Raw genomic sequence first — 113,505 nt, forward strand, 5'->3', positions numbered from 1 at the left:
TTCTGTGTTGGCAGGCTGAGGGGAGACCACTTTAAATATGTTAAAACAAGAAAACACGTGTTTTTCATAATAGGTCCCCCTTTAAAGATTTTCTAACAGTTTAGTTTGTTATGAACGTCAGAGATGTAGTTATAACACTGCATACTTGTGAATAATTATAAACATTGAAAAACGTACTTTTATATGAAAATAACCAGAAACAGATAGCTATAACATGGTATTTATATACTGCTTTAATGAACATTATTTTTATAGCCTATAAGCTATAAATATTATTTTTCTATTTTAATAAAATTAAATGTTTTTCTCTCATTTCAATTAAAACAAATAGGAATATTATCGGTTTTAATGACAATTATTGTACATCACAGCTAATTGTAAAATACATTGATTCAATTCGATTATATACAGGAATTACAGGCTATGATAATAATAGAAAAGAAAGAAAAATGACTCAAACAAAAAAAAAACAGTGAGTGAGACAGGCAAGACAGCGACAACCAATGCAAGTGGGATGTCAACAGTGTATAGGCTACATATTTCAAAATACAGACAACAACTTCTGAGCAAGTGGTTTGTTGAGCAGATATTGGAATTAATCTCAGATATTTGCATGAGGTCACTCTCACTCTCAACTAAATAAATAAATAAATACATATATATATATAAATACAACAACACACCCCTCTCCTCTTAAAATAAATTCAAATAAACAATCAAACTTATTTCCTTATACAATTTATACAAAAACCATATGTCTTTGTAAAAGAGCATAATACAAAGTCTTTCAGAATAAATGTACGTATTTTTAACGTGTGACAGGATCCTGTATCATAACTACATCTCTGCCGTTTGTACAAACCAAACTGTGTGGAAATCGGGTAAAGAGTCTGGGAGTTATGAATGATTGTAGTCCGGGAGAAACCTTGCTCAGTAGAAATGATGCACTAAGACGCAAATAATGCCCTGTCCAAGATGGCGGCCGCATCGATCGGCGCCCGGTCCAAGATGGCGGCCGCGCCCCACCCCCCCTCCCCCGAAGAGCTGCGCGCGCATTCCAAACTGCACTCATCCCCCCACCTTCCCCCCGCGGGAGCTCAACCCCTCCCCTCCCCTCCCAGTGCTGCTGCAGCTGTCTTCTCAGCGGCAGCAGTCCTGCTGGATCTTACTGAGACACAGCCTGATCACACATAAATATTCATTTAAAATCACGTCTAATGATTAGGTTTATCAAAATCACAGGACATTTTCAAAATACAGTAAACAATATACTTATGAAGTCCCATATGTCTATGACATTTATTGACAAAGACATAGCTTTTTACGTTATTAGTTCATTTTTTTTAATTTTTAGAGTGACCAAGTTTTTCAAACACAATATGTTACAGTGTATGATTTTTTACTCCTGTTGTAAGCTATCTGAAACTGTCATTTGATTTTCCTTACACAAAATCTTTGATTTTTAATTAATATTTTTCTAGAAATACAGAGTGACATAAAAATGCCAATTCCTTTCAAGAAATAACCACGATACGCGACACAGTCAACAAGGAACCTACTGCCAATCAAATGTGTCAATCACATTAAGATTGGATAAACCAAACAGCAACTAAAGCACATAATTTGATGAAAAATGTATACCTGACCAAAAGGTGGCGCTATGGAGTTCATCCAAGATTGTCATATCCACTTGTTCAGAATGCAAGCCCGATTAAATGTATTGAATTTGGGTTCATTCTGACCAATTATGTTTAAGTTACAACAACTTTTATGTTCATGGCGAGACCCCGAAATTTGACAACCTCTGACAGCGACGCCCTTTGACACAAACTTACAGTTTTCTCTGTCACTCATCGTCAATGCCTTACCTATTATCTCACCAACTTTGAGATCAAGAAACTGATCTCGTTTGGAGCACAGATGCAAACTAGAAGACATGACAATTCCTGGTGCCAACAGGTGGCGCTACAACCGATCCTGAATATTCCACCATAGATGGGTTCAGGCCCAACCTACAATCATGCACATACGTTTTCGACCACATCAAATCATGTATTGCTGAATTACAGCCAATTGATGTTTGATGGCGAAGCTTAAAAATGACCTCAAACTTCGCCGGATGACTACGGTCAAGCCCTCTGGCAGAAACTTAAAAGCTTCGCAATTTAGCGTCGGCCATGTGTCTAGATTGTACAAACCAAGTTGTGAGCCAATTCGATAAAATCTCTAGGAGGAGTTCGTTAAAGTACGAGGCCTAGAAATTATCAGAATTCATGAAAAATGACATTTTCTGTTCAAAATGCCGGACTTCCTGTGTAACTTAGACCATGGGTCCAAGAGACTTTTATGTAGCTCTTTGTCTAATATAATACACACATAAAGGTCATTGCTGTAAGTCAAACCATATTGTGGGGCTCGTCAAAAAACATAAAATAGGTGGCGCTATAGAGCCCATTCTTGTGGACCCATGCCTGTCGCCCATAAAATACGTAATTTTACGCGACTCTGGAAGCGTGTGCAAAATTTGGTGAGTTTTGGAGCATTTTAAGGCCTCCAAAAAGGCAATTTATTTACGGCGAGAATAATAATAATAATAATTAAAGCTGCAAGCAGCGATGAACGGGCCCTCGCACTCACGTCAACCGCCCCCCATAAGCATATCAGAAATGACACTTGCGACTTCCTATGTCAAACCAATTGACCCTCGGGCCAATTTTTTTCGGAGCAACTGAATGGTAGAACATCACATCAATCAGGTGAAACATGTTTTTTTTCTACTAAACAAAACTTTTTTTCCCTTTATCTATAGGCTACTAGTATTATTATACTATTATATCTTGTACAAAAAAGTAGTTTAAGAAAGTCATTAGTTTAAATAAAGTAACTTGAATTTGCTACAGACTGTTATTAGTGTGTTATTACAGCTTTAGCGCTACTCTGTGGCTCCGTTATGAAACCGCTTAAGTAACTTGGTGATAATAATATTATTTTCTGCCAAGCTACTAACAAATGCAGTCCTTCTTTAAAATACACAGAACGACATTAAACACATGAAAAACCCATGATATGAACAGTAGCACAGTAGTCAGTGCACATGGAGCAGCAGCTCTGTCTGCTGAAGCGAGTGAGAGGATATGCAAATGAGGCGGATTTTCCTAGTATTTTTACACATATAATGGACGTTTTACCATTTAAAAGACCAACAGCAAAACTCAAGGTAAGTTATCAGTTGTATTTTTCAGTTTAAACCACAACAAATCACTTTAAAGCAAGCAAGTACGTCTTACCATTTGAACAGCTCCAGGAGTTTTGTCGGGAGTCTGTGCCTACGTTACTCCTGAATATTTGTGTGCACCTCTAATTAAGGCCCCCCTATGCTACAGGTGACAGGGAACTATACACAATTGTGTGCGTCCGGAATCATGAAGATTCTACTTTTATTTTATTTTATCTTTTCTAAATAAAGGCTTCGAATTCTCTATGAAATTGTCGTGTTTGTGATAGTAAATAATTAAAAAAAATATATATATATATTTATCAGATTTTCAATTGTCATCTGACGGGCCAGATATTATTGGAGACGGGCCAATTTTGGCCTGCAGGCCGCCAGTTGCCGACCACTGGTTTACAGCTTAAGAAAACTCAAATATCCTATCTCAAAAAATTTGAATATTCTGTGAATCTTAAACTGTAAACCATAATCAGCAATATTAAAATAATAAAAGGCTTGCTTATGTGTGTATACCTGAAGTGTGACTACCTGCAGAACGTATTTTAGCATGAAAGCTTTCATATTTAACGTACATCAAGCATCCTGTATCATAGCTACATGTCTGCCGTTTGTAACAAAGCAAACCGCGTGAAAATCGGTTGAAAATTAAGCAAGTTATAGTTATTTTACTTATGCAGACACCTCCTAGCGATACCGATCCAAGATGGCTGCCACGCCCGACGTTCTCAGGCAGTCAATGCGGCGCCTCGACCAAGATGGCGGCCGCGCTGAACATCAGCCCCTCCCCCCGCGGGAGCTGCGCGCGCAACGCACCACCCCCCGCCCCCCCCCCAAGCCCCTCCACCCCCCCACCACCCCTCCCCCCGTCCTCCTGCGGGAGCTGCAGCCCCTCCCCTCCCCTCTCCTCTACTCTGCTGACAGAGAAGGATCAGACCAGCCTGTCAGACAGACTGATCGAACATAAATATTATTTAAAAATAATAATGTTCGACACAATTTCATAGAATTAACTGTAGCTTTAAACAACACATTAAACAATATATTAAGGGAGTTACGGAGGTGAAAGGACATAAGAAATAAAAATGTGATTTATTTTAAAATAAGTTCATATTTTGAAAAAAATAGAGTTACAAACTTTAAAAAAACCTATAGGTACCAGTGTATGATTTTTTAGTCATGTTGAAAGGTATATAAATCTGACATTTAATTGACATTTAACAAAACCTCTGATTTTAAATTATTATTTTACCAAAAAATTCAGAGTGACGAAAAATGCCAATTCCTTTCAAGTTCTGACCACGATACGCGACACGGTCAATAAGGAACATACTGACAATCATATGTGTCGATTGCTTTAACATTGGATGAACGAAACAGCAATGACAGCACATAATTTGATGAAAAATGTATACCTGACCAAAAGGTGGCGCTATGGATTTCAATCCAAGATTGTCATATCCACTTGTTCAGAATGGAAGCCTGATTACATGTATTGATTTTGGGTTAATTCTGACCAATTATGTTTAAGTTACAACAACTTTTATATTCATGGCGAGACACCAAAATTTGACACCCTCTAACGGCCACGCCCTTCGATAAGAACGTACAGTTTTCTCTGTCAGTCATCGTCAATGTCTTACCTATTAAAGTGACCAGCTTTGAGATCAATACACTCATCTCGCTTGGAGCACAGATGCATACTACAAGACATGACAATTCCTGGTGCCAACAGGTGGCGCTACAACCGATCCTGAATATTCCACCATAGATGTCTTCAGGCTCAACCTACAATCATGCACATACGTTTTCGACCACATCAAATCATGTATTGCTGAATTACAGCCAATTGATGTTTGATGGCGAAGCTTAAAAATGACCTCAAACTTCGCCGAATCACTACGGTCAAGCCCTCTGCTGAAAACTTAAAAGCTTCGCAATTTAGCGTCGGCCATGTGTCTAGATTGTACAAACCAAGTTGTGAGCCAATTCGATAAAATCTCTAGGAGGAGTTCGTTAAAGTACGAGGCCTAGAAATGATCAGAATTCATGAAAAATGACATTTTCTGTTCAAAATGCCGGACTTCCTGTGTAACTTAGACCATGGGTCCAAAAGACTTTTTTGTAGCTCTTTGTCTAATATAATACACACATAAAGGTCATTGCTGTAAGTCAAACCATATTGTGGGGCTCGTCAAAAAACATAAAATAGGTGGCGCTATAGAGCCCATTCTTGTGGACCCATGCCTGTCGCCCATAAAATACGTAATTTTACGCGACTCTGGAAGCGTGTGCAAAATTTGGTGAGTTTTCGAGCATTTTAAGGCCTCCAAAAAGGCAATTTATTTACGGCGAGAATAATAATAATAATAATAATAATAATAATAAACATCACAGATACAATAGGGTCCTCGCACTTTCAGTGCTCGGGCCCTAATTAAAGCTGCAAGCAGCGATGAACGGGCCCTCGCACTCACGGCCACCGCCCCCATAAGCATATCAGAAATGACACCACCCACGACTTCCTATGTCAAACCATTCAAAAGTTATAGCAGAAAAAAGGGACAACCAATCAGAAGAAGGGGCGGGGCTAATTCAGGCCAATGAAGGTCAAGGACTCCATACAGAATCTGATGACACCACCCACGACTCTCTATGTCAAACCATTCAAAAGTTATAGCAGAAAATCGGGACAACCAATCAGAAGAAGGGGCGGGGCTAATTTTCGCCAATTATGGTCAAGGACTCAATACCGAGTCCGATGACACCACCCACGACTCTTTATGTCAAACCTTTCAAAAGTTATGGCAGAGAAAAGTATTCTAGTGGGCGCTGTTGAGCCGTTAGGCCACGCCCATTAATGCAAACCATGAAATATCAAATGTATCGACAGGCCTGGCTTTTCTTTAAGTTGCGACATGATACAGGTGTGTACCGATTTTTGTTCATGTACGTCAAACCGTATTATGGGGCTTGAGGCGCAAAGTTTTTTCTGTCTGAACCAATCAGATGAAGGGTGGGCGCGCTTTTTGCCGTCTAGCATCGCCACGGTAACGCTTTTGAAAGAGAAAAGTAATGCGTGGTGTCGGAGGATGGAGACGCACGTTTTGATGTATAACACACCTGGGTGCACGTTACGTTCGGGCCGTATTAATGACCGAAGAAATGGCATAAATTGCGCCAAAATTACACGATTAATTCAAAATGTTCAAAATGGCCGACTTCCTGTTCGGTTTCGGCCATGGCGCCAAGAGACTTTTCTTTAAGTTGTGACATGATACAGGTGTGTACCGATTTTGGTGCATGTACGTTGTGGGGCTTGAGGCACAAAGTTTTCTAGGGGGCGCTGTTGAGCCATTAGGTCCCGCCCATTAATGCAAACCATTAAATATCAAATTTTTCACCAGGCCTGGCTCAGTGTTTCGAGAGGAGGTAGTAAAACGTTAATACCTGAAGCAACAGCAGGACTGGTGTCATCACCATCACCACCTTTGAACAGCCAATATGCTTACAGTGTTTTTTCATACACGTATAGTTCATACAGGAAGATAGTGTAGCCTTTGTCTCACTTGATTTGGCCTTGTATTCATATACATACTAATTGAATGATTATAGGCTATCCCATTTGTTGCCCAAATAAATCATTTCAAAATCAGTAAATAATTAAAATCAGTACTCGAGTTGTAAAAAAAAAAAATGAAGGGGGGTGGTGGATTTTATCATATGGGGACAGATAATTGTGCTGATTACAAATAATATAATATATTACAAATAATAACACTGACCAAAACACCTGCAGAAATACAGCAGGAATGACATAGCAGCAGTTAAATGCAGCCTTCTGTAAGCTTTAAATATCCACTGGGCTTACATCAAATACATCAAAACACAACAATAAAAAACACTTTTCTGAACTTATCAATATGACTCTGTCCTTCACAGGATAAGTAACATGGATCACTGCAAAAACTCACAATCTTAACAAGAATATTTGTCTTATTTCTAGTTAAAATGTCTCATTTTGGTAAAAAAAAATCTCATTACACTTAAAACAAGACTCATCACTGGAAAAAACAACAAGCCAGATAAATCTTGTCCCATTGGCAGATTTTTCTACTTATTTCAAGTGAACATTTACTTGAAACAGGTGAAAATTGTCAAATAAGTTATTTTTCTGGTGTTATTTTTCTGGTGATGACTCTAAATGTTGAAATAGCAGTAAAACCACATTCATTGATGAAATGACATAAGGGATGGAAAGGGGGGATGGCAGTTTTACAGGGGGGGTGATTTGGACCGTTTTTATTTCAGGGGGGAAATCCCCCTCATCCCCCCTCAACTCGAGTACTGATTATAATAAAGTGTCTTATAAATCAATAATTTTAAAATCTCAATCCTTATTTTTATTTAACGGCCAGGGTTTATAGGCTGCATATTTACACTGTGTAGCCTGAAAGTGAACTGCAACTTACGTGCGGACGCATCTTTGCTGTGGAGGGGGCTGAATAAATCAACCAATTTTTGACATTTGGCCGTGTCTTCCTCCAGCGCCTTTTTTTTCTCTCTCCCTCTCGGCACCGCCTTGTCGAGGCAAAACCTCATTTTAACTCTCCCTCGCTGTGGAAACAGCCCCTGCTTGTAATAATGGCTGCAGCTCGAGCGGCAGAGCTGGTGGTGGGCGTGGTTTCAGCAGTGGAGGAGACCGAGGGGTGGTGTGCATTTTGGTGACGTAAAGAAAATGCACCAATCTTAACGGCTCACAGAAACCACGTGACACTGGGGGACTCTGTAAGGGTGGGGGCGAGCAGATCTTGCAGATTTTAATGGGATTTCATCTTTTCTGTGTTGGCAGGCTGAGGGGAGACCACTTTAAATATGTTAAAACAAGAAAACACGTGTTTTTCATAATAGGTCCCCCTTTAAAGATTTTCTAACAGTTTAGTTTGTTATGAACGTCAGAGATGTAGTTATAACACTGCATACTTGTGAATAATTATAAACATTGAAAAACGTACTTTTATATGAAAATAACCAGAAACAGATAGCTATAACATGGTATTTATATACTGCTTTAATGAACATTATTTTTATAGCCTATAAGCTATAAATATTATTTTTCTATTTTAATAAAATTAAATGTTTTTCTCCCATTTCAATTAAAACAAATAGGAATATTATCGGTTTTAATGACAATTATTGTACATCACAGCTAATTGTAAAATACATTGATTCAATTCGATTATATACAGGAATTACAGGCTATGATAATAATAGAAAAGAAAGAAAAATGACTCAAACAAAAAAAAAACAGTGAGTGAGACAGGCAAGACAGCGACAACCAATGCAAGTGGGATGTCAACAGTGTATACATATTTCAAAACACAGACAACAACTTCTGAGCAAGTGGTTTGTTGAGCAGATATTGGAATTAATCTCAGATATTTGCATGAGGTCACTCTCACTCTCAACTAAATAAATAAATAAATATATATATATATATAAATACAACAACACACCCCTCTCCTCTTAAAATAAATTCAAATAAACAATCAAACTTATTTCCTTATACAATTTATACAAAAACTATGTCTTTGTAAAAGAGCATAATACAAAGTCTTTCAGAATAAATGTACGTATTTTTAACGTGTGACAGCATCCTGTATCATAACTACATCTATGCCGTTTGTACAAACCAAACTGTGTGGAAATCGGGTAAAGAGTCTGGGAGTTATGAATGATTGTAGTCCGGGAGAAACCTTGCTCAGTAGAAATGATGCACTAAGACGCAAATAATGCCCTGTCCAAGATGGCGGCCGCATCGATCGGCGCCCGGTCCAAGATGGCGGCCGCGCCCCACCACCCCTCCCCCAAAGAGCTGCGCGCGCATTCCAAACTGCACTCATCCCCCCACCTTCCCCCCGCGGGAGCTCAACCCCTCCCCTCCCCTCCCAGTGCTGCTGCAGCAGTCTTCTCAGCGGCAGCAGTCCTGCTGGATCTGACTGAGACACAGTCTGATCACACATAAATATTCATTTAAAATCACGTCTAATGATTAGGTTTATCAAAATCACAGGACATTTTCAAAATACAGTAAACAATATACTGATGAAGTCCCATATGTCTATGACATTTATTAACAAAGACATAGCTTTTTACGTTATTAGTTCATTTTTTTAATTTTTAGAGTGACCAAGTTTTTCAAACACAATATGTTACATTGTATGATTTTTTACTCCTGTTGTAAGCTATCTGAAACTGTCATTTGATTTTCCTTACACAAAATCTTTGATTTTTAATTAATATTTTTCCAGAAATACAGAGTGACATAAAAATGCCAATTCCTTTCAAGAAATAACCACGATACGCGACACAGTCAACAAGGAACCTACTGCCAATCAAATGTGTCAATCGCATTAAGATTGGATAAACCAAACAGCAACTAAAGCACATAATTTGATGAAAAATGTATACCTGACCAAAAGGTGGCGCTATGGAGTTCATCCAAGATTGTCATATCCACTTGTTCAGAATGCAAGCCCGATTAAATGTATTGAATTTGGGTTCATTCTGACCAATTATGTTTAAGTTACAACAACTTTTATGTTCATGGCGAGACCCCGAAATTTGACAACCTCTGACAGCGACGCCCTTTGATACAAACTTACAGTTTTCTCTGTCACTCATCGTCAATGCCTTACCTATTATCTCACCAACTTTGAGATCAATAAACTGATCTCGTTTGGAGCACAGATGCATACTACAAGACATGACAATTCCTGGTGCCAACAGGTGGCGCTACAACCGATCCTGAATATTCCACCATAGATGGGTTCAGGCTCAGCCTACAATCATGCACATACGTTTTCGACCACATCAAATCATGTATTGCTGAATTACAGCCAATTGATGTTTGATGGCGAAGCTTAAAAATGACCTCAAACTTCGCCGGATCACTACGGTCACGCCCTCTGGCAGAAACTTAAAAGCTTCGCAATTTAGCGTCGGCCATGTGTCTAGATTGTACAAACCAAGTTGTGAGCCAATTCGATAAAATCTCTAGGAGGAGTTCGTTAAAGTACGAGGCCTAGAAATGATCAGAATTCATGAAAAATGACATTTTCTGTTCAAAATGCCGGACTTCCTGTGTAACTTAGACCATGGGTCCAAAAGACTTTTTTGTAGCTCTTTGTGTAATATAATACACACATAAAGGTCATTGCTGTAAGTCAAACCATATTGTGGGGCTCGTCAAAAAACATAAAATAGGTGGCGCTATAGAGCCCATTCTTGTGGACCCATGCCTGTCGCCCATAAAATACGTAATTTTACGCGACTCTGGAAGCGTGTGCAAAATTTGGTGAGTTTTGGAGCATTTTAAGGCCTCCAAAAAGGCAATTTATTTACGGCGAGAATAATAATAATAATAATAATAATAATAAACATCACAGATACAATAGGGTCCTCGCACTTTCAGTGCTCGGGCCCTAATAATAAACATCACAGATACAATAGGGTCCTCGCACTTTCAGTGCTCGGGCCCTAATAATAATAATAATAATAATAATAATTAAAGCTGCAAGCAGCGATGAACGGGCCCTCGCACTCACGTCAACCGCCCCCCATAAGCATATCAGAAATGACACTTGCGACTTCCTATGTCAAACCAATTGACCCTCGGGCCAATTTTTTTCGGAGCAACTGAATGGTAGAACATCACATCAATCAGGTGAAACATGTTTTTTTTCTACTAAACAAAACTTTTTTTCCCTTTATCTATAGGCTACTAGTATTATTATACTATTATATCTTGTACAAAAAAGTAGTTTAAGAAAGTCATTAGTTTAAATAAAGTAACTTGAATTTGCTACAGACTGTTATTAGTGTGTTATTACAGCTTTAGCGCTACTCTGTGGCTCCGTTATGAAACCGCTTAAGTAACTTGGTGATAATAATATTATTTTCTGCCAAGCTACTAACAAATGCAGTCCTTCTTTAAAATACACAGAACGACATTAAACACATGAAAAACCCATGATATGAACAGTAGCACAGTAGTCAGTGCACATGGAGCAGCAGCTCTGTCTGCTGAAGCGAGTGAGAGGATATGCAAATGAGGCGGATTTTCCTAGTATTTTTACACATATAATGGACGTTTTACCATTTAAAAGACCAACAGCAAAACTCAAGGTAAGTTATCAGTTGTATTTTTCAGTTTAAACCACAACAAATCACTTTAAAGCAAGCAAGTACGTCTTACCATTTGAACAGCTCCAGGAGTTTTGTCGGGAGTCTGTGCCTACGTTACTCCTGAATATTTGTGTGCACCTCTAATTAAGGCCCCCCTATGCTACAGGTGACAGGGAACTATACACAATTGTGTGCGTCCGGAATCATGAAGATTCTACTTTTATTTTATTTTATCTTTTCTAAATAAAGGCTTCGAATTCTCTATGAAATTGTCGTGTTTGTGATAGTAAATAATTAAAAAAAATATATATATATATTTATCAGATTTTCAATTGTCATCTGACGGGCCAGATATTATTGGAGACGGGCCAATTTTGGCCTGCAGGCCGCCAGTTGCCGACCACTGGTTTACAGCTTAAGAAAACTCAAATATCCTATCTCAAAAAATTTGAATATTCTGTGAATCTTAAACTGTAAACCATAATCAGCAATATTAAAATAATAAAAGGCTTGCTTATGTGTGTATACCTGAAGTGTGACTACCTGCAGAACGTATTTTAGCATGAAAGCTTTCATATTTAACGTACATCAAGCATCCTGTATCATAGCTACATGTCTGCCGTTTGTAACAAAGCAAACCGCGTGAAAATCGGTTGAAAATTAAGCAAGTTATAGTTATTTTACTTATGCAGACACCTCCTAGCGATACCGATCCAAGATGGCTGCCACGCCCGACGTTCTCAGGCAGTCAATGCGGCGCCTCGACCAAGATGGCGGCCGCGCTGAACATCAGCCCCTCCCCCCGCGGGAGCTGCGCGCGCAACGCACCACCCCCCGCCCCCCCCCCAAGCCCCTCCACCCCCCCACCACCCCTCCCCCCGTCCTCCTGCGGGAGCTGCAGCCCCTCCCCTCCCCTCTCCTCTACTCTGCTGACAGAGAAGGATCAGACCAGCCTGTCAGACAGACTGATCGAACATAAATATTATTTAAAAATAATAATGTTCGACACAATTTCATAGAATTAACTGTAGCTTTAAACAACACATTAAACAATATATTAAGGGAGTTACGGAGGTGAAAGGACATAAGAAATAAAAATGTGATTTATTTTAAAATAAGTTCATATTTTGAAAAAAATAGAGTTACAAACTTTAAAAAAACCTATAGGTACCAGTGTATGATTTTTTAGTCATGTTGAAAGGTATATAAATCTGACATTTAATTGACATTTAACAAAACCTCTGATTTTAAATTATTATTTTACCAAAAAATTCAGAGTGACGAAAAATGCCAATTCCTTTCAAGTTCTGACCACGATACGCGACACGGTCAATAAGGAACATACTGACAATCATATGTGTCGATTGCTTTAACATTGGATGAACGAAACAGCAATGACAGCACATAATTTGATGAAAAATGTATACCTGACCAAAAGGTGGCGCTATGGATTTCAATCCAAGATTGTCATATCCACTTGTTCAGAATGGAAGCCTGATTACATGTATTGATTTTGGGTTAATTCTGACCAATTATGTTTAAGTTACAACAACTTTTATATTCATGGCGAGACACCAAAATTTGACACCCTCTAACGGCCACGCCCTTCGATAAGAACGTACAGTTTTCTCTGTCAGTCATCGTCAATGTCTTACCTATTAAAGTGACCAGCTTTGAGATCAATACACTCATCTCGCTTGGAGCACAGATGCATACTACAAGACATGACAATTCCTGGTGCCAACAGGTGGCGCTACAACCGATCCTGAATATTCCACCATAGATGTCTTCAGGCTCAACCTACAATCATGCACATACGTTTTCGACCACATCAAATCATGTATTGCTGAATTACAGCCAATTGATGTTTGATGGCGAAGCTTAAAAATGACCTCAAACTTCGCCGAATCACTACGGTCAAGCCCTCTGCTGAAAACTTAAAAGCTTCGCAATTTAGCGTCGGCCATGTGTCTAGATTGTACAAACCAAGTTGTGAGCCAATTCGATAAAATCTCTAGGAGGAGTTCGTTAAAGTACGAGGCCTAGAAATGATCAGAATTCATGAAAAATGACATTTTCTGTTCAAAATGCCGGACTTCCTGTGTAACTTAGACCATGGGTCCAAAAGACTTTTTTGTAGCTCTTTGTCTAATATAATACACACATAAAGGTCATTGCTGTAAGTCAAACCATATTGTGGGGCTCGTCAAAAAACATAAAATAGGTGGCGCTATAGAGCCCATTCTTGTGGACCCATGCCTGTCGCCCATAAAATACGTAATTTTACGCGACTCTGGAAGCGTGTGCAAAATTTGGTGAGTTTTCGAGCATTTTAAGGCCTCCAAAAAGGCAATTTATTTACGGCGAGAATAATAATAATAATAATAATAATAATAATAAACATCACAGATACAATAGGGTCCTCGCACTTTCAGTGCTCGGGCCCTAATAAACATCACAGATACAATAGGGTCCTCGCACTTTCAGTGCTCGGGCCCTAATAATGATGTTACTTACACTCTGACACAAGAGGACCGCTCTATTGAGAAAAAAATAAAAAATAAATAGCCTATCAACTGTAAGACAATGCTAAAAAAGTTAATTTGACTTCTGATAAAGCTTGTACGCTCTCGGGAGGAACGACATCTGGTGCCTTTTTGTGTGACTCATAGGTTGTGTGAGTGTCCTTCCATTGCGTAGTGTGTAGCGACTTGTATTTGCAGACAGGCTCTGGATCATTGGGCTGGTCGCTTCTTTCAGTAGCCGATGGAATTCCCTTAAGGTGGCCTCCTCTCTCCTCACCTCCAGAGTGAGGAAGGAGTTAGTCGGTATCCCTATGATGCGGCAGCACCTTCTCTGCAGACATTCCAGTTCCTGGATCAAGTGCTTTGGGAGGCCGGCCCAGACAGGTGAGGCATATTCCAGCACTGGTCTGATGAAGGTCGTATATACCTGGGTCAACACATCTTGTTTCTAATACTGAAAAGTCAGTAAGCAACTTAATTTTGCATAGTACCTCACTGCTTCTGCTTCTGTCTTGTAAATGTAAACACTGAACAGCTGGACAAATTAAAGTGCATGAACAATAGTGCGGTGACAACTGCCTAAATCCATTATGTGTGTTGTAATAAAATATCGATATTTGCCGTCAGTTTATCGATTATTTATTGCGACAGAGAGCGCAACAATATATTGCAATATCAATTTTTTTCCCTTCCCTGCCACTAATATATATATATATATATATATATATATATATATATATATATATATATATATATTTACGCACAGTACTGGAGTTGAGGGGGATGAGGGGGGATGGCATCCCCCCCTGAAATAAAAACGGTCAAAATTATCCCCCCTGTAAAACTGCCATCCCCCCTTTCCATCCCTTATGTCATTTCATCAATGAATGTGGTTTTACTGCTATTTCAATATTTAGAGTCATCACCAGAAAAATAACTTATTTAACCATTTTCACCTGTTCCAAGTAAATTTTCACTTGAAATAAGTAGAAAAATCTGCCAGTGGGACAAGATTTATCTTCTTATTACAAGCAAAAAAATCTTGTTCCACTGGCAGATTTTTCTACTTATTTCAAGTGAAAATCTACTTGAAACAGGTGAAAATTGTTGTTTTTTTCCAGTGATAAGTCTTGTTTTAAGTGTAATGAGATTTTTTTTTACTAAAATGAGACATTTTAACATTAAGAAATAAGACAAATATTCTTGATAAGATTTTGAGTTTTTGCAGTGATCCATTTTACTTATCCTGTGAAGGACAGAGTCATATTGATAAGTTCAGAAAACTGTTTTTAATTGTTGTGTTTTGATGTATTTGATGTAAGCCCAGTGGATATTTAAAGCTTACAGAAGGCTGCATTTAACTGCTGCTATGTCATTCCTGCAGTATTTCTGCAGGTGTTTTGGTCAGTGCTATTATTTGTAATATATTATATTATTTGTAATCAGCACAAATTATCTGTCCTCATATGATAAAATCCACCATCCCCCCTGATTTTTTTTTTGCAACTCGAGTACTGTTTACGCACACCGGTTGATTTAGTGAACTGGCTTAAATTACATGTTGAACCTACCTGTAAAATTCAACATTTTCACTTTTCTTGAACTTTTCTTTCCCCTCATCATCAGGGATAACACTGAAAACAGAGTGAGAGGTGTCAGATCATGAGGGGAGGGTAAAATCAAACAACCAGACAACCAGTCTCCCCCCAAACTGCTCTGCTTTAGCAGACAGGTATCAGCCCCTCAGCTTCACTTTATCATGGACAACAGGTGACTTAACCTTTACAAATAGAAACAAGCTCAGACACACTGAGCACACTTCCCTACATCATCAGATATTGATCCACAGGACTAAATGTCAAAACAAGGTTATTCAAATAAAGGGGGGGACTTGTATCTAAGCTGTTTATTATCGTGTCTGATCTTATATGTCAGAGGTCGCAGCAGCAATGACTCCATAAACATGCCATTTGTACCTAACAACGGGCTGACTTTGTCCCGCCATTTCCAGCAGACATTCACCCAAACAACTGCCTGCCACGGCCGGTAAATCTCCCTCGGTTGACACCGACTTTAGTCTCAAACTTTAGTTTTATTTTAGAGTCTTCTTTTTTTTTTTTTTTTTTTTTTTTTTACCTTGTCTGCACACATATTATTGATTGATACCATGACGGTAGAAACCAAAAGTGTATATATGTGCATTATTACTATATGTAATATATACATATATATACGCACACATATGCGTACACATACATAAATATACACATACAAACCCAGTGTTTTTTTTTTTTTTTTTTTTTTTTTTTTTTTGGGGGGGGGGGGTGGGGGGGGGGGTGACGACATCCACTGCCAATCCAGGAAGCAGGAACACACGGAGACACACGTCAAGCACTGGAAATCTGCAACAAAAAAAACCACAAACAAAGCACGAAACCGGCACGGAGCCAACCAAAACACGAACAGCAATCGACCTAAATCTTGAGATCTAATCGCAGTCTGAGCTAAGCTATCGCTACCGCTACCTAAACCCAAAAACTAGAGAGCCAGCATGCAGGTGAACAAGCCAGTGTGTACGTCTATGTGTGTGTGTGTGTATGTATATGATCATGCGTGTGTGTGTGTGTGTGTGTGTGTGTGTGTGTGTGTGTGTGTGTGTCAGTACGTGCACATGCAGCGATTCAACCTGGTTGGAGATCATTTGCACACATCGTACTGACTTTTAAACTGCATGTGAACACCTTAAGTCAGTCCAGTCAATCTGATCAGACCGGATTCGTCAACCTACTTGCAGCACCTAGATAAGCCAGTCCCAAGCCAGTCGCAACCGCCTTGTTAATGCCATGTGAACGGGGACATAGATATTACAGTCTGCGCATGCTCGAGATTTTCCCCCGGGTGGGGGTTTCCCCCGGGGGAGGGGATTCACCTGGAAGTGAAAGGAGACGACGACGCTGCTCAGTAGCACCCTGGGGTGTCGTTTGACTGCTTCAGGGGTGTCGTCAAAATATTTCCTATTCTGACATTTCATATATAAATACTGTATTTTCGCGACCATACGGGCGCCGTGTGGAAAGGCCTCAGTCTTGTGTCATTTCTGTATTTGAAACACACACGGCGCACCGACCGAAAAGGCACACACACAAGAACACACACACACACGCACACAAGGTGCTATTTAAAAATACAGCGGGAGCAAAACTTTGTTTGATTGTAGGCTACTTTATTTCAGTTTTTACATTAATCAAACCCATTAAGTCTCATCCTCTGTTTCTGCATTAAAGAGCTCCGCTAAATCAGCTGTGCCAGTCCGAACTCCTCGCTGTCAGAGTCTTGTTCCGTGCCGTGCGGCGCCTCGGAAATGCACGCTTTTGCAAAAGCTCGCAAAATAGTCCCAGCAAACACGTTAGCCCACGGATCAACAATCCATCTGCAAACTGTGGCATAACTGGCCCGGCGTTGCTTCCACTCCTGGAGAAACTATTCTCCCTCTTAGTCATCCGTTGCTCACACGCCGCCTGCAGCCTTAAGGCTGATTTATGGTTCTGCGTTAACCAACGCAGACCTTATGGCGTAGGGTACGCGGCGCACTCACCGAACGTTGCGCGTCGCCGCGTACCATACGCCGTAGGCTACGCCGTCGATTTTACGCGGAACCATAAATCTGCCTTTATTCACCCGCCCGAGACTCTCCTTTTATTCTCCCCACCAACCGCCCGTGCGCTCCCTTTGCCAGCTCTCTGGTGATCTCCCTCCAGCAGCTGCCACTTTATTGAGATTTTTGTAGTGAAATGAGGAGGAATCATAGAGATAACTTCTCATTTCAACTAACTGGATCAGCCGTTCCTCATCCATGATTGTTTCCTACAGCGCTTTTAACGCAGGCGGCAGGAAGAAAATATAAGCAGGTCTACCGTCCGACCAAAGTGGGGAAAAAAACAACAAAATAACGGCGTGAGGTGACGCAATGAAACAGCGAACAGCTGGAGTGAGCGGCGTGTTCGTGGTGTTAAATGCAGCAAACATGTCACATCATTACTGGGATGTGGGGAAAAGCAGAGGACACGAGAAATGATCAAATAGGTACCAGATCTTGTTGGATCCGGCACAAATTAAGCTCAAATAAGATTAAGATAAGATTCTTGTTAGGCTATATCTTATTATTTTATCAGAACCTTCCAGCCTGGCGATCTCCCTCCAGCAGCTGCCACTTTATTGAGGTTCTTGTATTGAAATGACTGTTTCCTACAGCGCTTTCACCTTTTTTTTCCAACTTTCAACCGGCTTTCAACGCGACCGACAGGAAGAAAATAGAAGCAGGGCGTGCGACAAAAGTCCAGCTCAAAACGGCGCGCCGCGTCGCTCGCAACCAGTATAGACAGTGCAAATAAAACATAAAGCAATGGAACTGTTTTTGACGCTGACGCTCGCTCCCGTCGCATGCAGTGTGGACACGGTGTAAGATTCGCATTTACAGTCAGAGCGATGCAGCGCGGTTTTTAATTATATTTTACTCTGGGGTGTCGTGAGATTTTATTCACTTTTGAAAGGTGTCATGATTGAAAAAAGGTTGAGAAAGGCTGTTTTAGACAGATTATTAATAGGAAAGCAGTGAGAATGCACTTTTTCCTTCCTTGTTGTTGTTAAGCAGAGGTCAACCGGAAGTGGCTCTTTGTTGAAATGGTTACCATGGTTACCTCGGGTACAGCGCCACCTAGCGTCACGGAGTCAGCCATGCTCTGGTTACAGTGGCTTATTCAATCTGATTCAGTCTGTTCTCAGAACAGCATGTGTACTCAGACAAGTTGATCCAATCTTCTGCATGTCATTATCTGATCAGATCTGCAACCAGTTTGAATCGCTGCATGTGTACGTACTGTGTGTGTGAGTGTGCATGTGACTAAATGACTATATGTGTGTATGTGTGTGTGTGTGTGTGTGTGTGTGTGTGTGTGTGTGTGTGTGTGTGTGTGTGTGTGTGTGTGTGTGTGTGTAATAAACCAAACAAAGCTCCACCTGAAGTGTATCTATAGTGGGGGAGGGGGGGGAGCGACCCCGCCACCCGCGAGACCAGAGGCCGACAAGGAAGAGCCCGGAACCCAGGCCACCGGCAAACCCCACAGAGGGGAGAAGTAGGAGGGAGGCAACCCACCGCCTGCGAGGCCCCCCCCCCCACCCGGCGGCGGCCGAGGGGGCCCGCGGGCGGGGCCCCCACGGCGCGGAAAGAAGCAGCCAGGGATCCCGCGGCGGCGGACTGCGACCCAGGCAATCCCCGGCCACCCGGTCCGGGCCGGACACGCGGCCAGGAGGCCCTCACCCTTCAGGCCAACGACCCCCACCCGGCAGGGGGCCAGCCTGCCCGGAGAGACAGAGCCGCCCCGGCCGCCGACGCGGGCAGGCGCACCCGTCCCCCACGAAAGTGGCCCTCCAAGACCAGAGGGGCGCCCCGCCGTAGAGGCAGCGGGGGGGACCGGAGAAGGGCCCGGAGAGAGGGAACCCCCCAACAAGGCGACACCCGCGCAGGCCCGACAACGGAGGGCCCCAGACCCAGGCATCCCATTCATTCATCCATTCACCTATCCGATACCTATACTAATAATAATATAATATACTATACATAATAATAATAATAATACTAATAATAATAATAATAATAATAACCATCTTTGTATAATATAATATTGATAAATTATTAAGTTTTTGATGTCCTGCCAATGGAGGCTCAAATCCTCCATGGCAGGACCCTTCCATACCGCATTCTCACCGACACAGACATACAATCACGCACCGTTTCCCCCTCCCCGGGGGGGTCCAGCACCGCCAGAAGGCACCCCAGGCTGCACGGCGGGCCCCGCCAGGCCCGGGTAACCCGACCCACCCGTCCGAGGCCCAGGCCGGTGAGGGAACGCGGGTGATGTGGGACCCCCTCCCGCCCCTTGTGTTGAGTGCATGTGATTAATGCCATAAAAACAGGGAGGAGGGAGGGCCAAGCATCGATTGACACCGACCCCCCCCCCCCCCTCCCGAACTACGTGTCCTTGTCAAATGTATTTATAAAGTGTTGAATGTGCAGTGTCTAGTTTGCTGTTAAAACCGTGAGGCGGGGAGTGCCGGGCCACGCGGGACAGTGCCCCCCACGACCCGGACCCCCCGCCTTTCGCCTATGTGCGTATGAATCGTGTAGGGGGGGCAAGAGGGGGAGCGGAGGCCGAAGCCAGGAGGCAGGACCAGCAAAGCCGGCCCTGATAAGACACCCGCGTCCCCCCACCGGCCATCCAGTAGACGGGGGCCGGCCCCCCGAGCCGGGCCAGGGCCCCACCGTACCTCCACGGGCGCCCCCGGAGCCGCCGGAGCCCCCAGACGGAGGGGGAAACGGTCCAACATCCTCCCATTCATACTGACAACATAAGACATAGATACCTGGGAATGGCGCCACCCCGCCGCCGCGCCCGCCCGTGCACCCCCCGGTCAGGGGAGGCCCGATCTCCGGACCCGTCCCCACCCCCCCCCGAGGCCACCCCGGCGGACACCCCAAGGGTCACGGAGTCCCCACATCCGCAGGGGCACTTGGCCCCCGCCCAGCGACGGAGGACCAAGGCAGCAATGCCCCCCCAGCGCAGACAGCCACCCCCCACCCAGGCAGGACCGGGCCCTCCGGGTGGGACCCCCACGTCCACGGCCCAGCCCCCCCCAGGAGGCCCGGAGACGCCCAAGCCACCGCCCCCCGCCCGAGCCCTCCCCAGCCACCCCCCCCACCGCCGTGAGGTACCCCCCCCCACAGGCCCCCAAGGCCCCCACCGGCCAGGGACAGGACCCCGCGGCCCCACCCACCGCCCCCCAGGGGCCACCAGAGGCCCGCGCCCCAGACCCCCCAAGCCGACCCCCAACCCCAAGGGCTACGAGATCACCCCCCCCCGCCCCCACTAGGTAACGAGGCCAATAATCGGGGACCACAGAGAGTGCAATTCAGCCGAGTGTTGTTCAGTGGAGGCAGACATTATCTCACTACTAATATGATCTGATAAAAGATTCCTAAAATGGTTAATACATAAACTGGATTTTTGTTTCCAATTTACTAGAATGGTTTTCTTTGCGATACATAAGGCAGTGAGAACCCGGTGTGTCCAATTAGGATCTATTTGAGTGTCTCCCAGGTGACCTAATATACACACCGTGGGGCACACTGGGATTCTGTGGTCGATCCATGTGGATAAATCCTCACAAATCTCCTTCCAGAACCTCTGTACCGGTGTACAGAACCATAAAGCATGCATATAATTATCTGGGGTGTTCTCTGTGCACTGTGAACAGATATTAGAGGTGACATTTTTATTTTAGAGTCTTCTTGACAGATGGAAACATTATTGTCTTCTTCTTCGGTTTTCTCTGGAGCCCGTTCCTTCGTCTTCTTCTTCGACTCCTTCTGTGTGTAACCCAGGTGCTAAATGAGCAGTTATTTCATATTTATATTTTTTATATATTTATGTTTATATTTATAAACTAATTTCAAGCTCATTCAGACCCCGTCAGTGTGACGTCATGTGACTAGCGTTCAGCCAATCAGCTGAGCCGCTCCGCTATTTACAGGAAGCAGATGCTCTCATTGTGGATGAATGGGGGCTGATGCACGGAGCGGAGCGGCTGCAGGTTAGTAAACGGTTGCTGGCGTTTTCACAATAAAGTGTTATATGACGGTTAACAGCCACTTTGTTGCCAACTGCAGATTGTCCACTGGCTGTCGGGAGGTTGTCGAAGTCTGAAACCTGTGAATACTTGATTGTCTGTCAGAAACCTGTTGAATACTTGACTGCCTGAATTGGTGAGTTGTGTTTTAAGTTTAGTCATTTAGTTTTTTTCCGAATGACTGAGTTACCTGAACTTTAACACTTCCAGTAAGGCATGTTTTGTTTTGGTTTGTTTTGTTTGTTTAATTACCGGGTCTTTTGTTAAAATGTTTGTTTTATGTTGACGCAGCGTGTCAATCAGCTGATTGGTAACAGCTGATGCTGCGGTGAGGAACACACATTCAGTGCGCAAGTACTGTTTTAGTTTAAATGCTTGAACTACTTAATCAGTACATTTATGGATGATAAGATGACCAGCAAATAATTATTTTCTGTGTTAATGATAACCTGTAATAAGAGCTCTGGCCTTATGTTTGACCAGGCCAGGTTTTGTGATCCCGGATGGTGAGCTATCCCAGAATCCAGTGATCAGGAGTCCACGTGGAGGAACCAGGAATCATACTCAACAGTAATTGTGTCTGCCACAGCGGTAGGCCACTGCAGCAAAACTCCCCCCCCCATTCATCTCTTCTGCCCCATTCACTCAACCAAACGCTTGGACCCAGCACCCAGATTGACTAATTGACTGACTGACTGACTGCTTTGACCGGTGCTGAGGACCAGAACTGTGAAGAACAGTGAACTTTATTTTTTGAGTGGGCAACCCACATTAATTTGAACAGTGAACTTTATTTTTTGAGTGGGGAACCCACATTAATTTGAACAGTGAACTTTATTTTTTGAGTGGGGAACCCACATTAATTTGTTTACGTTTTGGTGGGTTGTTTTGTTGTTTTTGGGATGGTTTTGAGTTGATGTATTTTCTTTTATTCCACACTTGAGTAAACAGTGTGGAACAGAACAGAATTGAAACTAATGGTGCACCTGACATAAGCTAACTAAGCTGAAGTCATTGTTTATATTTTTTTCTTAATTTGAATTTCAATTACTTGAAGAAAGTTTATTTTTTACGTGGCCATATTTATTTTTCAACGTTTGAGTAATTGAATTTGTGTTTTTTCTAATACACGGTACCTAAACTGAAGCCATCTGCCTCTGTGTCATTCATTGTGCATCATACGTGTTCTCCTCGGCTGAATCTAGTCTTCTGAGGTTACTAGCCTACCTCTAGCTATTTGCTACATTTTTATTTCAGTAGTTACAGCCAAATATATGCTACACAATTCTGGTGAGCTAGCCAGGAGAACCTTGGTATTAAAATTCCTAATGCTGTGTTGGTCAGTGGAAACACTAAGGATCTATCTGACGTAGAAGAGGTCATAGATTTTCTCAAACAATATGGGATTATTGGTAGAGCAACAGTAGTGGATGCAATAGAGTCCGACTTTCACGAAAACTGGGTTGTAGAATACAGTTCAGGAACTGCTGTTGTAACCTTAGAGTCCCTACTACCATACACATTTGTCACTAAAGATGGGAAAAATACTTATCAGATCAGAGACCTGTCGAGTATGTATGCTGAGAGGGAAGGAGACAAAAAGACTCAAGCATATCTTGAAGACCTGAAGCAACTAGCTAAAGTCAGTGGCATGAACTATGCTGAAGTTCTTAAAGGCATGATGTCTCACATCAGTAAATCCATCACTGCTCTTGAACCTGCCATTACAGCTGAAGAAGAGGAGGAGGAGGAGGGCGGCGCCCCAGAGATAAAATCTCCACCCCAGTCACCCTGGAAAATCTCTCCTGGAAGTGCAGCCCATCCAGTCTTCAAGCCCTTGCCCAGAGCTCAAAGTGCTGGGATAAAATCTAACACTATCGCTGCTGATGACGTCAATCCACCCGAAGTCCAACGGTATGTCGTTGAGCACATAGTAAAGAGCGAAGATACCTCTATGCACATGCTTTCATCCCAGAGACTTCGAGTTTTTTCAGGCAAAATACAGAGGCCTCCACAGGAAGCAGACTATGATACATGGCGTTCTAGTGTTGACTTACTTATGAAAGATCCTGCTGTATCAGATCTTCAGCGGTCTAGAAAATTGCTTGAAAGTCTTCTTCCACCAGCCGCTGATGTTGTCAAGCACTTAAGTCCTGACACTTTGCCTGCTGTATATTTACAGCAACTTGGCTTTTGGCACAGTTCAAGATGGTGACGAGTTGTATGCTAAATTCATGGATACATTCCAAGATGCAGGTGAAAAGCCATCAGTCTATTTGCAGCGTCTGCAGGTAGCTTTGAACCTTACTGTGAAAAGAGGTGGTGTACCTGTGAGGGAAGTTAATAAACATCTGCTAAATCAGTTTTGTAGAGGCTGTTGGGATAACTCACTCATCTCAGAGCTTCAGCTGAAGCAAAAGAAAGCAAACCCCCCTTCTTTTGCTGAACTTTTACTGCTTCTCCGAACAGAAGAAGATCGTGAAGCAGCTAAAAATCTGCGCATGAAGCAACATCTTGGTGTTACCAAGCAGAAAGTAGCATCTCATCGTCATGTTGTTCACGATGATGAAGAGGAGAAAGGAGCCTATGCTGCACTAACGACACTTATCCAGCAATTGGCAAAGCAAATGGCAGATATTCAATGCCAGTTAGCAGCTCTTACAGCTAACCAGCACAATGCCAAACCTGCTTTTACTTCAAAATCACAGCCTAAGCAGGTTGAGAGACCAAAAACTGAAAAATCTGCAAAACATGTGCCATTATCCCAGAAAACCCCAACTTTCAGACCAAAACCAGGTTACTGTTTCAGGTGTGGGGAGGATGGCCACATCAAACCTCAGTGCGATGGTGAGCCAAATCCTGCATTAGTTGCAGAAAAAAGAAGAGAATTCAATGAAAAGTGTCGCAAATGGGATACTCAACATCCCTCAGCTTCCAACAGTGCTTTAAACTAACCACAGTTCCTATTACAGGACGAATGGGGACTGGAACTGATGAAAAATGTCCTGCTAACCGTCAGCACAAGCGCTGTGTTAATAAGCAGTCAATGGTAAAACACCCACTTGTTAAACTGCCTAAAGGTTTAGTTGGTTCAAGATGCACAGCTGTCGTTAAAATAGCTGGTGCTGACCGCAACTGCCTTTTGGATACAGGTTCTCAAGTCACCACAGTCCCAGTGTCTTTTTACAACCACTACCTGTCGGATCAGCCAGTAAAACCTCTTAACAACCTGTTAGAGGTTGAGGGTGCTGCTGGGCAGTCTGTGCCATATTTGGGCTACGTGGAGCTAACAGTTGGCTTTCCCAAAGACTTTCTGGGAGCAGATATTGACGTACCAACCCTTGCTCTTGTGGTCCCAGATTTGCGCCCTGAAACCCCATCTCAAGTCTTGATAGGGACAAACACTTTGGATGTGCTCTATGAGCAATATCTTGATGGCGACGCTACACATCAGCAGCCCAGTCTTTATGGCTACCAAGCCTTACTAAAAACGCTTGAATTACGGCACCAGCAAAACAAAGAGGGCAATGTGGGAGTTGTGAGGATGCTGAGCAAGACACCAATACTCATCCCTGCCGGCCATAGTGTCATCCTTGAGGGATTAGCCAGAGTTCATACTCTTGTGACAGACCGGTGGACAGTGGTGGAACATCCCACTCAGTCATCCTTGCCTGGTGGCCTTTGTGTCAAAAGTTGTCTTGTTACTTTTCCTTCTACTGCACCATACAAAATACCCGTTATGGTCACTAATGAGACAGAGCAAGCAATTACTCTTCCATCCCTCAGTGTCATTGCAGAACTTGGAGCTTTTCACAGCATAATATTGCAGCACAGTGTCACAAACTTGCCTGCTCCTGAGAAACCCTTAAAGCCAGACTTGAACTTCCACTTTGGTGACTCTCCACTGCCATCAGAATGGAGGGAGCGTATCACCAACAAGCTCCTTGAAATGCCTGAGGTATTTTCTCACCATGACTTGGACGTTGGGTGTACAGATAAAGTAAAGCATCACATCAAACTAAAGGATGAAACTCCTTTCAAGCATCGGGCCCGGCCTATTCATCCTCATGATATTGAGGCAGTGCGTCAGCACCTTCATGAGTTGTTGGAGGCTGGTGTCATAAGAGAGTCAGAGTCACCCTTTTCCTCACCCATCGTGGTCGTGAGAAAACGAAATGGAGCTGTACGTCTATGTATAGACTACCGAAAGTTGAATCTGCAAACAGTAAAAGATGTCTATGCCCTACCCAACCTTGAAGAAACTTTCTCAGCATTGACAGGGTCCAAATGGTTTACCGTGCTTGATTTAAAGTCTGGATATTACCAGATTGAAGTGGAAGAGGCAGACAAGGCTAAGACAGCCTTTGTTACTCCACTTGGCTTTTGGGAGTTCAATCGCATGCCACAGGGCATAACAAATGCACCTAGTACGTTCCAGCGATTGATGGAAAAATGCATGGGAAAATTACACCTGAAGGAAGTGCTGGTCTTTCTGGATGACTTGATCATCTTCTCTGACACTCTAGAGGAGCATGAAATCCGGCTGATGAAAGTACTCACTCGGTTAAAGGAGTATGGATTGAAACTGTCGCATGAGAAATGCAAGTTCTTTCAGACGTCTGTTCGATATCTAGGGCATGTGGTATCTGAGAATGGAGTTGAAACAGATCCTGAAAAAGTCAATGCTTTAAAAACTTGGCCAATTCCCCGAAACTTGAAAGAGCTGAAGTCCTTCTTAGGCTTCTCGGGCTACTATCGACGGTTCATTAAAGACTACGCCGTCATAGTTAAACCCCTTAACGAACTCACTCGTGGTTATCCACCACTGCGAAAAACTGCAAAGGTTAAAGGGACAAGCAATCAGTATCATGATCCGAAGCAGCCATTTGAAGGTCGGTGGACCTCTCGGTGTCAAGATGCTTTCTTAACTCTCATTGACAAACTCACCACTGCTCCAGTCCTTGGGTTTGCAGACCCAAAGCAACAGTACATCTTGCATACTGATGCCAGTACTACTGGGCTGGGAGCCGCCTTATATCAAGAGCAGGATGGAAAGTTGAGAGTTATTGCTTTTGCCAGCCGTGGTCTGTCTTACAGTGAATCACGATATCCCGCACATAAACTTGAGTTTCTGGCACTCAAGTGGAGTGTGACTGAAAAGTTTCATGACTACTTGTATGGAGGTCAGTTTACTGTAGTCACAGACAGTAATCCCCTCACATATATACTCACCTCTGCAAAGCTAGATGCAACCAGCTATAGATGGCTGGCTGCTCTGTCAACTTTCAACTTCAAACTTCAGTACCGCGCTGGAAAACAAAATCTTGATGCTGATGGACTCTCTCGGAAACCTCATGGGACTTACCTGGAAGATAGCCAGTCTCAGAAAGAGCAGCATCGCATAAATCGCTTCACTCAGGAACACCTGGCTGATGCCAATTCCACCGAGGTGCTCTCCTCAGATGTTGTCGATGCCATCTGCCAGGGTTGCCTGGTCAGAACTAATCTTGATTCTGTCTCCAGTCAGTGCAGTCTTACACTGGTGGAGTCTCTTGCTCTTTCTGCAGCAGCAATTCCGGACAGTTATGTCTCGGAGGATCTGACTGGTTTACCTGTCATTCCATCGTTATCCCATCTCGACCTCAAAGAAAAACAGCGAGCTGATCCATGCATTTGTGAAATCCTCTTCCAAATGGAATCTGGAGAAAAGATCCCTCCAACTGTAAGGACAGAACTCCCCGAACTTCCACTTCTGTTGAGGGAATTGAACAAGCTTGAGTTACAGAATGAAATTCTGTATCGGCGAAGGCAAGAAGGGGAACAAATATCTTATGAACTTGTTCTACCGGAAGATCTGAGAGCACTTGTCTTACAGAGCTTACACAATGACATGGGTCACATGGGCATAGAGCGAACTCTAGATCTTGTCCGAACACGTTTCTTTTGGCCCAAAATGGCAGCAGCTGTGCAACACAAAATCAAGACCTGTGATCGCTGTATACGCAGGAAAGCTTTGCCTGAGAAAGCAGCTCCACTGGTGAACATTAAAGCAACCCGTCCTTTGGAGTTGGTGTGTATGGATTTTCTCAGTCTTGAACCCGATACCAGCAACACTAAAGATATTCTTGTGTTAACTGATCATTTCACCAAGTTTGCAGTAGCTATTCCCACTCCCAACCAAAAAGCAAAGACTGTAGCAAAATGCTTGTGGGATAACTTTATTGTTTACTATGGTATCCCGGAGAGGTTGCACACTGACCAAGGGCCCGATTTTGAATCTCGCTTGATTAAAGAACTATGTGAAGTTTCTGGAATTCAGAAAGTTCGAACCACCCCATATCACCCTCGGGGAAATCCCGTTGAAAGATTCAACCGAACATTGCTCAATATGTTGGGGACTTTGGAAAATAAGCAGAAATCAAAGTGGCGAGAGTTTGTGAAGCCCTTGGTCCATGCCTATAACTGCACTCGTAATGAGGTAACTGGGTTCACTCCTTATGAGCTCATGTTTGGACGATCACCTCGACTTCCTGTTGATTTAGCTTTTGGTTTACCTTTGAGAGATCAGCCCAAATCTCACTCTCAATATGTGCAAGATCTCAAAAGCCGGTTGCAAGAAAGCTACCAACTAGCTTCTCGGAATGCTCTGAAATCAGCAGAAAGAAATAAAGTCCGATTCGACAAAAAGGTGACTACTTCAGAACTGGATGTGGGTGACAGGGTCTTGGTCAGGAATGTGCGTATCCGTGGCAAACACAAACTTATGGACAAGTGGGAGGCTGACATCTATGTTGTGATCAAGCGGGCTGGAAAGCTTCCAGTCTACACTGTATGTCCGGAAACCAAAGACGGCCCTAAACGCACCCTGCATAGGGACCTTCTTCTTCCTTGCGGGTTCCTCCCTGTGACAACAGCAGAAGAACTCTCTCCGCCTACGCCTGTCCGCCGGCCACGCACACGTCGTCATTCAGCCAACTATGAACCTGACACTGTTGATCTAGACTTTTGTGATGACGAGACTTTCAACACTTGGGTCTCTAGAAGTCATTTTCAGCCGACAGCTAAGTTTACTGTGGGAGGGCATTTCGATGCTGAAGAGGAGATTAAGACCCCCAAAGCTGTCGACCCTGCCTCTCTATCATCCAAACTTTCATCACCGTCACCCTTGGGCCCTCCGCCCACAGCGGAGCATCTGCCTGAACCCATTACTGTGGAGGAAACCATCTTACCTGGATCTGTGGAGGAAAACAACTTACCTGGATCTGTGGAGGAAAACAACTTACCTGGATCTGTGGAGGAAACCATCTTACCTGGATCTGTGGAGGAAAACAACTTACCTGGATCTGTGGAGGAAAACAACTTACCTGGATCTGTGGAGGAAAACAACTTACCTGGATCTGTGGAGGAAACCATCTTACCTGGATCTGTGGAGGAAAACAACTTATTTGACTCTGTGGAGAACTTTCCCACTGATACCCTACTCGACGAAAACCTACCTGAACATGAAGTGCCTGGAGAACTAGTATTGGACCCCGCTGACATGTCTACTGAACCTGTTACCAATCCAAGTGACACCCCTGAGACTGAAATCTCCCTCAGACGTTCACAAAGAGACAGAAAACAACCAGAGAGGTTTCAGTACCATCAGTTAGGCCATCCTTTAATTAATATTGTACAGTCGCTTTTCCAAAGTTTGTCTTCAGCCTACGCTGAAGCCTTGAGTGACAGTAATGGTTCCAAGTCCTTTCCTACTTCAAAGATCCATGTAGTATAGCCTCTTAGCATGCAACGGGACGTGCATGGATTTAGAGGGGGAGGATGTAACCCAGGTGCTAAATGAGCAGTTATTTCATATTTATATTTTTTATATATTTATGTTTATATTTATAAACTAATTTCAAGCTCATTCAGACCCCGTCAGTGTGACGTCATGTGACTAGCGTTCAGCTGAGCCGCTCCGCTATTTACAGGAAGCAGATGCTCTCATTGTGGATGAATGGGGGCTGATGCACGGAGCGGAGCGGCTGCAGGTTAGTAAACGGTTGCTGGCGTTTTCACAATAAAGTGTTATATGACGGTTAACAGCCACTTTGTTGCCAACTGCAGATTGTCCACTGGCTGTCGGGAGGTTGTCGAAGTCTGAAACCTGTGAATACTTGATTGTCTGTCAGAAACCTGTTGAATACTTGACTGCCTGAATTGGTGAGTTGTGTTTTAAGTTTAGTCATTTAGTTTTTTTCCGAATGACTGAGTTACCTGAACTTTAACACTTCCAGTAAGGCATGTTTTGTTTTGGTTTGTTTTGTTTGTTTAATTACCGGGTCTTTTGTTAAAATGTTTGTTTTATGTTGACGCAGCGTGTCAATCAGCTGATTGGTAACAGCTGATGCTGCGGTGAGGAACGCACATTCAGTGCGCAAGTACTGTTTAGTTTAAATGCTTGAACTACTTAATCAGTACATTTATGGATGATAAGATGACCAGCAAATAATTATTTTCTGTGTTAATGATAACCTGTAATAAGAGCTCTGGCCTTATGTTTGACCAGGCCAGGTTTTGTGATCCCGGATGGTGAGCTATCCCAGAATCCAGTGATCAGGAGTCCACGTGGAGGAACCAGGAATCATACTCAACAGTAATTGTGTCTGCCACAGCGGTAGGCCACTGCAGCAAAACTCCCCCCCCCATTCATCTCTTCTGCCCCATTCACTCAACCAAACGCTTGGACCCAGCACCCAGATTGACTAATTGACTGACTGACTGACTGCTTTGACCGGTGCTGAGGACCAGAACTGTGAAGAACAGTGAACTTTATTTTTTGAGTGGGCAACCCACATTAATTTGAACAGTGAACTTTATTTTTTGAGTGGGGAACCCACATTAATTTGAACAGTGAACTTTATTTTTTGAGTGGGGAACCCACATTAATTTGTTTACGTTTTGGTGGGTTGTTTTGTTGTTTTTGGGATGGTTTTGAGTTGATGTATTTTCTTTTATTCCACACTTGAGTAAACAGTGTGGAACAGAACAGAATTGAAACTAATGGTGCACCTGACATAAGCTAACTAAGCTGAAGTCATTGGTTATATTTTTTTGTTAATTTGAATTTCAATTACTTGAAGAAAGTTTATTTTTTACGTGGCCATATTTATTTTTCAACGTTTGAGTAATTTAATTTGTGTTTTTTCTAATACAAGGTACCTAAACTGAAGCCATCTGCCTCTGTGTCATTCATTGTGCATCATACGTGTTCTCCTCGGCTGAATCTAGTCTTCTGAGGTTACTAGCCTACCTCTAGCTATTTGCTACATTTTTATTTCAGTAGTTACAGCCGAATATATGCTACATGTGGTTTGTATCCAGCCTGGCAGGTGAACCAGCGCCCCCTGCTGCTTTTGGGGGGTAGCACGGCGTTTACCGCTTGGGTTTTACTCGCGTCCTTAATAAGCTAGAAATCTTGGCAAATCGGTCTGACAGCAAAGTTTCAATACAGCACAACTAATGTTCAAAGCAAAGAATAATTAACGTATACAGGGGATATTTTTTGAATGAGAGGGAGGCTACAACCAGTACTCGAGTTGTAAAAAAAATAAATCAGGGGGGATGGTGGATTTTATCATATGGGGACAGATAATTTGTGCTGATTACAAATAATATAATATATTACAAATAATAGCAGTGACCACAACACCTGCAGAAATACTGCAGGAATGACATAGCAGCAGTTAAATGCAGCCTTCTGTAAGCTTTAAATATCCACTGGGCTTACATCAAATACATCAAAACACTACAATAAAAAACAGTTTTCTGAACTTATCAATATGACTCTGTCCTTCACAGGATAAGTAAAATGGATCACTGCAAAAACTCAAAATCTTATCAAGAATATTTGTCTCATTTTCTAGTTAAAATGTCTCATTTTAGTAAAAAAATCTCATTACACTTAAAACAAGACTCATCACTGGAAAAAACAACAATTTTCACCTGTTTCAAGTAGATTTTCACTTAAAATAAGTAGAAAAATCTGCCAGTGGAACAAGATTTTTTTGCTTGTAATGAGAAGATAAATCTTGTCCCAATGGCAGATTTTCCTACTTATTTCAAGTGAAAATGTACTTGAAACAGGTGAAAATTGTCAAATAAATTATTTTTCTGGTGTTATTTTTCTGGTGATGACTCTAAATGTTGAAATAGCAGTAAAACCACATTCATTGATGAAATGACATAAGGGATGGAAAGGGGGGATGGCAGTTTTACAGGGGGGATGATTTTGACCGTTTTTATTTCAGGGGGGATGCCATCCCCCCTCATCCCCCTCAACTCCAGTACTGAGTATAGGCGATGCGAAGTTTGCAACCTGGAAAAGATGCAAACGTAGGACCTCTGGATGACGCATTTATCCAATAAACACGCAAAAAATAAAAAATATTTAATTCCTTTCAAATATTTGTTATGTATTCTTCATTTCAATAATGATAATTCAATAATGTTGAACATGATTTCTCCATGTACATGACCAGATTTTAGAAAAATAATTAAAAAAAAAAAAGCCACAATAGGGCAGATAATTTGTACATATCACTTTCCCACCAATCGAGAATCACAGTATGATGAAAAGATTGATGTAAAAAAAACTCGATTTTAACTCCTTTTATTTATTCTTTACTAGGAATGGACTGATTTCTTGAAGTAAAAGTTAATAATGGGAGGAAACCCAAAACTTTTACTGAAAGTGAACATAAACCTCTGCGATGCTCTTCATCTATAATAATAATACATTGTAATATACGTGTATATTTGTAAAGCACTTTTCATAAAATAATCTCAAAGTGCTACAGATACCAGCAAACAAAATAAACAAAAAGGAATAAAATCAAGACACAAAAAACCAAAAGTAAAAGCATAAAAGCACAGAGACAATAGAAACATCTATAAAAGACCAGGGAAAGATTTAAATTCAATTGAATTCAATTTTATTTATATAAATCATATAAATTATATATATCTAATACGACAAAAGTTGTCTCTAGGATCTTTCCAGAGACCCAGAACATGAACATAAACCCCCGAGCAATTATTACATAAAAAATGGCAGGTAAAAACTCCCCTAGTGGGAGAAAAACCTTAAGCCAAACAGTGGCAAGGAAAAACTCCCCTTTACCCTGCATTCACACTGAAAGCGTCAAAAATCTCCTGACACCAGCATCGCGCTGCTTGGTGGATTCACACTGAAAGCTGCATGTACTGTCGACACCTGCAGTGAGCGGGACTAAAGCTCCACTGCAGAACTGGAGGGAACAAAGTGTATATAGTCTACACATATTAATATATAGCTGCACATCTTTAGTTTCCTATTTCAACATAGATCACACTTTGGGAAGCCTTCTTTATATTTTGTCGTTATTTCCGCATAAATAAGAGTGAGTTTGATGCTCCTTAACCAGGTTGGTCCTGGATCAACATCAACCATCGTTGGTCCCGGTGAAGCTGCAGTCTGTCTGCGGTGAACACTGACACACCGGGTCGGAGCGGATTTGGTCATGATGTTTAAACTGTGTTTTGTGATTAATAAGCACGGTTTTTAATTATTCTGCGTTGGGTGGATGTAGCAAATAAAATCGTTCGGACCATACAGCTCCTCAACCATTAGTTACGTGTTTCACATGAGCAGTTCAGGTAAAAGCGTCGAGAGACAACATCTGTTGTATTAGACGCTATACAAATAAAATTGAATTGAGGGGGCCCGTGGAAAGTGGCCCGCCAAGACCAGAGGGGCGCCCCGCCGCGGAGGCAGCGGGGGGGACCGGAGACGGGCCCGGAGAGAGGGAACCCCCCAACAGGGCGATACCCGCGCGGGCCCGACAACGGAGGGCCCCAGACCCAGGCATCCCATTCATTCATCCATTCACCTATCCGATACCTATACTAATATTAAGATATACTATACATAATAATAATAGTAATAATAATAATAATAATAATAATAATGATAATAATAATAATAATAATAATAATAATAATAATAATAATAATAATAATAATAACCATCTTTGTATAATATAATATTGATAAATTATTAAGTTTTGTTGTCCTGCCAATGGAGGCCCAAATCCTCCATGGCAGGACCCTTCCACACCGCATTCTCACCGACACAGACACACAGTCACGCACCGTTTCCCCCTCCCCGGGGGCGCCCAGCACCGCCAGAAGGCACCCCAGGCTGCACGGCGAGCCCCGCCAGGCCCGGGCATCACGACCCACCTATCCCAGGCCGGCGAGGGAACGCGGGTGATGTGGGCCCCCCTCCAGCCCCTGGTGTTGAGTGCATGTGATTAATGCCATAAAAACAGGGAGGGGGAGGGCCAAGTATCGATTTGACACAGACCCCCCCCTCCCGAACTACGTGTCCTTGTCAAATGTATTTATTAAGTGTTGAATGTGCAGTGTCTACATTGCTGTTAAAACCGTGAGGCGGGGAGTGCCAGGCCACGCGGGACAATGCCCCCCACGACCCGAACCCCCCGCCCCTTCGCCTATGTGCGTATGAATCGTGTAGGGGGGGAAGGAGGGGGAGAAGAGGCCGAAGCCAGGAAGCAGGACCAGCATAGCCGGCCCCGGTAAGACACCCACGTTCCCCCACCGGCCATCCAGTAGACGGGGGCTGGCCCTCCAAGCTGGGCCAAGGCCTCACCGTACCTCCACGGGCGCCCCCGGCGCCGCCGGAGCCCCCAGACAGAGGGGGAAATGGTCCAACATCCTCCCATTCATACTGACAACATAAGACATAGACACCTGGGAATGGTGCCACCCCGCGCCCACCCGTGCACCCCCCGGCCAGGGGAGGCCCGATCCCCGGACCCGGCCCCACCCCCCCCCCCCCCCCCCCGGCGGACACCCCAAGGGTCACGGAGTCCCCACAAACGCAGGGGCACGCGGCCCCCGCCCAGTGATGGAGGACCAAGGCAGCAATGCTTATGACGCCCGTGACGCTTTCAGTGTGAATGCAGGGTTATGAGGGAAGAAACCTTGAGCAGGACCAGGCTCATAAGGGGGGGCCCTCCTGCCGAAGGCCAGACTGGGGTGGTCGGGGACGTCAGCAGCACACAGCAGACATCCACACAGGCAGGTGGAAGCAGCAGCAGGATGACCAGAGGGGGGACTGCAGGCAGGTGGAAGCAGCAGCGGGATGACCAGAGGGGGGACCGCAGGCCAGCACGCAGCTCCTGAAGCTCCTGCCTGCAAATATGCACAAAAGAGAAAAAAGGGGGCCAGCACAAGAAACTAAAGGAACGATGGACAAAAATGATGGCTGTGAGATACTTATAATAAATAAAAATGGAAATGGAGAAGAGAGGAAGGGAAGAGGAGAAGAGAGGGGAAAAGAAGAAGGGTGAGAGGCACCGCCCACTGGATCACTTCCTGAACAGAAAAGTCTTCGGCCCCTTTTTAAAAGTGTCCACAGACTGGGGTGGACGTAGGTGTTCAGGGAGGGAGTTCCAGATGTGGGTGTTCAGGGAGGGAGTTCCAGATGTGGGTGTTCAGGGAGGGAGTTCCAGATGTGGGTGTTCAGGGAGGGAGTTCCAGATGTGGGTGTTCAGGGAGGGAGTTCCAGATGTGGGGGCAGCGGAGCAGAAGCCTCGGCCTCCCATGGAGCGGAGTCGTGGGGGAGGTGGTTGGTGTTTTGTGAGCAGAGGTTACTGGTGGATGAGTGAGGGGCAGTGTTGTGCTAGTTACTGAAAAATAGTAACTAGTTACTGTTACCAGTTACTTAATTAAAAAGTAACTCAGTTAGTAACTCTGTTACTTAGACCAACAAAAACAAGCTGAGAATGGCCAATGAGCTTCAGCGAGCAGCTCAAGAACGGGACCCTTTGATGAATCGTTCATTACAGTCTCAGATATAATCCATGGTGGCATGTCGGTTTATCAGAATCTTTTTGCCCAGAAGAAAAAAGAACGACCCATAACTATTTTCTTCTCTCGAAAAAACACACCTGCACCGCAGGCTTTAGGAGAAAAAGACGCTACAGAGTCAGGATGCAGCGGCTCAGAAGAGCAGTGAAATACGTGCGAGGCGGTGCTGATCTCCGCAATTTGAAGCCTTTTATAATAATTGTAAATAAAAAATCACTTATCACGGATTCTTTTTGGAACGTGACCCTCGCGAAAAACGAGGGATTACTGTAATGACAATATATCCACGTTACAAAACTCTCCTTGCTCTCTTGGCTCCCCATGACCACTCATGTTTTTGAATGCACACACACTACGTTTCCTCCGGTCTCCGCGTGCAGGGAAAAAAAGCTTCACTGTAGCCAGAAATAAGGGAGTAACGCACCGTTTGGTAACGGTAATTGCGTTACTGAATTAAAAAAGTAATGTGTTAGAGTATTAGTTACCGCCAAAACTAACAGCATTACTGTAATGCGTTACTAAATAACGCGTAGGTCCCGACACTGGTGAGCGGTAAGGAGGTCTTTGAGGTATTGAGGGACATTGCTGTAGATGCAGAGGCGGGTGATGAGGGAAATCTTGTATTGGATTCTTGAGGTTATGAGAAGCCAGTGTAGGTTCTGAAGAATAGGGGTGATATGGTCGTATATACGAGTTTTCATCAGAGTTCGGGCAGCACAGTTCTGAATGAATTGAAGTTTCCAGAGGTGTTTGTTGGGGATACGGATGAGCAGGCTGTTACAGTATTCGAGCCTGGAGGAGATTAGGGCGTGGACGAGTGTTTCTGCATCGGAGAAAGTGAGGAAGGGGTTTAGATATGCTCCTTATGTGGAAAAAGCAAGTTTTGTACAGATGTTGGATGTGGTTTACAAAGGTGAGTTGTGGGTCCAGCTTCACACCGAGGTTGGTAACAGAGGTAGAGAGGGGGATGTCTTGACCGGAGAAGGAGATGGTGGTTATGGGTGATGACTGGACCTGGTGAGGGGTGCCAGTCTGTATGGCTTCGGTTTTGGAACTGTTCAATTTTGTTTCGTCAATCTTGTTTTTGCTGTTTACTTGGTGACAACCCGGTTGCTTTTTCCACTCAATCTTGGACTGTGTTCTTGTGCTTGTACTGACGCAGACATGCCGGGGTGAGGAACTTCTTAAATTGTCTCCACAGTGAAGGATTATATACCATTTTGGTGTCCTCTTTTATAACAGCATCCTTCGGTTCAGGGAGTCCTTCAATTACTTCAAATTGTTTCAAATTCTCAGTAATTACTGACCCGTTATTCCTTCTTGGTCTCTGCTTCTTTGCGTCTTGCTCAGAAACCCCATCGTGTTCGGAGACCAATGCTGTTTCAGTGACCTTTTCATTGCCCTCCACCAGCTCAGAGACGCCCTCTGGTTCTGAAACTCCTACTTTTATTGCCAACTCTTGCAAAATCATCAAGTGTGGTGTTGGTATACCATCTTCTGATTGAGGTAGGTATTCAATGACCTGATTAACGTTCTCAGATTTTCCTGACTTCTTCTTTCTGCGCTTACGCTTCTTTGCTTTTTGTCCAGCAACCCCATCCTGTTCTGAGACCGATGTTGTTTCAGGGGTTGGTACCGGTTTGGACAACTCTTCTGGTTCAGAGTCTCCCACTTTTGCAGCCAAGTTATCACCGACCTCAGGCTGGTTACTTTCTTCGGTGAGTTCTACATCAATCACCAAGTCTGCTGTCGGTAAACCATCTTCATGTTGATTTGCATCGTCAGATTGCTCTGGCTTTTTCTTTTTTCTGTGTCTACGCTTCTTGGCTTTTTGTTCAGAAGCTTCAGAAACCAATTGCGATTCAGTGGTCATTTTCAGCTCAGAGACCTCTTCTGGGCCTGACACCCCCACGTTTGCAGCAAAGTCTTGGTTAAGCTCATTGTTGCTATTCTCTACAACAACTTCTAACATCTTGTCTTTGCTGTGTTCAGGCTCCGCTGGTGACGCTTTCTCTGTTTCTATTTGAGAAATATATTCTGGTTTGGAGACCAATTCCTTTGCATCGGCCCCCACCAGCTCAGAGACGCCCTCTGGTTCTGAAACTCCTACTTTTATTGCCAAATCTTGCAAAATCATCAAGTCTGGTGTTGGTATACCATCTTCTGATTGAGGTAGGTATTCAATGACCTGATTAACATTCTCAGATTTTCCTGACTTCTTCTTTCTGCGCTTACGCTTCTTGGCTTTTTGTCCAGCAACCCCATCCTGTTCTGAGACCGATGCTGTTTCAGGGGTTGGTACCGGTTTGGACAACTCTTCTGGTTCAGGGTCTCCCACTTTTGCAGCCAAGTTATCACCGACCTCAGGCTGGTTACTTTCTTCGGTGAGTTCTACATCAATCACCAAGTCTGCTGTTGGTAAACCATCTTCAGGTTGATTTGCATCTTCAGATTGCTCTGGCTTTTTCTTTTTTCTGCGTCTACGCTTCTTGGCTTTTTGTTCAGAAACTTCAGAAACCAATTGCGATTCAGTGGTCATTTTCAGCTCAGAGACCTCTTCTGGGCCTGACACCCCCACGTTTGCAGCAAAGTCTTGGTTAAGCTCATTGTTGCTATTCTCTACAACAACTTCTAACATCTTGTCTTTGCTGTGTTCAGGCTCCGTTGGTGATGATTTCTCAGCTTCTTGTTCAGACACCCTCTCTGGTTCTGAAGGTTCTGATACATTTTCCAAAGAAGCATTGTCAGTTTGTGATGAGACACTTATCATTTCTGAGATGTTTTCTGTTGCAGAAGACTCAGACGTTTCCAGGGCAAATTTCAGCTCTGCAAACTTGAACTGTACACTCGATTTCAATGTTTCCTGTGCCTCCAGTTTAGATATCAGATCAAGATGTGAGTTTGTTTCTTCTTCCAGTTGCTTTTTTAATTTTTCTATTTCATCAAGGACCAACTTATGGGCCTCTTCCTGCTTGGACTTAACCTCACCGTCTTTTTCAAGCGTTTTGGACGACTGAACTAGATCCTCAATAATGCCTTTGCACTGATTGAGTTCTCCTTTACAGTCCAGTGTGAGCTGGCGTTCAGCCTCCAAACGAGTTTCAGCGTCTTTGATTTTTTTCACATATACAAGGGAATCTTTCTCTGCTGATTCCTTAAAGTATTTTTCTTGAGCAAGAAAGAAATCCTTTTTCTCCAGCTTTTCCTTAAACATCTCTGTCATCTCAGTCTGTCTTTTTAGTTCTTCCAGGGTCATTTTCTCATTTGCAACCTCGATCTCTCTTTCCCTGTCCAAGTTCTTGTTGATCAACATCATTCTTTCCTCATCATCCTCTTCACGTTCCACTATTTCCCTCTCCAGTTCATTGCTGCAGTCGGTCAGGACAGCATTTTCTTTTTTGCAGTCTTCAATCTCCATTTGGAGTTGGCGGAAATCATCTGAAACCCGGGACTGAGCTCCATCCCTGGGAGAGCTCACAAATCCCTGTCTGGGTCTTGGACCTCCGTTAAAAGGTCCATCCCAGGGAGAGCTCACAAATCCCTGTCTGGGCCTTGGACCTCCGTTAGGAGCTCCATACCAGGGAGAGCTCACAAATCCCTGTCTGGGTCTTGGACCTCCGTTAGGAGCTCCATCCCAGGGAGAGCTCACAAATCCCTGTCTGGGTCTTGGACCTCCGTTAAAAGCTCCATCCCAGGGAGAGCTCACAAATCCCTGTCTGGGTCTTGGACGTCCGTTAAAAGGCATTTCTGCGATCAACACGGTCGGTAATGTGTCAGTAAATGTAGGTTTGAAGTTCTGAAGCGTTTTCTGAGGTGATTTCCGAGTCGTTAGACGTGGTTTCCACCAGAGAGTCTTGCAACAGTTCGTGTCTTGAAGGATTCAAGATATAAACGGTTCGAAATGTGTCAGTAAATGTAGGTTTGAAGTTCTGAAGCGTTTTCTCAGTGTTTTCCGAGTCGTTAGACGTGGTTTTCACCAGAGAAACTTGCAACAGGTAGCGTGTTGAAGGTTCAATACACTATGATTCCGTACAGAGTTTTCAGAGTTTTTGCACAGTGCAATAGAATGTTCTGTTGTGATGTCATCATGGTAACCTTGTTGAGCGCTGAGGCTATATATATATATATATATATATATATATATATATATATATATATATATATATATATATATATATATATATATATATACAGTTTCAGAACATGTTCAGTTTGCATTCCTTCATCTCCAATTTCTTGTAACTGTGATATAACACTGCTTTATATACTAAAAACCTTTCAAATCTATTTCTGTTTTTTAGTTTTTATTCCATGTAAAGTGTTATTAAGCACTCATTACATTTTGTGAAATGTAAATGACTCCAGATAATGAAAGTTGAAGTGGTTCTGAAAAAGGGTGTAAAGCAATTGGTCCTAACACATTTTAAGACACTTTACAGCCATAATAACACAATAAATTCCAGGCGGATTTTTATTACTTAGGTAATAAAGGGTTAAAGTTGAAGTCCTGCCGCCTTCTGGATTCATAACCAATCCAATGGAAACAATCAAAGAAAATCCCTGTACATTTTAAGTGAAGTTATTAGTGTTGTTTTTGTTATTACATTAGTGGTATTAGTACTGGTTTGAAAAAAGTGCATGAAGGGTGAAGATTGTCAAAGCACATTATTTTTTCTTTCATGCATCCTTCATTTTTGTGCAGGGAAAGACACATGGATGGTTTCTCTGTTTATCCCTCATTTATACGTCTGGGTCCAGGTATTTTATGGCACACGTATGTTCATTAATATGGACAGGTTTGTTCTTCCTCTGTGTGTACAGCTAACGTTTAATCTGTCAGAACACAACTGCATCCTTTTACATCAAAGCATAAATTATATCCCAATTTAAAGAGTCTCATTATCTATTAATTTGCATTATTTCATGTGCATTTCTCAGAATATTTATAAGTGGCTTGTTGGGAAATTTTCAAAATGTACTCAAAAACATCATAAAATATCAGCTCGTAGCAAAGAAGAGACCAGATAAAATGTAGTAAGAAAAGGAAGGAAAACATTCAACGCAGATAAAAACTCTTAATACTTAACATGCTCAGACTCACAGGCAACATCAAACAACCAAAGTACCACAGCTCCATTGCTGTTACCACTAAAAACACAGCAGAAACACCAGAAACACTGGATAAAAGCAGGTCCACAAGAGCAAACAATAAACACACAATAAAGCACATAATAAAATTCACTCACCCAGTCATATACCAGTGTGTAACCTATTAGAAAATAGAAATAACACAAAAAAACAACAGTCTCACTCAGGAAAGGTCACAAGGATTCTTCTAACGGACATCGGTTGTCTCTCAGGTTGTTCACTCTATGACGGGGGGAAAAAGCACGGATGATGTCACTTTATTGTTGGTAAAACTGTTGGCTTCTCGCCGCTGTGAGCTTGTCATAAGTACACTAGGTTCACAACAATTGTGTCTGTGCATTTGGGTTTAGCTGTCCTACACAGCTGCAAAGATGTGAAAACTGCATGTTATTTTGTTTAAACCAACCGGCTCTGTTTTGGTAAAACCCCTGTACTGGTGACTCCCTGTGTCGCTCCTGCACCGAGTCCTCACACGTACATTCAGGCTTTTTGCATGCAAAAGAAGATTAAATATTCAGAATCTGGAGCTTTCTTTATTATAGTGTTACTATATTATTTAAGGCTTATTCAGATATTGCAGTAGTGATTAAAATGTACTATACACATGTATCCACAGCAGGTTTGACTGAAGGGTCTGAAAATAAAAAGTTAGAGGCAGATGAATTACTAAATAATATTTTTGCTTACTGAGAGTTGCCTGCATCTGATTTTTCACCATAAATGAGAAGAGAAATACAGGTCTGCTATTTTCAATCTCTGATTAATCTACTTAGGTACATTTCTCCTAAATACAGAAGCAGACCCATTTGTCTTTTCTAACGTGGTATCTTCATTTTCCAGTTTAAAACAAGAGTTCTATATTTTAAACTGTGGCTCCTGCAGATCTGCATACACGGAGACTTGTGCATGAGGAGGAAGGAGGAGGAAGACTTCCCTCCATGAATGAATGAACAGAAATGATGAAGGTGGCATCGACTTTTATTGACTTCGACTGATCGATGGTTCGATCTTCCTGTAACTGCCCTCTTGTACGTGCCCAACGTGCTGCGGGTCCGGAATAAAAAGGACACCCAGAACAATCCTTTGAGTCCTTTCAGAGATTTTTTTAATTATTTTTTTTTATTTTACATTTGCAAAAAGTACAATGATTACAAATCTTAACATTATGCAATTTCAAGTTGAATTATAACATATAAAGAGTATAACTCAAACAAAACAAAAAGCACAACACATTATAACCAGCCAGGGGGGATGAAATTATAACAGAAAGCCAAAACATTTACATACATTTATGGGTTTGATTGTTTTTGAATTAGTAGAAAACTTAATAGAGTCCAGATACTGATTAAATTCACAATGAAAAGTAAAAAAAGAGGGTTTTTTGTGTAAGAATTTGGATTTGTGGATGTGGAATTTTGCAAGGATAATCAACAAATTAATAATAAATGTTTCTTTTGGCTTTGTTCTAATCGTTACATCGTCAAAAACACCAAACAACACATCCTTCCAAAATAATTTGAAATCCGTTTTAATGCTTTCAGACACAAAACTACACATATCACTCCAAAAAGTTTGAACAATAGGGCACAGCCAGAATACAGGACTGTCTCAGAAAATTAGAATATTTTGATAAAGTTCTTTATTTTCTGTAATGCAATTAAAAAAACAAAAATGTCATACATTCTGGATTCATTACAAATCAACTCAAATATTGCAAGCCTTTTATTATTTTAATATTGCTGATTATGGCTTACAGTTTAAGATTAAGATTCCCAGAATATTCAAATTTTTTTGAGATAGGATATTTGAGTTTTCTTAAGCTGTAAACCATGCTCAACAATATTAAAATAATAAAAGGCTTGCAATATTTCAGTTGATTTGTAATGAATACAGAATGTATGACATTTTTGCATTACAGAAAATAGAGGACTTTATCACAATATTCTAATTTTCTGAGACAGTCCTGTAAGTGTGTCATCTTTCATAGATCCTTGACGGTCCCTCTGATCCGTGTAATGACGTGGCACCAGACCGGGAGCCGCTCGCTGGGTACCTGCCGTCTGCGCGCAGACCCCGCCCTCCCGGAGCCGGGTACCTGCTGTCTGCGTGCAGACCCCGCCCCCCGGAGCTGGCGGCGCACGCCGGCGGGTAGCTGGAGCGGCCCCCGCTGCAGACGGTGAAGATGCCAGGTGCTCGGCCTGCTCTGCTGCTGCTGCTGCTGCTCTGCAGGCTCGGGGGAGCGGCCGAGGTCTCCGTATGGAGCGTGAGCATCAACTGGGTCAGTGTTATGCACTTCATACGGAATAAAGCTTTGTTCTTAGGTTATTACGTAGTGAGCTAAGTGTCCAGCAGCTGTTAGCTCAGATAGCTGTCAGGATGCTAATGACAGCTCACGTTTCCCTGAAATCCTCTTTATTCCTTTAATGCCATGATTTGCAATCATAATCATTGTGAATTATTATAAATGCATTGCTATTAAGGTATACTCAGTACTCGAGTTGTAAAAAAAAAAATCAGGGGGATGGTGGATTTTAACATATGGGGACAGATCATTTGTGCTGATTACAAATAATATAATATTACAAATAATAGCAGTGACCAAAACACCTGCAGAAATACTGCAGGAATGACATAGCAGCAGTTAAATGCAGCCTTCTGTAAGCTTTAAATATCCACTGGGCTTACATCTAATACATCAAAACACAACAATAAAAAACAGTTTTCTGAACTTATCAATATGACTCTGTCCTTCACAGGATAAGTAAAATGGATCACTGCAAAAACTCAAAATCCTAACAAGAATATTTGTCTTATTTCTAGTTAAAATGTCTCATTTTAGTAAAACAATCTCATTACACTTAAAACAAGACTTATCACGGGAAAAAAAAAAAACAATTCTCACCTGTTTCAAGTAGATTTTCATTTGAAATAAGAAGAAAAATCTGCCAGTGAAACAAGATTTTTTTGCTTGTAATAAGAAGATAAATCTTGTCCCACTGGCAGATTTTCTTACTTATTTCAAGTAAAAATTTACTTGAAACAGGTTAAAATAAGTTATTTTTCTGGTGATGACTCTAAATGTTGAAATAGCAGTAAAACCACATTCATTGATGAAATGACATAAGGGATGGAAAGTGGGGATGATTTTGACCGTTTTTATTTCAGGGGGGATGCCATCCCCCCCCATCCCCCCTCATCCCCCCTCAAATCCAGTACTGGGTATACTCCCACTCTGATAAATATTGCTGTTAGATTAAGGTAACAGCAGATGCTCTTACTTTGTTAAAAACCTATTTAAAAATGTGCATAACGGGAAAAAAAATTGAAAGGACTTGGGCATCCTGCCAGCAAGTTCATCTATCACGGAGATTAACGCTGGGGTTAAGATAAATCTGGGGATTATCTTGACAGATAAGCACCTGATCAACAGCCATCTAAAGTTAATCACTAAATCTGCCTATTACCACCTGAAAAACGTTGCTAGAATTAAGGGGTTTCTGTCTAAACAAGACATGGAAAAACTTATTCATGCATTCATTTTCAGTAGGTTGATTTATTGCAATGGCATCTTTACAGGCCTGAACAAGAAATCTATCAGGCAGCTGCAGCTGATCCAGAACGCTGATCCAGAGTCCTTACAAACACCAGGAAACTGGACCACATTACACCGGTCATGACATCGCTACACTGGCTTCCAGTGAGTCAAAGGATAGAGTTTAAAATCTTACTGCTGGTCTACAAAGACCTGAATGGTCTTGGACCAAAATACATGCTTGATCTGTTAGTTCCTATGAAGCTCCCAGACCCCTGAGCTTCATCTGGATCTGGTTTGTTGTGGTTCCAGAACCAGAACCAAGCAAGGTGAGGCAGCGTTCAGTTATTCTGCTCCTCACCGGTGGAACAAACTTCCTGTAGACCTGAGGTCTGCTCCAACTGTAGATCCTTTAAATCAGGCCTAAAAACATTACTGTTTACTGAAGCTAATCTTAAATTAAACTTACCTGCTGTACTCTACTGCCCTTACTTTTTAACAGCTTGTGCTTTTTATTATTTTACCTCTTTTCTTATGATTTTATTTGTTATTTACTGTTTAATTGTGTCTTGCAGCTTTTAATGTTGATGTAAAGCACTTTGAATTACCTTGTGTTGAATTGTGATATATAAATAAACTTGCCTTGCCTAAAGTGTAATCCATGTTGACATGAAGGAAAATAACTGTTTGATGTATTTGAAAAAGGTTTTCGTGTTTCCCACTGGTATAATAATTGGTGGCTACAGGGAGAGATGAGCTTTAAGTTATCAACGTTTAAAGTAGAAACCTCCTCACAAGTCCAGGATCGGGGCTTAGGCTGCACAAGAAGCACAGGAGTGAGATTCTAAGCATCATCCCGGATGAAACAGCATCCATCCATCATCTGTACCTACATCAGTCCTTGTTCAGGGTCATGAAGGTTTGCTGGAGTGTATCCCAGAAACTGTCAGCTGGTCTGAAGGACAGCAGAATGAGCATGGAGGCCAGGATCCACCAGACAAGAGCTCAGGTGAAGGCTGTGCAGAGATGCCCCTGAGACCGTGAGATATAGACACACACATCAGGAAAGCTACAACTAGGGCTGTTCGATTAATCGATTTTAAATCGTAATCGCGATTATGTAATTAGAACGATGTCAAAACATGAAAATCGTAAAATCGATTTTTCACTTTTTTTTTTTTTTTTTTTAAATTTTTTTGTTTTTGTTTTTTACCTTGTCTGCACACATATTAATGATTGATACCATATTAATGATTGATGGAAATACCTCTCAATACCTGCGACAAGTGCCCCATTACACACCTCTACCTCCTTCATGGGTTGCATTATTATTTAGCATGCAAAGACCCAGTTTAGTTTAATTAGAAAATGTCTTGTTTTATTTAATTGGAAATATAACTTACTGTATGTTTGCAAGTGCTGATTTGCTGATTTTCTTTCAGAGATAAAACTTTATATTTTATTATATTTTTTAAAACTTTTTTTCAACTTATTTTACAGAGTTTTGCACTTTATTCATTCATTTTTGGTTTAATATGAGCAAAGTTTGCACTTAAAGCCCAATGGGGCAAATGTTCAATAAAAAAACAGCATATTTGAAATAATTTCTTTGCCTTTTGTCAATTCACAAAATAATCGTAATCGAAAATCGGATTTTGAGAGAAAAAAATCGAGATTTTATTTTTGGGCAAAATCGAACAGCCCTAGCTACAACCAGACCTGGGTAGTGTGCAAGAAGAAATCAAGAGCAGGCCCAACGTCCCAAAGTGAAAACGGGAAAGAGAAGAGAAGAGGATTAATATTGACATCATGTCATCTTCATGAATCATAAATCTGCAGCTGACCGATTTATTCTTTTGTTATCAGACGCAGGATGCTGTGTTCCGGAAGACGCTGTATGCCAACACTACTATTTTCATGAGCTGTAAGTGGGCTGACCTCTCCATCGCTCTCAGTCTTCAAAACTGTCATAATTTTGTCTGTCAAACTAGAAAGTTGACTCCCTCTCCCTCTCTGCAGTCCAGAATGATACGGGGTCATGTGACAGAAACCTGGCCTTCAACATCAGCTGGTATCTGCGCTCATCTGTTTGCTATAATGAGGTCTTTAACACACCAGTGAGTATCGCCTCTGTTTGTTTTTTTTTTTTTTTTTAAATGTCTGACTCTCAGAATAATTACTTTTGTTACTGTAAATATGTATAACACACTGGTTATTTACTCCCACTTTTACCACAAGTTAAGGGGGTTTGTATTTTGCATTCATCAGTCAAAACAGCTGGTGAAGCAATTTCATCCTTGTAGACAAAACGGTTGCTCTTTTAACCTGAAATGTCTTTAACTCATATTTGAGGCCCTGGTTTGAGAAAAAAAAAAGCATTCAGTCAACAAAAGGTGATTGCTATAAAGCATACACTCACTGGCCACTTTAGTAGGTGCTAGTCACAGGCTAGAGGAGCATCAGTTTCCTGTTTTTACCTGACAGGAGAAACACCCCATGTGTTCTTCTGCTGCTTATCTGACACAAGATAAAACATGTTTATGCAGTTGTGGTCTTCTGCATGAACGGGTTATGTCAGGGGACTATTTGTGTGTGTGTGTGTGTTACACTGTTTACACTATGCTGTTATTTGGGCCTCTTGCCCAAGTCCTCATTTAAATTAGAAACTGTTCTCAACTGACTTCCCTGGTTAAATAAATACAATAACAAATAAAATGAATAAATATTAATCCAAAATGAAAAAGATAAAATAAAACAGGTGGGTAATACTAAGTAACCCCATTCAGAAGCTTAAAGATCCACCTTTAGCAGCAGTAACTTTAAGTAGCTGTTTCCTGTACGAGTTTATCAGTCTCTCTGAAAGTCTTTTTGGGTTTTTATTCTTAACGTGGCTTGAGTTCATGGAGGTTTTCATGTATCCGCTCATGTACAGCGCCTTTAACGTCCCCTCACAGTAAGTCAAAGAAGTCTGGACTCTGATTTGGCCGCTCCAACACATCAACTATTTTATTTTGCAGTTCAGTTATAGATTTGCTGGTGTGAATGATTTGTCTTCACATAAAACGTTGAACTCCGAGGTGTTTGGAAAATGTTTCACAACCTTTTCCAGGTTATTGTGCAGCAACAGCTGCTTATGTCTACTCCCAATGTTGTGTTTATCCCCACAATCATATTATTTTTATCATGTTTGGTAAATAGCTAGCACTAACTTTCGCACATATACACATACGTACACTTTTTTGCGAGATAAAATCAGATCTTACAACTGTGATGAACAGTGAAACGCTACGTCTCTTTGGTCTAATTACACTTTTCTTATCAGCTTAAGTAGCCTTACATAAGCAGCTTGTTAAGACAATCAGAAATGGAGACAATAACGGTGGCTTTTGCTTTTTCTCAGGACAACAAAGCGATGAACATGTTCGGTATGGACCACATGTTGAAAGACGGCTGGAGCGGCTTCTACAGTCAGGGCTACATGTACTTTGAGAACTGCTCCTCCCTGTTCCTGCCAAAGGTCTGTGGCTGAGCCCAAGACTGACACGCGGTTGAAATAAATCAGCCACACTTCTGTGTTTGTTATCGTACCGTTTAAGTCATGTTTAAATGTTTCCGATCGCTTGTTACACATGTGGGCCTAATATTCTTCTTTTTTTTATAGGTTTATTTCCCAGAGTTCAATCCTTATCAGCCACTCTCCAGCCCGAAGGTGGGTGCTACATCATATTTACCATACTACACTAAATATTTGTCTGACATTCTAACTCTGGTTTTTCAGCAAATCACCAAATATTATGTGCCAGATTTTTGGGGGTTTTATGATTGATAAAACTCTATCTTTGTTTTCAGATCGACCCGTCAAACCAGACCTTCACTTGGCCCGACAAGCCGGTGAGACACACTTGCGATACACTTAACTGAAATGACTGATAAGGGCAGCAGGGCGACCCGGTAGTCAGGTTTGGATCGTGTGTGGTTGTTTGTCTCTTCGTGGCCCGGGGATGTACCCCTGCCTTTCGCCTGAAAACAGCTGGGGCCTCATTTATAAAGCTTGCGTGCACACAAAACAGGTCTTGAAAGACTACGCAAAGGTTGGGATTAACCTCGCGCACAAACATTTTGAAGATATGGGGAACTGGCGACGCAGGCGGTGAGGTGGTGAAATGAAGCCAGATTCATGTCATACTTTTAATGTCATCACATATCAGACTTATAATATAATAGCGCTGATCGTGTCCCTCTGTGTGTGAAGCACAGCGTCAATCAGGACGCGGCCACTTAAAGCTGCGCCATGCGCTTGGTTCGCTCTGGTGGTGCTGCTGCTGCAGCCGCGGTGTCGTGCCAAAAAGTGATTGCCTGCCAGAATCTGATTTCTCCCCTAAAAATGGGTCTTTTTACCTGCCAAAAATTGATTGAAGGCCAAATACAGTTAATGAAAAGTTGTTTCTGCCTAAATATGACTCGATCTCATTCTTGAACTTCATAATCTGAAAATCTGACGTTTCAGCGCTATCGCTCAACGGGCTGCTGTGCGCGCTCCCGCGGCCAGTAATCAGATTCTGGCAGGCAACTCACTCGCTTTATTTTTGTTAGTGATTCCATTACTGTGACCACCAAATAATGTGGTTTTACTGGCCTCCACCTCATCCACAACATCTCGATCTCAGTCTCCATGAAATTTAGTGGCACGGTGGCTCGACACATGTCTCATTCATCCTGACGCAGCAGAAACAGGCTGCAGGCGCTGCGCATGCTCAGCAGGCTCATTCATATGCAAATACAGTCATCATGTAGTTTGCATTGCCCATACATGGTAAAAAGTGGGCGTGTAGAGGGCGGGGTATGAGGCGAATTCACGTTCGCAACCTTCCAGCTGGACTGTGATTTATAAAGAGAACATTGCGTGCAAGTGTGCGTGCACGCGGTTTTATAAATCAGGATTTTTTTGTGCGGACGCCATTTTCGGCTTTTGAGGGCACGTACACTTTTAGTATGAATCCTACGCACTCTTTTATAGGCTTTTAGAGGCTCCTGATCATATTCTTTTCTTTTCTACATTTTCAGATAGTGACTTAATTGGGAATATTCCTAATCTTCCTATCTGTGTATTTGGATTCATGTATTTGTTTTTAATGAAACTGCTGACTTGGGGATGCCCCCTGGTCTAAACCATCTCTTTCAGGAAGTCGGTGCGGTGGCCAAAGCTTGGGAGGACGGTCCGTACCTGTTCATCATGAAGGTGCAGCCGTTGTTTCGTGGACTAGAAGATGACGATATCAGAGCAGAGCAGCTTAACTTTGCTTTTACAAGTGAGAAATTACCGTTTTGTACAAAGAGTTTTAGAATTTGGGAAAGTTACTCACAACCGAAATCAGGTTTAAACATCTCAGCAGTAAAGATTTATGTTTTTCTTAATTTCCTAGTGAAAGTGGAGATGAAAGGACCTCACGACTACTCCTCCCCAGCAGACTGGCCTCTCATGATGGTATTTATCTGTAGTTCATATATATGATATGTGTTTTCTTTCTCCTGTCCTCTGCACGTTGTTTTAAAGTGTTAATCCACATTGGTGAAGCTGTCTCTCCTGCCTGTCACAGTTCTTCATGGTCATGTGCATCGTCTACGTGCTGTTCGGGGCGCTCTGGCTCTTCTGGTGTGCTTGTTATTGGAGGGACCTGCTACGGATCCAGTTCTGGATCGGCGCAGTCATCATCCTCGGCCTCCTAGAGAAAGCCGTCTTCTACTCTGAATACCAGAGCATCCGTTACAAAGGAGACTATGGTTAGTCTTCCTTTTTTTTTTTGTACTTTTATGTACTCATTTGTAATCCTGACATTGTTCTTGTGTGTCCTTTCTTTGCAGTTCTCGGCGCTGTGATTTTTGCAGAGTTGCTCTCTGCCCTTAAAAGATCGCTGGCTCGGATCCTGGTCCTCATTGTTAGTCTTGGTTACGGGATTGTCAAGTATGACTCCTTTTGAAAATACCTTTGAGCTTCTTTGAAACAAAAAAAACCTGCCAGTGGCTTTCTGTTAAAACTGAAGCTTTTTCTTTCACGCTCTGCTGCAGACCCAGACTGGGAACCACGGTGCACCGGCTGGTAGCCGTCGGGCTTCTCTACCTTCTCTTCTCCTCCGTGGAAGGCGTACTGAGAGTGACGGGCGTAAGTTAATGTTTATTCATTCTTTTTAGAACTAAAATGATGAATAGTGAGAAAAAAGCCTTTAAAAAGTATTGATTTAGACTAGTATTCAGAATGTTGTTTTGCAGACTCCGTCTACAACACTGAAGGTAGGTTTGGTCCAGGCTCACGTAATGTACCCTGTGCATTCCAGATAGTGGAGACGGGATATTATCTGTTGCTACCCTCCACAGGGAGCTGAAGTGGACGTGCCTTTAAATAGAAACCTTACCTGGCAAGCACTCAAGGAATTCCGTGTGTACACGTTTGATTTGAATGCAGGAGACGGGGAGAGACTCTGAGAGGCAGACAAGGAATAATGATTGATATTGGCTGATCTAATATGAAGCTGACAAGTTTAAAATCAGACACAGTCAGTACGTTTACATGCACTAAGAGTAAAGATGAATTATTGCCTCAGTCCGACTGATTATTGAAGTTTTAAATCATGTAAACACCTTAGTCGGGCTGCAGTCGAACCGAACTGAAGGTCTTGAAATCAAACTATAAGTGCCAGATAATGTGGCTCTGAATCGAGCTATTCCAGCATGTACAGGACTGTCTCAGAAAATTAGAATATTGTGATAAAGTTCTTTATTTTCTGTAATGCAATTTAAAAAAAACAAAAATGTCATACATTCTGGATTCATTACAAATCAACTGAAATATTGCAAGCCTTTTATTATTTTAATATTGCTGATTATGGCTTAAAGTTTAAGATTAAGATTCACAGAATATTCAAATTTTTTGAGATAGGATATTTGAGTTTTCTTTAGCTGTAAGCCATGATCAGCAATATTAAAATAATAAAAGGCTTGCAATATTTCAGTTGATTTGTAATGAATCCAGAATGTATGACATTTTTGTTTTTGTAATTGCATTACAGAAAATCACAATATTCTAATTTTCTGAGACAGTCCTGTATACTTGGATTTCTCTGAAACTCCACTTAAATCCTTAGCTCCATTGTTGCCAATAGCTTGATTTAGATGTGCATGTAACTGTACTGAGTGTCAGCAATATAAAATAGCGCTGGTAGAGTGGGGGCGTGATGCAGAAGCTGCACTCTTGTTGTATTTTATCTTCTGGAAAGTTTATGCCGTTTTTTCTGTTGAAACTGATGTTTTAAACATTGTTTGGATGCTACTGTGCTCAAAGTATTTGTGGTGGTTAAAGGCCTGGACAATGGGAAAGCTGTTGTATGGAGCAGCTGACTGGGCTTTCCAAAGACCAGCGAATGCTCGTGATAAGAGCTTTAATCCAGATGACTTAAAGACGAGAGGTCAAGGAAGTCAAATAGGGGAAAAACAGAGAGCAAGAAAAGGTTTAATTTTTTTTCTCCCCATCGTCATGGGGAGTGGGACATAAGACTTCAGACAGATCATAGTTTACAAATCTCATTAACTGGGTCTCTGGAAAGCACCTAGAGATAACTTGTGTTGTTATTGATGCTATATAAATAAAATGTAATTGAATTAACGCAGATTTTATTCAGAATAGAACTTTTTCATGAAAAATATTTGCTTAGTTTGAACATGATGAGGTTGAGACATGGGCAAGAAAAGGCCTTGAAACTCTTCCAACTAATTTGTAAAGTAACAACAGTCCTGTGACATGATGGAGTCTGAAAGAACCGTCTTGCAGAGGTGAAGTCTCTCAGATGTAAAGACGGGCAGAGGTTTACCAGCCTGCAAAAGTCTGCATCTATAAGTTGTGGAACAATTGCAGAATAATGTTGTTCGCTGTACAAATGTGAAGACTTTGAATGTTTTATCATTTACAGGGCAGTATTATCAAAAGAGACCAAGAAACTGTAGAAATCTCTGTATGCTGGGGACAAGACTGAGCTAAGCTTCACTACATGAACAAGGTTTAAGCTGGTTTAATACTGTAATGGAAACAACTGCGTGACCTCAGGAGGCAAGAATACAGTTTTTCTTGCCATGTACAAATGCAGGTTAAAGTTCTGACAAAGTTCTGTCCTGCAACCATGGATGCTATGTTTTTTTATTTTTTATGTATCCTTTATTTATCCAGGAAAGTCCCATTGACATACAATATCTCTTCTGCCAGGGAGTCCTGGTCAAGTTGGCAGCAGAAAAATAAATTCAGTAACTTTACAAAAAAATAAAAACATATCAAAACAAGAAACAAACAAACATAAAACATACAAGGATCAGAAAGCTAAAAAGAATTCATGACAAATAATGGCACTTGATTAAAAACAATGACATTGTTCTGTGAAAATTGATTTTAACATATGTTTGAACATGTTAAGAGAGGGTACCGTAAATATTTAAAGTTGAGTATGTGTTGTAGCTCATTCCAAGCTTGCGGTGCATAAAAGGAAAAGGCTGATTTACCAACTCTGTTCGAGTGCTTGGGGCCATGAGGAGAATTTCTCTGATGATCTAGTGTTATAGCTACTAGAGTAATATTTGAATAAATTGGATATGTACAGAGGTAGTTTACCCAGTAATGCTTTTGCAATTTCTATGTCCCCCAGACTAAGAGGAGAAGGGCCGGCCGTCTGGGTTGCTATCAGCGCTCGGTTTACAGGCCCGTGATGGTTTGGTGGGGCATTTAGCACGGTCACATCTGGGAAGTAAAAATCAATGAAAAAGGTTAATTCAGGTTTAAGAGTAACACGTGCCCTCGTGCAGGGCCCATCTTTTTCAGGGAGGGCTTTTCATCAAAACATAATTTCATGGTAGAAGAGTCCCGGTGCTGAACTGGCCCGCCTGCAGTCCACACCTTTCACCAGCCCAACATATTTGGATTATGGAACTCCATCAGCGGGTCGCCTCAGTTCTCCAGACGTATGTGGACTAGTTAAAAGAAGAGGGAATACTGCAACTTTCCTCAAACATGTCGCTGTTTAATTCAAAATTATCAAGGTTACATTTCCTACATTTGAAAATCTTTGCATTCTGTTATTTCCTTTCTATACATTGTCCCTACATTTTTGAGGTTGTACTTATTCATCCATATTGCCTGAGCATGTAATATTGCAGCAGTATTTTAGATTAATTAGTTATTATTCATTTAAATTATCTAAACGTTTGTCTAATTTTTAAAGCTGTCCTTTAAGCGCCATTTTCAAAAAGTGATCCTTCCTTCTGCCTGCTTCATATAGACCAGGGGTCGGCAACCCCTGGCTCTAGAGCCGCATGCGGCTCTTTAGCGCCGTCCTAGTGGGTCCTGGAGCTTTTTCAAAAATGTTTGACCTTTTTTTTCCTTTTTTTTTTCTTTTTTTCCTTTTATCTCTTCTTTTTTTCCTTTTTTTCTCTTTTTTTCCTTCTTTTTTTCTTCTTTTTTCCTTTTTTTCTTCCTTTTTCCTTTCCTTTTTAATCTCGACATTTCGACTTTTTTCTTGATATTGTACTTTAACACATTTTGACTTTTTTCTCGAAATTTTGACTTTTTTTCTCAACATTTTGACTTTTTTCACGAGATTTTGACTATTTCCTCGATATTTCGACTGTTTTCTCAAGATTGTACTTCAACATTAATCTTGACATTTCAACTTTTTTCTCGAAATTTTGACTTTTTTCTCGACATTTCGACTATTTTCTCAAAGTGCATAATAAAAAAAATCGCAGTTATAACTAATATAGATACTGTACATGCAACATGTGTTGCCTTTCGTTCTAAGTCTTAAGGCTGATTTATGGTTCCGCGTTACAACAACGCAGAGCCTACGGCGTACCCTACGGCGTAGGCTCTGCGTCGATTTAACGCAGACCATAATTCAGGTTTATACAAGACTTTTCATTTTTTGCGGCTCCAGACATATTTGTTTTTTGTGTTTTTGGTCCAATATGGCTCTTTCAACATTGTGGGTTGCTGACCCCTGATATAGACGCATGTTGTGCTCTGTGCCGTCGTCCTAACTACGGATTTATCTTGTAACGTCTGACTCTCGTCTTCCCTCTGCAGGGTTTCTATGGGACGGTTGCGCTTGTGGCAAATCTCAGCCTCTCCCTCATCGACTCCTGTGTCATGTGGTGGATATCCTTTACTCAAACAGTCAAACGGACTGCTCAGATCCAATCAGGAGCCATCAGTACTTTTGTATTGACTGTGTAGTGTATAGTGCACGTTTTTACTTGAATTTATGCTCAAAAGAAATTATCCTTGATTGCGCTTGTACATTTTCATCAGCCTGTCACAAACCACTCGTCTGTTGAAGCTCCGCAGAAACGTGGTGAAGCTGTCTTTATACCAGCACTTCACCAACATGCTCATCTTCTCTGTTTTAGGTGAGTCTACGTCTCCTCTGGAGGGCTGTGCATGTGTCAGGTTCTGGTTCTTAGAAAAGAACCAGATGAAAGTTGTGGTTCACAGGGGCGAGCTTGAAGCTGACCCATGAAGACGTAAAAACAACCAGCCCGGCTCTTTTTGATCTCTCGCTTGTTTGAGCTGTACACAAGACTCGTGTGTAAAGAAAACCACTTTTCAGAATGGGTTTTTCATCAAGGACTTATATCAGCGTCTCTTTATTAACAGTTTACTTTTCACATTTGAGAGCAGGATTTTTTGTCTAAGTTCAGGTGTGATACTGCTCTTTCCCTAAACGCCAACCCAGCACTCAAAAAGTGGCCTTTTTTGTACATTTTAGCCGTATTTCACCTCAAAACTGTGTTCCTGCACTCGCATGCATTGCTGCACAAATGTCCGGTCGTCTAGTCTGCAATCGCTGCTCACTGCTGTGACACAAACCCGTCAGAAGTTGTAACCGAGGGGGAGCTAGATGTGAGGTTGACCTAATTGCCTGTTTGTGAGAGCAGTCGTTTTATTTTACAGCATCGCCTCCACAGAATTACCAGGGAGACAATTAAATCAGTCCGTCCGCGTAGAGAGGATCTCTGGGAGGCCTTAACACGATAACAACAGAGCAGCGTTGTAATCTGGATATAAACAGTGTAGATGGCTGCAGTTGAGGATTAATGACCGCTTGAATCGTTTTTGGCATCGCAAGGATTCAGGGATTCAGACTTTTCCTCCGAAAACTGAGCAAAAAAATGCATTCAAATAAACAGATCTATTTGCTGTTTTGCTGACAGGCTGCAGCAAAAGTTTCATTTTTTTCTCCTACGCAACACTCTTGGACTCGTTCCTGTCACTGAACACGTCACCTTATTCGTTGCTGTGATTGGTCGTAGCGCGAACCAACTGTGTGCAAAGACACTTTGATTAGCTATCGTTGGATGTGGATCGTTTTCAGACCGACATCCTTCTAGATGTGGGTCTAATCTTGCAGGCTAGGAGCTATGGACCCCTAAAGGTCCCACCAACCCCATTTACTACCAGCAGAAACTCCATGAAACACATAACCAACCAGTACAAGGGCAAAGCGTTCAAACACTGCTTTTGTGTTTATTTATGAACCAAAAGCATGTTAAATGGGATTTAGCAGTATCCCGAGGCTGACGAACCTGAGGCAGTGTTGTATATTAAACTAAAACAACTAAATCTTAATTCTTATTGCAGACAATAAAGAACATTCACATCCAGCTCTTAGGAAATTGTATACAGGACTGTCTCAGAAAATTAGAATATTGTGATAAAGTTCTTTATTTTCTGTAATGCAATTTAAAAAAAAAAAAAAAAAAATGTCATACATTCTGGATTCATTACAAATCAACTGAAATATTGCAAGCCTTTTATTATTTTAATATTGCTGATTATGTTCTAATTTTTTGAGATATTTGAGTTTTCTTAAGCTGTAAACCATGATCAGCAATATTAAAATAATAAAAGGCTTGCAATATTTCAGTTGATTTGTAATGAATCCAGAATGTATGACATTTTTGTTTTTGTAATTGCATTACAGAAAATCACAATATTCTAATTTTCTGAGACAGTCCTGTATGTGAATTTCTTTTTATGATAAATAATGACTTGAAAACGATGATGTTGTTGACATGGTGGTTATATCAAGTGACAACAGTGTTTACTTTGTGTCCACAGCTTCCATCATATTCATTATTTGGACCACCAAAGTCTTCAAGCTGGTCGACTGTCAGAAGGTCAGTTCAGATACTCTGGTGATACTGCATTCGCTCCATGACGTTTCCTGGCACAGAGATGAAATGTGAGATGACTGTCTCTCTCCAGGGCTGGAGGAACTTGTGGGTAGACGATGCTTTCTGGCGTCTCCTGTTTTCCACCATTCTGCTGGTCATCATGGTGCTGCTGCGTCCCTCCGCCAACAGCCAGAGGTCAGAGTCGGAGTGGAGCTTTGCCCCCCGGACCATAACGATGTCTCGGTTCACAGTAAATGTCATTCATTTGTTGTTTCCTCTCAGGTTCTCTCATTCCCCTCTGATTGATGAAGACGATGAAGAAGATGAGGCGAAGGAGCCAATGCTGAATGAAGCTTTTGGTAACACTTTAATTGAGTAGATCTGTTGATGATTGGCACAACAGCGGATGGCATCGATGATCTTAATAAATAAAACCAGAGTAACAGCATGGATCAAATATTACTTTGACAGTTACCGTATTGGCCTGAATATAAGACGGTGTTTTTTGCGTTGAAATAAGACTCCTTTCCTCCGTTAAACATCAACTGCAACATCCATAAGGAAAACCCTAGCCATTTACAGTCAGAGTAATGAATGGACATTGTTCTATTTTCATTTCAGTTCTGGTACCTAATCAATCCTGCATTTGCATTTTAATTGTAGGCTTCTTCAGTAGACTGGGATTAATAGGAAGTTTCCAGGCTCTTGTTATGATCATATTATTAGACAAATGATTCATAGATGACCTCAACTGATGCTCTGTGCTCTCCAGAGGGAATGAAGATGCGCGGCTCCAAGCCTGAGACAAATGGCTCTCAGAAACTGGTGACTAAAGAGGTGGGTTTCTGTCTCCTCGCAATATTTAATCATGTTTGTTAATGTTGTAATCATATTTCAACACTGTTGTCTTGTCAGGACGAGGACCTGAAATGGGTTGAGGAGAACATTCCTACATCGGTTGCTGATGTGTAAGCAATGTGGATTTTAATTTGAGATATTTCACTTCTTAATCGTCTTGTGATTACAAGCTGCCATGAAAATATCCTCTTTTAGCTTAAACTTAAAGCAGCACAATGTAACTTTCAGCTTTTGTTGAGTTTGGCGGCTTCTTTGGACAAAAGTGGTAGTGCTTTACCAGAAAGAACACTACGTTTCCCATGAGCACCAGCGCGTACTGCCGGAAAAATCCTGTCTCCATCGCGTGCATTTGTTTTGAGAGAAGACGGGACGGACTTTCAAAACTACTTTTCTGTTTCACCAAGTGAACAGACGGAACGCAAAAAAAAGATGTTAAACTGCTGGAAAGGAACTGGAATTTACCGGGATACCTTAAACAAGGAAGCCAGGGAGCGTACATGTTTTGTATCCCTCTTACTTCTCTTTTCTTTTTTTTGACTGCTATATTATGATGAAGAGGCTCCGAGGCGTGAGCAATATTTTTGTTTTCCTCGTGAGATTATTTTTTTCCTCTGCAGCTACAAATAGAGTTAATATTTTTTCCTCAACAAACTAGTTTTATCTGAAGATTGGGGTTAATTGCACCGCAGAGAGCTGGCCAGCAACTGCGTTTAGCTGGAGAAGTGGGGAATAAAACCCGTGTTTTGATCCGACCCGTCTGTGTGAGTGTTTGTGGTACTGTGTGGAAGGTTATGTTTGGTCGTTACAGCCGCGATCCAACCGAGCCGACGACTCTTTTACTCTTTTACTCTGTTATATCAGATACTTGGCCTGCGTGGTTCTGCCTCCGAGCAGGAAAGCGGTGAAAAGTTAAACCATTAGTGATCTTTTCCCCACGTCTGTTGTGTGGAGCTGCTACAGCCACAACGCAGCAACGGGTTACCAGCTTCTGCTGAGCTCTGCGCTCCAAGCCCCGCCCATTTTTGTCTCGACTACGAATCGGGAAGGAGGGGGAAGTGACGTATGCCGCAAAGCAGTCAAAGCCGTAAAAATGTGTAGTTTTTTAGTGTGGCATGGTTCCTACCATGCTCCTCCAAGTTACATAGTGCCAGTGAAGGTGATACAGACCCCTCAGACCATGACAGAGGTTCATTAAACCTGTTGGAAGTTGATGTACCATCACAATGACTCTGGAAATATTATATTAAGGTGGAAAAGTTACATAGTGCTGCTTTAAGTGAGAATACATCTGTTGTAATGTGCTCTGTTGCTGTTCATAGGAGTGTGTCATTATAGGTTAAGAATTTAGAGTAATGTGGTTAAAACGCTGCCAGCTGTCTTGAAACGTGTGGTTTTCTGATTCTCTCTCCTTCAACAGAGCGCTCCCTGTGATGCTGGATGAGGAAGAGGTAACTTTCTTCTTCCTTCCTATTATTCCCGTGCTGGTCCCATGATTCTGGTCACATTTTCCTCTATTTAAAGAAGTCTCAGAAATGAGCTTTAATCTGCTCTCGTTTCCACAGTCGCACTCCTGCATGTGTATTAATGTGAGTTTTTGTCTTTCAGGAAATCCTAAAAGCCAAGATGGAGAGATCCAAAATGGAGTAGAAAGCCTGATTTAAGAATTCAAAGAAACGATTGTTACCGTGGCAGCAATCAGCTGAAGCATTCAGTGACGTCATCACCTAAAAATGTGGGAAAGCCCAACTCTTCTTTTAAAAACGTTCTTTGTTTTGTTTTACACCGATTGTCAGACTATAAGAAGCTCTGATGAGTGAGTCGTGTGTTATAGTGAGACGCTACTGTGGCGGATGGTTGTAGACGTCAGAGTTTAAGCAGATATACTCTAAAACATTTTTTTATGCATATTTGACTAGTTTCACACTTGTTTCTTCAATCAATCAGGTGCTGGACATGTTTAAAAAAAATAATGCCCTTTTGGAAAACAGAATACTCAACAAAACTTCGTCAAATTGTTATTGATTTAAGACGGTATGTGAAGGGAAGTGTTTTTTTTTTTTTGTTTTTATTTGTTAAAAATTATGAATAAAATTTGTGGAATAAGTTTTCACACCCACTTCAAAATGCAGCAGTGACAGCCTGCAGGTCCGTTTTGCAGGTTGAGCTAAAACAAATGTTATTTGGTAATTGAGGATAGACATCATATGGTACAAATAGAGGGGATAAAACATGCTAAAAATGCAGTCGGTGAGAACATATTAAAATCAGCAGTGTCTTAACAATAGGACAGTAGAATGTGCTGTGCCATACATGTGAGAAATAATGTTTTCACCATATGTTTTGTTATGCTGCATATGTATTGGTCACATGAGTACATAAACTAGAGAGTAGCTATGTCACATGATTAATCAGTAGCCAGATGACTTAGAGTATGTGTTTTACTTTTCTTTTTTTTCCCTGAACGTTTTATTTTCCCTCCCCTTTCAGGTAGACCTATGGATGGTGTATGTCTCACGAGCACTTTACTACCACTCTGTTGTCTGGCTTACTGAGTAGTCGCAGTAATCATATCACTGTTATGGGGAAAATGCTGCCTGGGTTCAGGCTGTAGGGAGACTGGTCATAGAGATGCAGCTTCTTCTCCTAGCGTGACCAAGGCAGTTAAAAATGTGTCCCCAAATAGTTGTTTTACAAGCTCTTACTGAAAGGTAAATGATTTCAGCAAATATAAAAAGAAAAACCCTTAGAAAAAACACTCCCAGATTCATTTTAGAAGCATACATGCCCACTTGTACAAAGTTCAGGCAGTCTATTTTCTTTTTCACAGAACATAAGATTTTATTAGTCACTCAAGTGAAAATATATTCACTGAAATGTACAGCCACTGAATACGGAAGCTTACAGTTGGAGTCTGGACCTAAATTCAAACGTATGATTTAATGCATGTATATTAGGTCGAAATTATATTAAGACACTCGCCTGAGTTAAATATTACTAATGGCTTTAAATCAGTGGTTCCCACAGTGAATGAAGGAATGAATGCTTGGCCACTGCTAACATGATGGACAGGTTTTTGACGGGGCTTGTTTGACGGGGTTTGTTCATGTTTTTAAACACATTTTGCACAGAGAGGCATTTTCAAAAAATGTATTGATCGCAATGTTGAATATTGTTACACAGTTACCGTAACCTGTTACACTGAACATAATTACACTGACAGCAAAGAATACCGTTATACAATAAATAACAAGTTGCACTTGAAATAATTACACTGTAAACGTGGTTTGTTGTTTTGTCATTTAACACTAGTACCACCGAGGCCCTCTCACAGATGTTTGAGGGTTTTATTGTCTGAATAACTTTGTCTAAACAAAATCCACAGGTCTGTCACTCCCTGGCCTTTCCTAAATATGTGCATTTTATATTTTCTGGAGTTTTCAACATATTCAAATAAAATACACACAAGTTTTGAACACGTTTTACTCAGACTGCCCCTCTGAGCTGGACCCCCGTATTGAGATATATATATATATATATATATATATATATATATATATATATATATATATACATATATATATACATATAAAAAATAATAATAATAATCCACTGATTAGCTGTTAGACCTTCCTTGTCCACGCAGGGTAGGGAAGATTTTTACACAGACATTATTTTGCTAATACAAATTGATTTCATAGTCTGATTTGAGATTACAACAAACGCCTGAAGCGGACCGGGCTGATGTCCACCTCAGCACTGACATCACAATAAAAACATCTATAACTATTATTATTATAAAACACAAACACAAAGCAATTACGAAAATGAAACTACTATAAACCCAATAAAGCTTGACAGAATCAAGAGATGAAGGTTCATGCACGCACACACACCGCCTTTTACGTGTGAGAATAAGATAAAATCTGTAATTTATGCCTTTATTTTGTCCATGTTTGTTAAATATTTTATTTAGAGGAGACGGTTCGCTTAACTGCTGTATGTGTCTGCAATGTGTTGTGTTTCTGATGATGTATGGCTTTTTGCATTTGTTCTCCAATTAAAATTTATATTAAAAAGATAAATAAAATATCAGTTTTTACCTAAAGTTTGGTTGGATGCTTGTTGCTGTATCTTTGCAAGAACTTTGCGTGGGGGGAAAAAAGGCAAAAGATGCCTTTGAGTGCTAATTATTATTATTATTATTATTATTAAGAAAAAAATTTGCAGACTATGATTATTATCGTAGACTACTATTTTCAAAAATACTGACCAATGGCTGATTAGTTATAATAAAGAAAATCATTCAGGCCTCTATTTGGATTTCTTCTTAATGTAAAACAAACATTCAAGTAGTTTTGTATAAAATGTGCACAGGGAAGCTCGAAGGGCATTATGTTGGTTTTCAGTGGAATAACATGAAAGTGGCTGCTGGTCTGACTTCAGGTTGCCACTTGGAATCCAAAACTTTTTTGAAGTCTTTCAGTGGCCCTTTCAGAGGCCCAATCCTACTGAGAAACTGTGGAGGAAGCTCAATGTCTATGCAATGTAGATCAACTAGAACAATTTGTCATGTAAACATGGCCTAAAATCTCTGAAAGGTGGTGTGAACTACCCCATAAGAGATTATTGTCAGCTGTAAATCAGAAGGGTTATATAATATCTAATTTGTTAGATATTATTTTTCGACCTAATTACAGGACTGTCTCAGAAAATTAGAATATTGTGATAAAATTCTTTATTTTCTGTAATGCAATTAAAAAAACAAATGTCATACATTCTGGATTAATTACAAATCAACTGAAATATTGCAAGCCTTTTATTATTTTAATATTGCTGATTATGGTTTACAGTTTAAGATTAAGATTCCCAGAATATTCTAATTTTTTGAGATAGGATATTTGAGTTTTCTTAAGCTGTAAACCATGATCAGAAATATTAAAATAATAAAAGGCTTGCAATATTTCAGTTAATTTCTAATGAATCCAGAATGTATGACATTTTTGTCTTTGTAATTGCATTACAGAAAATCACAATATTCTAATTTTCTGAGACAGTCCTGTATTTGATTTTTTTTAAATGTTTAATAACATCTTAAAACGACACCGTCTAAAGCCTGAATTATGGTTCTGCGTTAAATCGACGCAGAGCATACGCCGTAGGGTACGGTGTCGCCGCGTACTCTACGCCGTAAGTCTGCGTTGCTGTAACGCGGAACCATAAATCATCCTTAACCGTGCGGTTAAAGCGGGTACTGTAGCTTTAATAGGTTCCTCGTGAGCAGAGCGCTGCTCCGCTCGTGAGCTCCGCTCACACACACGTGATCACGTGACAATCACGTGGCAGTCACGTGCCGCAGCGCAGCGACGTCAACAATCCTGAAGACGAGGCTGCTCCGTGAAAACAAGCGCTGCTGCGTCTGCTTTTATCACCAGTTACGCTGCGTTAACACGGGCAGGGTTTGATCAGGAAGTGTGTGGGTGACTCGGCTCTGTCTCCGGCGGATGTTCAGGGAGAAATGTGTAGAAACAGCAGCCGCTGCTGGATCACTCCAGAGCTAGCTGCTAGCGATCAGCTGGTGCTCTGACGGGGGGATGTCTGGATCATAACTGGATAATACCTGGATATCTGAGCCCAGACCGGTGACACTAAAGTCGTCAGTAGCACCAAAGGTTACCAGAACTGCTGTCTTAACGAGTACAGACCCTCCGGGCTCTGCGGTGGGTGATGGTGACACATTAAACATATTAAAGCTGCAGAGCGAGCTGTCCTGGATCCTGTGGATCTGATCCAGTCTTGAGAGGCTGATCCTCCTCGGGCTTCAACATGCACGACGCCTACGAGCCGGTGCCTATCTTAGAAAAGCTTCCTCTCCAGATCGACTGTCTGGCAGCCTGGGGTGAGTCGTTAACACACATTAGTCCATTCCTCTGGGTGTTTATGACCTACAGCAGTGATCCATTCCTGGTCCCGACAGACACACACAGACCGTCCTGCAGGGTTTCCCTGTAGAAAACACTGTCACCAACAGGGTTGGTAACGACCATTCATGAGAATCAGGCTGCACCAGTTTCAAATCACGTGTAATCAGAGCCTTGAATGGTGTGAGTAGATGGGATACTGTCTACCCGGTAGATTTTTGTCATTATTTGATTTGATTTGATTGAACACTTCATAAGAAGTTTAAGAAAACAACAACAAAACAAAGAATGTCATCCTTTAAAACTAAGCTATCTTGATTTACATGTGCCAAAAAAGGAGTAGGAAGAAGTGTAAACTTATTTAGTCATACCCCCATTCACTGATCATTTAACCTGTATTTATAAATATTCACACACTGTACTCACACTGCTAAGTAACAGTATTATTATTATTATTATTATTATTACTATTATATACTGTAATTATACTCACACACATCCATATGCCCATATAAATATTTATATAAATATACTTATTTACACTATATATATATATATATATATATATATATATATATATATATATATATATATGTGTGTGTATATATATATATATATATACTTTGCTGCCCATTTCTGTACATAAATATACACAGATGTACCCATTATTCTTTGGGTTGATAATGGCTTTCCCAGCGACTGCTATTGAAAACGAAACTTAGGCTCAGTAGATGTTTTGTCACCGGTTAGAATTCAGGTTCAGGGTTTAGTTTAAGGTTAGGTTTAGGGTGAGGGTTAGGTTACGGTTAGGTCTGAAATGTGTAGTTGAGCGTAGAATGAGAACCAGCCTTAAGGCTGAATTATGCTTCTGTTTCATTTTCAATAGCAGTAGCTGGGAAAGCCATTATCAACCCAAAGAATAATGACAAAAATTAACCAGGTAGACAGTATCCCATCTACTCACATTCAAAGCTCTGATTACACATGATAAATTCCTATTCAGTGGACTGATGGCATTTGAAGCCGCTGGAATCAGGTGTGTTGATGCAGGGACATGTCAAAACCTGCAGGACGGTGGCCCTGGAGGAGCAGTCAGGAAGAGCACTGACCTTCAGTCTCATCTCTTTATGACATGATGTGATCGAGCTGCTGCAGCTGACAAGGTGGTTGATGTGTCTGGCAGTATTCACAGCATCCTTTACAAGATCAATTATTCTGTTTTGCATTGCTTTTACTATCTGAGAGATAGTGTAAACAAGATTTGACCAGTTCTCACTATTGTTTTTACGTGGACATGATCTTAAGTGGTCGAACTGAATTTATGCAAGAAAATAAAAAAAGTAGGGAAGTTGCCCTTTTTTTGCATTTCACTCTTTATTTCACAAAGCAATAATTATGTTTGTCATATTTACTGTCTAAGAGAACTTAATCCAAGAGCTAATTTGAAACCCCTGTGCCTGGTTAGGCCTTTACTTAAAATTCGAAAGCAGAGTTAAAACAGTACAAAACCATTAAAATACAAAACATGCAAATCAGAATAAACAGAATAAGACAATACAAAGACAAGAAGCAAAAATACAAACCAGATAAGGACAGAAAACTAAAATATTACAGTGGTACAGTTTGTTAAAGTCAATGTTCACAAGCTTGTTTCAGTTTCTTGTTACCCATTCCCTGGGTTGCCATTACCAATTTCATGAAGAATCAGAATTGTATGCCTCTGTTATCATTGCTGGTACGTTCTAAACATGTATGCCAGTAATGAGACATAGGAGATTTGTTGTGAGTTAAAACGATGCAGTGACAGACTCAAGGTTTTCTGTAGCTGGATCGTGGTTTTAGTTGAAGCAGAGACTTTGCTGGAACCTGCAGAAGTGTCATGTTACTGAGTTGTTTGCAGTGGGGTTTTTTTGTGTTTTTGTTTCAATTTAAGACAGTAAATCAGTTATGTTGAGGCTCAAAACCTGGCTAGGTATATTTGCTTCCACCTTTTAAGGCAGCCTGGAAATGACAAGAGAATCAATAATGGCATCGCTGCTAGTCTATTTAATTCCCTTCCCTCGTATTAAGATGTGGTCTAGCTGCCAAAAATGCAGGAATATGGCCCTGTCAATAGTTGTTTTATATAGTCTTTGCTGTCTAGGAGATAAAGTAATCCAGAATTGAGCAGTTAGTGTGTTGTGGTTTTTGACTGGGACCACTCTATAGAAATCTGACCGACTAAACCCACTGGAAAATAGCCTTCTGGTGGATTTTCACAAAGGTAACGCAAGTTTATTTGTACATACAATTTAAAGTGCTTTACATAAAAACATTAAAAACTGCATTACAAAGTAAAATAATTTAAAATCAGAATTAAATACAATCATACATTAAACGTTAAAAAGAATAAAACAAATGAGACACAAGAAATAATAGTTGCAGTGCATTGTGGAATATTACTGAAAAGCAGCAGCGAATAAAAAGGTTTTCAATCTTGACTTAAAGCGACTGAGAGTTTGAGCAGCCCTGATGCATTCTGGGAGTTCGTTCCACAGGTGAGGAGCATAAAGGCTGAATGCCGCCTCACCTGTTTGGTTCTAACTCTGGGTACAGGAAGAGTTATTATCGTTCACGAAAACGAACGAAATAACGAAAACTAAAATTTAAAAAACAATTTTGTTAACTGAACTAAATAAAAACGAAAATTAAAAGACAAAAACGATAACTAACAAACTATGTTGCGTTTTTAGAAAACTAACTAAAACGAACTGAAATTATAGATATAATTTCCTCCGTTTTCGTCCCTGTCAATATAAGCCTCTTGGTATGATCAATTTATTCTGCTCTGGCCGTTTATCTCCAACTGGCAGCTAGGGCACCTTAACGCCTCACGGTCCGTGACGTCAAAACTAAAACTAATAAAAACTTAACTAAAACTAAGCATTTTTGAAAATATAAAAACTAGCAAACCCACACTAAAAACGAATTAAAACTAACTGAATTGAATGAGAAAAAGTCAAAACGAAATAAAACTAAACTAAAATGAAAAATTCTAAACTATTATAACCCTGGGTACAGGAAGTAGGCGTGACCCTGATGACCTGAGGGTTTTGGTTGGTCCATGATGGACCAGGAGATCAGAGTTGTGTTTTGGTCTGAGACCATTCAGAGATTTATAAACCAACAGCATGATTTTAACATCTGACCCGCTGTCTATTATATTGTTTTACAGAGGACTGGCTGCTCGTAGGAACCAAACCAGGACATCTGCTCCTCTACCGAATAAAGAAGGATGCAGGTAGAAAGAGCTCAACACCTAGAGTTGCTCAGCTTTCAATGTAGGTCTGTGGTTGTTTAAAAGTTTGCTTCTCCTTAGGTTCCAACCGGTTTGAAGTGACTTTGGAAAAGTCCAACAAGAATTTTTCAAAGAAAATTCAGCAGGTAGGTTCAGGCTTTGGATAGTAACTTCCTGTGTCAGATACTCGTGGTGGAAGAACCACTGAAAACTGTTGGGGAAGTCACTTACTTCCTCTTTTTGGTACATTACCATACACATGTGTTGCACTTCACTTTAAATGTTATTCTTAGGTACTGATAATCTTCAGTAGGAAATTGTGTTGAGTGCCTGCATGAATCATTTCCTTATCTGGAACTGGATCAAACTGACTATCAGAAGTGCTTTGTTTGATGAGATGCAGTTACAAGTTCCTCAAGATAAGGTGCTAGGCCCTGAATGGCGCTCGTGAGAATTTTTGTTCACTATCTTTAAAATATTACTGCTGACAGCTCTTTGCACGAGTAGTTGTGTCTTGTTTAAAAAAAATGAAACAAAAACAAAACGAAAGTAAAGCTTGTTCAGGGTTCCTGGGAATTTGGAGCGGTATCAAGCTGTCATTAGATGAGAGGGGGTGTGCACCCCCTGATTTAAGTCGGCTAATAATAACAACAAATACAAATGTGACAAAACGAAGTAGACTCTCTTTCAGTTCAAAGGGTTTGCATATCAGGACATAAAAAAAACATTTGTGGTTAAAATAAGGTCAATATAACTTCAGGTGGACAAAAACATATTGGGCTGTTGTCTATTAAATGAAAGCTAAGCCAAATTGCAGAAGCGGTGCTTAAAGGTTTAGTAGTCCTCATGGTGCAACAGCTCGCAGAACCAGCTTTACTTATCGGCCTTCTCGTCCTTGTGAAGGAGGTTTGGCCCTCTCCTCCCGGCAGGTTAGGGTTGGGGTTGGGGTTAGTGAGCTCCAGTTCAGTTTAATTCACTTTTAATAATGATGCTTTTCTACTGAAAACCAGTGTAACATTGTTTCTTACTCTCTTTTTTTTTCTCCAGCTTTATGTTGTCTCACAGTACAAAATTCTCATCAGTCTTTTGGGTAAGTTTTGGTGCGAACACTTCAATTGATGCAAAATATAAAGATTGTCAGAGTTAACTTTAGGGCGATTGGTCCACATCTTTACTGGGGTCTTGAGTTGTTATAAAGGGCGTGCGTTGAAAATGTGTCAGCAGGTTTGAAATTATTAATATTTTATGTCATTTTTAACTATTCCATTGAGATTCAATTTATTTCATGGTGCCAGTTGAGAACTGAGCTAGACTCAGGGCAGAGAAAATGGACACATTTAATTTGTGTTTGCTTAAATACAGTCTAGTTCAGTCCAATTCTAGTTCATTTGTATTCCATTCTTTTGAATTTAATTACATTTTTTTTAACAATATTTTTATTAAATTTCAATATAAATGTACAAAAAAAACCAAAGCAATCAGCAAGTATCATATTCATTGTCCAACAAAATGCAAGCAGGTCCTGCTGTGTCCATACAGACAAAAACAAAACAAGACAGAAAAAGATTTAAAAAAAAAATTAAATTAAATGGAAAAAAAAAATAAAAGAAAAAAATGTCACACTCAATAGCCTCACAAACAAACTAAAATGGTCACACTTGTTTTACAGATATATATATATATTCTATTGTTGCCTGAGAAAATCCATTAAAGGTGTCCATATTTCTTCGAATTCTTGTCCTTTACCTCTAATCACATAAGTCAGCTTTTCCAACGTAACACACATTGCCATCTCTCTAATCCAAGGCTGTGTAGATGGAATTTAATTACATTTAATATCATCATCATATTAACAATCAGTTCTTGACAAGCAACCTAGCCAAACAAACCTGTTGGTCACGTTTAATCCCCAGTTCATTCTGCTGTCCTGAGCATGCACACGGGTGGTGATGGTGGAAAAAACGATTCCCCTGTCAAAGGAAGGAATGTCCAGGGAGGAGGGCAGTCTGCCTCGATGGGTTGAGGGGAATGAGAGGACAGGACAAGAGAGAGCCCTGATAATTGAAGGCTCCGTCTCTCTACTTTTCGAAATCAAGGAAACTTAAATAAAGCTGCCGTCTGTTGAGATGAAATGGAATTAATGTGATGATTAGCAACGATGCAGCTTGGTCCTTTAAGGAAGAGAAGAACAATCAGTTCCTCACTGTATTCAGCAGGAAGCCAACGGAGATGAGCTAGAATTTCAGGAACATTATCGTTCCTGCTAGTTTTTATCAGAACTCTTGCTGCAGCATTTTTGATCAGCTGTTAGCTTTTCAGAGAAATCTTAAGCCGGTCTGCTAATAAGGAATGGTAGTAGTCTAATTTTGAAGTTGCTAATGCATAGACTGGTTTTCCTGCACCACTTGTGAAACACATTGCATGGCATTTATCTTTATTGTTCGGACAACTGTACAGAAATCTGTTTCTTTTTTTGTAGAGAACAACATCCACGTGCATGACCTCCTGACTTTCCAGCAGATCACTGTGGTGTCTAAAGCTAAAGGAGCCACACTCTTTGCATGTGATATGCAGGTCAGTTGTTGTTCCTTACTTGCAGCTCACTAACAAGTGTGCATTAATTCTGTCTTCCATTTACCTTAAGTTAAAAGTTTAAACTCAACTGGGAACACTGCTCAAGAACAGCGTTTTCCTGTCAGGGACATCTGAAAACCACTTTAAGAAATATTTGCAGGAAAAATGGGACAAAATAACATTCATTTTTTTCATTTGATTTACTGATTCATTCCAGATATGTCATAACCATTGTATAACAACTCTAGTATTAATCTATGTATTTATATACAAATAAATACGCATACACACACATTTTGAACATACAGAATCCCTTGTAAATAAATGTATATAAATCTATTTTAACTGAATGTAAACAGAATAAATAAATCTATACCCAATGTGCACACACCTATCTATATATACATACCTGTATACATGCACGCACTTAACAATACACATAACACACAAATCGTGTTTAACATGTCTGAAAAGGGGTAGGAAGAAGTAAAACTTATTTGATCCTACCGCTTGTCCAATATTCAATAATTACCCTGACATCCATCTGGTTTCTTGTGAGTCTTGTGAATTTATCAAAAATAAAAAAACAAACATATATACATATAAAGTAATCAAATATTATTTTAATGCTAAATTTTAGCATTGTAAATTGACATTCACATCCAACTCCACACTGATCCTCCTATACACATGCACAACCACATATACTGTGCACCCTGACAGCACCCAGATCCTCCATAAATGATACAAAAGTGGTCAATTCTTCTTCACTTTGTCAGCAAATAGGTCAAGAATCATTGCCTTTTTATGTTATTTGTATTTTCCAAACTATCCCAACTTTTATTTTCCCAGACGTTTGTCTTACTAAAAGAAAAAAGGTTTCATATGTGAAATAAATAATAAAGTATATGTAAAAAAAAAAAGGGTTAGGGTTATGATTTGGTTGTATTAAATTAAGAAAATATGACATAACAGCAGTTATTTCTGTGGTTCTCCCAGTGTTCTGAGGGACAGCCCTTTTTTCAGTTTGAAGTCATCACGTTGTTGTTGTTTTTTTCTTCTTCTCTTTTGCTTTTAGCAAACCAGTTCAGGAGAAGAACGACTCCGGATGTGTGTCGCAGTGAAAAAGAAGCTCCAGCTGTATTACTGGAAGGACAGAGAGTTCCATGAGCTGCAGGTAAAATGAAGAAGATATTTGAAATGCAACGCATGGTGTGGTTCAAGTTTAAAATGATTCTCCAACCCTTTGACATTTTTTTTCTGCCAGGGAGACTTTTGTGCACCCGATATCCCGAAGTCCATGGCCTGGTGTGAAAACTCCATATGTGTTGGCTTCAAACGGGACTATTATCTAATTCGGGTATGTGTTACAGGAGACAGCTACACAAATCTCTCTGAATGTTTTAACTCTGTGTGTATGACTTTAAAGCTTTGCTCCACTCACAACCTTCCTGTTTGTAAATCTATACTTTTGTAGTCATTCTGGAGAGACTCAAATTCAATTCAAAAATACTTTATTAATCCCTGAAGGGAAATTAATTGTTGCAGTAGTCATGATTAAATCTTAAATCTATTCAAAGAGTTATATGCAGACAGTTTCCAGTGCATCCCTTGAAAAAGGGAATAACTTTGACTCACATCAGTTAAAATGGATTTCAGCACCGATGCATCAATAGAAACGACTTAAATGGCCTACTGCCTGATATCCACTGTTGACTTGTATGTACACTCTGCTCAGGTCTTCTAAGCTCACATTTTCATGAACCAAATAAACATGAAGCGTAATTCATGCCTCAATAGCTCCAGACTGTTGTGAAAGTTTTGGCGAGTTTTAAGTATGTGGTACTGAACCATTCATAAAACAGACTGTTATATAACAATCTTCATTTGCTTTGTTACCATTGAGTACAGGACTGTCTCAGAAAATTAGAATATTGTGATAAAGTTCTTTATTTTCTGTAATGCAATTTTAAAAAAAAAAAAAAAAAAAAAAAAAAAAAAAAATAATAATAATAATAATGTCATACATTCTGGATTCATTACAAATCAACTGAAATATTGCAAGCCTTTTATTATTTTAATATTGCTGTTATGGCTTACAGCTTAAGATTAAGATTCCCAGAATATTCTAATTTTTTGAGATAGGATATTTGAGTTTTCTTAAGCTGTAAGCCATGATCAGCAATATTAAAATAATAAAAGGCTTGCAATATTTCAGTTGATTTGTAATGAATCCAGAATGTATGACATTTTTGTTTTTGCAATTGCATTACAGAAAATCACAATATTCAAATTTTCTGAGACAGTACTGTATGTTTATTTTTAGCTTTTTCCTCTGCACATCATCCAGATGTTTGTACATATCTGCAACTGGATGGTAGTTTATTGCTTATCTAATCAGCTTTTCTTTTACAGTGTTTTATTGTCTGTGTACATAAGTAAAAGCATAAATGAGGTTCATGCAGTGTTCTTCATCTCTTGATTAATTCATACCGTCTCTTCTGTCAAATAGATGGATGGTCGGGGCTCCATCAAGGAACTCTTCCCCACAGGGAAACAGTTGGAGCCTCTGGTTGCCCCACTGGCTGATGGGAAAGTGGCTGTTGGGCAGGATGACCTCACTGTGGTGCTGAATGAAGAGGGAGTTTGCACCCAGAAGTGCGCCCTGAATTGGACAGATATCCCCATCGCCATGGGTGAGAATGAATGGCTTATAAACCGCGCCTTTCTCTCATTCAACACTGCTGTTTTTGTCCTTTTCAAGCTCTTCATGATTTTGAAAAGTTAACTTCCACATTTGGTAACATAAGACCTTAAATCAAATCCCAACAACCATGTAGGGTCCTTCACATAACAGAGTTTGTCAGCAAAATGTGGCACTTTTGCAGTTTATCTCAGGAAAATACACCAAATGTGTCTTCATTCTTAAAAACAAATCTTCAAAGCACATGAAATTCTCTCATCTTGTATAATCGGTTGTATTTCAATCGTTTGAATTTGACCTGAATGGCTTCTCATGCGTGAGCATCTGTGGGTCACGTTTTTCTATATGCAGTTAGATCGACCACGTAATGTCAACAAGCTTGCCCGGTCTCATCACGGTTCTGCACTGGCAAAGTAAACGAGCTCCAGACCGAACAAACGAACACAGAAGCAAAAAGGCTTTTAATCAGTCTCCACAACCACTGTTACATTTAACATAGATTACCCTGAGCACCACTAAAGGACTCATACTGGAACCTTTTTCATGATTGGACAGCATTTCATGAGGGAGTTGTTCATTAGATGTTTATTGTTCATTATTCATTATTGTTCACTCACTGTTTTAGACATTTGTGACAGGTTTTGGTCAAAATCCCACACAGCTCAATTTTTATTTTTTATTTTCAAGAATTACATACTACTTTCTTTTTTTTTCCACAGTCACTTGTCTCAACAGAGCGACGCCGCCCTCTTCTGTGGGGTTTGCTTTATTTGAGACTGATCCTACAGTTTTGACCTATTGTGAAGTGAAATTTAGACACAAATTGGCCTCTGTAACTTCACCATACAGGATTATTATTATTATTAATATTAATATTACCTCTACTGCTACTGAATGAAAGAACAAAGAATACCCATCATGAGGGGTGACACTGAACTGAAAAAAACTGGACTGGAAAGGTTGTCCTCTACTTACCTCTAGCCTGCTGCTTCACCCAGACCCAGTCATTTTCTTCTCCGTGCTGTCACTTTCAGCCATTATGTTTGTGTGCTTAGATATATTCTACTGGTCAGGGTGAATCTCAGTCATGACCCTCTTTTACCTTGTAACTAAGATGTCAAGTGAAGTGATAGAGAATAGTTCTCTTTGTTTCAGTGTCTTTCTGTAATGCAGAAGATCACAATGTGAAGAGGAAGTGAAGCCTCCAATCTGTGGTGTCATTAAATATTCCATTTCCTCATCCTGATACAGTCATCAGTGACTTATGCCTGCTGCCGTCGAGAATGAGAGCTGCTCATTTTAGAATCTGTGCAGCCGAGTGTCCTGACTGCTCGATCAAAGGAGGCGGCTCAAGCACGTATATGCTGTCATCCTCAAATGTTTGATCCCTTACTTGAAATACGTCCCTGTTTTCAAATCTGAGCATGTCAAAAACCAGAATGTCATGGCAACACTGACTACGACCATCTGACCTGTGAATATTATCAATCTGATTTCTATGTGACCTCCGATGCACCAGTGACGGCATCACAGCACCAATCCTGCATGATATACTAATGCTGCTGTAATCAGCACTCATGCAGATGATTGAACCGTAGTATTTCATGGTCACTTTATCAGTGCAACTGTTTATGTCTGTATCAGACACACCATGGTTTAACTGTTCAGATGTCAACTGACATAAAGCAGTGTGTTTCTCTAGATCAGGGGTCGGCAACCTAAAATGTTGAAAGAGACATATTGGACCAAAAACACAAAAAACAAATATGTCTGGAGCCGCAAAAAATGAAAGGCCTTCTATGTATAAGCCTTAGAATGAAGGCAAGGACATGCTGCATGTATCTATATTAGTTATAACTGGGGGAAGATTATTTTTTGTCATTATGCACTTTGAGAAAAAAGTTGAAATGTCGAGAAAAAAGTCAAAATTTCAAGAAAAAAGTTGAAATATCGAGATGAAAAAGGAAGAAAAAAAGGAAAAAAGAAGCAAAAAAAGAAGAAAAAAAAGGAAAAAAAGGAAAAAAAAAGTCAAACATTTTTGAAAAAGCTCCAGGAGTCACTAGGGCGGCGCTAAAGAGCCGCATGCGGCTCTGGAGCCGCGGGTTGCCGATCCCTGCTCTAGATAGATGCTGAAGCACTTTTTTTTTCCCCCCTCTCAAAGTTTTTATCTTTTGTGTGCGTGTCATAAAAACCACATTTCAACACTTGGTGAGTTACAGAAGATGTTTAACAGATATCGTGCCATTCTTACCTGGCAGCTGCAGTTCCTGGTTGGTTCACGCAAGAATTTAATACTTTTCTGTCCCCATGTTCTCAGAGCACCAGCCTCCCTACATCATCGCAGTTCTCCCTCGATACGTGGAGATCCGGACCTTTGAGCCGAGGCTGCTGGTGCAGAGTGTGGAGCTGCAGAGGCCGCGCTTCATCACCTCGGCAGGGTGAGGCACACGGCCCTCAGGTGTTCAGTTGACAGCCAAGTGAACGTTCGTCTGTGCAGGGTTTGAGGATAATTGGCCTCAGCCCAACATTTGTTGGGAGTTTTGTCTTGTATTGGACACTGAACATTCACTTAGTTTTTCATTTTTAAATACAAGCATTGAAGAAGTCTATGAAAAGTTTCTTATGTCTTTGAAACCGTCTATCAAAACTAGATGTTTACAGGCACCATTTTGGCAAATAGAAAAGAACAACTTTGCATACTTTTTTTCTACCATTGATTAAAATAATTGACAGCAATCATTGAAAAATTCCTCATCAGCTAACGAGCAGCCTGAATTAAGTGAACATCAGCTGTTTTAAGTAAAAGTCCTTTTGCATCATGATTTGTTGAACTTTTGTGAAGATTTCTGCGTAACGTTTGATTCAGACTGCTGAACGGTGGAATCCAGTAACAGCTTTTGTGGGCTGTCATTTGGAAAGTTTATCATAAATGTTTAAAAAGGCCATTTAAAAAAAGCTGTTGAATCTAGAGTTTTATCCTAAAAATCTATATTATTGTGCTCTTGTATAGTAGTTAGAACAAAATGTTGTGGAAACATCCAAAATGTCCTGTTAAAATGACATTACAAAAGGATGTTTTTCATGGCAAACTGGCACCCGTACACATTTAGTCCTTCAGTACTGAAGTGAAAGAAGACAACTCCAAATACTTTAGTCCCATCGTCATATTTGATCATGAATACTGCCCTTTTTTAGAGTGAACTTCATTTTGAGTAAATCATCAGCTTCAGTCGTTTCTCTAATGTATCTGAGACATATCAGGTGTAGCATATGTGAGATAGTGTGGGGCCTTTCTCATATGGGAAAGACTTCTATTATATTAATCCTGTTCTCTCTCTCTCGTCTTCCATAGACCAAATATTGTCTATGTGGCCAGCAACCACTTCGTGTGGCGGCTGGTGCCGGTGTCGATAGCCAGTCAGATCCGCCAGCTTCTTCAGGACAAGCAGTTTGAGCTGGCTCTTCAGTTGGCGGTGAGCCGCAGAAACGGCCGTTTCAGTTCATGCATTATGGAGTATCTGTAGTGCTCTAGCTCTCCAGGGGTTTGGGAGTTTCTGTTCTGTTGTAACTGCTGTTGTTTTTCTTTGTTTTCTTTTCTTTTTTTTGTTTTTTTTTTTCCTCCCAGAAGATGAAGGATGATTCAGACGGTGATAAGAAGCAGCAGATCCATCACATCCAGAATCTCTATGCCTTCAATCTGTTTTGCCAGAAGAGATTTGACGACTCCATGCAGGTGTTTGCCAAACTCGGCACAGGTACGGCTTCTGCTCACCCTGGTGGATTCTTCACCTCTGCATTTGTGGGAGAAAGTCAGAAAACCACTGGCCAAAGTTTGTCTGCGCAAAATTAATTTCATTCCACTTGAATAATTACATTAACAGAAGAAACAAAAATCAGTTTCTTTATTATTATTATTATTATTATTATTATTATTATTATTATTATTATTATTATTATTATTATTATTATTATTATTATTTATTATCAGAGTGAGTATTTGAACCAGGGTACAAATAGCAAGCCCCCACCAGCTGAGCTATTTACAGCCACTGCAAAAACTCAAAATCTTAACAAGAATATTTGTCTTATTTCTAGTTTAAAATGTCAAATTTTTAGTCAAAAAAAATCTCATTACACTTAAAACAAGACTCATCACTGGAAAAAACAACAGTTTTCACCTGTTTCAAGTAGATTTTCACTTAAAATAAGTAGAAAAATCTGCCAGTGGAACAAGATTATTTTGCTTGTAATGAGAAGATAAATCTTGTCCCACTGACAGATTTTTCTACTTATTTCAAGTGAACATTTACTTGAAACAGGTGAAAATTGTCAAATAACAAGTTATTTTTCTGGTAATGACTCTTGTTTTAAGTGTTTAAGAGATTTTTTGACATTCGAGTTTTTGCAGTGCCCTGTTGACATATGAAAACAAATGCGTTGCCCATGCGCATGTGCACCAACGTGGTGCAACAGAAGGCGCTTTTTCACTTGCCCATGCGCATGTGCACCACTCTGAAATTGGAACCATGTCAAACAATAGAGCCAGGCAAACTCTGCTCTCACACTTTTGTATGAACAATTTTTGCTCTTATGTCATTGTAAGGTATTTTGAAGAGATTAAATGAAGTTTATCAAAAGTGGTGTGCATACCTGTCAATCACTGAGCTGATGGATTTTTTTTTTCTTTTATAAATAGCATACATTGATATTGGTAGCTGGGTGTAAACAGCCTAAGCCTATTATTATTAGTGGAGTGGCCTGTCTGAGTCTCTGGAGGGAGTGAAGTCACTACTCTGGTGTGTGTGGCTTTAGCAGCAGTGTCAATGACCAGTGGGGGGTTCTGGTGATTGCCAGCCTTCATGAACCCAACCACCATCCCTTGTTTTGTTTAGTTTACGTTGTGTGCAAGGTTGTGGGATCTGCAGCCCTATAAACTGGCTGCTCACACCCATTAATGATTTTATTGGTGCTAAGTCTGGCTGTGCTGGCAGAACAGCAAGGAGCTCAGATCACAGCACGGAGGTTTCCAACTGGTTCCAGGTCTGTCTACTTCCAGCAGCCTCAGCTTTTCCACCAGCTGTTGTGGGATGGATGGATTTCTCCTTGCCAATCTGTGTTCTGCAGAGTCCCAAATGCAGCAGTATGAACTTTCAACAGTAAACAACTTCCTCAGATTGCATTGATTTTAGTTTTTTGTGCCTGTTGATAGTTTTGAGAATTGTGATGTAACCTATTGATTTATTCCTGAAGGCAGGGGTAGAGAATGTTCAGAGGGGTCAATAACACTGCAACATGTTGCTACCTTCCTGGAAACGTTCCACTACATAGATGGAGAGCGGTCTTGCAGTGCTGAAGTAGTTTATTGTGACTGCTGTTTTTCTTTCCTTGCTGCTGGCTTGTACCGTCTCACCCTGGGATTGAATTGAATTTAAATTTTATTTCGAACATGAAACGGTAGTGAATACAAAACAAAATAATCATAAATTAATGTAAATTAGAAAACAAAATAAACAAAAATATAAATAAAAACATGCATCCATCATAATTAACATGCTCAAAAAGGAGTAGGAACAAGTAAAAACGTATTAAATCCTACTCCCTAAACTCTATTTCATTATAATCTAAATGAATGTATGCTGGTAGGAGCATAGACGCCACAAGCAAACGATGGAACAACCGGAGAGAGGCAGCAGTAAATGAGGGACGCCAAATTATGTTGGAATGTCACAGGATGGGACTTCAGTGGATGCAATGTGTCTATTATGTTAATGGTTTTAATAGTAAACTGTCCAAGAAACTAGGCCTGTGTTGAAAAAAATCGATTTCCCAATTCCAAATCGATTCTCATATGAATTCCTAAAAATCAATTCATATGTCTAAAGATCGATTTTTTTATTTTATTTTATTTTTTATTTATTTATTTATTTATTTATTTATTATTTTTATTTTCTTGGGGGGGGGGGGGGGATTTTTTTTTTATTTTCTTTTATTTATTTATATATTTTTTTTTTTTCATCATCACATTACAACTTTTGGTTCTTTTTTTGTTTATGCCCAAAAAAGGAATGTTTTGTTGGACACAAGAATAACTGGTGCCATGTTTTTGCCTTTAAATATGTTTAAAGGTATGAAAACATTAAAGTGTTAGGTTATAATTGCATAAATTGTCTATATTTCATTACTTTATATACTGTCTTAGGGTTACATTTGCAAAAAATGCTAAAAACCAAATTCTCAAAAATTAAAAACCAAAATAGACCGAAAAAGGAACAAATAAAAATGGAATGTGGGAAAAAATAAAACTGATTTCATACGTCTTTGTTTTTCTGCCCTGGATCTGTTTGGTAATTCTGACCCAAGATGTTTCTAAAAGCAGTTCTATCAGCATTCTGGGAGGTGATTGGTCCTTACAGCATCATTAGCTGCCAATACTTGCTGTTTAATCTCAATATAATACTAGTAGTAATATGTTGCATAACTACAGTCATATAATTCATGCAACAGCTCAAAAAACAATTTTAATAACACTAACCCAAATCAATATTGGATCGAATCGAAACAAATCTTGATAATCGATTCTGAATCTTAAGAATCGGAATCGAATCGATTCTTGACATTTGAATCGATCCCCAGCCCTAGTAGAAACCCTTCCCTTCATACCTCAATCCTCCAGCGTCATGGAGGAGCTGATCTCCGCTGTCTCCAAGAGAGAAACGATGAACCTGCAGGAGAGAATAACGGTCCATGTGTGTCTCTCCTCTGCTGTGCTTTCAGATCCCACCCATGTGATTGGACTGTACCCAGATTTGCTCCCGTTAGACTACCGCAAACAGCTGCACTACCCCAACCCTCTCCCCACGCTGTCAGGGGCCGAGCTGGAGAGGGCTCACCTGGCTCTGATCGATTACCTTACGCAGGTAATGCATCACTGCATCTTCATAACACAAAGACGAGACTGATCTCTGTGGTACTGAACCGTTCTTCCATGTCTGGACAGAAACGCAGCCACCTGGTTAAGCAGCTGAATGACTCCGACCCTTCCACCACATCCCCCCTCATGGAGGGCACGCCCACCATCAAGAGTCGGAAGAAACTCCTGCAGATCATTGATACCACCTTGCTGAAATGTTACCTGCATGTAAGTCCTCACTCTTCTCATCCCTCATACGGAGATTCTGTGCATTTGACAGTTAAAGGAGCATGAGGCTCCTTTTAAGAAATGAGACTCTCTAGCGCCATCCTTCGCCACGACGGCCGTTGGGGGTACTGCAGTCAACAGTGAAGCCGGCACGGGAGAACGGGGAGAACGTGCATGCAGCGTCATTTGACGTCACATCCGCAGCCCAGCGCAGGAAATTCGGCCACAATTGCAGCACATTTTGCAGCACAAAGCCTGTTCAAGGCAACGGAGAGATACACTAGAGGGCTCATTCTTTTTGGTTTGGAACGCTTCACCTGACATTATTACTAGAAAACTTAAAACGTATACACTTTTTTTTTCACAAATCCTGCCTCAATCCTGCCTCATGCTCCTTTAACAATATGAAACAGGCTTCTCAATATACAGGACTGTCTCAGAAAATTTGAATATTGTGATTTTCTGTAATGCAATTACAAAAACAAAAATGTCATACATTCTGGATTCATTACAAATCAACTGAAATATTGCAAGCCTTTTATTATTTTAATATTGCTGATAATGGCTTACAGTTTAAGAAAACTCAAATATCCTATCTCAAAAAATTAGAATATTCTGGGAATCTTAATCTTAAACTGTAAACCATAATCAGCAATATTAAAATAATAAAAGGCTTGCAATATTTCAGTTGATTTGTAATGAATCCAGAATGTATGACATTTTAGTTTTTTTTAATTGCATTACAGAACATAAAGAACTTTATCACAATATTCTAATTTTCTGAGACAGTCATGTAATGACAATAGTGATTAATTGTTTTTCTCCATAACCTTTGTCTGAAAGTCTTTTTCTATCTGTACATGAATGGATGCTCACATGAAGCTGAAGCTAAGTAACATATGTTGTTTAGCGTGACCACTAATGTTTGATTACAGACACTCAGTTCTTCTGACCGAAACCTGATAAAATGTTAACATATCAAGGGAAGTTATATTAAGCCTCCACTATTAATCTAGAGGAAAACAGCTACGTAAACTGGTGTTTTTAACACTCAAACAAATGTGCATTAGCATTAGGTAGATAACTGTACCACACATGTACTTTTACTATTTTATTTATTGGCAAAGGTAGCTGTACTGCAGGTTTGCAGGAATGGTGTTGCTCCAGTGACGTACAGGCCTCTCCAACAGCAACTATCAATCTTGGTGTTTACATTCATGTAAATTACAATACAGATTGTCTCAAGGCTCTTTTCAGAGACCCAGAGCATTAACACACGAGAGCAACAACTGTGAAGTGGTTGCAATGGTAGTTCATGTACTTTGAAAGGGCAATGATGTCATACATGTGTATATTGTAGATAAAAATGCTCCTGGCGTGTTACGGGTTGGTTGAACTGAAGGTTAAAACGTATTGTGCTCATGTTAAGAGTCTTCTTTTGTCCTCCCCTGGTTCAGACCAACGTGGCTCTCGTCTCCCCCCTCCTTCGCCTGGAGAACAACCACTGCCACATCGAGGAGAGCGAGTATGTCCTGAAGAAGGCGCACAAGTACAGCGAGCTGATTATTCTCTATGAAAAGAAGGGGCTGCACCAGAAAGGTGAGAATTGGTCTGCTGGTGAACATGCTTAGTCATGGTTTCATTCTTTCTTTTATGCGTAACTAAATCTTTGACAAACCAAGTTTGATCAGTGGTTTGACACAGAGAGAGGCCGTTAAGAAAGGAAAAAGGAAATTCAGTGGTATTGAATAATACTTAAATCCCCAAAGGGGAAATATATTGTTGCAGTACAGATGGAAAATAAATGAGTAGAAAAACAAATGTTACGTTTTGGAAAGCTGGAAGTGAATGCAGAGAGGAAGATGGTTGAGATCTCCAGAGACGACCATGAATGCACTGCAAAAACTCAAAATCTTAACAAGAATATTTGTCTTATTTCTAGTTAAAATGTCTCATTTTTAGTCAAAACATCTCATTACACTTGAAAAAAGACTCATCACTGGAAAAAAAACAACAATTTTCACCTGTTTCAAGTAGATTTTCACTTAAAATAAGTAGAAAAATCTGCCAGTGGAGCAAGATTTTTTTGCTTGTAATGAGAAGATAAATGTTGTCCCACTGGCAGATTTTCAAGTGAAAATTTACTTGAAAAAGATGAAAATTGTCAAATAACAAGTTATTTTTCTGGTAATGACTCTTGTTTTAAGTGTAATTAGATTTTTTTTATAAAAATGAAACATTTTAACTAGAAATAAGACAAATATTCCTGGTAAGATTTTGAGTTTTTGCAGTGTGGGTAGTTGATTGGCTGGCAGCAGCTGAGCTGATGACATCACACGCAGCATCGCTAGTGAACACGGGTGAAGTCTCTTGATGGGAAACATGGACAGTCAGTATCTGGGTTCAGGGATTCTCCTTTACAATAACATGTCCAGGGTTACATATTCACGTATGTTGACAAGCGCTGCAGTCTGTGCTTCCCTAATTCTTGCTGCTTTGTTAGCCGTCTCAGCTGCGTTGAGGGTCGTAGGAGTTCAAAATGTTCCTTCTTTCTCTCATCTCAATGAAGCTCATAGCTCCGAGGTCTTGACAGTCCCAATTTTTCTAGAACAAGTGCTTCTACAGTACTTCTTTGTGACAATAAAGAGTTAACTTTTTTTCCCGTTCATTTTACTCTTTACTTTCTCAACATCTACTCTTCAACCTCTATTTAACTGGGCAATTCATGGGTTTTAAAATATGCCTGTCAGCTGCCTCCATAAATGAGCAACTTCCCCACTGTAATTTTAATCTTGTTAAAAAGGGCCAAAATGACCAGCAGAAATCCCTGAAACAATGCAGCATTTAAAACAGCATAAGATTTAACAAAGAAATGGTGTTCTAATTAAAAAAATCTTGGCAGACATCCTCAAGATGTTAAGAAAAAAGTCCATCTGAGCAGGTGAGGTGCAACAGTCTCCACCGCTGTGATGCTTTTTGTAAAGGGAACTTGATTATCGACCGACTGAATTATGACTGAGGTCAGAGGTCCATATTTTTTTCAGGGTGATTGGTGACACAGAAGATCTGTTTGTGGTCTTTACCATTGGCAGAGGTGGGTAGTAACGAGTTACATTTACTTGAGTAAGTTTTAGGAAATGTTGTACTTTTAGGAGTAGTTTTGAATCACTATACTTTTGACTTTTACTTGAGTAGATTTGTGAAGAAGAAACTGTTACTCTTACTCCGCTACATTAGGCTACATTGAGCTGTTACTTTTCTTTTATCCCTTTTATCCGCGTACGCGTCAATCTCATGACATCACTGAGTGATTCTTTGGGAAAAATGTTTGTTTTTGCATGTTTTGTCACATATACACAGACTCAAACACACACAGAGTTTCTATGAGTTCATGTTTGTTCTAGTTCTATCTGGTTAAAAAAGAAAAGTACAAAGGCTTGAAATTTTGTGCTACATGTGCTTAATTTATTTTTTTATTCTGTTATTAATTAATTAATTTTATTATTTATTAGAGTACTTGAATTTACTTTAAGATTGTTTTAATTTAAGCTATATTTTATTATTATTTTATTATTTTATTGATTTAATTTGCCTGAAGAAGATTATTTTGTACTTTTTTCTGTTTGAATGGTTGTGTTAAAAAATTTATCAGACGTTACTCAACAGTTACTCAGTACTTGAGTAGTTTTTTCATCAAGTACTTTTTTACTTTTACTCAAGTAATTATTTGGATGACTACTTTTTACTTCTACTTGAATCATATTATTTTGAAGTAACAGTACTTTTACTTGAGTACAATTCACAGTACAGTGGGTAGAGTACAATACTCTACCCACCTCTGACCATTGGTCTTCTCGTGTGTGGTCTGACCGTGTCGGCCGTCTCCAGCTCTGCAGGTGCTGCTGGACCAGTCCACCAAGGCCAACTCTCCCCTGAAGGGCCATGAGCGAACAGTGCAGTATCTCCAGAGGCTCGGTAAGGCTCGGCTCCCCCTCCGCCTCGGCTGCTGGGGAGAAACATCAGTTTAGTGGTGTGAAGGAGGGAACTCCTCTGAGGAAAAATGTTACATTTCATGTAGTAATTTTCATTATTTGATGTATAACTGCATTTCTCCTCGTGTACTCCAGTTGCACCAACATATTATGGCAGTAGTTAAGATTTATTTTTGACAAATGTATAAAATAGAAGAAGAGAAAGGGGAAATTCACTTGGAAGAAGATAAAATGTAACTCAGCCAGGTAGTCATACCGTTTTGGCTTGATCAATACTGTCATTGTATTTTTAGTTAAACATTTTTAAAAACTGCTGTAATCTTGTTAAATGTTTTAAACTTGCATTGAACACACATGTATGTTCTCGTAATATGATGCTGAGTAAATTTAAAGCACTTGGACATCATCCTCTCCAGTATAGGCCCCATGATTTATCTTGCCTTAGTTGTTGTTTTTTTTTTCTTGGCCTCACATGTGCAGGAGTGGAAAATCTTGGCATAATCTTTGAGTTTTCTCCATGGGTCCTGAAGATCTGTCCAGAAGATGGCTTGAAGGTGGGTACAGATACTCCATCATTTGACCATGTGTTGCTGTCATTAAAATAAAAAAGAAACTACCCTGATGTTTTGTATCCAAACTTGTTTTTGCAGATCTTCACCGAGGACCTCACAGAGGTGGAGACCTTGCCCCGAGACAAAGTGCTGCAGTTCCTGAAGGAGGGCTTTGAGGAGCTGGCCATCCCTTATTTGGAGCACATCCTTTACGTGTGGGACGAGAAGGGCCCGGAGTTTCACAACGTGCTGATCCAGCTCTACCTGGGACGGGTGCAGGGGCTCATGAGACAGTACATCAACTCTCTGCCTGAAGGTACGCCCAAGAAAACCTTCAGCAAACCGTTACAGGAAGTAATGTTTATCTCTTTAAATCTTATGGACATACATTCAGACATTATAAGAAAAATATGATGCTATGTGGGGAAAAAAACATGATTAAAATTATACAGGACTGTCTCAGAAAATTTGAATATTGTGATAAAGTCCTTTATTTTCTGTAATGCAAAAATGTCATACATTCTGGATTCATTACAAATCAACTGAAATATTGCAAGCCTTTTATTATTTTAATATTGCTGATCATGGCTTACAGCTTAAGAAAACTCAAATATCCTATCTCAAAAAATTAGAATATTCTGGGAATCTTAAACTGTAAGCCATAATCAGCAATATTAAAATAATAAAAGGCTTGCAATATTTCAGTTGATTTGTAATGAATCCAGAATGTACAACATTTTTGTTTTTTTAATTGCATTACAGAAAATAAAGAACTTTATCACAATATTCTAATTTTCTGAGACAGTCCTGTAAGCTGTGTCCTCTCTGCATCACATCATATGAAGGATTTAAGTTGAATTATTCACTGATAAATGAACTGCTGAAACTTGACATATAAAAACCTTATCAATTCTCACCGGTGAGCTCCTAATTCTAAAATAATCTGTAGAATATTTTACATTTTTCATATTTTTTTAACAACTGATATTCCTGTCAAAAAAAAGGTCAAATTCATCTTTAGAATGACATTTGTGAAGTTTTTACTATAACAGGAAAACTAAGAAAAACAGCAGATAAATGTTCACATTTGAGACGGTACAACTAATTTATTTACTTAGCTTTGCTTAAATTCCTGTTCCAGGACAAATCCCCCACCTGAGCAGTCATTTCTCACTTCACCTACTCTTGTTGCTGCAGGGGTCGTGGCCGTCTCTGCCGGCCAGGAGAACGGGGAGCTGGGAGAGTTTAGGAACAAGTTGCTCTCTTTTCTGGATATTTCTACCAGCTACGAACCTTCCAGACTCATCAGTGACTTTCCCTTTGATGGTAGGAACGCTACGCTGTGGTTTCTCTGCTGCACACACCTGGAACACGCTCTCACACCGAGTCCAGGGATTCTGTTCTGGATGCAGCACGTTTTATTTACATGGTGATGACTGTGTTAGATTAGATTTTACTTTCATAGCAGCAGCAGTGCACGTGTGCAAAAAGGCTTTAGGTAGCAAATATGAGACAGATCTACTGGTGGCTGAACTAATACACGCCAGTGTTGTGAGAATCACACTTACTTTGGGTCTGAGCTTTTGTATGTCAGGAGGGTTTTATAATTAGGTGAATATAATCTCCAGCCATCATTTTGGTATTTATTTAACAAAAAACAAGCAGGTGTTGTTGTTTGAAGTTATATTATATTGTTATTATATAAGTTATATTGAAGTTATATTTACCTTATTTTAAGTCCTACCTTAATAAGGACACAATTAGTTTTCAGTTATTTTCTGATGCACAAAAGCGTAGTATTGAAAGGTTTATTGGGATAATTGTGTGTTTTGTTTCCTAAGCAGAAGAAAAATCGTTTTTAATGTCTTTTTGTTTCTCATATATCTTTATAGGGAAATTGTTTCTTTTGACAGTGTTTGACAACATACAATAATCTTAAATACTACATCCTTATCCGTGTATATCTGTAACAAGCCTGCAGACTGTAGTCTTTGACCTGTTTCCTTCTCGCAGGCCTGCTGGAGGAACGAGCTCTGCTTCTGGGTCGGATGGGGAAACACGAGCAGGCGCTCTTCATCTACGTGCACGTCCTTAAAGACACGCGCATGGCTGAAGAGTGAGTACCCCTGCACCAGACCAGCACAACCTGCATTTAACACTTAACCAGAGCAAACTCATTTAACTGAAGCTGAGAAAAATATATCATTCATCATTCTCTGTATTAATGCACATTTAAAGACCATTTCTTTCTGTCAGGACTGAAGTCATTTTGAAAGTCCAGAACTGAAAGAGTGGACCTGCTGGGAACATATTTCTTCTGTTAAGGATTGTGGAATTAACCAGATGTTTCTTGTTTTTTTTCTGTGTTTTTGCAGATACTGTCATCGGTCTTATAACAGTTCACTAGAAGGAAATAAAGACGTGAGTAGCTTTTATTCTAAAATCATTTAAGTGGGGTTTTATAACCCGTTTTTGTGTCTTTTTAATTTTTACACAGTCTTACTTCTCTGGTGGGTTTGTATTTGTAAAATGAACTGCAATGATGTAGATCAGTCGTAGCGCAGCCACACTTCCAGCTTTACAGCCAGAAGTCTTCCACTTGTCTTCATCTGAGAGGTTTCAAGTGTCAAGTCAAGGCATTTCAAGTGTCATCCCTGTTTGTCACGGATCAGCTCCTTGTCAGTCCCCATAAAAGCGTTTGAGAGTTGAGGATTTGAACCGGGGTTGACCCCTGTGATTGTGCCCTGCAGGTTTATCTGTCCCTGCTGCGGATGTACCTGTCCCCTCCTGACGCTCACTGCCTGGGGCCCATCAAGATGGAGCTTTGTGAGCCTCAGGCCAACCTGCAGGCAGCCCTGCAGGTGCTGGAGCTGCACCACAGCAAGCTCAACACCACCAAGGTAAACAGTCATGGCCACTGAACAACCACCGCTTTTCTGTTCAAAGTCACAGATAATCTTCTTTAAGGGCCAATCCCAATACACCCCCTTCTTTCTACCACTAGCCCTAAAAATGAAGCCACAGGCGTAGGTCCTTGTAATCTTCCCGTCACACCATATCAGGAAGCCCAGAGCTAAAAGCTGTTTTAATTTCCGCTGTAGCGCTGTTAATATGCCACTTTATTAAGTTTTAATATTTTTTCAGGCGTAAAAGTAACCGTTAAGATCCCCAACCTGGGCTCAGTTTATCCAAATAACGCCTGTTAAGAAATTTGATCTGATGTTTTCGGGGATGAGAAGAGCCGCCGGGTCGGGAGCTGATTTATGGTTCCGCGTTAAATCGACGCAGAGCCTACGGTGTAGGGTACGGCGCGCGTCGCCGCGTAACCTACTCTGCGTTGGTGTAACGCGGAACCATAAATCAGCCTTTATTCTGCCGTGATCTTCGCAACAACGAGCAAGCGAGTGATTATATACATTCAAGTGAATATTATGAAAGTAAAATATATATTTCTCGCTAGAAATGTAATCAAAACACATTTTTATGCAGAAACTAACTCAAAATATTGATTTTATTCACTAAAAATTAGAAATGTCCGCCATGTTTTTTTGTTAGTCTGCCAATGATGACGTAAAGCATTCTGGGAAATTTTCTGGCCCTCGGTCAGCTAGTGTGCATCTGAAAACCCTCGCTCTGTAGGGCTAGATTGATATTCACTAGCCCTCGTTTTCTCCACTCCCCCTAGATGCAAAGAGGAATTGGGACACCACTACCCTCACGGGAACGCGCAAAATTTAGGGGTAGGGCTGAAAAGTAGGGATAAGGGGACTGGGCCTTTCTGTGTTGGAGCAATAACCTTTTACACGTTTTACACATATCTACACCGTTCCTTTCACATAAAACTGTTAACGGCTGATAGTGAGGGAGTCTATAGATATAATTGTTATTATCTAGTATATCACACATTAATGGCTCCTGATTATCTGCTGGTCTGATGAGTATTTTTAGATGTAGTGTATGAACTAATTAGTTTTTCTGTGTTGCTTAGGGAAGATTTGTTGTTGCTGTGAACAAAAAATTCCTGTTTTGCCGTTGATTTTAACAGAAACGTTTAGTCGTCTCTGATTATCCATGGTGTTTACATAGAAGAGGGAAATCCACTTGGTCGGATGTCCATAGTTAATGCAGTGGTGTAGTAGTTGTACGTCTGTATTAATATGTGCCACCACTGCTGGATTAGATGTCACCTCTGGTCTCGTTTTCAGTGGAAGTTTAATAACATGTAATCTAAAAGTTTGTTGATAATATCAGAGTTAATGCTTATCAGTACGCTGACTTTTGGCCATCTTTTTAATAATCCATACCAGACACTTAAAAAGAAATCCCCCCCACAAAGATAATACAGTGTGTAAACAAAACAAAACTACAGTGTTCATAACTGAATAGTTGTACAATTAGACAGCCTTTCTGAACCAAACTCAGATTTAACCGTTATGTTCCCTGATCTTTACAGGCCATCAATTTGCTCCCAGCCAACACTCAGATCCAAGAGATCCGAGTGTTCCTGGAGAGCGTCCTGGAGGAGAAGGCTCAGAGGAAACGAGGCAACCAGGTGCTGAAGAGCCTGCTGCAGGCCGAGTTCCTCCGGGTAGGTCCAGGGGAAGGTTCCTCCTAAACCTGATCAACGTTTCAGTCCTCGCCTCTCTGTGTCAAGTTTCAAGCTTTATTGTCAGATGTGCATATACAGGACTGTCTCAGAAAAGTTCTTTATTTTCTGTAATGCAATAAAAAAAACAAAAATGTCATACATTCTGGATTCATTACAAATCAACTGAAATATTGCAAGCCTTTTATTATTTTAATATTGCTGATTATGGCTTACAGTTTTAAGACTAAGATTCCCAGAATATTCTAATTTTTTGAGATAGGATATTTGAGTTTTCTTAAGCTGTAAGCCATGATCAGCAATATTAAAATAATAAAAGGCTTGCAATATTTCAGTTGATTTGTAATGAATCCAGAATGTATGACATTTTTGCATTACAGAAAATAAAGGACTTTATCACAATATTCAAATTTTCTGAGACAGTCCTGTAGACATAAAGCACAAATTAAATTAAAGTCCTCTTCGACCCACGGTGCAAAGTACAAGTAATAAAATAAGAATAAAATAAAAAGTCCAGAATTAAAATTACATAAACTAAACTTGAATATTTACAGCTGTATTCATAAACTGATATTTTACTGATCTTCAGAACTTTTTGGGATTCTTTCATTTGAATTCAACTCTCTACGTAACTATAATAGTTTGATTATACTACAGTTTACGATTCAGTTGTTGTCTCAATATGCTGTTAGAATATTGACTTAATATTTTTATACAGTTTTATACATTCAAGGACATCGTTTGGTTAATTCCACATCTTTTGTGGGCTTAAACTTCACTGTGGAGTCAAGTTTTCCTAATCCCTGTGCCCTGCCGTTCTGTCATTATCATTTACCCGTGAACGTTTGTGTCGTAATGATCTGAGAGTCAGGTTTACTCAAAGGTTTTGGTCCTGACAATCCTGAGATGAGTCGCTCCGTCACAGTCTGTTTACTGTCCGTTTACAGGTGCAGGAGGAACGAATCTTCCACCAGCAGATTAAATGTGTCATTACAGAAGAAAAGACATGCAGAGTCTGTAAGAAGAAAATCGGAAACAGGTAACACTGAATTCAACAATAATGACCTCTCATTAATGTTTAATCTTTCATCCTTTTGTCTCCACACAATCAATATTTCAAATGTTTTAACTATCTGCCAACCCTGCATGTGACCACACATGACTGTGGGAGATATTGAGCTTTACATTTTAAAGCCAATCAATGGAGCAGCAGTACCACTTCTGACCACAGGAGGGCGTACAGATCTGCTGTCCTGACCCTCGCCTGGACGAAGCATTAGGTTGCTTGATCATCCATAGTTTATATCAAGCAATGCATTTCTTTGTAATATGATTGATTGACAGTCGACTCAAGCGAAGCAGCCACCCGTCTGTACGAGCCCAGTGTCGGCCGAACATGGCGTCATTTTTGATTTCAGCGTCATATTAACCCATAAACTCCGCTGGAAACGTCACAGCAGCTGTGCAGATATTTCTGCAGGTTCAATTCAATTTTATTTTTATAGCGTCTAATACAACAAAAGTTGTTTCTAGCACAAGAAACTACAGGAACGATGGACAAAAATGATGGCTATGAGATACTTATAATAAATAAAATGGAAAAGGAGAAGAGAGGAAGGGAAGAGGAGAGGGGAAGAAGGATGATGTTCACCGCCCAGCGGATCATGTCGGTCCCCCCTGCAGCATAAGCCTATAGCATATCTACCATGAAGCTCTGTTTGAGACTAACAATTATAGTCTTGTTCTATAGCTGCAACTATGACTACTGACTCTAACACACTAGAGTTTACACTACCTAGAGGTTTACTAACACTAACTAGAGGTTTACTAACACTAACTATAGGCTTTACTAAACAGAAAGGTTTTAGTTTAGTTTTAAAGGTGGAGGTGGTGTCAGCCTCCTTAACCCAGATTGGAAGTTGGTTCCATAGTAATGGTTCCTGATAGAAGAACGCCGTCCTCCAAATCTACATTTGGATACTCTAGGAACTACGAGTAAACCTGCACTCTGAGAACGGAGAGCTCTGCCAGGAACATAAGGAGCTATCAGGTCTTGCAAATACAGCTGAATGAGATGGGAGTGAAGCTAACTTTGATTGACATGTGATGCGTGCCCCTGTCGGGTTGCTGGGAAACACGGCTGCCCCTTCAGAAACCACTGGATCACGTGACCAAGTGCTTCCTCCATACTTACACACAGACATACTGTCTGTGTGTAATACCAGCTTGTTCCACTAGAGGCACATTTAATGGTGTCTTGAAGTGACATAACATGTTCATGGAGCTTTATTGGGGGTTTTTCTGCCTCTGTGTGGTCAGAAGTAGAACTGCTACAGAGTTATAACACGCGTTTCAGGTAATTAAATCCACGATCTGTGATATCTTCATTGTGTCAGAGCCTCTGGGAAAAATGTTTTGATATTAAAAGGTTTAGATCAGGTGATGACCATCATCTCTACAAAGAACACTGAGTGTCCAGCAGGTAGAGCAGCTCCTCCTCCAGTAAAAACAGCAGGGAGAGGGTTAATCCAGAGTCCGATCAACCCCACCTTCACTGAACATCATGAGATGTCTTTTCAGCGTACAGTAGGACTTACAGAGAAATGGTGTTCGTCTATGGGCACTCAGAGGATTAAAAGAAACCATCAGCTCTCAGGTGGATGGTGAAAAGGTTCTGTTTTAAGTCATTTTTCTGGACTCTTCTGGTTATACTGAGCTGCTGTAGAAATGGTATCCTGTGTATTTGTTGTCTGAAACGACTTATAATTGCACTTGTTTATCTCTGCACACAGTCTTAACTAACCTGTTAAGAACTAACCTGTGCATTCTTTACTCTTCTTTCAGTGCGTTCGCCAGGTACCCCAACGGCGTTGTGGTGCATTATTTCTGCTGCAAAGATCGCAACATGTGTCCCACCGAGCAATAAAAGCCCCTCCTCCCCGCGGACCGGACTGCTTGGAAATCTGTGAAGTAGGAACACACGTGAACGTCTGCAGAGCTCAGAGACGGACGCCGTTATCCGAAGCACCTTTTATAATAAGAGCTCTGACGGGCAGCATTTCTGGACCTGAGAGAACTTTAGTTGTTCCGCTCAACGCACGGAGCAGAACAGGACCGTCTTTCTGTCTCTGGATAACGGGAGGGATGTCTGGAGTCCGTCAGCTGGAGCCCAGAGACACAAACAGACTGAGCTGGACTCGTGCTGACAGACGTCGGTGCTGAAAGGACAAGATTACAAGCGCTGGTCATCTCTTTCTCCTCTCCCTCTCCCGGCTCTCCCAACTCGGCTGGTGGACTGTTAAATGTTTGAAGAATGTCCTCGCAGTGAAGTCAGATCTACCGCGTCAGTCTGTTCTTTGATGCAGCGTTTTCTTTCTTCTCATGCAGCATATTTAATGTTTTTTTTTCCTGTTACAGTCTCGTGCAACGACAGCTAACAGGATCCATAAATGGAGTTATTTTCCTCATTTGAGATGATGAAGTTGTTCACCAGTTCTGTTGTAGCAGGATGTCGACAGCTTATCTCAAGACTCCCCATCACAAAAGCCTGTATTTGTTGTTTTCTCAAGATTTATTTAACCATTTAGGAGGCCGAATGATTCATCAGTCATATCCAGATTGATTTGATTCCTTTCATCCTGTAAGAGTTAATGGCAAAAATGAAGATATCTGAAAGTTATTTATCACTCCAGATAAAGGAAAAAAAACAAAACAGTTTCATTGTAATTGTAAGTTTTTATCTGAAGTGGGATTATTCTTTTTTTGTCCTCCAAAGGTTGTGGTCCCTCTCAGACGTACAGCACTTTACAAGTGGTTGGTTGTGATATCTGCTTTTTAAAGGCAACATTGGTCTCAAATGTCAGTTGTGTTGTCTGCGAGGAGGAAAGACGAAACTTTTTGAGAATAATGAAATCCAGGCGACAGATGTGTGTGAAAGAGCCCGATCTCTGCGTGGGAACTGTCTGGATACGCGTCTTATAAGACTCCAGTCCTGGAAGGATTTTTAGCTTTTCTGTTCCAATGTCACACGTTAACATGTTGCCGTAGTAATTGTGAGCACGGTAAATGTTGTACCGGCTGAACTGCCGCGTATTAACAATAATGATGTTGACTTTTAGCCTGAAGTGCTGCTGTAAGCGAGCACGGCCTCACCCAACTGCATGACGCCAGAGCTGTGAAAGCAGCACGCTGCATGTTGCAAACATACAACTCCAACATAAAGATGCCGCGTTGCCTCTCTGTCCAGAGACCGGACAGTTGCATGCATGTTGATTCTGTTGAAACGGTTTCATTACAAAACTTCCACAGGTCATTAAACAGTTGACTGACAAGGTTATTGGTTCAGTTATTAAAGCAGACCTCCTGTTGTCCAGTGGAGAAATGGTCTTCCTCTAGATCAGGGGTCGGCAACACAAAATGTTGAAAGAGCAATATTGGGCCAAAAACACAAAAAACAAATATGTCTGGAGCTGCAAAAAATGAAAAGTCTTGTATCAGCCTTAGAATGAAGGAAACACATGCTGAATGTATCTATAACTGGAGGAAGATTTTTTTTTTCATTATGCATTTCGAGAAAAAAGTCAAAATGTCGAGAAAAAAGTTGAAATTTTGAGAAAAAAGTTGAAATGTCAAGATTAATGTTGAAGTACAATCTTGAGAAAAAAGTCGAAATTAATATTGAAGCACAATCTTGAGAAAAAAGTCAAAATGTCAAGAAAAAAGTCAAAATGTCGAGATTAATGTTGAAGTACAATCGAGAAAAAAGTCGAAATGTTGAGAAAAAGGTCAAAATTTTGAGAAAGGAAAAAAAAGGGAAAAACATGGAAAAAAAGGTCAAACATTTTTGAAAAAGCTCCAGGAGCCACTAGGGCGGTGCTAAAGAGCCACATGCGGCCCTGGAGCCGCGGGTTGCCGACCCCTGCTCTAGATGTTTGGCCGACCCAGCTGTTACTGGAAGCAGAGTTTTGTCAGGGGGGATTTCGGCCTTGAAGCACAAACTGATGGACGGAGAACAAAACAGTGGCGGTACATTTTAAAGCCGTGTGCTATGAGTCTGCAGCTTGACCTACGTTTGCAAAGGTGTTCTACAAGGTTATTTAGCATGTGCCATGAGCAGATGACAGAAGATGGATATTTAATGTGAGATGACTTACGATTGGAGTACAAGTGGTCCTTATTTGGTTGGTTCAACCAGAAATTTGCATATGACCAATACGCTTGAAACTTCACAGCTTTTAGTTTGAACTGATCAAAAGGCGTTAGTTGACAACGATGGTCTGAGTTTACAGGACTGTCTCAGAAAATTAGAATATTGTGATCAAGTCCATATTTTCTGTAATGCAAAAATGTCATACATTCTGGATTCATTACAAATTAACTGAAATATTGCAAGCCTTTTATTATTTTAATATTGCTGATCAGGGCTTACAGCTTAAGAAAACTCAAATATCCTATCTCAAAAAATTAGAATATTCTGGGAATCTTAAACTGTAAGCCATAATCAGCAATATTAAAATAATAAAAGGCTTGCAATATTTCAGTTTTGTAATGAATCCAGAATGTATGACTTTTTTTTATTTTTTTTTATATTGCATTACAGAAAAAGAACTTCAACACAATATTCTAATTTTCTGAGACAGTCCTGTACACCAACACTGAATGTTCATAGGTGAATTAAGTTCCTTGCTGTTTGAGAAAATGACACTCAAACATGGCCCAGGTAAAAAAAAAAAAGCAGGATTTGCATGTCAGTAGTTTTAGTTTCACTTCCTGAAAGTGGAGTCAGCAGCAGCTGCTGCCTGTGAAAGGTTGAGATACGGGGACAGGAGTTACTGTAGGAGCACAGGCTTTTTTCCCCTCTTACTTTTAACCTGTCAGCTAAAAAAAAAAAGCTGTTATGAGAACTGATTTGTTAAGATAACTGTATGACATGAACTTATTGTAAAGAACACACATGATCCACAAAATGGCTATTTACCTAATGCTTTATTTAGTACAAAAAAAGACAAACATACAAAACATGAAAGTTTCCATAGGAAAGCGATACGAATGTGCAATCCCGTCTCTTTAATATCCACTTTAAATGCATCATAAAATTGCGCCCGTGTCTTGTTAATATTACAAACAGAACTTCTCATTCTAAAAGTTACATTAAAAAGGAAATAAGGAGAAGAGGAGAAGTGCAGTCTGCTTTTTGAGTCCCTGTGTTTTAGGTGTTAATCCTTGAGATTTGTCCGTTTTCGGCTCATTCAGAGAACCTAGAACAGTTGTGACGAGCCGGTCGTGTACCGACAATCACAAAAACTAAATTGTGTTGCTTGTTAACATCTTGAGGATTAACACCAGCCAGGTTCTTTACTGAAGGGGAGATCAGGGAAAAGATAAATATGAACATAGCAGCCGGTCGAGGAGTTAAATCGGATCTCCAACCACCTCTGAGTTGAGAGGGACGTGACTTCAGTCGGGATCAAGGCCTTTATTTTAGTCTCCACCGTAATCGTGGCGACAGACTTCTGGACCGCAGTAGTCGTGAGTCTTAGTGTGACGGGAAAACTTGAGTGAAGCAGTTAACCCTTTAAGCCCTTTATCATTTTTCTATATTGAGCCAGTTAATGATAGTGGCTCTTCTCCCCGTTGTGAAGGCAGGAGGCCGTGACAGCGTTTCAAGTACAGATTATAACTCTGTTCCTGCAACCCAGAGAGACGGAAGGTGATTTAACCTCGTTTCTTTAGAGCTCTGATCCCCGGCTTCCATAGAGAACACAGAAGAGCTTGCTGCAACTCATCCCTCTCATTCTCCTGTCAAGTAATTATCGTTGAAAAAGGTCACGGACATTGGGAAAATGAAAAAAAAAAAAAGAGAAAACAAAAGCAGACTGAGTAATTAAGAAAAAGATGGGAGATCTGCTGAACGAAGCAGCTTCAGTCTGGAGAATGTTTAAACCATGTGGGCGTGGCAGGCGTTGGAGGGCATGTCCAAGCTGCTCTCTCGGCCGCAGAACGCCGGCAGTTCCAAGAGGGAAGCCTCCTCTGAAGGAGTGGACAGGCCCTGGGAGAAGACCTGCTGCACAGTTTGCCTAAAGAGAAGAAAATACAAAAAGATTACCCACAAGTCAGACTGAGAACTTGCTCTTTAAAAGAGTTTGGCAGCTGCTGCTGCTGCATGCAAATTTGCAGGGATTTAAATATTGAAGTGAATTGTCTGTGACGGCTCCTCACCAGGCAGGTCGGGACATGACGTAGAAGATGTCTGGTCTCTGGAAGCCGTTGAAGGTGGAGGATGCAGCTACCGTGTACGCACCCATGTTCTCAAACACCAGCCAGTCTCCCACCTGCATGTCCGGCAGGAAACACTGCTCCACGATCCGGTCCAGGCCGTCACAAGTGGGGCCCCAGATACTGCAGGGGTACATGACCTCGTCCGGCTTCGGTTTCTGTCGGTAATCACGCCAGAGAAGCAGAACTAATCAGTCAACTCGCCCCGTTTCTGTTCGACGTGCAAAGATGAGAAAGCTGAATTTCACAAACCTTGTGCAGCACCGGGAAACAGTGAGCGTGGTCGTAGAGAATGCAGTTGAAGGATCCGTACACCCCGTCGTTTACGTAATACATTAGCGTCCGGTCGCTGGTCCCTTCATCTTCCTCTGTGGAGAAAAGACGGTGAGTTATGGCCCAATAAATGTAGAAGATCTGCTTTCAGAGAAACTGAGATCTTGATATGAAGTTATTACCGTCAGAAACGGAGTCGTCGTCATCCATGACGACCTTCTTGGCAATGATGTTCACCACCAGAGTGTAGGCAGACGCCACGTAGAAGCGGCCGGGCTCAGCGATGATCTTCACGCCGGCGTCAACAGGAAAATACTTGTCGAGGGCGGGGTTAATTACTGCTGTGATCTGGAACACAAAAATAGCATCCAGGTGAATCTGACGGTTCACTTTAGTGCTGCTTGCTAAAGGGAACATTTTACTGTCGGCTAGGGCTGTGCGATTAATCGATTTTAAATCTAAATCGGATTTATTAATCAAGACGATGTTAAAAAAAGGAAAATCGATTTTCCTTTTTTGCATCTGGCTGCATTACAGACAGAGCTCGTCTAGTCATCTTTGTTTGGTCAAGAAAATTGTAAATGTTGTCACTTTACTAAACTAAAGGAGGATTTACAGTATCTTTCAATTGCACTTTATTCCCAATAGGGAAATTTGTTTGCCATTTTTCTTTAAAAAAATAAAGATAAAATATTTGAAACAATTTATTCCATTGTCTTTTGTAGTTTTACCAAAAAAAATAAAATAAAAATAAAAAAAAATCGGGTTTTCAGAGAAGAAAAAAAAATCCAAAATCGCCCAGCCCTACTGTCGGCACGTTTATTGTATTTATGAGTTAGAGAGGGGGGTGTACCTCTTCAAATTTAAGTTCGGTGTCTTCTGAACCAGGAAAACCACCGCCGATGTCGAGGAGATCCATGCTGAAGCCGAGCTCCTCCTGTAAGACGCAAAACACAGAATCTTAGTCTTCTTCACCAAATTGACACTAAACGTAGGACTCGACTGAGGCCGAGGTCACAACTCACCCCCATGTCGAAGACGCAGCGAGCGTCTGCGATGGCCTTGGTGTAGGTGTCTGCGTCGGTGCAGCCGCTGCCCACGTGGAAGCTGACGCCGATCACATCCAGCCCCAGCTCCTTGGCGCGCTCCAGGAGACCTCGACAGGACTTTAACGGAGCTCCAAACTTCACACTCAAGCGGCACACGGCCTTCGAGTCGTCAGTGGCGATACGCAACACCAGTCTAGACAGAAAACAAACGGCATCAATAAGACCAAAGCTGGAAACATTTTGAAATTAAGACAAATATATTCTCTGGCTACAAGGCTTACTTGGCATTGTCATGGCAACGGGCCACTTTATTGAGTTCCACTTCACTATCAAAGGTCATCATCTGGACCCCATGTGCAGAGGCATACTTTATCTGAGAGACCTGCTTGCAGGGGTTGGCGTAGATAATTCTGCTTGGATCCACTCCCAGAGACTGGACCAGCTGGATCTCCGTCTGCAGAGCAACAACAGCAACAGTCAACAAAAAAGGCGCCAACGTAAAACACTAGCTGCCACTGCGTTTTCAGTTAATCGTCAAGAGGGCCGTGTATTGGGTTATTTTGAGTGTATCAGTGGCTAATCTTGTAAACACACCTTGCTTGCACAGTCGAAGCCCGTTCCAAGAGACGCCAGGGTCATGATCACAGCTTGGCTGTCGTTGCACTTGACGGCGTAGAAAGGAGTGACGCGAGGCAGAGCCCTCGCCCAGCGAAGGTGCTTCTTCAGCACGTCCCCCAGATCACACACGTAGAAAGCATCCCTGTCGTCCTGCAAGGGTTTAAAATAATGTAGATGCGTTAAACGGAAAAATAAAAACTGTAATATGACGTACAATTATGCAATAGCAGATACCAGTTGTGTGGGAGATTGAAGTAATGAAGTCTGACTTAACTTTATAACCGTCATTATGTGTTTTACACACACTTTAGTGGTGAAAAAACACAAATGTAAACCCCTGAATTTTGCCATAAAATATGATCTGGTTTTTATGTAAGGCATAATAAAGGTGTCGAAAACAAGTATTATCCTAATTAATCTGCTTCATTATTGATACTCGATCCAGCTATTTAGGCATCAGCCTTGATACCACTAGTGGGACAAATGGTCGCTCTGCATTAGAAACAATCCCAACTTGAGATGCTTACAGTCAGGGATGACTCGTTGATCTTCTGCTCGACAATATCCCGAGCAGAGAAACCCTCCTCGAGGAAAGAGAACTCCATGTCTTTGAGTGCAGCAGTGTTCATGATCACGGTTCTTTTCGTCACTTGTAAACTAGAAAAAAAGGAGGGGGAAAAAAAAAAAGTAAGTTCAGCTTCATTAGCTTGTTCTGTGTAGTGTGTCCTCTGTCTCATTTCTCACTTATGAAATTAAAAACAATGATACCAAGATGAGAAATTCTCAAAGCACTGAGTAAAATGAGACTTACTTGGATACTAAAGAGATGGAATTAAGAGTTGCTGTTTCTCAGTTGTAGAGAAGCCAAGGTGGCTCACCGGTGAAGTTAACCCCCTTTAAATAGGACTCAAGGCCCGTTGAGCGGCTGTAGTGCTTTTTCCTAGACTGAGGTTTCTGTTAGAAGACAAATCAATGTTATACATTTAAAACTTAATATAATTTTAATCTTTAAAAGTAACACGTTTTCAACGCATCTATTATAAAATCCTTATTTTAAATACACTATACTCAAATTGAAACTGGGAGTTTAAAAAAAAAGAGTCAAAAACCTGCGGTCATTCATTCTTTGTTCTCGGCTGTAACTGCTCAATTTCATAACTTCTACAATCTGACACCGTCAAAGAGCGGCTCAAGTGTCTAAGCCCCGCCCACTAGAATGTTATCCAATCAGAAGCGGGGACCGCCTTCCTGGCGAGATTATGGAATGAAAATGAACCAATCAGAGGCGTCCTCGGGACGGTGACGTCACACACGCCGGTTCCGCTTGGAGCGCTCCATGCCATGAGGCGAGGGAACTTTTCATTCATTATTAATACGGCTCATCAAATCTGACAACGGGTTTAAAAGTAGATCTTTTTGGCATTTAAAACAAAAACTCGTATACGGGCCCTTTGTTACTCACAACGAGGATCAACGCCTGGCCGGCGATTTAGCAAGGTTAACAAAGAGGAAGGCTAGCCGGCTAACCGGCTGATTGTCAGAGCCACGTAGTACAGGTTTAACATCAGACTAACTACTCAAAAAATACACACAGGAATCGGCGGTTGTATATGAAGCACAACTCAACTGGAATGCCCCCTTTTTTTTTTTTTTTTACACCATTATTTGAGGAACTGTATACTGTAAAGGCTGATTTATGGTTCTGCGTTACACCGACGCAGAGCCTATGGCGTGGGGTGCGCGTCGCCGCGTAACGTACGCCGTCGGTTTAACGCAGTACCATAAATCAAGCTTCATTCTGCCGGTCGTTAGTCAGTTAAAATACATCAATTGTAAAACAAATTGTCAGAAAGCGATAACTCACCTTAAAAAGCATTTATGAAGAGTGTGTCCATTAGACTAAAGACTTGGATGAGAAAGTAACGGGTCCAGTGGTGTGAAGTGGCCGCTCCTCGTTGAGCTGACTGCTGACTGGAAGCCGGCGAAGGGGCTGCGCGGTATTTATAGAGGGGCCGTCGCCATGGCAACGCAGCCAGCTGAAACCGGCCTCCCTCTCCACGTAGGAACCGGTTTAGGCTTGTCTCCCAATCCACATGGCGGAGGAAGAAAAGACGGCTCCGCTGCAGCTATCACATAGAAAAGAAAAAAAACTGGCGCAGTCAGGTCAACGTGGTTCCTGTTCTGTGTAACACCAAAAAAAAAGACCATTAAAGGCCATTAAACTATCCATAATATGTGTCAGAAAAGCTGTCTAGTTGGTATACACTAAATTAACTTTGGAAAAAACCTGCTACATCACTTTTTGTCAGGCTTTCTTGCTAAAAAAAAAAAAAAAAAAAACCCTGTATAAATTAAAAGTCCAATTGATTTAATTTTGTGGGGAAAGATTAATCTGCATTTATACACAATTGACAAATATAAATTGTTTTCCAGGTTCTGCATAAAACAAAAAATGTTTCCTTTATTTGCAGTAGCCTATGCTATTAAAAAGTACTGCTCTTCTTTGCAATTCAACTGTCATTTCCAGTTGTAAAATAGTCAGCTCAGTACAATATACACAGCAACATCATGCAATACTGAATACTACCTTATTTCAGCACATTTACCTCTAGTGCATTTCTATTTCTCTTCATGTTATAGGCCTTTTTATGTTTTTCTACTGTTGGTGTTTTGATTATAGCTTGATGCAGCGTTATTTCCTAATATCAATAAAGACATCCAAATCTCAATCTGAAATCTTCATCAGTGGTGGATTATTTCCAGAGACCAGTTAAAGCAGACCAAAAACAGACACATTTGCAGAGCTGTCTGCTGTGGAGTGATGTGTTTGTTGTTGGTTACTTGTGGGTATAAAGCCTATTTGCAGTTTAAATGTTTATTTCAAGTAGTTACCCTATAGACATAGTGCAGAGCAGGCCTACTTCAATTAAGTAAGTAAATAACCAGTATTTTGTTAAGAATTTTTTATGAATTTGTTTCTCCTTTGTTGGTATTATTAAAGTGCTGTAAGTAATTTTATACAAAGAAAGATGTATCTTTGTTTTTTGCCCAGCTCAATCCAAAACGGTTGATCGATACCTTTGATTAGAGTAATCAAACATGTATTTAATGTTTCAACTTAAAGATCATGGTGATGACGGTCAGTGCAGTGATGTTTAACATGGCCAGTCTTTGGGAAACTTGATTTGTGTTAGTCCCAGAGATGCTCACTCATGCTCAGAGCCAACTGGAGCTAACAGCCTGCAGTAATCTGCTGGCTGGGACTGACAAAAGGCTGTCATCAGTGTGACTTGACTTGACAGCAGTCTGCTCAGTCCTGTCTGAGCTCCTGACCTGCCTGATGAGATTAAAGGAGATCACGGGACATCTGAGACAGAGTCAACACGGGCTCAAACGGCAAGTCACATCTGTCCCGAAGAGTCAAATCGTGCAAACTGATGTTTAATCCATTTATTTAGAGTATTTCTTGAGGACGTGGCATATTTCCTAAAGCTACATTCCTGCTCAGCTTTGTGCTGTAAAGCATTTCGTGGGTAAAACTATACGCTGCCGTGCACCACTCAAAATAGTTTTGTGCATTTAAAAGGAAGCTCAGACTGAAGCCTCTCCCTTAAAGCAGTAAAATCCTTTTTTTAACCAGCCATTTCCCCCTTACCCCACAGTTTAATCAGTCCAAAGGTTGCTTTCCTAGACATTTGGTTTGTAAGCAGACATTACCAAATGGAAGAAAATGAAGAATTTGGTTATTGTGACCCAGCACATGTGGAAATGTTGAATAGGCAATCGTTTTAAGGAAGCCTGAAGGGTGCATGAAGACCACATATCTGTGGGCTTTATATCTTTTCCAGGTCTTGAAGCCACATCAAAATGGCATTTGGCTTGTGCAGCAGAGATTTCCATTCAGATCTTCTACAGGGTCGGTGAATTAAGTCCTCCTTTAAGTATATAAAGTTTTAACTGTGAAAACGGCATAACTCTTCTTGAATTGCAAAGAAATTAAGATTACAATGGCAAATTTGTATGGCGCCATAATTTACCGTCAGTACTTGCTACAGGAAGCCTTCAGCTCTTACATAAACCGATACTCTTTCTTGAGGAAGTGAGTACTTGCTTTATGGATGACTTTCACCACATTCCAGTCATTTCTTTTCTGTTCTGTTTAGGTGTCCATGAAAATCAGAATCTACCCTCTCCGTCCTTCTCCTTATATTCCTATTGTGATGTCTTTGTCTGGCTCTGTGTGCAGGGTCTGTTATCGTTACTGTAGAACATTGTGGCCTAACGCCCACATCTGCAAGGCCTCGCCGCAGACAAGGATGCTGATTGTTAGCTGTTCCACACTAGATACAGTGCACCATCAGAGGCCTTGGTAGTGCTGCACCAAGCTTTGTTATTTCCCCTTAATTTAGGTGGTAGGTCACTGTTACATTCTGCAGTCACTTTTATTCACTTTTATAGTGTTCCCTTATTATTTCTACAGTTTTTTTAGGTTAAATTACATGCACATATTACTAAGTACCAGGCACAGATGGATTGAGCATCAACAAGTGTGCAGAACTCTATAAAGGCAGACTTTTTGGCAATGTGCTGGTCTGAAGAAGCACTCAGGTGTGCATTAACACAATGCCAAGAGGGGAAGACAGGTCTGTGAGAAGGAATGGCTGGTTCACACCCATTTGGAAATGATTATATAACCACTTCCAGGCTATTTTCAGTTCAACATTCCATAGTGAGAAAGATCATCTACAAGTTTAAAACACTTGAGGGGGAATTGGCAATCTTCCAGGGGTGGATGTCTCGGCTAATGTTCCCCCATAGACCCTGCAGAAGTCACTGCACATGATGGATGGTTGACGTCCATGACATAACAAGGAGGATAGTCTGTTTGGAAGCCCTGAAGGAAGTTTCTTCTGTCTAAAAGAACATGGACTCATGACTGAGGTTCACAAAACCTTGTCTGAACAAACTGCAGTCCTTCTGGAACAATGTCCGATAAGCAGATGAGATGAAAGCAGATTAGTTTTTTACCGTGTTAACACAGCACTTTAGCAGAAACACCTCATATCCTCTGTCAAGCCTGCCAATAGAGAGGTGATGGTGGTTGACCTGGTCACCATGCAGACACAGAGAGGACCACAAACCCCTCTTTATACCCGTTTATAGTTCCGGCAAATCTGAGGCCATATGTCCGACAGCTAAAGCCTAGTAAAGCTGGGTCATGTAGCAAGACAATGATCCAAGGCACGCTAGGGCGTCTACATCAGCTGATACATTGAAGAAACAATGTCTAGAATTATCTAAGTCCAGACCTCAATCTATTCAAAATACAGTGGGTGAACTCGAATTAGTGAATGCCCATAAATCAAGCTACTGTATGACGAACGGGTCAAAATTCCTCCACAATGTTGCAAGATGGTGATAAGGTTTTACAAGAAATTACTACTTCACGTTATTGCTGGTAAGGGTGGAGCTACAAGCTCCTGAAGTATGCAGGTACATAGAATTGCCCGTGTATTGTTTTACACATTTCCCCTCCTGTATTTTTGTTAATTAGATATTGCAGGGTAAAGAGATATGGGTTCTTATTTAACTAAAGTTAAACCGGTGGAACAAACTTCCTGTAGACCTGAGGTCTGCTGCAACTGTCAGCTCCTTTAAATCAGGCCTAAAAACATTACTGTTTACTGAAGCGTACTCTTAAATTAAATACTTACCTGCTGTACTCTACTTTTTAACAACTTGTGCTTTTTTATTATTTTACCTCTTTTCTTATCATTTTATTTGTTATTTACGGTTTAATTGTTTCTTGCTGCTTTTAATGTTGATGTAAAGCACTTTGAATTACCTTGTGTTGAATTGTGCTATACAAATAAACTTGCCTTGCCTCCTATAATAGGTGCAGGATTTGTGCTGCGTCCGTGTCCAATGAGAGAAACCATGACACATTTCTGTCCAGTCACTCATAAGAACCTGGATTACGTCATACACCACCTGAATTCACCACTTCCTGCTTTGATCCTCTGCCAACAGGGTTTTTAAGAGTGTTGATCATTATATGTCCTCAGAGCTTCTACATTGTAAATACGTCTCTGCTTTCAGGTATCTTTCCTCATTGCCACTTTTAAAAATGAACAGTCTAGACAGGTTACTTATGAACAACTACAGGTCCGTATCAAACCTCCCCTTTCATAGTAAAATTATACAAAAAGCTGTTTTTTTAACAGCTTTTTTGCTGTCTTCCAGTCAGGTTTCTGGTCACACCACAGCACTGAGACAGCTCTAGTAAAGGGCCTTAATGACATCAGCTCCAATACTGATAGTGGCAACATTACAGTCTTGGTTTCACTGGATCTCAGTGCAGCATTTAACCAAAACATCTTGATAAACCGGTTCTCTGCCCAGCTGGCCTCAGGCAGGAGGATCCCCCTCATGATCCAGGTGCTGGTCCAGGTTTCTTCCTCCTAAAAGGGAGTTTTTCTTGCCACTGTTTGGCTTAAGGGGAGTTTTTACCTGCCAGTCTTTATGTTTATGTAATAATTGCTCGGGGATCATTTTCTGGGTCTCTGGAAAGATCCTAGAGACAACTTCTGTTGTAATAGATACTATATAAATAGAATTGAATTGAAGTGAACTGGGAGGTACTTTCTGGCACCTGGTGTGAGTCCTATCTACAAGACAGGAACTGTTTTGTGTCTTTAGGTAACTACAAATCGGAGCTAACAAAAATAACATGTGGAGTTCCTCAAAGTTCAGTTCTGGGGCCTCAGTTGTTTAACATCTATATGCTCCCACTTGCTCAAATTATGAAAAACAACCAAATGTGTTACCATAAATATGCAGATGACACACAAATCTATATAACCATCCTACCAGGAGACTATACAGGACTGTCTCAGAAAATTAGAATATTGTGATTTTCTGTAATGCAATTACAAAAACAAAAAAGTCATACATTCTGGATTCATTACAAATCAACTGAAATATTACAAGCCTTTTATTATTTTCATATTGCTGATCATGGCTTACAGCTTAAGAAAACTCAAATATCCTATCTCAAAAAATTTGAATATTCTGGGAATCTTAATCTTAAACTGTAAGCCATGATCAGCAATATTAAAATAATAAAAGGCTTGCAATATTTCAGATGATTTGTAATGAATCCAGAATGTATGACATTTTTGTTTTTTTAATTGCATTACAGAAAATAAAGAACTTTATCACAATATTCTAATTTTCTGAGACAGTCCTGTAATCGAGTTAAATGAGGACAAAACAGAAATAATAGTATTTGGAGCTGAGGAAGAAAGATTAAAAGTCAACACTCAGCTTCAGGGAGTTTAGCTACAAACCAAGAACCAAGCCAGAAATCTGGAAGTGGTTCTGGACTCAGACCTGAATTTTAACAGCCACAGTAGTGCAGTCAGCCTGTTATCACCTAAAGACCATGAGGCGGATTAAAGGACTGATGTCTCAGCAGGACTTGGAAAAACCTGTCCAGCTTTTATCTTCAGCAGACTGGACTACTGTAACGCTGGTCTCACAGAAATTAATCAAACAGCTGCAGTTAGTCCAGAACGTGGCTGCCAGAGTCCTCACTAAGACCAAGAGACCAGAGTCCTCACTGACTACGTTTACATGCAGTCAAAATTCGGGTTATTGCTAATATTCCTGTTACTGAAACATTCAGAATATTCCGTTTACATGGTAATTATTCATTTGGAATATCTGGATCAAACCAGCGACGCACGGAGAACATCATGACGCAATTACCGTCATTTCCGCTTCTTCTTCCTGTATCCAAATTCAAAACAAATGCTGCTTCGCACAACTTTTCGCTCACCTTCTTGTAAATCTTCTATCCCGGTACTTTCTACCGTCTACAAATGCAGAAATGTTCATATCCTTCATTACATTTATGAAGTGATTAGTCTCCTCCTGGTCTTGGTTTCTCCGTGTTTATAAGAACTTCCTGGACTCAAAAGACCAGTATTCCTTGAGAACAGAGCATGAGCAGAAAACAAATTCCTGTTCCGTTTGATGGGGATATTCCGTTTGGCGTTTACATGACCCAATATTCGGGTTTTAAAAGGAGTAACCCAGGGCTCATATTCGGGTTTTTAAAAGCCTGAATATGAGCAAATTCGGGTTATTGTAAGGGGTTATTGGTGTTTACATGGCCGCGCAAATTCGGGTTATTGCCAATATTCGGGTTTTAAAAGGGTTATTGATGCATGTAAACGCAGTCACTAAGACCAGGAGACCAGAGTCCTCACTAAGACTCCACACAATCTCCACACTGGCTTCCTGTCTGTCCCAGAACAGATGTTAAATCCTGCTGTTGGTTTATAAATCTCTGAATTGTCTAGAACCAAAATACATCTCTGATCTCCTGGTCCATCATGGACCAATCAGAACCTTCAGGCCATCAGGGCCACGCCCACTTCTTGTACCCAGAGTTAGAACCAAACAGGTGAGGCAGCGTTCAGCTTTATGCTTTTAACTCCCAGAATGCATCAGAGCTGCTGAAACTCTCAGTTGGTTTAAATCCAGGTTGAAAACCTTTTTATTTACTACTGCATTTCTGTAATCTTCCATAATCCACTGCAAACTTTATTTGCTTGTCCTATCTTTATTCTATTCTTATTGGTTATATACCAATGTTTTCATGTAAAGCACTTTAATTGTCCTGTATGAAATGTGCTGTACAAATAAACGGGCCTTGTCTTGCCTTTAAAGAGGGGGATAATGATGGAGGAGAATTCTCACCAAACAAACAGTTTTGTCTGAAAACTGCACCGAAAAGCAAAACTGCATTTAAAGATAAAGATAATAAAGTATGACATAATGGAAAGGTTGGGGTGAATAAAAGCAGCATAGCAGACTGTATAAAACTTGGTTTCACTCTTCTCATGTAGAAAATATCTTCTAGTCTTCACATGTTGTGTAGTTTGTGTGAAAACAATGTAAGGATTGAGTGTGATGGTGTGGGTGAGGAAGTATGCTGGGATTGTCTGTTGCACATTCACAGATTGTGTGAATCTTAAATATTTTCTCTGTAATCTCTGATCAGAGATCACAGGACTCCACTGATATATCGAGCAGAATGAGAGCTGGGCTGAAAGATGCCTTTCACTGTAGTTCTGAAATACTTCAGTTTCACCTTTGGACAGCGGAAGCCCGTGATCATGTGTCACCATCAATGTGCACAGAGTTTCTGAGACAAAAGACTTCTTTTTCATTTTTTTGAGCAGCCAACTCGAGCTCAAAACACAATTCTTGTGACTTGATTCTTCTAAGCTAAACTCTCTTACTCAAGTTTTGAATGTTTTATTGAAACAAATGTATACATTTCCAACCATTAATTATCATTTATGTTAAAGTCTACCCGTTAAATTGTTCAGCATTTCCACTGGGACTGACAGATTTCTTGTGCTCTGTATAAACCTGCAGCAAACAACAGCCATTGATTATTCATTTGTTGGAACTGATTATTGATTATGGATTTGTTGGAAGTGGCTCAGTGAAACAGCTTGGTGAGCGTGGTGCCAGAGCTGCAGGATCACAGACGTCAGCGTCCTATGAGAGGTCAACAGGAGAAATCCATCAAAGCTTGACCTATAGTTTGGCATTTCTTGCTGACTGAGCTTGGCACTTCTACTGTAGCACTTGAGATCCGGTGTTTCTCTGCAGCTTTAGGTCCCTATGAGCAGATGGGGGGAGTTCAAACCGTTGCACTCTTACCTGCCAGCCTCAGAGAGGAGTAGCTGCTTACTTCAGGTTCAAACTTTGTGCAGTTTTCTCCTCATTTCACTGCATGCTGGAAGAAAACATGCACGAGATGCTTCAATGAGACTGTTTGGGAGAAAGAGAACGGTTTCGATGACGTGTCAGTGGCATTTTAGCACAATACCTTTTCAATTAAAGGATCACTCTTGTGGGTGTGTAGTGACATGGGCCCATCAGCGATCGGCTCACTCTCAAATTAATGTCACAATGTTGATAACTTTTTAGCAACTTGTTTAATCTCACTGCGTTTTCAGCGGATGCTCAGAAATAACCGGATTAAGTTGTGTTTCTTTTAATTAAGGGTATAGTATGAAGTAGAGTACACTTTATTGTAATTGCATGGGTGTATGTACGCAGAATTGTGGGTGCTCCACCCAGCTACTGTGCAGAAAAAATAGATATATAGGTAGAAATAACTAAAACCCGCTATACAGAATGGACCAGTATGAAATACACACACAAAAACATGAGCTGGGACATGAGCACAAGAGAGGGGAGCTTCTAGTTCAAGGTGCTCTGAGGGTCATCGTGCAAGTGAATAAGGTAAACATGGTTTAATCAGGTAAACATGGTTTAATCAGGTAAACATGGTTTAATCAGGTAAACATGGTTTAATCAGGTAAACATGGTGCTATCAGGTATACACCCAATACTGGAGTTGAGGGGGGATGGCATCCCCCCTGAAATAAAAACAGTCCAAATCATCCCCCCTGTAAAACTGCCATCCCCCCTTTCCATCCCTTATGTCATTTCATCGATGAATGTGGTTTTACTGCTATTTCAACATTTAGAGTCATCACCAGAAATATAACACCAGAAAAAAATTGACAATTTTCACCTGTTTCAAGTACATTTTCACTTGAAATAAGTAGAAAAATCTGCTTTAAGATTTATCTTCTCATTACAAGCAAAAACATTTTGTTCCACTGGCAGATTTTTCTACTTATTTTAAGGGAAAATTTACTTGAAACGGGAAAATTGTTGTTTTTTCCAGTGATGAGTCTTGTTTTAAGTGTTATGAGATTTTTTTTTACTAAAATGAGACATTTTAACTAGAAATAAGACAAATATTCTTGTTAAGATTTTGAGTTTTTGCAGTGATCCATGTTACTTATCCTGTGAAGGACAGAGTCATATTGATAAGTTCAGAAAAGTGTTTTTTATTTTTGTGTTTTGATGTATTTGATGTAAGCCCAGTGGATATTTAAAGCTTACAGAAGGCTGCATTTAACTGCTGCTATGTCATTCCTGCAGTATTTCTGCAGGTGTTGTGGTCAGTGCTATTATTTGTAATATATTATATTATTTGTAATCAGCACAAATTATCTGTCCCCATATGATAAAATCCACCATCCCCCCTGATTTCTTTTTTTACAACTCGAGTACTGTATATACCCATTTGAGCAGAATCGCATTATTCCAACATTATTGTGGTATCACGGGCCAGCTCCGAAACACTCCGTACTGGCTCCTGGGTTTTAAAAGCCTCCTTCCTCGTAGGCCCAGTCGGCCTTATCTTTTATCTGATTTGGTAAAAGGAAAAATGTCTGAGTAGGAGGAAACAAGCTCTGCATTCTTCCAGATACACCAGACGACCGGCTACATGGGTGCCGGTGGCGCAGATAAGTAGCTGATGATAGTTGGATTAATATACAAGTGAAGGTCTTCACTGTCACTGGAGAATCCAGCTGCCCCACATTTCCAATCTGTTCCTATTGTTTAACCCCAGTCTTTGCTGAATCATCATTTCTTTTTCTTCCTGGGACGAGTTGCCAAGAGTTTGTTCACTGCGCGGTGTGGAGACAAGAAAAAACAAAGTGACCATTTCTCACTGGAGCATCTTCTGTGCATTCCTGGTTCAGCCAGAAGCTCAAGGGCTAAAAAGGCTGGATCAGCACATTTCAAACAACAGAAAATAAAAGGTCACCGCTTTACATTTTAGGTGGCGTGTTTCTTTCATTTTCTCCATAAAAGTTAGAGAAAGTCAAACTGTCGTTGCTGTAAGTCCTGGCATACCTTAGAAAGCGGCGAGTGAAAGGGCGGTGGAACTCATTCATTCCTCTTCTGTATGTGTTAGACATGGCTTGCTACAATTCAAGGTGCTCCACACACTTTATCTATCCAGAGACAAATTGGCAAAAATGTATCAAGGGGCTGATCCAACTTGCCAACAGGTGCCAGCCAGTATTTGCCACATGTTCTGGTCCTGCCCCAGACTGAGAGAATTCTGGACCAAAATATTTGGAACCTTCTCATCGATCTATTGGAAGGAGATAGAGCCCGATCCTCTGACAGCCATCTTTGGGGCGGCACCAGAGACAGCACAATTAACTATTAACCAGGAGAATGCAATAGCAATCTCCTCATTGCTGGCTAGAAGACTGATCTTATTTAATTGGATAATTAATAATAATAATAATAATTGAATAAAAACTACACCAACGTCCCATAAGCGATGGTTAGAGGAGGTGATGGCGCACCTTAAACTGGAGCACCTTAGATTTACTCTGCAGAAAAATACCAAGAGATATTGCAAGGCTACTCCATTTTGCCTTATTTTATCATTATTCTATTCGTTTACAAATTTTTATTAATTTAAACATATATTTTGTTTATTGTTGTTGGTTTTATTTACCTTTTTTTTTTTTTTTTACATATTTGCACTTTAAACTTTGTCTCGGGTGCATCTGGGTCCCTTGAGTGGTGGGTTTGTGGGATGTCTGATGTAGTGTGACCTGTGTGCGTGCTGTCTCGTCTATAGTTTAGATGTACATGTTGTGTACTGTACTTTTTGATGAAAAATCAATAAAAACACCTTGATTATTAGGATGCGGCAAGTGCACTGGCTTCTCTGGTTCAGAGTGATCAGGTGTGTCCAAACTGATTTACACTACTGGAACTCTTCTGGACCATTTCAGCTTAACCAGGGGTGGCGGGTAATGAAAGCTAGGGAAGGCTATGCCTCCCCAAATACAATGCCAGGTATTTTGCAAAAATGATATAATATGTGCGCAACATTAATAAAAAGCTGCAATATTGAATGTATGTCATGATGAGTCGATTCAATTCATCCTGGTGACTGGCGCGGTGTCGCTGTACTGCAGATATTGGTCAAATTATGCTCAAATCATTGTTACGCAACTGTTTTGGGTGAAAAAAAACCTCAGAATTTTCACGCGGGCGCAAGGATTCCTCCCTATAGCTTCACCAAATATTTCAGTCACCCGCCGCCTATGAGCTTAACGTTTGGAGTCATCAATGATGTATCCAAAGATGTTCATTAAAGGAGCTTGAGGCTCCTTTTAAGAAATGAGACTCTCTAGCGCCACCCTTCACCACGACGGCCGTCGGGGGTACTGCAGCCAACAGTGAAGCCGGCACGGGAGAACGGGGAGAACGCACATGCAGCGTCATGTGACGTCACATCTGCAGCCCAGCGCGGGAAATTCGGGACCGAATTGCAGCACATTTTGCAGCACACAGCCTGTTCAAGGCAAAGGAGAGATACACTAGAGGGCTCATTCTTTTGGGTTTGGAACGCTTCATCTGACATTATTACTAGAAAACTTAAAATGTATACGGATTTTTTTCATAAATCCTGCCTCATGCTCCTTTAACATTCACAGTCCAGTCTGATGCTTTGATGTCGTGCTTACAGGTTTATTAATATTTCTAACTATCACATCACCACCGTTCCACACACAAAGCTGCCGCCGCTGCGCTCTGAACAAAGGTGTTGTATCAGGTGTATTGAGGTAAATTGTGTTTGTTTGGCTGACCCACTTCCCATGTCCTGGCTGGCAGTCGTCATGGTGAAGCCGTGTATGAAAGAGAGAGGGAACCACATCAGATGACCTTTGACGAAATGTTTATTTGTGGCACGGAGAAACAGCATGTTGACGTTTCCACACAAAGGAAACGAGGCAGCACTTTTGCCAAGTCAATTACACGCTGTACCGATGACTCTCGGTGAGTCATGATGTTTCCTGCTCCTTGTTGTACTTTAAGCTTTGACCCCGATTGATTCACAAATTGGGAGGATTTAATGATCGTGTCAGCTTACGAAAGATAAAAGTGGGGAAATGTCCTTAGAAACTTCACATTTACCTCGCGGACATGAAGTGTCTCAATGAAATCAAGCGCTACACAATGGAAGATATAAATCAGCATAGTTTACTGATCTTCACATGTAATATAAAGTTCTGACAAAAAAAGGAGACTATTTGCTGAGAGGAGAGAGAGAACAGAGAGGATTGTTGCTTAAATATTCACAGTGCCCTGAACACCAGGCCTGTAGTATTTGAGTCCTTAATGTAAGTACGTGTGTACCCTGATTTTATGTTATGTAATAAGGCAGTAAACTCACTTTCATGATGATCAGACATAGAAATGCTTTAATCAGCCTCCTCTCTTCTATCTGGTTCTCTCCTGCTGTACATTCCTGACATCTTTTTATAGTTTCTTTTGTTTATCTTTAATGACATTTATGAAGGTATAAGTCAACAGTGTCCTCCTTCCAGCTTTTGTTTGGTGTTTACACACAGAGACGCACCGTCTGTAATCCTTAGATGGTTTACTGTAATTAAACTTTCCGCTCAGACTTTCAACTCCAGTTTATTCAAGTATCAAACAACAAAAGAGCAAAGAGGAAAGGGTGTACCTTGAAGCGGGGTGTAGCACGACCTGCCCATATCACCATGAACCCAGCAAAGACAAACTGAACAGAAACAGGAAGAGATGATTCACTGGTGTCCAGCTGCCCTTTGATGAGAGAAAGATATTTTTCCACTGCATCCAAATGCTGAATCTGGAATATTTCCACTTCTAAAAAAGGGCGTGTCATCAGCAAATAAAACACAGCTCAGTGATTTGGAAACCAAACATCTCAATATAAAAGGCAGGTCCAAGCACAGCGCCCTGTGGTACCCCACATGTCCCCTGTATTGATTGTGTGCCCTCTGATACCATGTCACTGATTTTTCTTTAACAGTATTTTGTGGTAAACAGTTTTTCTAAGATTTTTTTGTGAGAATTGTCCTACAGCTTGTTTAACACGAGGGGATGATCTAACAACTTTGCTTACATGAGCAAAAGGTTTCATGATGTAATCAGTTATGTTTTTAATGAAAAGCATGTCATCACCATTCCATTCAGATGATCTTTTACTTTTAAATGTGTATACGATAAAGTAATTTATTTCCATTAGTTTCAGTAATGATCATTTAGTAAGCATTTCTATTGATATCGTTTATTCTATCTGTATCAATTCAATGTAATTAAATTCAACTTTGTTTATAGCACCACATTCAGACAAATCTCATCTCAAGGCACTTCAGCAATACAGAGCTGGATTGAGTGGAATTTGCAATACTTTGATGACTACTGTGTTAAAATTGGTCAAAGTTATTAAATATCAGATTCTGGGTAGAAATGTTTCATAATTTCATTTAGTATTCTCCATTAATACATATCAGTATTTTTTTTCCCAATAAACTGCTGCAGTTGGTTATTTCACAGAATCTCAGAATCCTTATCAATGTATTCTTAGACTTCTTGTTTCTTTTCTGCTGCTTCTGTTTTTACTTTCAGAACGTTTTTGTACTGGACATTTAGTACAATTAAAGGATCAGTCATGTGTGTGTGCCAAGGCTTCTCTAGACAACTTTTATTGTAATAGATGCTATATAAATAAAGTTGTATTGAATTTTCTCCATATTTGTTTTTGATTTTCTGGTCATCAGTGGTCCTGAAAAACCTTTTATACAGTTTGGATAAAACAGACATGAATTCCTGATGTGACGTGTCGGTATCTTCAACATACATTTTGCTCCAGTCCTGGATAATGAGGTCAGATGAGGATTTGGATCCTGATCAGTCCTTGTTCTGATTCTGACAGCCAAGGCTTTGCAGACCAGTCAATACCCGATACAAATCCAATACCAATGATGGTGGAAAGACTGGAGATTGATATTGGATTGATATAATTCTAATGTCGTGTTATCAGCTAAAGCACATTGAGTTTCTCCATTACTGTTTTTCAGGTAAATTAATGCACAAATCAAATTCCCCAGGTCTTTGACAGTGGGAGGAAGCTGGAGTATCTGGAGAAAACGTGCAAACTTCACACAGTAAGGGCCAGTCCCAATACTCCCACTAACTCTATTTTTCAGCCCTACCCCTAAATTTTGCGAGTTCCCGTGAGGGTAGTGGTGTCCCAATTCTTTGCATCTAGGGGTAGTGGGGAAAACGAGGGATAGTGTGTATGAATCTAGCCCTTCAGAGTGAGGGATTTCAGATGCTGACTCGCTGACGGAGGGCCAGAAAAATTTCCCAGAATGCTTTACGTCATCATTTGCAGACTGACTCAAACAAAAAAACATGGCGGACATTTGTCATTTTTAGTGAATAAAATCAATATTTTGAGTTAGTTTTGGCATAAAAATGCATTTTGATTACATTTC

The 113,505-nt window shown here is 40.6% G+C and overlaps 4 protein-coding genes across 4 annotated transcripts; 2 read left to right on the plus strand and 2 right to left on the minus strand.

Moving 5' to 3' along the window:
- Positions 1-36,661: 36,661 nt before the first annotated feature.
- LOC133462849 (nuclear anchorage protein 1-like) lies at positions 36,662-39,283 on the minus strand. The gene has a single exon (XM_061744299.1). The coding sequence runs from the start codon at positions 39,281-39,283 to the stop codon at positions 36,662-36,664; it is 2,622 nt and encodes an 873-aa protein (XP_061600283.1).
- A 3,523-nt stretch (positions 39,284-42,806) lies between these two features.
- Positions 42,807-59,180, plus strand: LOC133462459 (transmembrane protein 87A-like). The gene is made up of 20 exons (XM_061743713.1): positions 42,807-42,964; positions 46,085-46,142; positions 46,238-46,335; positions 47,619-47,735; positions 47,880-47,927; positions 48,068-48,109; positions 49,401-49,527; positions 49,642-49,703; positions 49,816-49,999; positions 50,081-50,180; positions 50,285-50,378; positions 54,336-54,407; positions 54,550-54,658; positions 56,370-56,428; positions 56,517-56,620; positions 56,708-56,784; positions 57,198-57,262; positions 57,341-57,393; positions 58,701-58,731; positions 58,889-59,180. Exons 1-20 carry the CDS (start codon positions 42,869-42,871, stop codon positions 58,928-58,930), a joined length of 1,638 nt encoding a protein of 545 aa, XP_061599697.1. The 5' UTR covers positions 42,807-42,868; the 3' UTR covers positions 58,931-59,180.
- A 3,882-nt stretch (positions 59,181-63,062) lies between these two features.
- vps39 (VPS39 subunit of HOPS complex) lies at positions 63,063-91,755 on the plus strand. The gene is made up of 24 exons (XM_061742912.1): positions 63,063-63,179; positions 66,416-66,481; positions 66,560-66,624; positions 67,526-67,568; positions 68,958-69,052; positions 70,131-70,229; positions 70,320-70,412; positions 71,565-71,748; positions 74,074-74,194; positions 75,109-75,229; positions 75,385-75,511; positions 78,531-78,673; positions 78,754-78,894; positions 80,352-80,493; positions 82,783-82,869; positions 83,367-83,440; positions 83,537-83,753; positions 84,635-84,763; positions 85,451-85,553; positions 85,813-85,858; positions 86,188-86,337; positions 87,891-88,025; positions 88,991-89,082; positions 90,888-91,755. Exons 1-24 carry the CDS (start codon positions 63,107-63,109, stop codon positions 90,967-90,969), a joined length of 2,628 nt encoding a protein of 875 aa, XP_061598896.1. The 5' UTR covers positions 63,063-63,106; the 3' UTR covers positions 90,970-91,755.
- Positions 91,756-94,009: 2,254 nt separating this feature from the next.
- odc1 (ornithine decarboxylase 1) lies at positions 94,010-99,275 on the minus strand. Its single transcript, XM_061743456.1, has 11 exons — positions 99,123-99,275; positions 98,070-98,212; positions 97,786-97,915; positions 97,235-97,408; positions 96,922-97,094; positions 96,617-96,833; positions 96,445-96,528; positions 95,774-95,939; positions 95,571-95,686; positions 95,262-95,476; positions 94,010-95,119 (listed from the first exon to the last, which is right to left on the minus strand). Exons 3-11 carry the CDS (start codon positions 97,885-97,887, stop codon positions 94,981-94,983), a joined length of 1,386 nt encoding a protein of 461 aa, XP_061599440.1. The 5' UTR covers positions 97,888-97,915; positions 98,070-98,212; positions 99,123-99,275; the 3' UTR covers positions 94,010-94,980.
- Positions 99,276-113,505: the final 14,230 nt, after the last annotated feature.

This window comes from Cololabis saira, chromosome 16, assembly GCF_033807715.1.
Source record: "Cololabis saira isolate AMF1-May2022 chromosome 16, fColSai1.1, whole genome shotgun sequence".
NCBI classification, from domain to species: Eukaryota; Metazoa; Chordata; class Actinopteri; order Beloniformes; family Belonidae; genus Cololabis; species Cololabis saira.

Coding starts and splice junctions, on each gene's coding strand:
- LOC133462849 (XM_061744299.1), bottom strand. CDS start 39,283: ATGCCTTTTAACGGACGTCCAAGACCCAGACAGGGATTTGTGAGCTCT.
- LOC133462459 (XM_061743713.1), top strand. CDS start 42,869: ATGCCAGGTGCTCGGCCTGCTCTGCTGCTGCTGCTGCTGCTCTGCAGG. Junction 46,143..46,237: donor CACTACTATTTTCATGAGCT/GTAAGTGGGCTG, acceptor CCCTCTCTGCAG/TCCAGAATGATACGGGGTCA. Junction 50,181..50,284: donor CTTGGTTACGGGATTGTCAA/GTATGACTCCTT, acceptor GCTCTGCTGCAG/ACCCAGACTGGGAACCACGG.
- vps39 (XM_061742912.1), top strand. CDS start 63,107: ATGCACGACGCCTACGAGCCGGTGCCTATCTTAGAAAAGCTTCCTCTC. Junction 83,754..84,634: donor CATCAACTCTCTGCCTGAAG/GTACGCCCAAGA, acceptor TTGTTGCTGCAG/GGGTCGTGGCCGTCTCTGCC. Junction 86,338..87,890: donor GCAAGCTCAACACCACCAAG/GTAAACAGTCAT, acceptor TGATCTTTACAG/GCCATCAATTTGCTCCCAGC.
- odc1 (XM_061743456.1), bottom strand. CDS start 97,887: ATGAACACTGCTGCACTCAAAGACATGGAGTTCTCTTTCCTCGAGGAG. Junction 97,409..97,785: donor TCAACGAGTCATCCCTGACT/GTAAGCATCTCA, acceptor AAACCCTTGCAG/GACGACAGGGATGCTTTCTA. Junction 95,687..95,773: donor CGACGACTCCGTTTCTGACG/GTAATAACTTCA, acceptor TTTTCTCCACAG/AGGAAGATGAAGGGACCAGC.